The following is a 113,836-nucleotide window of genomic DNA, read 5'->3' as shown; positions in this document are numbered from 1 at the left end:
AGCTACTGTAAATGCAAAATTAAATTCTGTTGCAGATGGAGCAGTGGAGACAGTGATCACCTTTGACCAAGGAGCAAGGTGGCAGACACTACGCAGACCTCAGAACAGCCACTGTGACACTGAGACGTCCACCAACAGGCCAAACAGAGTACGTTTATACATTTATTTACTAGGGAAAACGGTTCAGAGCTGCCTGTCTAAAGCAAGTATCCAACATTTTAGACATATTTATAAGTCTGAAAAGTTGAAAAGCATAATAGGTCCCCTTTAAAGGGATAGTTCAACATTTTGGCAAAATGGCCCATTGCCATAATCCCTATAGTTTTAGGAGTAGGTTCGTTACCTTTAATTGTCGGTGCAAGCTATTTTTAGAACGGCGGAGCAGAGCCGCGAGCTGCTCAGAGCTACGCTTTTTGGAGTTGTTGGATTGTGTATTTGATGAGTTTAATGAGGGAAACCAAGAAATCCCATGAGCCTCCGTAGCGTAGCTCTGAGCAGCTCACGGCTCTGCTCCGCCGTTCTAAAAATAGCTTGCACCGACAATTAAAGGTAACGAACCCAGTTTCCCAGGCCTGTAGTCCTTTGATCTTTAACAGTCTGAGTCTCTGCAGTGACGATGTGACTTTGTACCAACTCCTCATCTCTGTGTCTTTACAGTGCAGACTTCACATCCACGCCTCCTACAGCACCACCATGAAGATGAACGTCCCCATGCTGCCTCTCTCACAGCCCAACGCTGTGGGCCTCATCCTGGCTCATGGTAGAAAACACACAGACACAAACGTCTCCTCATCCTGATTCATTTTCACTTCATGGCTTTAAAAATATCCCTTAACAACAACACTACCACCTCCTTCTTCTTTCTCCTCTCTGCAGGAAGTGTTGGAGATGCTGAGTCAGCTCTCTCCCCTGACGTCTACGTGTCTGATGACGGTGGCTACTCGTGGATGTCGGCCCTCAGGGGCCCTCATCACTACGCCATCCTGGACTCTGGAGGGCTGCTCGTGGCCGTGGAGCACACCAGCTCACCTGTCAACCAGATCAAGTCAGGATACCTTCTCTTATCAGTTCAGTTCAGTTCAGTTCAGTTCGATTCAATTCAATTCAATTCAATTCAATTCAATTCAATTCAATTCAATTCAATTCAATTCAATGTTATTGATAAAGCACATTTAATGCACAGGGCAAACTCAATGTCCGGGGTCCTTGAGAGGGTTCAAGGGGGTCCCCAACTTTTTCTTGAAATTTTACCACTTCTTACTAGCATTTTTAAACTTTTTTTTGTTTGAGATTTTTTTTTTTTTTCGAGGAATTTTAAGGCAAGGCAAGGCAAGGCATCTTTATTTATATAGCGCATTTCATACCAAGGCAACTCAATGTGCTTTACATAAAGACAAAACATTTTTTTAAAAAAGAGAAGCACACTTTTTCTAGATTTTTTTTTTTTTTTTGAACTTTTTTTTTGGATCATTTTTACCACTTTTTTCTAGATTTTTTTTTTTTTTTTCTTTTGAACTTTTTTTTGGGGCGGGGAGGTTTACCACTTTTCTAGAAATGTTTAAACATTTTTGGAGAAATCGTACCACTTTTTTCCAGAAACTTCTTCACGCCATTGGCCCTAATTTGAATGTACATTGACTAAAAATGTACTGAATGTTCTTCAGTCTCAGAACAAATATTTGTGTATTTCCGGTGTTTGCTTCAAAATGTTGTCCAATGTGGGTCCGTGGTCTATTTTGTTTCAATTTAGGGGTCCTTGATGTAAAAAAGTTTGACTGTATTAGATAATTTCCTTCACAGTACTTACTTACTTACTTTAAGGCCTCTATCTCAGGTTTTCAACAGACGAGGGCCAGTGCTGGCACACGTACAACTTCACCAGCGACCCGCTGCACTTCAGCGGCATGGACAGCGAGCCGGGCTCCCGCTCCATGAACGTCAGCCTGTGGGGCTACAGGAACGACTACAGTGGGTGGGTGGTCATCACCGTCGACTTCAAGAAGATGCTCACCAGAGACTGTGAGTGGTGTGCCGGAGGAGATGGAGGAGACATTACGACGAAGTGTGTAACCTTTACACTCAAGTGTGTGTGTGTGTGTGTGTGTAAACGTGTGCAGGCACAGAGGGGGACTACGTGCAGTGGCTGGCTCACTCTGCAGACCCCAGTGGGTCTCATGACGGCTGCGTGCTGGGATATAAAGAGACCTTCTTCCGCCTTCGGAAAGACTCGGCCTGTTGGAACGGGAGGGGCTACGGCGTCACCAAGAAGATTTCCCCCTGTCCGTGCACAGTGGATGATTATCACTGGTTTGTTCCTGTTCTTTCCTGTTTACACCCTGAGACAAACACACACACACACACATCTACATTTCTATTTTTGGTTTTGATTAAAGCAGAAGTAAGCGATCCGGTCGTTTTGGCTAATGCTGCGTTCCAGGCAGGCTTTTGAAACCGTAAATTACAGCTTCAAGTCACAACTTACGACTTTGTAGCGTTCCAGGCAACCCACTCATGTTTTTCCGACCTGTTTTACCTGTGAAAGTCACTATAACGGCCACTCGTAACTTCCGACCTGTGAACTCTTACCAGATCGAACTGGTACGACTTCACAGGTCGGAAAAACACGAGTTACGAGTTTCCTTGAACGCACCATAAAAGTCCTCGTCCCTACGTCGCCACATTCACGGCGTCCCTTGGCTGCACACACAGCCCTGCATGCCGTTCTCTCTCCTCATTGGATAAAAACTGTAGGATACGATAAATGTTTTCTCCTCGGCTCAGAGCAGAGCAGAGGGACTGACAGACCCGTGTTTCGGTCCAAACACTCTATGTAAGTGATTGCTGTCGGAAGATATAACTATTTAAGACTTATATTAACACAAATATATCACTTACTTCTGCTTTAAATGTGTTGATAAAGAGTTACACATCCAATTGACCTGTCTTTGTCTTTCAGTGACTTTGGATACTACAGACCAGTGAACAGCTCCGAGTGTGTGGAGCAGGAGGAGCTGAAGGACCGTCCCCTGGAGTTTTGTTTAAATGGGACGACCGAGCAGCTACAGACCAGCGGGTGAGGATGTCGCTCGCTTTTTTTCTTCTTTTGAAGAAATCTGGCAACAAAATGTAAAATTCAAGCTGCAGTTCAGAAGTTTTCTATGCACAACAGTGTCGTATGTTCCCGTCTCTATTTGCACGTTTCCCTCCTCCCTGTGTCCCTTTTTTTTTTCCATTGAAGTCGGTCGTACCTTTCATGGCTCTGTCTCTTTTAATCCACGTCAGCTACCGGAAGATTCCTGGAGACCAGTGTGAGGGAGGTTTCCATCCAGACAGGAAGGAGACTGACCTGAGGAGGATGTGCACCAGCAATGCCCTTTATCCAAATTCTCTGGTCGGTTCTGCTCACGCTGAGAAAACTCTTCATCTTTGGGGCCGGGCGGTCACCTCTGATTGTTTTTTTTACAATTTTTCTCAGTTGGTTTGGCTCATTTCTCTAAACAGAAGTTACATTCTCAAAACTCTAAGATCATTTGGCAAAACAGTGATACAGTTCAACACCATAGCTCACTTGCAAAAACACATCTCTCTCTCTCAAAACAGTTCACTCATGTGTCAAAACTAAATTTCCTTCTCATACAAATAGTCAGTTCCCCAAAATGCATCGTCCCTTTGTCAAGTCATCAAGTCAAAATGTTTAGATGTTTTGTCACTATTGAAATCTCATGTCCACCTCTCAGTCTTAGCCCAGTCCTTCATTGACAATAGTTACTGTACTAGTTTTTTTTTTGTCTGACAGAATACAATTGTGTATAAAACTGAAATAAATAAATAAATACAGGATTTTAGGGTAAGAGTAGCCTACAAGGTTTGACATCACACATTGCACTCATACTGTCAAGGAAAGGTAGCCATTTCTATTCACACGTAAAGTAAAAAGAAAATGTATACAGCATAATATACTGTAATATAAAACACAAACAAAAACAAGGAAAATTATGAGTAGTCTAAAGTACTGTAAATAAATATATGGTATTCATGGTATTATGTTCTTAACTAATTTTGACAATTGAACAGACTATTGTGGATGTGATGACTTATAGAATGAAATGAGGCGGACATGTTTTGGAGAGAACAACCATTAGACTGAGAATCAACCATCAGTTTAGATCAATAAGATCTATTCTCTTGGAAATGCAAGCTATCTGTACTTAATCATTTGCAAAGATGTACAAAGACATTTGCAATTTGACGAAATGAATGAGAAATACAATTCTGTTGTGAACAATTGCCAAGTGGTTTGGAGGTTTGTCCATGTTGTTTTGAGAATGTCATTTCTGTTTCGAAAAATGAGCCAAACCAACGGAGAAAAACTGTAATATAATGTCACCTAAACATCTAAAAACAAACATTCCCGTTTCTGTAACTCTGACTTAAACAGACTGAGACCAGCTCACCGAACGCTGCCGTCATAGTGATGGTCGTCATCGTGGTTCTTCTGTCGAGTGCCGTCGCAGGCGTCTGGCTGGTGAAAAAATACGTCTGTGGAGGACGGTGAGTTTTCCCGCTTGCACCAGGAATCAATTTCTCCTCTTGTTTGTGTCTCTTTATCTGTTTATTTAAATGGGACAGTGCACATTAATGGACAAAAACATGTAAATGCGCCAGATTATAGCAAGATGCTAATTTCCGTCCAGAGTCCCATAAACATAAAAACAGTTCAATAACATTACACATAGTAATGGAGACAACACAAAAAGACAAAAAGGCAACTATGACAATGAAGAACATATTGACAAACACATTCCACAGGAGATACAGAGTGCATAAGTGCTTGGTTAAAGTGACAAGTGCTAAAGTGCAAGAGTGCATAGGTACCAGGTTGTATTGCACGATGCCCTATAAGAGTATTTATCAAAGTGCCAGATAGTATTGCACAAGGCCCTAAAGTGCTCATCAGTTTAAAGTGCCAGGTTGTATTGCACGATGCCCATTACTCCCAGTTGCACAAGCAGAAGTGTGTAGATATTGCACAAAATGTAATACATAATTGTATAATGTTAACTACTACTAAAACCAAAATGAAATCTGCTCTCATGTCCTCATCAGGTTCCTGGTGCACCGGTACTCTGTGATGAGGGAACACGTTGAAGCCAATAAGATCGAAGGGGTGGACGATGTCGACCCTCACTACATGGAGACAGGAAAAGCACAGTACAATGAAGATTCAGATCAGGTGTCTGTCATGATACTTGTCTAACATTGGCCCCTTGTGATTATTCCAGTGCTTCTCAAACTATGGGGCGCGACACGCTGACTTACAGCACTGTGGCCAGCTATGGTCACTGGTCACAGGAATTATCACGTTTCATTTCGTGGTGTCAGCGTATAGTTTTTTTCTCTCCATTTTCTGTTTTCATACAACATTCCTTATTTTGGATCGAGAGTGACCGAGCCGCGAGAGAAACACCGACGGCCAGTGTTTCTCTTGTGGCTCGCTCGCTCACGTTTCCGTTTTTGCCAGTAGGCAAATGTGAAATCAGGTGCGTGCGATTTTTTTTTTTTTTTTACCTACAGGCAAAAACGGAAACCAGTCTGTTAGAAATAAAGAGAGGAAAAACATAATACAGGCCTATATATGTCCAAAAGACTTTGTCCCGTGAGTGAAGGAGGATTGGATGGTGACAAAGGTTTAGTACTGAGGAAACTGTCTCTGTCAGCTGTCAGCCAGATAGATAGATAGATAGATAGATAGATAGATAGATAGATAGATAGACAGGGGAAAGTTTTTCTCAGACACTTCACAGACTTCGTATTGGACAAACAAGATGTTAAATTTGTAAAAAGTCATATGTTGATTATAAACACTGAGCACCATACGCCCTAGTTTCTGATTATGAAATTATGACGTGACCTAATAACACCCCCACCCTCCCCAAGGTGGGGCTTGAAAATCCAAGGTGGAGAATGACCGAAAAAGTTTGAGAACCACTGGATTATTCAGACTTTGTAATGAGGCGTTAACTCAAATGTTTGTGTCTCCTCCTCACAGGACCTTTTAGAGTAAGGCTCCTCAACGCAGTGCCTGCTGGGCACTCCTGTAGCTCCCACATGCTGATTAACATCTGCTTCTCACTTCTCGCTATCCCCTGGTGGCTGGAGGGCTCAGCAGCAGCAGCAGCAGCAGCCGCAGCAGCAGCAGCAGCGGGGCGACTTCTCATATTGTTTCCTTGTACCAGTTGAGGCTCCCACAAAAAAACAGCAAACCGGTGGATTTCCAGGGAGGAATAAACCCAGCGCAGAGCAGAACAGAACAGGATGAAAGCCTCTGGGTTCCCTGCAGAGCTTTTGTTGTTTCTGTCACAAAGAGTTCTGTGAAGGCCACTGAGTCTGAATGTGAGCTCTGTACGCTTCCTTTTTAACGTCGACCCGAGAAGCGACGGCCTTTCATATCGTGATGCACTGTGCAGAAGCGCGATACGACATAGGCAGGATATAGACTGTGTATATGGCCTTACATTAAATAATAATGAGAGCTAGGGAACCAAGCACCAGAACACAGAAACAAAATAATCGCCAGTATTTTAGCTCAGAGATGTTGTCTGCTGTCAGTTAAGTAGTTTCTTTTTTGTTTTGTTTTTTTGTATTCAACAAATTTAAATGTGCAAGATACAGTTCTGTTGTGCATGGCAGGCCATTTTAAACTTTTATTTTGAAAGTTTCACCAGTAACTCAACCAAGGCGAAGACAACTCAACTGACTTTTCATGAATTCATTGGGTAGAAATGAGCAGTTTCTATTGTAATTGTGCAATTGTGTAGAGGTTTTTATGAATGAAAACTGACCCAATTATGAAAAAAATCCTATCAGGCACTTTGATAATAATCTTTCAACACACAATGATTCTTCATTTTTAACAGTAATCACAGTAATACATTTTAAATTAAGACTGTTCTTTCTTATTTCACATAATTTTAATTATAAAAGGTAAATGTTATATAATGATTACAAATGTCTGAATGGTTCAGTCCTATCATTCACATTAACATTATAGTTTTTATCTAGTCTAACTAAAATGAAATCATATCCAGAACCAGACTAGTGCTCACTACAGAACAACTTGTAAATGTTTTAAAAGTAATAGTAGTTTTAAGGGTGGTGAAACTTTTATAAGTGAATGTTAAAGTGTCTGCCATTGTAAAGACATACAGTGTAAACAGTTATATATATATATATATATATATATACAGCTTCATACAGCCAGTATCTTCTATTCCCTTGTATGTGTGGTGAAAATGAAAGACTTGAATTATTGCCAAAGCACTTTTTTGCTTAGTTGTCTAATTTTAGAGGTGAGGTTACGAAGGTGAAAATGAACCTTATCCCAGCATTATATGACGGTAACACTAATGCAAACCCTTTACTTGAACTTTCTGATTGTTTTTTTGTTTTTTTTCTCAACTGGTTGCATCAACATGTTGCTGTTGTGTTGTCTTTATATCAATACCAATATGCTTCCTTTTTTTTTCAATGATCTCAATGCAGATGCAGACATAGTAATCAAGTAAAGACCATGCTGCCCTTTTTTTCCCCTTGTTACTAATATGAAATTAGTAAAACAGCTACAAAATGCCTTGTCCACAGTCAGTTAAATATCTCCAGACATGTATCCATAACAGCCCTTTGAAGATACTATCAGGCAGCATAAATAATCTAAATAATAATCTCACAGATGTTGTAAAACACCCATAATAACTACAGACCTTCAGTTTAATATATGTGTGTGTGTGTTTGTGTGTGTGTGTGTGTGTGTGTGTGTGTGTGAGATGGTCACAAAGGATGTTATTCTGCTCAGTGAGTTAGTTTGTTTCCCTGTAGATGAGGTGTTGGCTTGCTGTCGTTTCTGTTGTCTGCAATGTAAGAACTGTACCTTGTGACACATGCAGGGCTTATGGCCAATGCTTGTCTTCTCCAGCAGAGGCAATAATATCCCAGCGAATAAGCTATTGTAATAAGCTGGCCTAATGTAGAGGCATATTCTCAAGGACTGTTGGGTGGGAAAGTCATATGCTTGATGCTTCTTTTATATTTACACAACTGTCAGTAAGAACAAACCCAGATATTTTATTGGATTCAATGATTTATTTTATTTTATTTTTTATTTTTGCACTGTATCTACAGAGCTGTGAAAAAGTTCAAGCATCTTTTCCTCTGATTTTTGTAACATACGAGGGCCACGAGTTATCTTCATTCCAGTTTGGTTTTCTTCACTGTTTGCTAGGATATCAGAGATGAGTGTCTCTGAATTAAAACTGTTCTGTAGCGCAAATGTTTTATAACAGTGTTTGCATTTATTGAATGAAAAAAAACACTCTGTTTTACATCACCTCAGGTGTGTTTGGGTTATTGATGATACACAAATGGAACAATATGAGTTTAATCTGAATCCTGCAATGAAGAAATAGGCTATGTAAGTATTTTAACATTGTATAAATGTAAAAAGCACATGCACCCATTACCAGGCTGTGGCTCCTATACAATTATTCCATCACTTGTTCAATATATTGTTGGCACTGTTGTACCCATGGGAGGGGGAAGGACACAGTGTCCTTCGTCCTGCAGTAACAGCAAAACAAAGCAGCTGTGCCAAGGTAACCAACAGGCACTATGAAATAACCAGACAGAAAAGATTTGGATTAGTTTCTCGTGACAGATTGGATTACAAACACAGCCTTTCCTTAGTAGTTAGCAAATACTTGGGGAAAACAACATTTTGGTGCCATTTAAAAAAAAAACAGGACTCTTTATATAGGCTTGATAAATTGCACCTCCTGGCTTTGGTAATAGTCAGTAAGTGGTTTACTCATGCTTAGAGCTGTTTTAGGATGTTTTTAGGAAGAACCGTTGGGTTGGGAGGTTGTGAAAATTACTTTTGACTCACCAGACCTTGTGAGCAACATCTGCGACTGAGTCATTACCAAATTACCAGGAAAAGGGTGTTTTTTCACAACATGTTTTTCCTCTTATGAATGACCTAGAGCTGACCAAGACAGAAAAAATGAACAGTACTGACATTCATATCCATTAAATTATGACACCATCTTGTGAAATGAAAAATGTAATGAAAGTTATTAGCTAGTGCTATGTCTTAAATGTATGTGATAAGTAGCTGATAATCTTTTTTGAATTATATTTTGTTGTTGTTGTTGTTTGCCTATTCTGACATTTTCAATAAGGGAGGATGGCCTAGATGCCATTTTAAGAACGTCTAAACAGGTGATTCATTTTCTTAAACTGATAAAACCTTATTAAATATAAACATTAGTAGTAGTAGTAATAATAATACTAAGTTAAACATAGGCATAAACTAAATAGAGCGCTTATCAAACGAGAGTACAAAGTGCTTAACAGAGTAAATGAGGATGATAATTAAAACAAGAAAATAAAATTGGAAGGGGAGAAAATGAAACATTAAAATGACAATAAAACTGGCAGGACTAGAAACAAACAGGTAAATGACAATGGGAAACAGAGGAAATCGGCAACGTGCAATGCTAAACGAAAGAAATGTGTTTTAAGTAAAAGGAGACGCTGTCAATTTTTAATAACTTGGAAAATGTCTGTGAGGGATAAGTGATAATGTTATAAAACAGCAGATAAAGCAATTGATAGGCCTACATGTCCAAAAGCATTTGCAATTTGTTCAAAGGAATGAGAAATTGCTACTATGATGTGCACAAATGACTAAATGTTGTGGAGGTTGAACTTTAATAGTTATGAAAATGTTCATTCTGATGTGAGAAATACACCAACACGACTAAGGAAAAACTGTAAAATAAACATTTTGGTCACCTATAGGCACACCTCAAAGTGCATGAAGGAATTTCTGAAGGCTCATGGTTAAGGTTTTTCTGCATTAGGGCCTTTTATATATACAGTCTAGGGTTAGGCCACTTGAAGGTTGCTTTTGGGCCGCAATATTTGCCTACTCTCTTGTCCTCAACTCCTGCTCAGACTCAGTAGGTGGTGGTAATGCTCCCTGAAATTGGATAGTAAACTGCCACAAAACACAAAAGAAGAGGAGGATTTGGCGGCTCTGCTCGGTACAACCAGTAGGGGGCAGCACACGCTCGACCGCGCTCGTCGTCTGCAGTGTGCATCCGGAACTTGTGTAACCAAATTGATCGTTTTTGAATCTGTAGTTCAGCAGCTAACCAACCTGGTAGTTAAAGACTTTAAGCTAAGTAGTATTGAAACATTTATCAGATCGTATTGTGTTACGTTTATACAAGATGTCGTCGAGCTGTAACTGCGAAAGTGCGAGCGGAACAATGTAGCGGCGGCGGTGAAGTAATGACAACTCATCACGGTGAGCTCATTTTCCAACTGGACGACGTTATGTCTTTTTTTTTGTTGTTGCTTGACGTTAGCTACGAGCTAACTGAGCTAGCCTAGCCGCGCAGCTAACACGCTTTTGCTAGTAACGGTTTGCCACCTGCCAAAGTTACTCCGCACAGTCTCATTATAAACCGTCACTAACCGACAATATCTGCATTTTTTTAAAAATATATATTTTATTCTTTATTTTATCCTTCGTCCGTTTCCTTTACGTTAGCTCGGCTAGGCTACATCGCTAGATAAAGACAGTTATAATAACAGCTGCTACAAAGTGGAGAAAGCAAAAGTAATGGTGGCCAGTGATGGTGTAACGACTCAAGCTTCTCTGTCGCAGGCAGTTTAGCTGCAAACTAAACCAGGCCACCGACATTTTCCACGTAACTGTGTCGTTTAATGGTTTTAAATAATTCAGGTTAACATGCATTTCTGCACATTGTTATGTTTTTGGGTCGTGGGCGTCGGGACTGTGCAGAACCATTGTAAAAGACATCAACATAATCGCATTCATCTGGAATTTGAAGGCTGATTAATCATAAATCAGGGGAAATTAGCTGATCAATTTCCCAGTCCATGGAAAATGCATGGGAAATTAGGGAAAAAAGAAAGTCAAATGTCCTGGAAAATACTTCATCACATGGTGACATCAGCGACTTTTTCCGACCCCATTAAGGATTTTTTTTGATGAGTGTTACCACCAGTACTGGACTGCATGTTTGCATTGTTCTATAATAAATTTGTCATAATTTCTAAGCATGTAAGGGATTATTTCATAAATTAGAGCCATGGATTACAAACCTTTAAATCAGATGTGTGGGGGTGAGAGAGGAATAAGTTCAACTGTTGAAAATAACACTTCTCCAAAGCATGAATGGGACGAGGGATGTATTAGTGTATGGCGTGATAACTGTCATACTGTAGCAGCTGAAAATGTCCTGGAAAATGATCTTGAGAAAAGAGTGGGAATCCTAATAAATGTTATTGTTGTTTTTACAGACTTTGTTCGTTTACTATGAGCTCCCTATCAGCCCAGCCTCCGGCATCAAGCCCATCATGCAGGACTCTACCTGGAGAGGGAAATCGGGTACAATTACATTCAAATATACCATCTATCATAACACGATAATGAGATGACATTATGGGAATAATCTGTAGTCAATGCATAGTAGCGGCACTGTTTTTTATTTTCTCCTCTCCTTCCCCAGGTTCAACCAAAAGCCCCTCTCCTGCAGATTCTGCGTGTTGCCGGAGCCCAGGAAGAAGTTTTCACACTCAAAGAGGTGAGCTGTCAGATGAAATGTAAATTAAATTCCTCAGTATGCAGCCTCTGCAAGGTTTCCGCTGAGAAGTGGCTCCTTTCAGGGTTAAATAAGCCGTTCTACTGGGTTCTTATAGGTAAAAGTCTCCTTGCGATATCTAACGCCCAGTCTTTCTGTGTAGGTGATGCACTACTTGGGTCAGTACATCATGGGGAAGCAACTGTACGACAAACAGAGGCAGCACATTGTCCACTGCCAGGATGACCCTCTGGGAGAGCTGCTGGAGGTGGACAGCTTCTCTGTGAAAAACCCAAGGTATTCACTCCAAATTTAAAATAATTGAGGATCTTTTCATCAAAAGATATACAGCTGAAATAAAAGAGTCTAAGCGTACTAAGCTGTCATATTGTCCTCTCCACAGCCCGGTGTATGAAATGCTCAAGAAATACTTGGTAGTGCTCGGTTGTGCTGGTAAGTGACGGTGACATTTTATGTTTTAATACAATCCAAATGTGAAATTATCTGTTTGTGAAGGGGTGTCTTCAAATAGAAAATTTCTTTTGTGTGTCATTACATTGCACATTTTTTTGATGACTTGATATTCAACTGACCTTTTCCTCTTCCCTTTTAATGAATCCAGTATTCATTTGCATCTTAACCACGGTAATGTTTATTATATTAAAAAAAAAAAAAAAAAAGAGCCCGGGGGATATAGACAGGGTTTATCTTACTGCATCATCTTTCTTGTTTGCATTGCATTGTGAGTTTGCATCCGATGAGGGGATTCTGCACTGGACCGGAGCAGAGTTTTCCATCCTGTCCTACAAAGCTACAGAAAAAAAGGCCTTAGTGAGATAGAGAGAGTGTGTCATGCTATAATTAAAGGGTGGGGGTGTCCTTTTTCTGTTACTGTGTCTTATCTGAAATGCAGACGCTGCAGAGAATCTTTCTGTGGGCCGTGAGTGTGTAGAGGGCGGAGTGGAGGATCGCGGTCAGGTAAAGCTGAAGCATGGTGCTCAGAAGAAACAGAGATCCCCCCCCTCGGCCTTTCCCACCTTTTTACACACAACACTTAAAAAAATACAAAGGGACAGGTCCAGCAGCCTCAGAAAAACAAGCAAATCCTAATGACGTTTGCTGTAAGATAACATCTACTGACCCATCAGTGCTGGACTGAGAGCGCTCGGCCTTGGTGCGTCGCCCCTAATACAAAATGAGCTCCTGTCTGCTTGTGTGTAACAAGGAGGGGGGGTTGGGAAGGGCTGCTGTCTTCGTTGGTGTGCATTTGTACAGAGTAGCACCGTCTCTGTACAACCCCATCCTTGGTTTGGTCCTGGTGGGTGTGTGTGTGTGTTTTTTACCACAATCTTGTGACCCACCAGCTCCACCCAGTGGATGGGGGGGGCAGAGTCACTGTCTCTGTCTGTCTCAGAGTTCTCTTCTCTGGCTGCGGACTGGAGGATCACAGCTCCCGATCAGCCACAGGGGCCTAACGACAACCCTAAACCTCTCTACCCATCCCCGTGTTCCTACACCCTTCTCTCCGACTCCCTCCTAAATAAAAGAGCTTGTGTGTTCTTCTCACATCATCATTCAGCTGCAGTCAGGCCTAATGAATCAAAGGAATTACTTTAATTCTAAATGGTGCATGTGTGAATTTAAATTCTATAATTTAATGTCTGATTTACATTTAATGTGTTTTAAAAAAATATATATTTTGGCTATCATATGATTGATTTTAATAATGGGTATACTTAAGGTGCTCTCTCAGTTTCCTGTTTCCTTTCCTGTGTGAAAACGTACTAATTTCCAATTGATAACACTATCCTTAGATATATAGATGAAACTGTTTACTGATATTAGTCTGTTAAAGGGATAGTTCAACATTTTGGCAAATTGGCCCATTGCCACAACCCCTGTAGTGATAGCAGTAGGTTCATTACCTTTAATTGTTGGTGCAAGCTATTTTTAGAACGGTGGAGCAGAGCCGCGAGCTGCTCAGAGCTACGCTACGGATGCTGATGGGATTTCTTTTGGAGTTGTTGGATTGTGTATTTGATGAGTTTGATGAGGGAAACCAAGAAATCCCAACAATAAAAGTAACGAACCTACTTCTAAAACTATAGGGAATATGGCAATGGGCCAATTTGCCAAAATGTTGAACTATCCCTTTAAGTAGCCTACATGTTTTCTCATCATTATATCGTAGAAGACTGAATTCCTTAAATAATGCCATAAATTAGCGTGCACATACTGGATTTATTTAAAAAGTGTGCCTTACTAGGTCCACTGTGTGTGTGTGTGTGTGGCTTTCCTATCCGCTCTTTCTCTCTGTCTTTTTTTAGCCTCCATGCAGTTTCGCTGCTCATATTATCACCTAAATTTGTTTTGACCTCCCTCCCCACTGGCCCGTACCCTAATTGCCCAGCACCTCGCTCCCTGAACCACCACCCCCCCTTCCCAGAGGCCATTTTGAAAAGGAGCTGTGAGTCCTCCAAGTGCACAGTCATGGCTCCGTGGTCTAATTTTTGTCCTTCATATCTCCTTCCTCCGTAGATCTGCGGAGGTGTGGTCAAAGCAGGACTGGAGGCTTGCAGAGACGGGCCTCTCCTGCAGACCCCTTCCCAGAGACGACCTCGGGAGCCGGATGACGGTAAACAAACAAACTGTTGCACGCTCAGAAACAATGCTTAGGATCATACCTGTTCAAAATGCTCAATTGTACTGTTCTAAAACCTCTGCAGACTCCCTGGAAGGCCTGCCGCGGTCCGCCTGCAAGCGGCCCAAACTGGATGTAACTCTGGACGACTGGGACCTCTCTGGCCTGCCCTGGTGGTTTCTGGGTAATCTCCGAAGTAACTACAGCCGCAGGAGCAACGGCTCCACTGACATCCACACAAACCAGGTAAGAAACCTTATGTGTTGTTAGTATATCTAACAAATATTAAAGGGACAGTTCACCCAAAATTGAAATGTCACTCATTATCTACTCACCCTCATGTCGACTAAGGGCTGGGAGAATTTTCAGAGTCCTCCGTGCCTTCTCCGAGTTACAGGGGGGTCTCGGCGTAGCAGTGCATGTCCATATAACGGTTGCAAATGGATACCAACTGTCTTCGTAACAAAAAGACACCAAAAAACATCCAAATACCTCCATGCTGCTCGTATGTAATGTCCGCATTGTATTGAAGCCCCGAAATGCGAAATTGTCCACGAAAAAAAATTAAATAATTCTATATTTCAAGCTTGTTTTCTAGCGGAAGCTTCTCGCAGCTCCTCTTCCCAGTTCGTCAAATTTGGACGAACTGGGAAGAGGACAGACCCTGGTTCGTCCAAATTTGACGAACCGGGAAGAGGAGCTTCCGCTACAAACGAGCAACTCAGAGAAGCCACGGAGGACTCTGAAACTTCTCCCAGCCCTTAGTCGACATGAAGGTAAGTAGATAATGAGTGAAATTTCAATTTTGGGTGAACTATCCCTTTTAATGAACAAAACGTTTGAAGGTTAATGCGGAAGTTCTCAAACTTGAAAACAAAAAAATTCCTTGTTGGAAAATGGCGTAAACTGGAACGTAACACCGGTGGTCTGACTGATGGGCCAGCTGTCTCCTGCACAGGAGGAGGACACGGCCATCGTATCGGACACCACAGACGACCTGTGGTTCCTGACCGAGGGCGAGAGTGAGCAGGTGAGCGTGGAGATGAAGGAGGCCGCCCTGGAAGAAGGCAGCGGAGGAGAAGGGGAGGCCCCACCTGAGGAGGATGATGGAGGTGGGAGGGAGGAGAAGGCAGATCGAGAGGTTTGTTTTTTAAATTCTTCATCTTCACTGGTTTTACTCATGCTCATGTCAACCAAAAAAAGTTGCGCTGATTTTTTTTTCAAGCATTATTTCTGTTTTGAGAATTTTATATACACTGCCTGTCCAAAAACACTTGGATTTAACGAAACTAATAGGTAAGAGCCTCCCATTGGATAATTACTGCATGGATAATTATGTTTCAGCTGGCAAAAAAAAAAATTTAACCCCAACTGATGCAGTCTCATTTCTTAAGCAACCATGTTAGAAGAGTGGTGGTCGTGGAAAAGATGTTAATCTGTTTCAGAAGGGTCAAATTGTTGGCATCAAGCAAATAAAACATCAAAGGAGATTGCTGAAACTACTAAAACTGGGTTAATAACTGTCCAACGCATTATTTAAAACAGGAAAGGATATTGGGGAAACATCATTTTCAAGGAAGAAATGTGGTTAATGCCACTCTGGACAGAAATAGATGTTGTGACATTGCAGAAGCTTATCGAAACGATGCCACAGTAAATGTGTGCTGTAATCAAAGCTGAAGGCGGTCCAACAAAATATGAGAGTGTGTGACTTTTTTTTTTTTGGACAGGCAGTGTATTTTTTCATCATTAAGAATAGAAATGATACAGACATATGTTTTTATTTAGATGCAGGAGGAGATAGATGAAGACTCCCAGTGTCTGAGTGATGACACAGATACAGAGATCTCTACACAGGTTCGTCTTCCCGTACGTCACAGTTGTAGGTCTTAACAGTCACAGTTAAAAGCGTAGTACTGGTAACATTTTGTGTCTTTTGCCCCCCCCAACCCCCTCAGGATGCATGGCAGTGTACAGAGTGTAGGAAGTACAACACACCTCTACAGAGGTACTGTGTTCGCTGCTGGGCTCTGCGTAAGAACTGGTACAAAGACGTCCCTCGACTCGCCCATTCCCTCTCTGTCCCCGACATCCCAGCGTGCAGCTCCCTCACCACCCACGACGAGGAAGACGACAGCGACACGGGCATCGACGTCCCCGACTGCAGCAGGACGGTGTCCGACCCGGTCATCCTGCCCTCTCACTCCACCGCCGACCGGCCGCTGCCCACCATGGGCGCGGCGGGGAAAGGCAAAGGGCCTCGACCCCTCGGCCTCCACAGAGATGAGCAGCTCTCGGGCGGGGAGAGTCAGGAGAATCTGGGCATGGAGGTTGAAGAAGTGAGGCCCGAGGCGCTGCTGGAGCCGTGCAAGCTGTGTCGGGTTCGACCGCGCAATGGGAATATAATACACGGGCGTACGGCTCATCTGCTAACATGCTTCCCATGTGCAAGGAGGCTACATAAGTTCCAGGCCCCTTGTCCAGGATGTGGAAAGATCATCCAGAAAGTTATTAAGATATTTATCCTCTGAAAATCTATCTCATTCCTACACAAACATGCGCACACACACAACAATATCTCACAGGCTCTTGGGACCCAAACATTCAAAACTGTGACACATTTTAAGGCATATTTGACCATTAAGCTGCATGCACTCTGACACACACGCGTACAAAAAGGTGCACCTTACCTCGAAACCTATAAACACACACACACACAGATAGCACTTGGTGAAGCTTGCTCTTGGTTGCATGGTTTAATTTGCATCTCACTGCCTAAGTATCGTTAGATGAAACCTCAGACATAAGAGTTTGTCATACCAGATGTTTCTTTTAGTGCCACACATTAATAAGGGACTTGCAGAAACAGAGACAGAGTTATTTATTTATTTATTAGAAGATCACATTGAAATGCGCAGATTGCGTAGACTATTATTTGATTTCATGAAGGCTTGTCTTTTTGGGCTATGTGAAATTCCTCATTGGTTTTTGCATTACATTTGTTCAATGGTGCCAATCTTTTTTTTTTTTAAGAAAAAAAAAAAGAAATAGTATTGCTTGACCTAATTTTATCAGTTTCTTCATCGATTCACTTCAGTCATCATCTGGACAAAAATCTGCAGGTATGTAACTACAATAGTTTTTTTTCTTAAAGCGTTCTCTAGGCTGATTTGTTCTTTTTTTATTTGACCTTTTTTGTGTCCTCTTAGGTATTCTGGCTCTGAGATTTGAGTTATGAAGACAAGATTGAAGGAAGAACAGGCGAGTGAGTCTTAAAAACCCACAGTTGCATTTTCAACAGCTGCAGCTCCATGAAAATATCTTCTCAAGCCTTTTCTTTCTGAAACAATTTCTCTTAGCAAAAGTGAATGTATTGTAAAGAAAAAGAAAAAAAACACAAACGTGGCGGCTTAAGTCCTGTTTCTCTCGACATAGTATTTTAAAAATGTAGAATTGAATTTAACCTGCTCGAGAATGCACAGCTGAAGTATTTACTGTAGTTTTCTCTCGGGGTGATTTGAATTTGATGTTGACATGTATTCAATATTTACAATTGCCAAGCCTCTGATGCGACAAGTTATGCCTGCAGTAATAATCTATGTCAAGTAATTGTCAGTTAATGTTTAAATGTTATCATTCAGAAAGGGTACTCCGTTCCCTTTTTCTCAACTGATGGTGAATGAACAGTATCTGTATATTTTGTATTTAATTTATTTATGATTCAGTTTTGTTTAGATGACCAACTGTAATGAAGCAGAGAGAGAAAAAAGGCTGCACTTGTTACAAAAGCATTTTCTGAAAGTTAAAAAAAAAACAAAAACAGGAAGTTCTTAAGAAAACATGCTAAGTTACCAAAACAACTGTGCAGTACTTATAATAAGGAGTTTGGTGTTTTTTTGATTTAAGCGTTACACTGCCAAGTAATGACTTTAACATTTAATTTGTACATAATAGATTTTATTTGAATGGTTCTTGCATTATTGAAGATTGTATATACTATTTTCTTTGAATGAGTTTCAGCAAGTGAGGTGTCAAGAAACACAAGTGTTGCTCTCCGAGCTTTTCTACGAGGAAGATGTAACTCGTGACTGCTCGGTGTAGAGGGAATATCATAGTTATGTCTTTTTTGCTCTTGCGCTTAATCTTTCTGCCAGCAGGTGGGGAGAAGTCTCAATATTTTATCTGGTGCATACAGAAGCTGTAACAGTACCGGTAATACCATGTAATGCATATGTTAGAGCATGCCTCCTGTCGTGACTACGCACCAGCACTGAGCTGGTGTCAGAGCTATATTAGCTATATACAAACTATAAAAGATTAATGTAGCCTGCTGTATTTATCACCATCATTGTGCGCCCTGAGAAAACAAACAATACTCTAAAGACAGACCTCATGAAAGAATAAATAAAGTAAAATAAATGGCTTAGTATGTATTACAGCAGTGATACGAAATAACACACAGTGATTGATATTGAGAATATAATGTGCTCTAAGATGGTACAGCTAAAATAGTTGTTTTTTCTACTGGTTATGGAATAAAATAAGTTGTTTTGTAAAGCAATAAAGAGTCGGGAGCTAATTGTTTCATTTAAGTCGCTTTCTCTCCAGAGGGAGTTGATATACAGTACCCACTGGTTGTGTATGTGTGTGTGCGTGCGTGTGTGTGTCTTGGCTGAAGAATAAGTCATTGTATGACAGGCCAGCTGTCATGTGTCCTCTTTGGCTTGATGGAGCTTCAGCACCTGCAGCTCTCCTCTGCTTACTCACTGTTGTGCTGCTGCTGCTGCTGCCTGGTTGTGTGTGTGTCCGCCTTCTTTTCATGCTCTTGTTGCGAAGCGCCACAACCGACACCCTCAACCCCTCTGCAGTGTATGTGACTGTAAAGCTGCTGCTATCTAACTGGGGCATAAAAATACTGTGACTGTCTTACCCCCTGGGTGTTATTTAGATACTGATTAGTCATTAGGGGATATTTCCTGAGTGTGGGAAGTCCCTTATGAAGCTCCACATCTGAAACTTCACAAGGGTTCATAAGGCACCCAAGAGTCAGATACAGGATGGGAGTAAAAATTTCCATAATATATAAATACTTAATACAAGTATAGACTTAATTATTTATTTCTTTGAAATAGCAGCTATTACTCAAGGTCCTGTGCAGAGGGTGTGGTGCTTGGTTTGGATAAATATATACCAATCAGCAGTGGCACAAGATGAAAGTCAGATCCTTTTATAGAAGTAGAAATATTAGAAAAACTCAATTACAATTAAACACTCTTATTGAAAATGTTAAGTCAAAGTAGTTTGGATATGATCCAGAAACCACCTAATGTATTCAACTGCACCCAATGCAAACTGTCATATAGTTTTAAATGTCACAATGACTCAGAATCCAAACTGACATCAAACCAGTCTTCCAAATATTTAATAGATGTAAAATCTATTTTATTTTTATTTTAATGTTTATTTAACAGGGACGATACATACAACATTGCCACAAAATATGAGAAAATGTGAAGCATATAACGGGACGTCTTTGTCCCTGGTCAGGCTTTAGAATAGGATAAAATATACTTAATACAATAAATGCAATGATACAAATACAGTGGATAATGCAGTGAATAGGTACAATGAATAAATAAACACAGCTGCAAATTTCAGATTAAAACACAAGTTAAATTTAGCATTAAACATTAGTAAAGTGCTGTATGTATTGACAATGACTTGAGAGAAGTTAATGTTCACATTTCTGCTGCTGCTTGAGCCAATGTTTAACTTTCACATTAAACATTTCTGGGAAAAACTTCACATTTGAAAAGCTAGAACCACAAAACATGAACAACAAGAGGTTGCACACACTCTTAAATAATTTGATCTACATTTATTAGTCAAGTAGAAATATTAAGTGACAACATGGAAACACTCAGGTAAAGCAGTGTCTCCCTTATTTCCATCCAATAGATGTACTTCCCCCACATAAACCACCAGGGAGGGGGTATAGGTGTTAATGCCGTCACTGTGACTTGCACCACAGCCCTATAAACTAAACGCTCCTATAACAGTCGGAGCAAAAAATGCTTTTCGTCTCTGCGGCGTCTGGCACGTCACCGAGCACGGAGACAAAGAGTGCCATAACACCCCCGGTGACATGGCACCCTCAAGCTTGGCAGCTCGCGAATGGCGCGGCTCAGGGAGTGGTGTTGGTGTTGGTGGGGATGGGGGGGGGTCTGCATGTTTCCATGGCGACAGTACCTCCATCCCAACATCCCAGAATAACTTAACACATTCTCCCTTTATCCCCTATGGCGTATGCAATACTTCCTAGAGGGAAAATAGTTAGGATGGAAGCTCACATACTGAACGTTGCTCCCATACTTTTGGACCATTTTTAACATTTTATTGCTCTCGCTGCCTTTAATCTTTCTTTCTTTTTTTTTTGTTCTTGTTTTTATCAAGCACATTTATAAATACACAACATACTATCTGTTTGTCACTCTCTTCCTGTGTCCTTTGTCTGCATTCCTTCAGGATGGCGAGCCTCAGCCTGTTGACCCTCTCCTTTGCTTTTCCTCTGGTTATGTGTCTGGATATTTGTAACTGTATCTCAGTGACCAGTAACCTTTCTTTTCTCACCTCCACGAAGACACACACACACACACACACACATTCCCACTGTTGTGTCCGGCTATTTGGTCGCTCCAGAAACCAGGCCTCTAAATTTGTCCCGCTGGCTGACATGGGAGAAGGTCAGTGGAGCCAGAGAAAAACAAAGACGGGGCGGTATGGAGAAAGAAAGAAAGAAGAAAAAAAGACAAGGGAATTTTATTTATTTTATTTTATTCATATGCACAATGATAAAACAAGAATTTTATTTAATAATACAAAGACAAATAATTGTGCAGGAGAGGAAAATATATTATATAAAATCCTCCCCCTCAATACAAAATCACTAAAACAAATCAACCAATAGAAAAAGAAAAGAAAAGCAAAAAAGAGAGAGAAACAAAGAAAAAACACAATAAACAAACAGACAGAAAATATCCATAAAATTACAAATTAATTACACTAGACATAGAGTATTATTTTTGCCTGAATAGAAGATACCTCACCAAACTAGTCCTAAACATTTTGTAGGATGATACAAGCTTAAGAGACCTATCTAAAGAGTTCCAGAGTTGGGGGCCATGAAATTTGATAAAAGATTTATGACTGGAGGTACGACAAAGAGGCAAATGAAACTTCTTCAGACCTCTCACTGAATAAGAGTGAATATCTGATCATTTCAAAATAAGAGCATGAGTACTAGGAGGATAGAGATGTGACACATTGAGGATGAGACTCAAGGAGAAACAGAAGTGAGCTTGTAGTCGCAGCAGGAAGCCAGACATGACAGATGATACTGAAAAGCTGGACTGACTGGGGGATCGGGGTGTATACAGTACAGTCATCCACTCAGATCTCACAACAACACACATACACACACAACATGACTGGCCAGAGACTGAATTCAACTGTACAGTATCTCCTAGGGGAGTTAATGCCTAATGTGGTTTTACACTTGGGCAACGTCAGGGTGTAAATTGGCTTCAAATTGAACTGGAGTGATTTTATGAGGGTGCAGCTTTACCCTGTCAGATACCTTTCTGATTAACTGAAGTTAAACTGGCAGCGCCGCAGAGATGCTCCTTGTTTTTTTTCCCTCCCCGACTTGTTTTGAGTATCAAACACCCAGTGGTATTACTGGAATATAAAGTATGTCATGCAAATAATTTAGTAGCAATGGAGCACAGGTTATTTACAGTGAATAACTCAAGCGGTTACCATGTGCTGCGAAGTATGTTAGTGGGAAGTGGGTTATGTACAGTGTGGGGTATGAATATGTGCGAGTGTGTTTGTGTATGTGGGCCCGGGTCTTGCAGTGGCTGGGATGCCAGCGAAGGGAAGGGCAGTAGGATGGCTCAGAGGCTCAGTCCATTCCTGCGATTTAACATGACACCACTTGCACTAAGACTGCGACAGCTGCGTATGCACATGCCGGCCATTCTGTTTGTTGTAGGGGATTACTCTGCGATAAAAGCCCCCAGTGAGCAGCAGCATGGCCGGGCTACACAACTACTGTTTCCCCCCCTTTCTGACTGACTTTGAAAGCTTTCTCCGGGCCTCCAGAGCCCTGTGAAAACACAGGTGGGCCACTTCATGCTGAACTGGGATGAATGGGAGTATTCTCCTGATGATTAGGCCAGGGGAGGGGGAGAGGGAGGGGAGGGGAGGGGGCACAATAGTGTCACATCACCTTTTAGGCATCAGTCAAACTGTACAGGCACTGCAGCTTATGTAAGGTTCATTACTCAACAGAAATAGTTGGGGAGAGGCACATGGGAGTGTAGTAATCAGCTCCGACGGCTCCCATTCATTTGTTTTCAGAGTAGTAAGGTGACTGATTCGCTCTCGCTATAGGATCTCCTGGGAGGAAGACGCTGCTTTGTCATCATCTTTCACCGTTAATGTTGAATAGTCGGTTTAATGTCGCCCATTATCTCAGAAGGAAAGAGAGAGAGAGGGAGAGAGAGCAGAGAAAAGCTCCACTTTCTGCTCCTGAATGAAAAAAAGGAAGCAGATATCAAAGGGTCTTGGTAACAGACGTGCCGTTATCATGGTGACACGCTTGGGCATCTGTTGCTGTCACTATGGTGACATGTTTTCTCTCCCAAAGGTACTTCAGCTTGTACAAGACGTTATTACATGAAGTGCTGCATTTCAGGAGTGATACAGAAAGAAACACTCAGTGCAGACGCTTTCCCCTGATTTCTTTCTCTAAAATCCCAGCGTTGCCATGTTTATATCATTACTGCCACAACCATACAGAGAAGATGTCAGCTGGGTGTAACCTCATTCACGCTTTGTTTACCCACAGTATGAGTGGTGCAACAGAGCTTTGACAGAAATCTAAATAACGTAAATCAATTACATATAAGATTCAGATTCAGATTTATTTATGGATAGCCCTATGAGGTGAGCAGCCATCTCGTTTTCAAGGGGATCCAACATAAAACACAAAGCACATACAACATATAGGCTACAGTCATGACAACTCCTCTACCCCAAACCCCAGAACCATATCCAACACCCAAGGCATAATACAACATGACACAACACAACAGCGCACAGCACAAACACAGTATACACTATGGAACAACACTATAATGCCATACCGTACAATACAGTACAATACCGCATGGTTATTACACAGATGAGTTAAGAAAAGGAGCCAAAGCGAGGACCCAGAAGACACCACCACTAAAAGCACTGACATGATACTGCAAAAGTATGTAAACTAAATAACTGTTACATATCTCTTTGTTTTATTTGGCCATATCGTTTTATTTCCCCTTCACTCGTGTCCTATTTTACCTCACAGTTTAATTCAGATACCTTCTAACTCTTTTATCGCTTCTTAACCCCTTTTACACGTATACGCCCTTTTATTTGTTTTTTTAATTTGACTCCTCCTGGTTCTCATGTCTCACTTAGTCTTGTATGTGTTTATGGCGCTTGTTTGTGATTTGTCTTCTGTGGTTCCTGCATGCTCCTGTTTTTGTCAAGCATTTTGTAAACTCGTGTTTTTAAAGGTGCTATATGAATGAAGTTATTATTAGCACATAGGTACTGAATGTATGTATTATCAGGAGGATGTTTCCTAAAGAAGCTGATTGTGTGTTTGTTGTGTGGCCACTATAATAAGAGCTTCATCCTCCTCTAATCAATGACTTTACTGTTGTTTTGTTTTTCTCCTCTTACATATCTGAGATTTCCAGACTGCACTCAGATGACAGTTCTCCAGGTCACTGATGATCATGTGGCTAACCTGGGGTGAGGAGGACTGATCCATCCCCCCTCCCCTCCCCCCTCCTCCCCCCTCCCTCCAGCTCAGCTGTCCCACAATGTGCTGCTGCTTGTCAATGAGGAGAAGTGGACCAGTGTTGCCAGTGACAGGGCAATCCCTGCTACACACACACAAACGTGCAAGGACACATACATAAGCATGAACACATGGGGACCTGTACACACTTCACACTTCAGCACACATACAAATTGTATTTTACGAACAAATCAGTGCAACTAAGTCACACAGCTATCACATTAATTCAAGATTTTAGTTCCTCTCACATGTTGAATTGTTCCACCAGTAGATGTGATTTATAATAAAATCAAAAGTGATAATATAGGTAATATACGTATAAATTGAATGTCGTTAATACATTTGATTATATATAGATGATCATGTACAGCTAAAATATAAGTTACCAATCTTTAAAAGATCAAGACAGATGAAACTCATTTATAACTGGAGCTGTCACCTGAAAAATAATTTTATGTAATTAATATTTTATTAATCTAATTTGACTCTTCAACTTGTTATATTCTGACTAAATTAAGGATGAAAGACACAGTTTGTACAGTATATACACACAGTGAGTAAACCTTCGGTCCTCCCTGGATTACTGCATCTCAAGTGTTCACTTCAAAATGCTGAGAGGGGACTCAAACAAGACACAAGTGTGTGTCCGAGTCGACACTGCTGCAAAAACACACACACACACACACACACAGAAACGCACACACGTTCTCCAGTTCTGCTGACAATGGGTTAAGATGACAGAGGGTTATGAGTGACTCTGACACACTGCAGACCCCCTCCCTGCTGTACCCCCAGAGTCCAACACAGGCGTCTTTGTACTTGCTCCACCATCAGTGACTATCCATCACAGACTAACCTGACAGCCCACCGCAGCCCTGCGCCAAAGCTGCGACTCCCTGCCTCAGCCCCAAACCCCAAACCCCAAAACCCATAGGCCAAAGCTCCGGGACCACGCTCCGACCCAGCAGCCTGGCAGACTGCAGCCTGTCGCACACACACAGTCCCGGAGCTGCATGATTCAACAAGTCATTACTATAACAATCAGTTACATCATATCATTTCACAGTCATCGATGTAATGTACTGTTTTGTTTACCGTTTGTATGATGTGTGTATCTTATTTGTAGCCCATGCCAGTGCCAAAGACTGGTTTCAATTTAATTTAAGTTCAATGGACAATAAAGTCGTCTGGGTCTGAGTTATTATTATTATTATTATTATTATTATTATTATTAGTGCAATCAGACAGTGAGAAAATAGATATGAACAAAGGGTAGGGTAAGCTTTATGATAATGCATAAAGTGAATAAATATGCTGTAAGTTCTGTAAAGAATAGTGACTTGTGAAATGTACAATCAACAGACAAAATGCAACAAAAACAAACTGCAGTCAATACCCAACAACTACTGATTTTGCTGTTGCGGTATTTTCTAATGTTAAAGTCACACAGTCCCAGAGCTGAAACTCCATCTTCTGTATCTACAAGTGATTCCTGTAACATTAAGTTACATAATGTCTCTCACTTTTTAATTTCACAGTTGTTTATTTTTTTATTAGTGCAATCTTATTACCCCCCAGAATGAGGAAAATTTACGTTAGGATTAAAATGAGAAAAATAGATAGCCTAGACTAAGGATTAGAATTTAAAGTAAATAGCTGATATAGGTACAGTGCTGCTTGAAAGTTTGTGAACCCCTTGAGTAGTTTATCACCAGTTTTTACATATGAAATGTCAGGTTTATGTTTATCAATTTCATGTCCTTGTTTTGAGGGAACTGTGTGTGTAGCCAGCAGAGTATGTGAAACATGGTATCAGAGAGCATGCGCAAAAGTAAGTGATCCCAAGCTGCACTGGTAAAGTCAATGAGGTAAGGTGAAACACATGTGGGTGGTCAAGTAATTAATTAAGAAGACCAGTCAAATGAGGCATCCTTTGGAAAGGTTTTGTAAGATCTGTAAAACAAATCATTTACACATGGAGGACACTCAGCATCACCACAACTCTGCCCAAAAGTTGATGGCCATCAAAATTTTCACCAGGAGAAGGCCAACACACACTCTCTAGAGATGAATGAATCTGGGATAAACGTACATGGCTCAACAATCAACGAACTGGCTCTATGCACAGCTCCACTACTTCCTGAACTTAATGTTGCTCTTTTGTTTCCTGTCTTACATTATTGGACAAATTGATTAATCCAGGTGTGGCTGACCATTGTGACTACTCAGACACACCTGGATTAATCGGTTTGTCCAATAATGTAAGACAGGAAACAAAGGAGCAGCATTAAGTTCAGGAAGTAGTGGAGCTGTACATAGAGTTGCTGCTCTCAAGGAAGAACAAAGTTGCCTGTTTAAACTTTGCCAGAGATCACATAGACAAACCAGAGGTCTCAGGGACGTCCATTCTCTGGACAGATGAGTCCAAAACTGAATTATTTGGCCACAATCACAAGCTGGAGGGTTTTGAGGGTTCACAAACAGACAATCAACAGACAGAAAGGTGTCAAAATACGGCAAAAAAACCCAGAAACATCAGTCAAAATCCACTGACAAATTATTTTTGATGTTGCATATTCCATTTTTTTTATCAGTATTTCTAAGTCACACAGTCCCAGAACTGAAACTCTACTGTCTGTATCGACAACAGTAAGTTACATAATTTCACTCACTTTTCAATTTCACAGTCATTACATTAGTGCAATCTTAATACCCCAGAAAATGAGGAAAATTTGCATTAGAATATGATATAAATACACTGCAACTAATGGATAGTGATGTGAAATGACTCTAACTAGCCTTCTGTAGCAGACAACGCACTTGTCATGCTTGTGTTATTGTTGTTGTGTACTTCTCGTGTGAGCGCTTCCTGTGCAGCTGCATATGTACAGTAGTAAAGCCCTAATTAAGAGTTCCATTAAGACACGAGAGCTTTCTGGAAGGCACAGCAGATAGTTAAAGTTGTGAGAGCAAGGGAAAGCACAGGTGTAATTAATTACAGTGTTGACAGCTCTGCTCCATTTAGATGAGCCACTGAACCCCACCCCCCCTCGAGCCAGCATGCACCCAACCACAACTCTGGAGAGGACACACTTAAATGGAATGTGGCCATCATTAATGTCATTAATTAATTACACCTGTGGGTTTTTTTTTTCTTTTTCTAATGTGGTAGCCTATAGCAAAAATGTAATTTGACAAGTCCCTGAAAAATATTTTACAGTTGTTGTGTCATGAATAGTCTTCTGGTTAAGAAGCTGCCTCATTAGATTAAAGAGACACACAAGAGCCAAAACAGTGAGTCACAAAGGTAAAGTAATGCTTGTAGGCTATACCTTGTTATTTAGAGTTTATTTTCTAATTTCAATGCATTAATAGCAAACATTGCCTATATTAAAGTTTTACAAAGAAAGTTAGTCAACAGAAATGGTCAAAAATGGCTATATATATATTATATGAGCTAGCAAAAGGTAAATATAAGAGTGAGAAAAGTCTTATTTTAATTTATAAACTTTCTTTTACTGCTTCTTGGTTTGTTTTTTTTCTATATGAACCTATGATATTATGTATTTTTATGGTGGGAATTTATGTTTACCGTCTTATATTCTTTGTTAGATGGTAGATGGATGAAAGTTAAAGGGACAACGAGGAGTTTGTATTTGGTTATAAAAAAGTCTCATATTAATGTGGATGAATCTATGTTACCCACACTCGTTAATTGGTCCATTTTCGATAAATATATCATTTTGTCTTTATCGTTATTTTGTTATTATTATTAGTGGTGGAAATGCTGGGAGAGCCGCCCAGCATTTCCTACTTTCAGTTTTGCGGACGCTGCCAAGCGGGTCATGGGAATAACGCTGCTGGATCGCTGTTTATGGTCGGAACTACGACGGTATCTGATCGACTTTCATTCTTGATCAATGAAAATATTCTTGGTAAATGTATTTGCTTTCGTCCGTCTTGCGCCGGTCCAAGAATTTCACAGTTCGCGCGGAGGCTCATGGGAAATGTAGTGTGAAAACACTTGTACTTTCCAAAACTCCTTGTTGTCCCTCTAAGACTCAGAGAAAGAGAAAGGACAACACGTGACAAATGTCCCGCAGCTTGTCTTTGAGCGTCACTGACGGTGGTTTTCAGTCACTATTATGCCCACAACACAAACGGGACCTTCCCCACCCCCACACCCCACCCATCCAGAAAACATTTCCTGTCCTGATATGTGTATTGCGGTGATTAACCTATGGTAGTGATATGGGATACACAGGGATGTAACACATCTCACACTATGCCTGTCACTCCAGGCCACTTCTCTACTGACAGAAGTGTGTGTGTGTGTGTGTGCGTGTGCGTGTGAGTGCGTGTGTGTGTGTTTTGGCCCCGGCCGACCGTCCATGCTAGTGGAAGGAGCCAGTCTGAATTAGCCGGTGAGCTATGAGGTGAGACATGTCCTGGAAGGATTAACACCTGGTGGCTAAGCTAAAGGCTAACGCCACCACCGCTGACTGGAAGAGGTCAGGACGATGAAGGCCGAACCTCTGAGTGGTCGTCTCTCTCTCTATTGCCCCCCCAGCTCCCCCCTCCCCCCACGAACCTGTTGTTGCCCACTGCCGGTCACTTTACTGTACTCTGGTCTGTTCCTGCACAGGCCTGTCTCACTTGCGTCACACTGTGCAATCATCTAAGAGGGGAAAGTCAGCAGATATAAATGCGGTTACATAAAACCAAGTCTCACCAAACAATGGCAACAATGTCATCTGAGGTTTTAGGCTACATATTTAGCCACCGACCTCCCTCGCTTGTCCATCGCCCCATCGCTCGCTGATCATCTGATTCGACCTAAACCATCAGGTCACAACGCAAGGGGCAAATGTTTACCTGTGACCCAGTTCCAAGTAAACAACAATCCCTGGCCTCGTTTCCATCCCATCAAGAACCGGGAGTCAAACAACTTCTTGTCATTGCATATCATTGGCTCCTAGTAGAAGTGACAGCTGTCTCTGGACCCCAACCCCCTCCCCTTCCCTTCCCCATCCCCTTCCCTTCCTCCCCCGGTCACCAATGGCAGGGACATGTATGGTGCCACGGAGAGGGAGAGAGACGCGAGTTTGGGATTAGCTCATTAAGACGGACATCTTTGATCCAGGGGTTATCTCTCCCATTTCCACGGGAACTTGATCATATCCTGGCCTCTTAAGACACACACAAGGGCACACTCACACTCACACACACACTCACACACACACAAAACGGGCCCTTAAAGCCCCCAGAGGCCCGGGCCCAACAGAGATGTGAAGTGTAGATGTGCAGCAACAGCTAAACGTCAGGTCAGGTTTCTGGGGGCTCGTGCTAAATTTAACCCTGTGATCCTGCAGCAGGCAGAGGGGTTTAAATGCCAGCCTACAGTTGCTCCACACCAGTTGTTCTCCACACGTCTCCACACTCATCACACAAACTCAGGCCGGGGGGACGAAGACAGACAGACACACAGACAGACACAGACACACACACACACGCGTACATACACTCCACACACCACACAACATACACGCTCCGGCTGCAGGACTGAAGACCACGTACAGTACAGTAGTAGTAGTAGTAGAAGAGCAGTTTCATTTCAGGGGAAGCAGGGATCTTTGCCCCCCTCACATCCAGCAGACCACTGACAGCAGCGTTGTCCACCACCACCATGGAGCTTTTTGAGACCAACCCTTACTTCTTCCCTGACCAGCGTTTCTACGAAGGAGGGGACAGCTACTTCCAAACTCGCCTGCCCGGGGGCTACGACCAAGCCTCGAGCTACCAGGACAGGAACTCCATGATGGGCTTGTGCGGGAATCTGTCCGGAGGCGTCGGAGTTGGAGTTGGAGTTGTCACGGGGGTGACGGGGACGGAGGACAAAGCCTCTCCGTCCAGCCTGTCGCCTCACTCCGAGCCCCACTGCCCGGGTCAGTGCTTGCCCTGGGCCTGCAAGCTTTGCAAGAGGAAGACGGTGACCATGGACCGGCGGAGAGCGGCCACGCTGCGGGAGAAGAGGCGTCTGAAGAAGGTGAACGAGGCCTTCGACGCCCTGAAGAGGAGCACGCTGATGAACCCCAACCAGAGGCTGCCCAAGGTGGAGATCTTGCGGAGCGCCATCCAGTACATCGAGCGGCTCCAGGCCCTGGTGTCCTCCCTCAACCAGCAGGACGGGAGCGAGACGGTGGGACAACAACAGGGGCTGCACTCCTACCGGCCCAGCCAGACCCAGCCCAGAGTGAGTAGATGATGAGACAACAGATGGAGGAGGGATGGAGGGATGGAGGAGGAGAAGCAAGAAGGACACATTACACAAACATTGAGAACAGAAAAAGAGGACAGACAGGGATAAAGACAAATGACACAAAGGTGGAAAAATGCTCATGTGTGACTTTGATGAAGTGATCTGCTCAGGAATTGATCGGATGAGTTTTTTTTTATATTTCATTAGGGAGAGATAAGATGGTAACTTTGTCTCAATCATTTTCATGTTTTAAGTGAAAATCCAGTTTTTATCTCATGTTTCAATGAGACATCAAACAAAAAAAGCAGAACAGACAGGTGCGGAAATACAACAAAAGCAGAACCTTCAGTAAAAGTCCTTTACAAATACTCAATGTCAAATTATTTCAATGTTCTTATATAACTTTTATTTGTATTTTCTATTGTTAAAGTCAATTCAAGTCACAGGATGTATTGGTTACGTCTGAGTGTGTATGTGTGTGCGTTATTATTACACTTGCACTGTAATGTGTGTGTGTGGACTAGAGTGTGCCATGTCATAACACAGAGATTGACTGACAGGAACTTATGTTGTGTGTGTGTGTGTGTGCATCTCCATGGTAACAGGTGTTGTTGTCAAGCGAGCCCAGTTCAGGCAGCACCTGCTGCAGTAGCCCCGAGTGGAGCAGCACCCCGGAGCAGTGCACGCAGAGCTACAGCAGCGAGGGTGAGTACACTTCACACACACTCTCATTAGTCGGCACGATTACGCGCGTGTGTGTCCTCAACTCCCTCCCTCACACACACACACTCACTCACACTCACTCATACTGTGTCTCTGCAGATCTCCTGAGCGCCGCTGACTCTCCAGAGCAGGGGAACATGCGCGCGTTGACCTCCATCGTGGACGGCATCTCTGCAGCGGACGGAGCTGTGGCCTTTCCTGTGGACATTCCCAAATAAAGACCACCACCACATGTTGGACCCATAGGTGCACAGAGAGCCACAAAACAAAAGAGAAAAAAGAAAAAGAAAAAAGAAAAAGTAATCCACAATTGGCAAAAGGAGGCTGACAGTGACAACCAACCCCCAATTCCAGTTTAATTTATTGTGTCTTATGCTAAATTTGTGATTTATCAGGATTGTAACTCTGCTGATCTATGGGTGCGCGAGGCCAAAACTGAATTCCTTCTGTTCACAATGAGGCCTTATTCCCTTTTTATTCCCTGCCTTATCCTGTGGTCCACATACAACCTGCCCGTCAGAGCCGCGCGACCTCGGTCCAGAGACCCAACGACTTTTGCTGCATGAACCCAACACCTATAGTTACTAGAAGAGTGGGTCTCTGTCTCTGACACGTCTCCAGTCTGACAGAGCTACAGAGGAATAACAACAAAACAAAAAAACTGTTTGTTTTTTGTCCTTACTTAATTTAAGTTTTCCTTTGTTTTCGAAACCTTTCCCTGATCTTTCATTCTTCTTTTTGTGTGTGTTTTTATGCTTAAAAATAAATAAACATGAGTTTTATCTGTGGGGCCAATATGTACCATGGCAGTTTTGACCAAGATCTGCTTAATTTAAACTGGTTATGAATGCTAGTGATGTAAATACGTTCCCTTTTTCTACAGAGTGGTTTTGCCATTTTATTTTTTTTTATTTTTTGCTAACTTATTTTTGACTTTTATAACTAAGATTGTTGTGTATTTGTAGATGTTCCAAAAAAGTGATATTTTCTGTCCAAATTCTTGCAATAAAGACCATTTTCAATACTTTCGCCTGACTCGGATGACTTCGGAAGGAACAACAAAACATCCCACATTTTTAAAAAACAGCTTTACTTATGTCTATATAGTGTCATAAATACAGTACACCTTTTTTTTTTTAAATAGCCAAATAATAAAATCTTGATTTGTCAGCATTGTTTCACACCTGGAATAAAGACACAGTACTCATAGCTGCCACATAGCACATTACACCTTTTAGACACCTTGGAAAAACTGTAAAATAAAACTAAATTAAATTAAATAATTAAAAAAAAAGAAAAAAAGATACACCCATCCAGCAGCACTTCACTGGTTAATATGCTGTGTTCTCATTGGATGAGGAGTTGGTCAGCCAAGAGTACTGAGCGCCCCCCCACTGGGACACGTCTCTATGGCAACTAAATGGGAGGTGACGGCGTGACGACGAGTTCACATCATCACGTCGTCATCGTCGAGCAGTCTTGATGTGGAGAGATCATTGGCTGATGTTGAGCAGCAGTTTACAGTTTGATTTGAGAGGAAAGTAAAGGAGTCGACAAGAGAAGAGATAGAAAGAGATAGAGAGAAAGAGAGAGGAGCTACAGTGTTCACACTACCCATCCACAGAGAAAAGAGTCACACGGCTGGGGTCGGCCTTTCACACACACAAACGCACACACACCTCTCTGACACACACACACTTGCACACATGCACACTCACTTCTTCATATTAAAGGATTCTCTCTATTCTAGGCTACATAGTGTCATACAGAAGGCGAGAGAGGCGGAGAAAGGAGAGGTAACAGCTACATAGTGTCAAAAGAGGAGGAAAAGGGGGAAGAAGTGGAGAAGAATAAGAAGAGAGAAGAAAGAGAAGAGGAAGAAGAAGAGAGAAGTCTGAAATTGGACCCATGAACCTGTGAAGAGTCCTTGTAGAAACACACACACCCCCCTTTCCTTTGTGAGTCCCTCCCTCACTAACGATTCACACACTTACAGCATACGGCAAAAAGACACACAAAGGTCCGACACAGAGAGAAAGAGAAAGAAAGAGACAGAGAGAGAAAGAGAAGGAGAGAGAAAGAGAAAGAGAGAGAGAACAGTCACTATTGAATACAGGGCATTGGGTTTCATACAGCAATGATATTATATTATTTTCCATATATATTTCCAATATATATATATTTATATATATAATATTTCTATAAAAAACATAAGTGATCCATTTTATGTACAGACGATAAATGAGTAATACCTTGCATAACCGGTAGAGGGGCAATGTGCAGTGGGATCTGCCATTTATACAAGTATTCATCATTCCCAAACCCAAACCAACATCTGGCCACCGTCCGTCCGTCGCCCTCACATCTGGTTTTTCACACTAATCTAATAAACTGTTGTTGTGTTTTTTTTCCTACAGTACAGGACGTGATGACACAGCAGAATTGGTTTGGACTTGGGCCATGTTGAGAGACCAACAGAACCAGGACGAGAAACCCACAGCTGAGACCAGAGGGGGGGGGAGCAGGAGCACAACACCACGACAACAAGGCTACTGGGAGCACTGGGGGTAAACTGGGGAGAGACCAAGGGGGGGTTGAGTCTCCTTTACAGCAGCGAGCGCAGCCAATGAGCACTCTCGAGAAAAGTCCAAAGGTCCGAGTTGGCCTCTGTATTGCACGTGTCCGAAGGAGAGGTGAGAGAGGTGAAAGGTGGGAGGCGAGGGCTGGGCAACGAAAGGGGTGAAAGACCCCCACCCCCCAGTGGCACCCAGGTTTTCCTCTCCAAGATTTGGCATATCACTCTCAAAAGGCCGCAAGCATGTGTCCGTATAGGTAATGAGAATGCACTGGAAGAGGAAAAAAGAAAGAAAAAGGAAAGTGAAAGTGGAAGAAACAGAAGGAGGAGAAGAAGTCTGTTTGAAACTTTGATATGTAGCAAATATTTAAATGAAAACGTTTCTTATATGACACTAGGGAAGCCCATAATGCCAAAGATAAAACCATTCCCAAAGCAAATATCATTTCAAATTCATCATTTATATAATGTAAAATGAAAAACTTAAAGGGTATCTGTTAAAGGGATAGTTCAACATGTTAGCAAATTGGCCCATTGCCATAATTGCTATAGTTTTAGGAGTAGGTTCGTTACCGTTAATTGTCGATGCAAGCTATTTTGAGAACGGCAGAGCAGAGCCGCGAGCTGCTCAGAGCTACGCTACGGAGGCTAATGGGATTTCTTGGTTTCCCTCATCAAACTCATCAAATACACAATCCAACAACTCTAAAACGCTCTTGTGGACAAGTTGTTACCTGCACATTCACCACGCTATGAGATAACAACAGAACGTTACAAGACAGAGTTGTTTTAGAGGCAAATTCATGCAAAACCGTTGATGTGCGTTGCCTACAGGGGCAGTTTTTCATCAAGCAGTCTCTGCATTTACCTCTAAAACAACTCTGTCTGGTAACGTTCTGTTATTATCTCCTAGCGTGGTGAATGTGCAGGTCACAACGTTGTATATTTGATGAGTTTGATGAGGGAAACCAAGAAATTCCATTAGCCTCCGTAGCGTAGCTCTGAGCAGCTCACGGCTCTGACCCGCTGTTCTAAAAATAGCTTGCACCGACAATTAAAGGTAACGAACCTACTGCTATGACTAAAAGGGATTATGGCAATTAGCCTATTTACCAAAATGTTGAACTATCCCTTCAAGTTTTGCCTCTGCAGGTAGGCCTACATAAGAATACTTTATTACTGACTTTGGCCTTCCAGAGAATTAGTTGGGAATAAAAGAAATTAGGCAAGATTTAACCTTTAAAGCTGCATTAATGGATTTTTTCCGCCCTCTTAAACTCAACATTGTCCCATTATCACCTCATGAAGTTGTGCAGCAGATACAAAGCAGTATTAGCACTGATTTGGAGTTGTTTCTATTTTGATAAAACACTTTTTTTGTGTGTTTTTTCTCGGTTTTACCTTTCTGTGAGTTTGTCCTATCACTTTTCACACAGTTATAATAAACTAAACCGGGCCGGTTCTGTGAAGGTCGTGCCACACACAGCTGAGCAAATGCTGGTTAAAAAAAAGCACACAGCAGTTTCAGGTGGTGTTTTGTTTTATTAGCTTACCTGTTAGCGTTAGCGCTCCTGTTAGTAAGCAGAGAATAGTTAGCATGAATAGGTCCGCACGGCCGAGGGGTCGAGTCTCGGGGGCGCCGGGGGAGGAGCTTGAGCGGATGTGGTGCAGCAGGACAGAGAGGACAGAGCATGCAGTTAGTGAGTCAGGGACGAGCAGAACAGACAGAATAGTCAGCACACAGATAAACAACACGCAGAGAGAGAAAAATACAAACTCTAATGAGGAAGAAGAGTTTGGAGAGAAGTGAAACTCACCTTCGGGCTGCAGCTGTTTCTTGGGCGCCAGATTCACAGACGGCGGCATGGACATGGAGGGCATACGGAAGCCGGCGGGAAGCGTTTCCATGGAGCCCGCCATCATCCCCAGCCCGGCTCCTCCCTCGCGGGCTCGAAACCTCTTGCGCCACGATGGAGAACGTCGAAAAGACTTGTCATCCCCACTCTGCGGGGACAGAGGGAGGCAGAGAAGAGAGAGGTCACACAATTGGAGCGTTTTCAACAAACACTGTGTTTGATCAAAGCAGAAGCAGCAGCAGCAGCAGCAGCAGCAGCAGCGCCAGAGCAGCGCCAGAGCGAGAGGTCACCTCCTCTAGTCGGCGGTCGGTGCCCAAGGCTAAAAGGTTGTTGAACTCCCTCTCCAGAACCTGCCGTGCCTGAAAAACAAGACACAACACAGTGACGCTGCTGTGAGTTAAACCAACCAGGGTCGAAAATAAAACAGGAGTTGAGGGCGAAAAACGTTGACGAAAGCTCTCGAAACACCAGCGAAATTAGAAAAAGTTCCTCTGTTAAAGGGTAGTTCACCCAAAATTGAAATTTCACTCATTATCTACTCACCCTCATGCCGACTAAGGGCTGGGAGAAGTTTCAGAGTCCTCCGTGGCTTCTCTGAGTTAGGGGGTCTCGGCATAGCAGTACATGTCCATATAACGGTTGCAAATGGATACCAACTGTCTTCGTAACAAAAAGACACACCAAAAAACATCCAAATACCTCCATGCTGCTCGTATGTAATGTCCGTCTTGTATTGAAGCCCCAAAATGCGAAATTGTCCCAAAAAGTCTAAGTCTATTTTTCAAGCTTGTTTGTAGCGGAACTACTCAGAGAAGCCACGGATAACTCTGAAACTTCTCCCAGCCCTTAGTCGACATGAGGGTAAGTAGATAATGAGTGAAATTTCAATTTTGGGTGAACTATCCCTTTAATGAGAAATAACCCCCTTTACACAAGTTGAATTGCCAAAAACAATCACTTAAAAATATGAAACTGGGCAAGTAAGTAATCTGTTCCAGGGAAGTGTTTTAAGTCTATGAATGAACTGAGCATTTTTCATCTGAGAACAGCTGAGACAGAATCGGAAGCTGCTTTAAAAGTTGGCAGCGTTTTTTGAGGAACAGAGGGAAATGCTGAATGAACACAAACCACTGTGACGACAGAAAGTAAATCAACTGATCTCATAAAAACCTCAACAAAAAGGCCTGGTGCCGGGGAAAGAAGGTCTGTGTGTGATGATATCATGATTTTGTAAATGAAACAAATCTTATGCAACAGATTTCTTTTCATAATTCATTAAGACGGAACAACAACTGCCCATGTGATATCTTTGTCCCACTCAAATCTGTTCTGTTCAATTAATGCACATAGGGAGTGTTTTTTTGTGTATTTTCTGCTGTCGCCACCTGTGTGTTCTGCATGGGGATCTGCAGGATGAGAGCGAGGCTGCTGTAGTCGAACGTCTCGTCCAGAGAGACGAGCGACCCGTGGACGCCGCTCTCCAACAGGTTTCCACTGTACTCCCTCAGACCGATGGACTGGACCCAGTGGATCACCTGCTCGTTGGTCCACACCAACACGTCTGAGGTGAAAGAGAGAAAGAGGGAAGGAGGGAAAGAGAGAGAGAGGGAAGGAGGGAAAGAGACTCAGATTTATTTTGACTGAAGAGAATTAGAAAGAAGACGGGAGATAAAGAGAAAATGTGCGTGTCCACGTAGTGTCAACTCACTGGCACACTCCCTTTGTTCATTTAAAGCACAGCTGTCAGCCAGCTTTCCAACTTGGAACAGGCGGCCTCTGTGTGTGTGTGTGTGTGTGTGTGTGTGTGTGTGTGTGTGTGTGTGTGTGTGTGTGTGTATGTGTATAAACAGGGCAGGATTCTGATTTGACATGACAGCTGAGTCAAGTTCATGTGCAGAACTCAAGGTCAAAAGGGCGAGAGGACTGGCTCACTCTAACTCTGTGTGTGTCTGTGAGTGTGTGTGTGTGTGTGTGTGTGTGGACTCCTCTTGCTATGTGGAGCTAAGACTGTAGGCCTGGCTGCTTCAGTTGGCTTTTTGACAGTCTAAAAGCTGCAGCTGTTTCAATGCACGGGCCAAATGAACAATATCAGGCTGCACCACTAGGTGGTACTCTGACCTGAGGGGACTTTGTTCAGTTGTGTGTGAACTAGTGTTTTTTTTTTTACTTTCTTTTTTTTCCATTTTAATTTTTTATTTTGTTTGGAAAAGGCATTTTATAATCAGAATCAACAGCCCATAAATACAAAATTGGTATTTTCTATAGTCCTTTTCCTGTTTATGCAACCATTTATGCATACAGGTGAGCAACAAGAGTCAACGAAGGACACAGTTTGTGTGGTACAGTAAAGGACAGTCCTCCTGGTCCTCCATGAGCATCCATTGTCACGTTCCTGAGAACATGTCCTTGTATATTCCACTAAATATGAAAGGCACATTTACACACATTAAACTCTCTTCAACCCACATGTTTACAACCTGCATAGTTGCACTTTCTGCATCAGCATACTAACAATCTTAAAAAGACAACTATATACATTAAAGTGCATTACAATGCATTAAACACACATTAAAGTACATTAAAATGCTATGAGATAATAACAGAATGTTGCCCCCGACCGGACCGCATCAGCGGTTTTGCATGAATTTACCTCTAAAACAACTCTGTCTGGTAACGTTCTGTTATTATCTCCTAGTGTGGTGAATGTGCAGGTCACAACTTGTCCACCAGAGCGGAGTTGTTGGATTGTGTATTTGATGAGTTTGATGAGGGAAACCAAGAAATCCCATTAGCCTCCGTAGCGTAGCTCTGAGCAGCTCACAGCTCTGCTCTGCCGTTCTAAAAATAGCTTGCAATTAAAGGTAATGAACCTACTGCTATGACTACAGGGATTATGGGCCAATTTGCCAAAATGTTGAGCTATCCCTTTAACACATGAGCCACTAGGAGTGACATGTATATGCTAATTAACTTATTACATATTCATGATGACTATTTATTACTATATTGCTCAGGCGGCTGCTTGTCTGTCTCATTGACATGACATTAAAGTGAGGGCACTTGCTTATTGTTATTTCCATCAGGGATAGGAAGGTGTGAACTAGTGTTTGAATGTGTTAAAAAAAATCTGCGTGCTTGCTATTTTATTTATTTATTTATTTATTTTCACTGTGTGTGTAACTGTGAGTGTGTCGGTGTGTGTACCTTTCATGTCGTGCTGACTGTCCTCTCTCCGGCGCTCCAGGTCTTTCCTGTCATAATTGAGTCTCTTCAAGCACATAATCCCATACTGCAGACTAGCCCTGATACAACACACACACACACACACACACACACACACACACACACACACACACACAGATACAGATGCATGCACACACAAACATATAAACACACCAACAGGAAAGGATAAGCACATATACATCATTAGTCGACTCATCTCCAATGCTAATGTATCCAGTCCAGCAGATGAAAGCTGGGCTCTGATCAAACAAACGGCGGCTGAGCTAATCGCCGTGCGCGGCCACAGACCTGTGGAAGCTGTCCACCATCTTGAGGTGGCTCCTCAGGTCCTTCTTGGTCAGGTGGTCGAGCATGCGAGCGTCCACCAGACACTCCATGAAGTACGAGCGGTACTGAGGCAGACCGAGGCTCGGCAGCCACTCGTTACCGATCCACTCGTGATTCATGTCTCCGTACGCCAGAGTCTATTCACACACACACACACACACAGGAGTGCATTAGATCCCTTATTAAACAAGAGTGTGCATGGATTGTGTGTAAAACTGCATGAATAAAATAAAAATCCCCAAATTTCCTGTGCAAACACTGAGTGGTGCAGGTGTTTGGATCACAGCACAACAGGCTTTTTCACAGCAGACAGCACGACATGTCACATCAGCGAAAAGCAAAGGTGTTACTAATAACATTAAAATTATCCATGCCAGCTCACTGTCATTACGCACTGGGACACTCAAATGGAACTGAGCCATCGTTAATGTCATTAGTTACACCTGTGACTTCGCTGCTACAACAAGTCCAAATGTCTTACTGTAAAAAAAAACCCCCAAAAAAACACTTTGTACACTGCTGCTGAATATGAAAAGCTTAAACATGTACAGGGAAGTAAAATGTGAGCACCTGCACCGCCCCAGAGTTACTCTGTGGGATTAAAACTCCACTCAGGTCGAAGCTGAGTGGAGTTTTGAAGGGAAATAATAGGTCAGTAAACACAACGTCCCAACAGGCCACAACTAGAAGCACACAAGTGTAAATAGAGGGAATGATGGGTGCATTCAATTTGGCTGCTTCAGATTTAGAAATGTAAAATATGATATACATGTCCTTAAAGGGATAGTTCAACATTTTGGCAAATTGGCCCATTGCCATAATCCCTATAGTTTTAGGAGTAGGTTCGTCGGTGCAAGCTCTTTTTAGAACGGCGGAGCAGAGCCGCAAGCTGCTCAGAGCTACGCTACGGAGGTGAGTGGGATTTCTTGGTTTCCCTCATCAAACTCATCAAATACACAATCCAACAACTCCAAAACGCTCTGGTGGACAAGTTGTGACCTGCACATTCACCACGCTATGAGATAATAACAGAACGTCATGAGACAGAGTTGTTGGATTGTGTATTTAATGAGTTTCATGAGGGAAACCAAGAAATCCCATTAGCCTCCATAGCATAGCTCCGCCGTTCTAAAAACAGCTTGCACCGACAATTAAAGGTAACGAACCTACTGCTATGACTATAGGGATTATGGCAATGGGCCAATTTGCCAAAATGTTGAACTATCCCTTTAAGTCAGGAATAATTTATGTTACCTATCATGGGATATATTATTATTACATCTTTACATATATGAAGATAATGAATTATGACACATATGAAACACCCTATGTCATATATTTAAAAATACATATATGGTTTTTATATGTTTAATGACATGTTGTGACCACATACATTAATTATATGTATTTAACATACCCTATAATATATAATATCACAGATATGGATGGATAAATGCATGTCGAACATACTATACAAGACATAGCCTACATGAAATAGATTCAATTCCTGATTGGTTCCCATATGTAATTTTTTACATATGTCCTATTATTTTATATCTACTTGTCATATATGGAAATTCCATACATGCACATAGTATATATTACTTTTGCTTATGGGATGGGAGACCTGAATATAACAGCACATTTATTAACATTATTAGTAACACCTGTGCTTTATAGGGGTCTAATCAGGTGAAGCAAGTGAAAACACTTGTGGAGGTGGAAACGGCTTCCTGAGGCACTGAACGTGTTCAAACTGTAAATATACTGGTCATTATAAAGACCATCATCATTTATTTCGAGGTAATTTCACTTAAATTACAAAGACATATTTTTCCACTTAGCTTGCCATACAGATCATTTTTGTTTTAATGCGTCAAGGTTATGAGACACATTCAGTTTTCTGTTATTATCTATTAAAAAAGGATTTAAATGTTGGTGCTAAACTTTTCAAAGACGCCTTAAAACGTATTTTACCCCCAAAAAGTGTCACAGCTGCTCCGTGTCCTGCAGGAAGCTCTTTGTTAGTGTTAAATCTTCTGTCATGTTTCATCTACAGTACAGAAAATACCTCTGAAGGTGATGGTGAAGGTGACGCCCTTCAAATGTGTGTGTGTTAGTGAAGTGATGTTAGTGAGCGCAGTTATAGTGTGTGTGTGGCTGTGCAGATGTTGACAGATGTTAGCGAATCAGCAGCCTCACCTGTGCCCAGCTGCCCTCCTCATTCTCCTTAGTGGCAGCAAGGTAGAGACAATAGACAAGGTTAGAGACACAGACACAGACACACACACACACACACACACACACACACACACACACACACACACACACATACACATACACAAACACACATACATACACATAACACACACGCCTTGCCTTTCACTTTGAATCATATCAGTTAATTGCAGTTACACATAGGGTTGCAAAGGGCCGGAAAATTTTCAAGTAAATTTCCAGAAACTTTCTATGGGAAGTTAAGCTGGGGAATTTTGGAAATATTCCAAATTGGAAAATTTTCCATGGGAATTATGGGAATTTATAGGAATTATCGGGAATTTATGGGAATTAACTGGAGATTGGGGGTAATTTAAACAAACTGTATCATATCCAAACATAAATGTAAATATTTAGTTTTGTCATAAGCAGATATCCATGCAAAAATAATACAATTAAAAAACATGACATTTCAACAGATTTATTTGTGAGTAGTAGTACTATCAAGTTGTAATCAATTTTTTTTTACTGAACAACAAAAATCAAAAAGTAAAATGAAATTTTCCCCAACTGTATTTAAGTTCCCTGGGCCAACCTTCAATTTTGTAAATTTCGGATTTATTCCCATACATTTGCGTTAATTCCTGTTAATTCCCATATATTCCCGTTAATTCCCATGGAAAGTTTCCAACTTTGAAAATTCCCGGAATTTTGCAACCCTAGTAGTTCACACATCAACACGTTGACGTTTCCATGGCCACACAGATCACATGACCGCCGGTTACATCACTTTAGTACATATACATCCGACACCCACTTACAAAAAAACGCAGCACGAGCACAAAATGCGTTAGCGTGTGTGATGTATTTAAGGGGGGAGGGGGCTTTTCCGGGACGGGACATATGTGTGTCTCGGTGGGGACGGTGTGAGTGTGAGAGAGTGTTTAGTGCAGGGATAAAGGTGGGGGGAGCACCCAGATGGTACTGACCGCTTTGGTGGAGGAAGCCAGGTTCTCCATCTCTTCATGAGTCACCCACACATTTCCGGAGGACTGCTCAGAGGACAAAAACACACACCCGGACACCAACACACACACACACACACACACACATGAAAACACACCCAAGAATGTATTCATGTGTGTATTTTCACACATACCCACCCCCCCAACAACCACACACGCACAAACACACCCAGACAAACATAGTGTTGAGTGATGATGCCAAGGGAGGGAGTGTATTTCAGGCAGGTAGCTCGTAGCTATATCTGGCACGAGCTGTGTGTGTGTGTGTGCCATTTTCCCACAAGAACCCCCCCGTGCAATCTACGGCAACAGAAAAAGGACACGTCAACCCGGTCAAAGGCAGAAACCGGAGTCTCAAAGGAGGGTGGTGGGTCACCTCAGAATGCAGTGAAGGTTAAGAGGGATAGTTTAACATTTTGGCAAATTGGCCCATTGCCATAATCCCTATAGTCATAGCAGTAGGTTTGTTACCTTTAATTGTTGGTGCAAGCTATTTTTAGAACGGCGGAGCAGAGCCGCGAGCTGCTCAGAGCTACGCTACGGAGGCTCATGGGATTTCTTGGTTTCCCTCATCAAACTCATCAAATACACAATCCAACAACTCTGTGCACATTCACCACACTATGAGATAATAACAGAACGTTACGAGACAGAGTTGTTTTCGAGGTAAATACAGAGACTGCTTGCTGAAAAACTGCCCCCGACGGGAACGCGCATCAGCGGTTTTGCATGAATTTGCCTCTAAAACGACTCTGTCTGGTAACGTTCTGTTATTATCTCATAGCGTGGTGAATGTGCAGGTCACAACTTGTCCACCAGAGCGTTTTGGAGTTGCTGCATTGTGTATTTGATGAGTTTCATGAGGGAAACCAAGAAACCCCATTAGCCTCCGTAGTGTAGCTCTGAGCAGCTCGCGGCTCTGCTCCGCCGTTCTAAAAACAGCTTGCACCGACAATTAAAGGTAACGAACCTACTGCTATGACTATAGTGATTATGGCAATGGGCCAATTTGCCAAAAATGTTGAACTATCCCTTTAACCAAATAGTGGAAGAGGATTCAAGTGTAGTTATGTGTGGAGTGTAGGATAAAATAATTAGATTAGATTTTTTACATGCAAGAATTAAAAAAAAAAGCAGCATGTCTGTATGTGTGTTTGTGTTTGTGTTTGTGTTTGTGTGTTCCTCGTGTACCGTTCTGGAGGTGAGCGGGGCGGAGGGGCTGGTGAGGGAGACCATCTCCTGGATGGCCAGGCGCAGTTTGAGCCGGTGCAGGGGGTTGCTGATGCCGATCTCCCTCTGGATCTCCGTGTCCGACAGAGCCGACATGATGGCTCCGCTCTTCACGTTGGCGCGACAGGCCGCCACATACCAGGCGGGCATACCCACCCACAGCTGGTGAGAGGCATCAAGACATTCAACATCACCACCACTGTCGCCATAAAAGGCCAGATACAAAGGAGAAGCCAGTGCAGAGCAGTGTTTGGTATCGCTGCTGCTGCTGCCTTCTCTCTCTCTCTCTCTCTCTCTGTCTTTTTTTTGCATTAGATATAATAAAAACTGAAGAAAAAGATCTCTGCACACTTGGATCTATGCAATTTCACTTTATTTTATTTATTTTTATTTATTTTTTTAGACAAATGGGGCTCTGAAGGGGCTCAGGTGTTAACTGTCATAAACAGAGATATCCAGATATAAGAAAAAAAAGGAAGAAGAAAGAAAACCAGTACATTAATAGAGTGAAGAGCTATGAATAGGTATCAGGCTAAAAGCCATCATAAACCATAGTCTCTACATTTTAGAAAAATGTCTTGGATTACAACATAACATGCATATCGAAATCCTCATTCAGGCCTATAGGTTGAAGTGTGTCTAGAGTATCTATCCAGAATAACTCCCGTTGGCATAACCTTCTGTCCACATCTCCTCCTCTTGGTGAAACTGCATAGATCCAAGTGTGCGGAGATCTTTTTCTTCAGTTTGGACACTTTTGATACCTCCAGCACCTTAGCAGAGAACCAGCCGGGTGAAGCGGCAGCCCCCTTTTTGCATTAGATATAATAGAAACCTGACACAGAGACAGGACATTTATGGTTGGTGGCTATAAAAGCAGATTAGTAGAATACCTCCAGCCAAGAGACGACGGTGGGGCCGTCCCACTGGGCAAATGGCAGGCCTCGTTTCCTGGCATCTTCTAGAAGCTCGTGTCTGAAGAGGAAAATGCAAACAAAGGCAAAAGGAAAAGGGAAATGGCAAAAAAAGAGGAGGAGGAGGAAGAAGAAGAAGAAGGCTTGGTAAATGACAAAAGAAAATATAAAAGATAAAAAGACACACACACAAAGTCAGAGAGAGAAAAGGACGCTTATACTTTTTCTTCATCCTGCGGTCCCTCTCAGCCTGAGTGCCCAGTTTTCCCAGAGTCATTGTGTCACCGATGCTCATCTCAAAATCTGAAATTCAGCAAAACAGTGTGAATTTATATCTCTGTCAATCTCACACAGTGTGCACCACTAGTGTACAGTACAACGAAGTATTGAATGTACCCGATAAGGCCGGTAGGGGCTGTCCATCCCTGCCCAAGGTCTGGTCCATCCGACCTTTCTCCTTCTTTCCAAACAATCGGCCGATAGACGACTTGATGCCTTTCTTCGGTTTCCTGCAACCAAATACAGGTTAGCTGTAACACAAGGCTTGAAATATACAGTCTACTATATATACAGTACACTATTAACTGCATATATAGTGTACTGGCACCTAAACCAAGAACAAACTTTTTAAAACATACTGTAATATAGACATTACCTAATAACATCAAAAATATTAACTCAAAACACATTTTTAAATAAATTGTAAATTCAATGAGTAAGAAATATATGACACATAATAATTTATTATAGGAATTTATTTGTGGGTTGAACTGTTGTGGTGATGTAATGTGATGTACAGTATGATGTATCTTTGTACCTAATAATGTAGTTTAGACTAGACTGTTTGCTGTTTGTGTATATGATGAGGTGTTACAGTGATCTGTAACAGCGATTAATGTGTGAGTATGTACTATGTTCTTTTTAAAAATTGCATTGGGGACCCCAGGCAGGAAGAATAGCTAATGTCATGACATCAGCTAAAGGGGATCCTATAAATAAACAAATAAACTGCAAAAACTAGCAGTAGCTGTAACACATGGCTTGAAATATACAGTCACATACACTATATATACACTATAAACTGCACAAACTAGCAGAAAAAGACTCATTACATCTGGATTTGTGCCAGAAAAAAGTTTTTATTTCCTTGAATATTTATTATTGGTGATGCCATGAGTACCCCTGCTGTTAATCAGCCATCTGCAGTATTTATTTATGGCACACACTTGGTATTTTAAGGATGTTTTACTTTCATAGCACACAATAATAACTCAGAAGCAGACTGAGCTTTGTCCCTGTCAGTATCCATGGTGACAGCTGTTTCCTGTCTAAGGTCCCAGACATACCTGTGTTTACCTGTAGAGTTATTGAGCTTGTGTCTGAGTGAGTCAGTCAGTGTGTGTCTTTACCCTCGGCCGTCCTCCAGGCTGCCTGTGAACTGGGCGAAATTGGTTTCCAGCCGCAAACTGCGCGGGGAGGAGGGAGGCGACGTCTCGCACTTGATGGTCGCTTTGTCCACCTCCACTGGAGACTGTGAGAGTCACAGAACAAGCAACTCAGTCCACAAACGCCACAATCAAACAAACAAACAAACAAACAAACGAAGAAAAAAAAGGAGAGCAATTATAACCTAGAAGTCTTACCGCTACTTTCCTGCGGTGTTTCCTCAAGTCGCTCGGCTGTGAAAGGAAACAACAGGAGTCTTGTTAAAAAAAAAAGAAAAAAGAGGCCACACAAGACGATCAACTTGTGTGTTTGTGTGTTTGCTCTCTGACCAGGGTCATGATGCCGAGGTGGTGGCTGGCGTTGCGTCCGTGGTGTTTGGGTGTGGAGTGGCCGCTGGTGGGCGGGGAGGAGGAGGACGCCAGCGACTGGGCGGTGGCGGAGGTGGGGAGGGCCCGGGGCCGCAGCGTCACGTTGAGTCCGTCCATGCTGCCGCTGTTCACGCGCGACTCGATCTCATCGGAGCGCAGGTCTGCCGACTCCCGCTCCACCTGGATCATCCTGCACACACACAAATACTTAGTCAAAATATTAATGTGATTTGAATTATTTATTGTGACAGGCTTCTGTGGTAAGGACCAACACCACTTTAAAGGGATAGTTGAACATTTTGGCAAATTGGCCCATTGCCATAATCGCTATAGTCTTAGCAGTAGGTTCGTTACCTTTATTTATCTGCAAGCTGTTTTTAGAACGGCGGAGCAGAGCCGCGAGCTGCTCAGAGCTACGCTACGGAGGCTCATGGGATTTCTTGGTTTCCCTCATCAAATACACAATCCAACAACTCCAAAACGCTCTGGTGGACAAGTTGTGACCTGCACATTCACCACGCTATGAGATAATAACGTAACGTTGTTTTCAAGGTAAATTCAGACTCTGCTTGCTGAAAAACTGCCCCAGACGGGAACGTGCATCAGCGGTTTTGCATGAATTTGCCTCTAAAACGGGTCTGTCTCGTAATGTTCTGTTATTATCTCATAGCGTGGTGAATGTGCAGGTCATAACTTGTCCACCAGAAACCAAGAAATCCCATTAGCCTCCGTAGCGTAGCTCTGAGCAGCTCACGGCTCTGCTCCGCCGTTCTAAAAATAGCTTGCACCGACAAATAAAGGTAATGAACCTACTGCTATGACTATAGGATGCCAAAATGTTGAACTATCCATTTAACACATGAGCCATAAGGAGTGACATATATGCTAATTAATTTATTACATATTCATGATGACTATTATTTACTACTATATTGCTCAGGCGGCTGCTTGTCTGTCTCACTGACATGATTTTATTTTTATAGTAGTAGTCGAGATCATTTGAACACCATGTGCATGTATTTATATTTTCTTTTATCTCTCTTTTTTACGACCACTTATTTAGAAAACTAACATTTTTCAAATGTGCAATAATCCTTTGAAATATTGTATAATAAAATATGTACAACCAGGATTTTATTACTTTGAGGTTGGCTGGTTCCTCTGCAGCGTAATCAGCAGCTATTTAGCATTTTGCTGTCTAGAAGCGTATTGTATTCTCAGGTGCCACATGAGGACCTTGTTTGCTGCAAATTGCAATAAACGCTGTTTTCTTCCAGCAAGAAACAGAACTGAAAAGCAAAGAGCTTTTATCTGCATGTTATCAACCCCGTATTGATTTGCTGCTATCAGTTGTGGTGCGTGCTGTCAGGCCACAGGCCATCATGAGCTGCTTCGACACACGCCGGCACCTTTATTTTCTGCAGTAATCTTCAAAATGTTCCCGTTCTTGTAATTATTTATTGTATTATCTTTAATACTTTGTCCCCCCCTCTTATCTGTATCCTGTTTCTTTGCTGCAGCACTGACCCAATTTCCCCATGGGGATCATGAATCTGTCATGTGCTGTAATCTAATATGCCTGCTATTTGTCACCTTATCTCCTCATTGATAGCGTCAAGCTGCTCCTGCAGCATGAGAGCGAGAGTCTGCGCGTCTGATTGGCCGCTGGGGGAAAGCAGGGCAGAGCTAACGTCGTCATCCAGGTCTGACTCTGCCTCGATGTCGCTGCCGAGGAGGTGGCTGACGCTGCCACGCAGGGATGGGTAGTCCTGCTCGAACACCGCACACACCTGAACGCAGCAAACACACACACAAGCTTTAACACAAATAAATGCACAAACTATATACAGGAAACTTTATGAACAGATCCACATTAAATGCACACATTAAAAAAATATATATACAATATGACACTTGTGGAAGAATGTGGCCAGAATGGATGAACAGGAAACTTACATCAGACAGCATGTCCAGAGCAGCAGGTGAGAGAGAGACAGAAAGACAGAGAGGTTAGTAAAGAATGGTGAGTTAGGAATGACGATCATCATAGACGAGCCAAGCACTGACGCTTATTAGCAAAGCAGACATGAACTTGAACGCAGCACCGGTAAAGAGCTGCACGTGGTTAGAGGAATAGCTGACACATGACTTTGTGTTTAGTGTCTGAAGAAACTGTGGCGTGTGTTGTTTCTCTGATAAAGACGCTGTTAGCACCTTGTTCGGGTCGTCTCGCAGCGCCGACAGTCGGCCCTTCTGCGCCCGCCGGATCACCGTTGTGCTGTAGTGGCCGTCCTGGCCTTCCACCACGGAGAAGCGCAGGTCGCTGGAGCTTCCCAGGTGAGACCTGGATGGGTAAAACATTGGAACAGATTCCCACAGATTATCTATGGAGCAGTTTGTTAGAGGGGGAGTGTGACAGAGAAGGTGTGTGTGTGTGTGTGTGTGTGTGTGTGTGTGTGTGTGTCTCTGTACCGAGGGTGAGTTCCGTCTCCAAACACGCCACTGCGCCGTTTCAAATGGTCGATCTCATTTCTCAGCTTCTCGATCTCCCCAATCAGACGTTCCTGTGGAAGACAGAAGCATTATGGTATGGGTAGTGTACGCAAGACTGATTACTGGAATTCAGAAATACTGGAAACAGCACAACTGGCTGTCTAAAGGCAGAAATTTACATGCACATACAGTACACATAACCTCCATAAAGTCAGCTGCACCTTTTCATTACACTTACACAGATTAACAAATCAGATGTAGGTATAATACATTTCCTGTCCAAAACTAACTAAGCTAATAGGTCAGAGCCTCCCATTGGATCATTACTGCATGGATGAATATGTTTCAGCTGGCAACAACTTATTTAACCTTAACTGATGCAGTCTCATTTCTTAAAGCAGAAGTAAGCGATCCGGTCGTTTTGGCTAATCCTGCGTTCCAGGCAGGCTTTTGAAACCGTAAATTACAGCTTCAAGTCACAACTTACGACTTTGTAGCGTTCCAGACAACCCACTCGTGTTTTTCCAACCTGTTTTGCCTGTGAAAGTCACTATAACCGCCACTCGTAACTTCCGACCCGTGAACTCGTACCAGATCGAACTGGTACGACTTCACAGGTCGGAAAAACACGAGTTACGGGCTGCCTTGAACGCACCATAACTTCTTGTCACCTGATGGAGTTAGCAGCCCCCGCCCTCGTCATGGATCTATTGGTCCTCGTCCCTACGTCACCACATTCAGGCGCATCCCTTGGCTGCACACACAGCCCTGCATGCCGTTCTCTCTCCTCATTGGATAAAACTTGTAGGATACGAGAAAAGTTTTCTCCTCGGCTCAGAGCAGAGCAGAGTGACTGAGAGACCCGTGTTTCGGTCCAAACACTCTATGTAAGTGATTGCTGTCGGAAGATATAACTATTTAAGACTTATATTAACACAAAAATATCGCTTACTTCTGCTTTAAACAACCATGTCAGAAGACACATCCTGTGGTCGTGGAAAAGATGTTAATCTGTTTCAGAAGAGTCAAATTATTGGCATCAAGCAAATAAAACATCTACTATAAGGAGATAACTCAGACTACTAAAATTGGGTTCACACATTATTACTGGAAGGACAGTGGGGAACCATCATCTTCAAGGAGGAAACGTGGTCCAATGTGGCCACAGAGTCCAGACCTGAACCCCATTGACAATCTTTGAAAAATGAATGCAACTCTGGACGGAAATAAATGTTGTGACATTGCAGAAGCTTATTGAAACGATGCCACAGCGAATGCATGCCGTAATCAAAGATAAAGGCGTTCCAACAAAATATTAAAGTATGTGACTTTTTGTTTTGGACAGGCAGTGTATTTTGTTTGGTGGTGATGTTTGTACTGCTTCTAGTTCCACTACCACCAATTATTGAAGTTATTGAAGAATTGAGTGATGAAAACATAAAAGAAATCACAAATACAGTGGTTATAGACTAACAAGGCATAATTAGAGATAATAAATATGATTAAATAGAGCTAAGTCTTGCTGACAGAGCAACTAAGCTATTGGTCAAAGTGCTGCTTGAAGTTGTGAGCATTATTTTAGATTTAAAAATAATATATATATTATTACTATATTTTTGGGCACTATTGGAAAGGACAGTTGAGATATGACAGGAAATGGGGACAGAGACGGGCCAGAGTCCACATGGGACGTGCTCTCCAAGCACTCACCCACCAGAGCACCCCAGCGTTATTATAACATCTGATATGCAGCAGAATTCAACTCCTGTATTAGTGTAGTTGTATTCCACTGCAGATTATGAGGCATTTGCGTTAATTAGCTCTTATGTACTGACCCGTGTGTGGTGAAACTCCTCCAGCTGTTTCTGGCAGTTCTCGAGATCCTGTATGAGGGAGTTCTGGACACAAAAAGACCCACAAAACCACATCAGAACCAATCTGTGGTGTTAAATGCTAAATATTTGTCTGTTTTGTGAGGCTATAATAACAGCAATATGAGCAATCTATATGCATTTGTGTGTGCAGGCCTTGCCTTGTCCTCCAGGGCGGCCATGCGTTCCTTCAGATGGAGCTGCAGCCGTTCATTGGACTCGGTGAGCAGACGATCCACAGTGTCAGATAAGCGCTTGTTGTGCTCCTCATTCATTTTCTCCCTCTGACGAGCCTGACGAGCACAGAGAGACGGAGACACAATCAGACGCGCGTCGTGAATTCTTCTCTTTGACACAGACTCCATTTGATCGTGTTTGTGCAGTTAATCAAACGTCTCTGAATGGATTAAAGGATGAAGTGTGTATTTATCCCAAGATCACCAGCTGCCAAATATAGGTCTTCTTGGCCACAGTGATTTAATTACAGTCATTTATGTGGTGATGAAAAAGGGGTTAAACGCCTCCTATTAAATGTGAAACGCTGCGCTTAATAGGTATTCTACAGTAATGTCATTAAAGTAAATTAACAGACACACACACACACAAACACGCATCAGCATCCTCAGGAAGCTCCTTCAACTAAATATAGTCATGAGATCGCACAGAGAGAAAGAGAAATTAGCCTTGCGTGAATTATTCAGAGTCTAAAGATAGCAGCCAATCAGTCTTTTGGGAGGGAGGAGGAATGTGTTGCAGCAAGATACGTGGATTTGGTTCAAATTCACGCAACAATGCACCAGGAAAATAGAGAGCTGTTCATATGTGTGTCTGTCCTGTGTGCTTGTGTGTGTGTGTGTGTGCGAGGTGTATGCATGAGGGGGCACAGAGCCAAGAGCCAAGGCGTCCGACTAATGTGGAGCATCAGCCCACACATACACACACACACGCACGCAAACACACGCACACACACACACACACACACACGGACATACATCATAGTGAGAGGTCAGAGAGCCCCTGCAGGGCTGCTGCGCACAAACACACACATGCACTCACACACATGCATGCACACACACACACACACACACACCCTTCCTAGCTCTTGATTCTTCTCCTCCAGTTGTGACTCCAACTGTCTGAGCCGCTCCTCCACGTTGCCATGACGCTCTTCGGCCTGCAGGGGGAGACACTTACATATGAGTACAACTGCATCTGTGAACTATGGAATTACATATGTATATATACTGTATCTATACATTAGATTAGATGTACTTTATTCATCCCACGACGGGGAAATTTAGTTGTTACATCAGCCAAGTTAAGAAAGAAAGTAGAGAGGGTTAAAAAAAACAAAAACACAAACACAACACAACTCAACAGACAGAAAATATAGACACAATAAACAATAAAACAAATCAACCTTCAACTAGGCAATGTGCAAAAAAGTACTGAGGATATAAGGATATAAGGTGGCCTGATATAAAAGTATTGATAGGCAAAGTGACTATGGTGTAAAAATATTGCAGCGTAAGTGACAATGATATAAATATAAGTATAAATAATATAAATACTACTACTGCAGGTATGCATGAAATAAGAATATTGTGATGTAAAGTGACCATTGATATAAAAATATTGCAAAGTAAGTGACAATGATATAAATATAGATATGAATATAAATATACTAATACAGAAAGTGACAGTGATATAACCAGTACTGCAGGTATAAACTATATAAATAAAATATTTCAGTGTAAGTGACTATAATAGAGAAATAAATAATATTGCTGTCTGGCTTATTCTATATAGTATATTCTATATACTGTATTGTGTGATTATAAATAAAAGACGCCTTTTAATTGATTTGTATCATTTGCTGCAGTCATAACAGGTGTGAATGTACAGGTGTGTGTGTGTGTGTGTGTGTGTGTTACCTTGGAGAGCGCTGCCACTCTCTGTGCCAGCTCCGCCTCCACCTCTGGCAGAGTCTCAGCCTTCCTCATGGTCTGAGCCAGTCTCTGCTCGGCCATCTCCAGCATCTCCTGCAGCTGGCGCACCTTCTCTTCACTCTGAGACACACACACACACGCGCGCACAAAAAAAAAGACACATTCACACACACACAAATAAAGTGGAGGAACATTAGAGCAATCACAAGAGAGGTGGAACCAGTATAGTGCAGCCAGTGAGTAGCAAGGACACGACACACGGGCCCGAGCAGAGGATGCTGCTGGTATTTCCCATGTGGCTCTGAACTCGGATTCACCCTGAACTACACATGAACCTCTGAGTGGGATGTTTTTATTGCTCGCTCACCTAAGTGACGGAAATATTCTTTAAATTCCTGAATGTAAAAACATTCTCGCACTTTCATTTTCTTATCTTATTATTGTTTTTTATTGGCGATGACATGGGTGATACACACAGAGGGATACGGAGAGCGTATTAGCCTGAATCCATAACTCATGTCATCTTGCATTAAGATGGATGGGCCATTTTTAGTGCCACTTAACCACATGTTAGTATTATGACACATTCAAGAACCTGAACACAGCAGAGGAATAACAACGCATTCAGAAATATTGATTCAAGCTAATGTCACGGTTCGTTAACTGAGAGATTGTCACTGATGTTTTTGCAGAAGATGTGTTCAACTTTTTCAACAATCTCTGAATGGTAGTTTTATTATTATTTTTGATTAATAATTACGCACTTAACCAGGATATGGTTTATTATTATCTTTGTGTGTGGACGCTACCTGTCGGTGCAGGGAGTCCTTGGTGGCGAGTTCGTTCTCCAGCTTGTCGTTGAGGTCGTGGATGTGTGTGGTCTCACGCTGGGCGGCCAGGTAGCGCTTCTCTAATGTTGTTATTCTCTCCTCCATATCCTCTCTCTGCATGTGCACACACAGACACACAACAGCAACAACAGGAAAGTCATGAGAGAAAAAGCCAAACACATTCTACAGGTTGAAGACAAAAGCTATAATCGGTTTACTTTATATCCACATATATGTCCATAGTTTGCCTTTTTATGATTTATCTGTAATACCTGCCATGTATTTATGCAGTTAGAATACAAGAGGTGTATGTACTTTACCATTTTCTAATGACACAAACATCAGAAGCTTTAAGTTATTTCTCAATTTCTATTTTTGCATATTGTGGAAAAAGTGTTATTTTTATTAAATACTAAGTTCAAGAGCTTTGTGAGAAGACTGTGTTTTCTGCTTATACATCTGTACTAACTGATAATATTGGAAAGTGGTTAAACAGTCGTGGTTTTGCTTCATCATCAAGAAATAAACTCCAGTTCAAATAAAGATCAGAAGTCGACTGGCTGCAGCTTTAGAAAAACTCCTCTTCAAATAAACAAACACGTCTCTATTGACAAGTCTCTGTAGCTGCTATTGACAGACAGTACAACACCGTGCATGTGTCAGCCTTCTACTACGATGATGCACAGTTTGAAATTAATGGTAATATATTAATATAGACCCATGTTCTTCTTTTCCACAAACCAGCAGACTGTTACATTTCATTAGTTTCTGACTTGAAAAGCTCCTCGCCGCCGCCTCCAATCCCCCACCGTGGTCTCTGGGCTTTTTCCCAGAACAAAGACACCTGTCCTCCTTTTACTCTCACCTCTCTCTGTTCTCTCTGTTGTTTGATTGACAGCTCCTCGCTGCGGCTCAGTTCTCGCCGTGCGTTCGCGAGCTCCGCCTCGAGATCGGCCACCCGGGCGTTGAGACCGGCCGAGTGCTCGCGGCTCTGCGCCAGATCCTTATTGGTCCGATCCAGCAGCTCCTGAAGCTCAGACACCCGGCCGCCATCGTCGTGAGCGTCTATGGAGCCGTTGGGAAGTCTCTGTGAGGCAGACACACGCAAATTAAATATATTTATACAGCATTTATGTATATATATATATATATATATAAATATAACATTTACAGTGTCACATAAAAAGATACTTATAGGACTGAATAAGACAGAGAGCACGTTGAGAGTTTCTGGATAGCCGGTAAATTTGAATGACCTAGATAAAAGAGTGTTGGGTTTTTTTATGCATGCAAGGACGGGTTGTGTGAGGTGAGGCTGCCATGTTGTTGTTTTGATGCTGTTTCTCTTCCCTTCACAGCTCAAAGTGCAGTTAATTCCAGGGCCTTAATTAAAGAAACCTTTGGGGACACATATTCAGACAGGCGGCGCAGTGGGCAGCCGAAGTTTAGCGGGACCCCCCTCCTCTGCCTCATGTTCTCGTTTTGCCTCCTTATGAATACCTTACAGACACACACAGAAAAAGAAACATGCACACAAACACCAGGGGTAATAGAGCTAAATGCTGTGAAGCTGTGTCATAAAAACGCACCTGGCGATTTATGCAACTGTGCATAAGTTTAGTCATAAAAAGTCATTCGCTTTACTCCACTGGATACAACCCCACTGACAATCTGTACGACATGGACTCTGTCTGTCTGTCTGCCTTGGTTGGCTCTAAAACTACTCTCCTAAAAAATAAAAAAATAAATAAGTGCATGTGGAAATGATAATTTAATTGTCCTCTGAATGAAAACACACCCCTCAACGATGCAGCAACTGTCACCAGGCTCCTGACAGCTCACACTCGGAGACATCTGAACTCCACTCTTCATGCTCTTAATGCTCGGACTCTGGCCAATCCTCTCATCTTATCTGCCCGTGGCCATCCTTTGATAGAGTCGTCTCCCTGCTCTCATCCTTTCTTAAGAGTAAGTTATTGATTCATCAAGTTTAATTACTCTTTAAATAAAAACATATTGACAATTCTTTTTTTGCTTTCTTTTTTGCTTTCTCTATCTCTAAGCCAGAGAAACAGGAGCCAAAGTGAGTGAGTGCATCTTTTTTTTTTTACTGCTCCTCCTCGGCAGCGGGCCCATAAAGAAGAAGAAGAAGAAGAAGAAGGAGAAGTCTGTCCAGACACAAACAGGCTCTGCTGTTTGATCACGAGGAGGGCTGTTACTCCCTGTGGATGGACCCAGACACAGTTACATAATATGTACTTGTTTTTAGGGAGGGCCTCAAACCAGGGCGGACAGGGCTCGAACAGAGACTGATGCTATTTGAATTTTCAGAAAGGCAATCTAGCGTTTTTTCCTTGTGTGTGTGTGTGTGTGAGTTAGAGTAAGGACCACCAGCAATAGCCATGATGGACAAATACTAGAGACAGACATAATAAAAAATAAAGCACAGAGCAGAAAAACAATCACACAGCCAGGAAGACCTTCCATGTAGGTTTGGATCCATCTGTTCGCTCCAGCGAGTCTCCGTCCTTCCTTTGTCTCACCATGTTCAACTGCAATGTAGATTAAAAAGAACAGAAAAGACAAACAATGAGCTAACTCACACATCTACCACCTTTTTTTTTTTTCTCTTCCCTCAGTGAATCAAAGAACAAAACGCAGCCTCCCCAAAGGGAAGCATGGCTCTCTGGCTGCCAGCAGACTTCAGACTAACAGACTACAGGCTCTACCGCATTTTGCATAACTACAAATCTGAATTATACTCAGAGCAGAAGAAAGGAGGGAGGGTTTTAGCTTCAGTGAGGGTCTGCTCCTCTTATAAAACTGTGATCAGTGCAACTTAACAAGCTCTGACTTTAAATCTTATATAACCCACTGGGATTCTGCTTCTTCTGAGGCTGCTGCGAATATTTAGCATAACTTCATCTTTAAAATGATTTCTCTAATGACATTCTTAAACAGAGGAGGGCTAGTGTGTGTGTGTGTGTGTGTGTGTGTGTGTGTGTGTGTGTGTGTGATCACAGGGCTTGAGACGACAGAGCCTCTCACCCAGCGTGACACTTGGAGTGTATATTAGATCAGACAGGAGGCTTCAACAGATGTCTGCTAGGAATTGAACAGATGTTTCACTTATAACCACACATTAGAGCACACATATGCAAAATACACACTCTCTCTCTCGAACACACACACACATGCATACATGTGCACACACACCTCTTGTGTGGTAGTTGATAGCTGTCCCTCCAGGGTGGCCACTCTCTCCAGAGCCACCCGAAGCCTCTCCCGCACCTGAGAGACACGGAGGACACACGAGGACATGGTTATACAGAAGACTTTTAATACTGTTGGATAAATGACATTAAGGATCATTGGGAGCTTTAATTTGGAAACAGAGAACTTTATTTGATGTAATTACTGGCAAAACATTTAATATTTTGCATTATAATGTCTCCGATAGTGTCCGTGGTCTTTAATTTAAGTAATTTTTTAAAATCTTTTTTTTTAATTTTCCCGTTATATAAGTAAATTATCATATTTCATTTGCAATTCCTCTCTTTTTCATCTTCCATTTTCTGTTTTACTGTAATTAGCAGTTTGCTGTTAATTAAAACTCATGACTTTCTCCATCTGTTTCATATTAAAAGCCTTTCAGCGATAAGCTCTTCGCTTTCCACGGAGGACTTTTACTCTGAAATTGAGGAAGTGTTGAAGTTCATTAACAACTAAACAATAACGAAGCAAAACGGAGTTGACCAGAATTAACCCTTAAGAGAATTAACCCTTAACCCATCAAATATCGCCCCTTCAAAGGTAATAGTTTTCCCAAAATGTGTGCATACACGGTTTCCCATAAAGTTTGGGTAAATATATTTTTATCCCAATCGTGAAATGTTTTTGACAGTGTGATTTATTCTTGATAGATAAAGTGTAAATCTCAAAACTATATATATCAATCTCTTCCAAGCTAAGGGAATAACTTCCCAGTATGGCCACATCCTGTCCTCTGAGTTCACGGCGATGCCTTCGGGCCGTCGTTTTATAGCACCTATCAGGAGGACAAATAGGTACGCCAAATCTTTGATCCCATCTGCAATTAAGCTCTTGAACATGGACAGTGGCAGCCACTCTTTGTAATATTGTGACTTGTGTCTTCATTTAATGTGCCACTTATTTATATATTACTATTTATTCTTATTCTTGGTCTCTGTTATCAAATTGTGCCACTCCACACAATTATGAGACAGTGGCTTAAGTGCCTTAGCCCAGTGGTCCCCAACCACCGGGCCGCGGACCGGTACCGGTCCGTGGATCATTTGGTACCGGGCCGCAGAAAGATGAAATGAAAATGAAAAAAAAAAATAAAATTGTTTGTTTCGTCTATTTCACACTTCCGGTCGTTTTATTTTGAAAATGTTGCCACTTCCGTTTGTGCATCTTCCCAGTGCTGCGCAATTGACAGGCAATTGACAGGCAGGCACAAACGTAAAAGAGTGAAAAACACACGTCGCCGACTCGCCGGGCCGGGAAAAACTCAATAATGAGACGACAGAAGACCCGACGCCTTCCAACAAGAAGAAAGCTGTTCTAAAAGAAAAAGCATGAGTCCTGTTTAAATGACGGGTTCATTGCAACAGGTGATTCACATGCTCCAAGCTCCGCAATGTGTGTGCGGGACCCGGCCGGCTCTCTGCCGCTTCATCACTTCACAGAAAACTTCTCTCCCTGCGTTCTGGATTTAAGCAGAATATCCTGAGATCGCCACAAAAGCACGGAAAACCTGCTTCCATTGCAAACATATTATGTTTGTGAAACGGAGTTTTCTGCAGCTTCAGCAGCAAAACGAGATGACAGAGTAGACAGGAACCGAGATGACAGACGGAGCATCACCCCCGGATATAGTGATACTATATTATGGTGAGTTGTTACAAAGAACGTAAACGTAAGAGAAAACTAGGCTATGTGAACGTGTAGTCCTGTTTATACAGTAGGCCTACATGTAGCCTAATGTAAACAGGAGAACGTACCCCCCCCCCGAAGAGAACGACCCCCCCCCCGCCGCCCCCCCCGGGCCGCGGTAAAATTTTCCACCGGTGACCGGTCCGCGGAGATAAAAAGGTTGGGGACCGCTGCCTTAGCCCCCTGGGGATGTGTACTGATTTTGCATATTGTACTCCTGTTGTTGTCTGCTGCTTGTTGTTATGTCATGGTTGTTGTTTGTGTGTTTTTCTCTACGCCAGAACTGCTTAAACTGAATTGCCCCCCGGGGACTAATAAAGTTGTCTGAACTGAACTGAACTGAAACATACAGTATCCCCGTGAAAATTAAACTACAATTAACCTTTATAGTGGGAATACAAAGAGGAATGTGTCTGAAAACAAAATTATTCCAACTTTATGGGCAACCGTGTATATAAAAAAGATTACACGCGATATACACAGATAAAGGTAAAAGAATATTTAATGTGTACAAAAACAAACATACTTTTAAACTTAAGCAACTTATGTTATTTGTCAAAGATAAGTTATTGAATGTGGTTATTTGCCCGATAAAGGGTTAAACTCTGAAACTTGTTGCACAAAAATCGTGTGAAAATGGGAAAGGTGAAGTCACCAAGAGACGACTGTAATCAGACTGCAACATGTGTGTGTGTGTGTGTGTGTACAGTATGTGTGCATGTGTGCGTGTGTGTCCACCTTCTCATCCAGGGCCTTGTGGTGTTCAAACAGCGACTTGAGGGCTTTGAGGACCTCCACCTCGCTGGAGACTCCAGATGGCGGGGGTGCCTGTCTTTTCACCACTGTCATCCTCAGACTGCGTTCGTGACGAGACACCAGACACTCCAGGTGCTCCAACAGCAGCTACAGCGCACGCACACACACACACACACACACACACACACACACACACACACGACCAAAGAGAATACTAATTTCAAGCTCAGAAACCTTATTTGTTTTCATCAGCATCACCACCACACACATGCACATGCACGAACACACACACGTGCACACGCATACACACACATACCCTGGTGTTGTTCCTTTCAGCTTTCAGCTCAGATATTTCCTCCTCTTTCTCCAGCAGCTGCTCCCGGCATATGTTCAGCTCCTTCGTCAGGGTGGCAAACTCCTACACAACACAAGACACACACACACACACAGGTTAATACAGTATCACTGATCGACACAGTGGCCTCTACTTTTGTAAAAAAAAAAAAAAAAACTGAGCAGCTTTAATCAAACACATCGTGGGCGTGACTGATCAGTTTTAGGCGCCCATCCCTCTGACCACAGGGCAACACAGGAGTTTTTTTGCACACAGAGGAGGCTGAGGAGAAGATGCTGTGCACCTGAGATAAGAGGTGAATCTGTGCAGGTGGAAACCTCACAACAAACCAGGCACCAAAGTGACACTGTGTTATCTGATCTGCGTATAAACACAACCCTGGCTGAGCCACTCTGCCCACCCCAGAGCATTACTGCTTTGCTTTAGCAGCAAATATAAAACACCACATAGACATGTGCCTGGTGACATAAAAATGTAGGTTTTCCATTAAAGGTACATTGTGTAGGAATTGCTCCCATCTAGCGTTGCGGTTGTAAATCGCAAGCAACTCAATCGTATTTTTCAGGCTGCATTCACGTGAAATTGGGCAGACGGCAGACGGACGACAGCCACTGCAGGTAACGGCATAAACAAGCCTCTATGTAAACAAGTGGTCCGTCAGCACGAGGCAAAACAATACACATGACAATATGTTGTCATGGCGATGTGGTATTGTTGTTTTATTGGCTTTCTTTCGACTTCTGTGACTAAAATGACATCTGGTTTGTTACCGACAGCCGTCTGCCCGACTGCAGGTGAATGCAGCATCAATGTAACGCTCCATTCCTCCTCACTGCGTTACCACAGTGACTTTTCACAGACGCCACCTCGACCTGAGCCGACAGCTCCGGTGTCTCCGCTGAGTTTCCGTGGTTTCCTACCGTCACGCTGCCACTGAACGTAAAAACATGGCGACACCACATGGCAGCCAGCACCGAGCTTACCCGCTCCATGTAGATATGAATGATATGAACGGCTAATTCAGAGCTGAAAGGAACACAATGTCCCTTTAACATCCATATGAATATAATTTACTTATTTATTTGAAAGGGACAATACACATTAATGAACATAAGTATGTGTATAAAAATGTAAATGTGTCGGAGTTAGCAAGCCTGCTAATTTACATCCGCAGTCCGGCAGGTAATAAGCAAACAGAGAGAGGAATAAGAGGTAGAGTTAAGAAAAAAAAAATACACAAAGAGTTAAACAGTGATTCACATCATATAAACATTCATACGTATACATAAAGTGCAGTAATGTCAGCATGAGTTCTATAAAGTGCCGGGTATAAACTGCCAGTTTTTAAAGTGCAAGTGCAAATGAGGCTGGATGGATTGGATGGATGGAGCATATCTTCATGAGAAGTTCTGATGAAAACGAAACCTTCCATTACACTGAGTGAAAAGTAAATACAAATGTGTCATCCCTCTCTCTGACAATGAAACACATCCATCTGTCGGTGATGACACAAGGACTTTTCTCTCTTTATTAACCAGAGGACACATTATCCAGAATGAATTCTTAGCTCTGAGAAAAATGCATTCCACTCAAGAGCAATTTGATTTATTGATGTTCATTATTCACGCCGCTCCTCAATGTTGACAGAAGGCTATGCACTTCACTGAAGCTTTTAAGCCCTTTGTAGCGCTGCAGATGTCCTTTTATAGCCGGGTTTGAACAACTCGTCTCCATGAATGACTGCTAGTTGGACCACAGTGGTTTCTGGTTGGTTGGGATCCACTCAGTGTGTCAGAAATGGCATGTTCGAGGCAATTTTCCGCCACTTTGTGCAGACCGGTAGCACAGCACAGAGTGCAGATGCAGCTCTGGGATGTTACCCACCGCCTGGTCAGTATCGCACGGTAACAGCATGTTTTTAACAACGAGAGCAATGACACACATCCTGCAGTTTGAGGGTTATAACCCACCCAACATGATAATTTAGTCGTACTGTACATCCTCATGTCAGCTGAGAAACAACTTAAAAGATGGTTCAACTTTCAGGGAAAACTCTGGATCTGGACTATATTTGAATAAGTGTATAGATATATTTTTATATTTAAATGAATCATGTCAATCACAACTGTATAGATATATATATTTTTATATTTCAATGAATCATGTTAATCACAGCTGTATAGATTATATATTTTTTTACATTCAAAGAATCATGTCCAACCCTCCTGTAACTATGTAAATGTACTTCTTCTGTTATCTACTGGTCCTCTGTCTTTATGGACTTTTTATGTTAATTGTTGTATTGTTTTGGGGACTACGGATGTAATCTAGCACATGTGCTAAATCCAGTGTATTTACTGTGGGTAGCCTACTCTGTACTCACTGTCCATTAATACGCATTGTCCCGACTAAATAAACAAATAAAGTAAAGTAAAGAAGACCAACTGCATCACAGTGGTTCCTTCAAAATGCAGCAGAGAAAGCAGCCTTTTTTTCCTAGGAAATGGACAGAGAGTCGGCTTGTTCGTGGCCAAACCTTCACAGAAAATGAATTTCTAGAAAACAACGCCAACACTTACTGAGGCATGCGCCTGACAGACCCACACCTAACATGATCATTCAGTCGTACTATACTGTACGTCCTCATGTCAGCTGAGAAAACACTGAAGAGAAAGGTTCAACTTTCTAGAAAAAACAAAATTTGAGCGTTACAGTAGCTGAGAAGAAAGACACCTGTCTGTGTGGTAAGTAAGACGACAGTGGTTGTGACACTCAAGACTTATTGTTAAAATAAAAAGTAAAAAACATCTTCAGATATTGTCTCTGCACCCTTTTTCTGTCTTTCTGTGCATCGATTGCACACTACTGTACTACTGTACTTCCCATACTGCATTGTGGGATAATGAGTCCACTAGGGTCTAATTATTCTCACTATACATTTAGACAGCTCTGCAAAATGGCAAACTCCCTATAGTGGACTATATAGGGAGCAGTGAATGATATCGGACATACAGTAGTTGGCCACTCGTTAGCTTAGCATAAACATTACATTACACTATAAGCCTGCACTGTCCATAGCTAAAAAATAATCCAACTGCTGGTACAATCATAAATCTTTGTAGTAATTACGTTATATTTGTTTAAAGGGATAGTTCAACATTTTGGCAAATTGGCCCATAGCCATAATCCCTATACTGTAGTTTTAGGAGACGTTCGTTACCTTTAATTGTCGGTGCAAGCTATTTTTAGAACGGCGCAGCAGAGCCGCGAGCTGCTCAGAGCTATGCTATGGAGGATCATGGGATTTCTTGGTTTCCCTCATCAAACTCATCAAATACACAACCCAAGCAACTCCAAAACGCTCTGGTGGGCAAGTTGTGACCTGCACATTCACCACGCTATGAGATAATAACAGAACGTTACCAGACAGAGTTGTTTTAGAGGTAAATTCAGACGGCTCTGCTCCACCGTTCTAAAAATAGCTTGCACTGACAATTAAAGGTAACAAACCTACTGCTAAAAATATAGGATTATGGCAATGGGCCAATTTGCCAAAATGTTGAACTATCCCTTTAACTGGGTTTAATCTTCCTATGCTATGCTAAGCTAACAAAGACACATATCTGACCTCATCATTAGCCTGTTATTGTCCATAGGTTCACAGTTTGTTGTCAGTGCAGAAGTTACAGTGTCTTTACAGTTGAGTGTGCGAGTGTATTACTTCATGTAGTTTCACAGCTTCACATCATCCAAGACAGCAGCATCACCTTTTCACAGCTCCACAAACAACCACATATTGCAAATTTGATGGACATTTTATGTTCTTTTGGTGCTGTAAAGAGACGGCTCCATTAACTTTAATAGTTTGGGAGAAGCTCGTGATGGATCTGCAGCGGGTTTCTGCTGTGTGTTTGATTTTTACGGTAAATAAACTTTAATGGCATTTCACCTGGCAATCTTTCATCTTTCATTTTTTTGGGGGTGAACAAGTTCTTTAAAATCACAGCAGTCGAAGGTCTGTTACGACTTCAATTTTGCAAAAAAAAAAAAAAAAAAAAAGAGAGTGCAGGTCTTGAAGTGGATCGCCACACAACAATAATAGACTATTTAAAATGCAATGCAAAGGATGGATGGATATCTAAAACCTGTCAACAAACACAACCAAACAGCTGTGAAAGGTTTTTAGAAATCGATAATGTCTGATTTCTTTTTTTTTTTTTTGCTGAAAATGACAAACTTCACCTGCTGAAGGATTTTAAAGTCTCCACATCCGCTCCTTCTCAGATGAATCATCATCACTGTGTAAACTGATGCTCACACTTTGTCTCTTCGCATCACAGAAGGAAAAGTCCTTGATTTTGTCCTTCTTAAGCAACTGATATTACAAGATCTGTCTTTCTTCTATCTGAGCAGTGTCCTCTCGCTCACGACATGAGGTCATCTCCTGGTCTCCCAGTCCCGTCCCTTAATCCACTTGTTCATATGATTTTCTGTTTCTGTTCCTCTTGTCTGCGGCTGATTAGATTTACATAACACGAAAGGCGAGAACCGGCCACTGACTCACACAGTTTCTGCTGGAAGTTTATTCTTCTTATTATTATTATCTGTAGTTGTTGTGGAGCAGAGATTGGGTGGATATTTGTTTACTGGAGTGTATACTTCTGTGTGAGTCTCTCTCTGTGTGTGTGCTTGTGTGTGTTTATGTGTTGTTTAAACATCTCTTGGTGCTTTGTTGGCATTTCCCGTGAGCTTGGCGTGAGTCCAAACCAATACCCAGAGGCAAATGCTCTGCTTGTCTTAAACAAACACACACACACACACACACACACACACACACACACACACACACACACACACACACACACACACACACACACACACACACACACACACACACACACAGATACACATACAGATACACATACAGATACACATACACACACAGTTGCGGTACTCCCTACAGCCATGACACTGCACTCTTGGTCTTGCATTTGTCACTGATGACCCAAACACAGGATCAGACTAAGAGATGCTTCTTTAAAGTTGAAATAAGGAAAGCTGCACAGTGGAGCAGTGCATGTTGGGTTTATCTGGCTGAGAATCCCAATACAAGTGGTTTAAATTATAATGAATATTCACGTCTAATCCTCCAAATGATCTGAAAATATATTCGGACAAAATGATTCACATCCCCTGTAAGATCATACTGTAGTATTAGCAGCTTTAACGAGTTTTGCATCCTACAGAGACTATATTTTAGGACCAACTGCATCACAGTGGCTCGGTTTGGCTCCTTCTTGTGCGTGTTAGTACTGCAAAAAAAAAAAAAACTCCAACACCAACCCTCACTGAAGCAGACAGCTGACACATGAACACCCAACAACGGTACAACTGTAAAATACCAAGAGCATTAAAACCTCAAGTTCTTTGTGAAAAAAAAGTTTTGTGTTGTGTTGTCAAGGTTGCTTAGTGACAGGAGCCGTGCTTTGCGATGCAACTGTGCACAGCAGGTGAACAACTACACCTTCATAAACCAGCTGCTCCAAACGCTGCACACAGTTTATATGACACAAGTAGAAACTGATGTGATGGATCAAAACTCAGAGATGAAGGCGGATGAACTCACAAGGTAGAAGTACCATCTTGAAGTAGATTTCTTTTTTTTTTATGATCCTGATGTTATACATCAAATTAAAATGTGTTAAACTCAATATAACCTGCTGTCTTGTTTTATGCAGCCAACTCATCTCCTGCAGCTTTCATGACACAGAAACCCTAACTTACAAACACATGGAAATTGGTTTAAAAAACACTGCAAACATTTGTTTTTAAAATGACAAGCTGAGCACTGCAGGAGCTCAGAGTGGATATCTCTTAGCTCGACAAATAATGGATCTTAGTGGGGGAACTGAAATTTTTTACAGCTCTAAAATGATTGTCTGTGTTGTGACAGGTACTGCGTAATGATGTGGACTGCTGCTACACTATGTGGACGGGATACTATATTAAAGCAGAACACACTCACGCTGAGAGCACTGAGTGGTCAAAAAATGGTTCTATCCATCAAATAATGAGAAAATAAAGACGAACGAAGAACAAAGTGTTGATCTTGTCCATCAGGCTGGGAAAGAGAAGGAGCGATGAGAGGAAAGAAAAAAAGGGGGTGGGTGGGGGGAGATGGGTCAGCTTGTTCATTTTACTTTCCCTTATTCCACAGGGGTGCATCACCACCACCAACAGACAGGAGCTCAGCCAAATCCACCAACAGATGTTTTAGCTCACTGTCTCTTTCAATCATGGCAAAAAGGCTCAACAGGCCACCTCCAGTGCTCTTCACTTTATCTCTTCATCCCGTCCCCCCCTTTTTGTCTCCTAGGAGCTCTGTCTGTCTGCACGCTGCACCCTGCACATCCACACTCAAAGAAATTACAAAGAAATAAGACAATGAAAACGTAACAGAGCAGAGAGCGCCATTAAGGATGTCACGATTATAGATTTTCTCGGTGCGATTATTGTCAGAGAAATAATCACGGTATTACGATTATCATGATTATTATGCATTAATTAATTTCACAACACTATGAATATGTAAAATCAAATATAGTCTAAATATTTACACAAAATATTTAAGTATCTATTAATGTAGGATCAATTAATCATGCCCAAGGGGATGTGTTTGAAATATTTAAGTCATTAATTGTCATCGATACCAAATGTTTAACTTTATTTTAATCGTGTTTTTTTTTATTACAAATGACACGCTAACATTTAAATTCCTACCAATTCAATGTTACTTTAGGTAAATGGACCAGTATCTGTGCATTTACCTTTACTTTGGTGCACATCTGCCAATACGGTTCCAACATAATCTTTTTTGGAAAGTGACGGTATTTAGGAATCTTTACGATTAATTAATCGTGGCGTTTAATACCACGATTAATTGTGAAAACAAGTAATCGTGACATCCCTAAGCGCCATATATAAAATATAACTCATCGCTGTCTTGACAAAATAAAACTTTTTCCTGTTTAATTTCTAATAAAAGTCTCTGACACCTCACAGCTTCAACTAACTGCTCCTGCTTTTGTTCTCTCTGACACACATACATGTGCTATCACAGTGTGCACTACTGTATGCAATGTTAACACTCAACCCCCCCTCTCCCCTTCCCCACCAAAAAACCATCTGAGCTTTGAAAATCCCAGGATGTTTATTCAACTTCACACAACAGTCAGATACAGACGCAGCTCTTTGACAACACAACCTCGACATCTGTCAGAGAGTATATCATATAGAGCGGAAAAGAAGGTTCTGGGCGTCTGGAGGAAGGAACGCTGCTCTTCTGCCTCCAACCACAATGTGAGATAGCAAGTGGTTACCAAACACTGCTGAGCCCAGACATTGTAAAGGGATTTCTCCCCTTCGCTTCCTTAAGCAGTTTGGGATTAAAGGATGAAAAAAATGCACTGTGGGTGTGAGTGTGTGTGTGTGTGTGTGCGCAGAGAGAGCAGGAGAGAGATTGGAGTGCAGTCGGATATATAAAAAAAAAAAGAGCTGAAAAATTGTACATTCAATCTCTTGCTCTCTCTATAACACACACACACACACCACACAAGCTACACACACACAATCCAAAAAATATAAGGTTTATACTGAGTGTGCTTATCCGTCTGCACTCGTTTCTCTCTCTCTCTCTGTGTGAGTGTGTGTGTGTGTGTGTGTGTGTGTGTGGTGTGGTGTGGTGTGGTGGGGTGTTTGGCTGTGAATTTGTGATCTGCACAGAGGTCAGCACTGTGGAGAGTTAACCTTCACCACACACCTGAACTGTGTCTGAAATCGCCCCCTCGCTCGCTCGTTCCCTGGTCAATAGACGATAAAGCTCCAGTCTGTAATTAAGTAGCAAATGCAGCAAATGACGTGCGGTCCCAAGGTGGAAGACAAAGACAAGTATATACTGTAGGAAGGAGCGCATTTGTACTTTTTAATCCCCTTCTGATAATGTGCCTTGTGGCATTCATTGCTTAAATTTTAAAGGGATAGTTCAACATTTTTGTCAAATTGGCCCATTGCCATAGTCTTAGGAGTAGGTTCGTTACCTTTAATTGTCGGTGCAAGCTATTTTTAGAACGGCGGAGCAGAGCCGCGAGCTGCTCAGAGCTACGCTATGGAGGCTAATGGGATTTCTTGGTTTCCCTCATCAAACTCATCAAATACACAATCCAACAACTCCAAAACGCTCTGGTGGACAAGTTGCAACCTGCACATTCACCACGCTATGAGATAATAACAGAACGTTGCGAGACAGAGTTGTTTTAGAGGGAAATTCATGCAAAACTGCTGATGTACTGTACATTCCCGTCGGGGGCAGTTTTTTGGCAAGCAACTCCGTCTCGTAACGTTGTGTTATTATCTTATAGCGTGGTGAATGTGTAGGTCACAACTTGTCCACCAGAGCGTTTTGGAGTTGTTGGATTGTGTATTTGATGAGTTTGATGAGGGAAACCAAGAAATCCCATGAGCCTCTGTAGCGTAGCTCTGAGCAGCTCACGGCTCTGCTCCGCTGTTCTAAAAATAGTTTGCACCGACATTTAAAGGTAACGAACCTACTGCTATGACTATAGGGATTATGGCAATGGGCCAATTTGCCAAAATGTTGAACTATCCCTTTAAACACAGAATGGATGAACCTCTGTGTGTGTGTGTGGGGGAAATTAGTGTATATGTGTGTACTGTACGTAAGGTGCTGCTGCATTTATCACCGCTGACGTGACCATTAGTTTTCAGTTTGCCACTTATTTGCTGCTTGTTATTCAGCAGTAAATCTGTGGCTGAGGACCCGATGAACGCAGATAGCAGCCCTCCTCCATTCATCAGCACCACCACTGCCAACAGCATTCATTCTTATACTTTCAACACTTTTTAAAAGCTCCAGTGTATGGAAAACCAGTCTGTATGTTCTCTGCAAATGTGCTTGAGCCTTCACAAGATAAAACTATTGTTCATGAGACCAAAATCACCACTGACTCGCTCCTAATTTGGGAGAACAAACCCACTCACAGTCAACCTCATAAACCGAATAACATCTTTTAAAACTTTTTTAGAGACGTGTGACTCAAGTTTTGTAGTTTTTCTTAAAATACTGTCATAAATAGAGGAGTGACAGCCTGCCCACCGGCCAACGCCAAGCAGTCCTACACATCCACTTCTGAGACTGATCATTATCTGGAACTGCACCAACTCATAAATATCAACTCCATAAATACGTCTGATATTTTTTGCACCACCTCCTCCGGTTTGGTGCTAATTGGTGCTGCACCCATTCAACCCACCCACCCGCCCACCTAGCGTCCTACCCAGCTGAGTGGCATCCTGGCTATATAATCATTTATATGAATGAATCAGCCTCACAGTGCTGGTGCACACACTGGTTTGGCTCTCTCTCTCTAGATTTTGGAGCTACAGCACAGAAAAGAAAGAACAGATTGTGCCGTGACAGAGTTAATGCATTTAACAGTTGAGAGGAAAACTAAAAAAAAAAAAAGTAACGCTACACATTTATAGAGTGCACTCAAAAAAGCACCACTGCTGCAACCACTCAGTGACGGTAACAAGTCCACTTCAAGCAGTGTCATTTTTACAGTGCCCATCACGTGACCTGCAGCATCCCAAAACCCGAGGTTTTGCTCTTGCAGCCTCGAGGCTCCGAAGACTCAGAGACACAGAGGAAGGCACGGGGACAATGTCACTTATAGGACGACTGAGGGGAGAAGCGACAACACAGTTAGAGTGTAGATCGTCCTCTAAGTGAATGAGCGTTTAGCTGAATGGATCAAATCCTCTCCCACTGACTGAGTTATAACAAAAACAGCTATTTGCGAATGCATCTGTATTTTTCACTTCATTTTATATTCTCCCTTCCTCAGTTGTGTAGTCGTTAAGTGTAACTGCAATGCAACCAGACACTCTCCTGTGTTCTGAATACAATATCTACTCCCTCTCTCTCTTTGCCGCTCAGTTCCCTTTCACAACAGCTCTATTTGCCATTTCACAACTGTTTCCTGCAGCTTTTTTCAAAGGTTGGGAGGAAAAAGCGATGGAAAAATAGTTTACAACAAACAAATACAGTGGCATTTACACACAGCAATGTCAAACAACCATTGGAATGCATCAAATAGTACAAACAGGCATGGTGGATTCTGTTTTTTTTTTTTTTTTAAAGATTTCATGCAGTAGGCATCACCCCGCCGCCAACTTTATAGCAACAGCACCTCTGCCGTGCGTGGGTAGATTAACAAGACAGGAGAGTGAAGCCAAAACAAATATAAATCAATGTCACCCAGAGCACAGAGAGCGGTGACTCGGAGCGTCGTCCCTGTGAGCGTCAGTCGGTGGGAGGAGACGAGGAAAAAGAGGAAAATAAGTGACTAAGCAAGAAAAGGAGACGAGGATGAAAGTGTAAACATGACTATTAAAACTCATTCACACGTAGTGTGATTCACGGGGGCAGGCAGGGGCGTGATGCAGCGTTTACAGCTCAAGAGGAGCATCATCATCATCATCACCAAAGTGCAGCAGCAGTCACATCGCGTTTTACATCTTGAGGAAGAGAAACACATCCTCAGCTAAATTAAATTCTGCTGCATTCATGCGTTAGTTGGGAGCTCTGTGTTTACAGATATCAGATTGAATATGACGACTCAGAAAAACTTGATCGGATGAATCCTGCGTTGTTTCTTGAATACAGAAGACTGTGCTGCTTCGGTGCAGTCAATAATATCACTTTATCAGTTTTGCTATTCCTGTTTTCTGCCTCTGTTGTTCAGAAATAATGATGCAGAGGTCAGTTTCTAAGGCAGGAGATATTACAGGCACTGATCAATTTTGAGATTTTGGTCTATTTTTTTTCCTTAACATGTATTCTCTCAGAAAAGTCAAAAGAAATGGTAGAAAATCCACATTAAGGTGGTTATTTTACTACTAAATTCGCCAAAAGTTAATATGCTACTGTGACATACTGTGCTGTGCCTGTTGTCTGACCCATGTCATGTCAGGTATCATTGTAAAGCTCTCTCTCTCCTGAACAAGGCTCCAAAAACTGTCATTTCCTTTGTATCCGCAACCAATCGTAAAAGTACGATTTACATTAACAATCTGTGGAATTTTACAGTACAAGTCTTTAAAGGCCATTTTCTCAAAATGAGTTTTTCCTCAGACTCTGAGCCCAAAATCTCCACTTCAGCAGCACTTACAGACACCAAACCTTCCAGTTTTATTCCTGTCTATATTCTGAAGGTTTTTACAAAGGGGATTGTTGATATATCATTCAAAGCCTGATTTATACAACGTTTTATTCCTAAAAACAAAAAGGCAAAATTGGATTTTTTAGGGCTGGTGACAATTTTCTCATTTGCAAAGTGATAAAAAGAGATATACAAAATCCCCTCTGTAAAAACTTCTGATTCTAATATGTCAACAAAATAAAACAAGAATTTTGAAAGGGGCTTTATCCATTGTTCAGATTTCAGTTCTGGAAATGTATGCAAATTAGCGCATATTTCATTAGATATTGCCTCATTTACATATTTAAACATAAAATTTGACAAAACTTGTAATACAAAAAATATTTGTCTTAATGTAAGTGATAAACTTGGGAAGTTTCATGGTGATATCTGTTATTTCAATTTTTTTACCCAATTAACCTGTAGTGTTACAGAGTGGATTAACTGTAAAAGAAACCGTAGAAAGTGTTTATTCCCGTTGATGTGCTGCAAGTTCCTCAACGCAAGTGCAAGATAAGAATCGCTAATGAAGATGAAGCTTGAGGAGTGAAACTACAGGGGTGATGATCTGCTGTGGAGAGGCAGCGATGAGCAGATACACCAGTACAGATGGTGTGTAATGATCGAGCTGCTCTCACTTTGCGTGCACCAAAAGACACTAAATTAACTCGGATGTAAATCTCGGTAATTCACTAAGGAGTGTCACGGTGAAGATGAATGCAGGAGGAGGGGGGGGGGGGGGGCGGAGGGGGACTGGGACTGGAGAATGAGTGAGTCCCCCGGGGGAGACTCGGATATCACAGCTCTGCAACTCTTGACCAGAGAGAGAGAAGGAGGGAGAGAGAGGGAGAGAGGGAGGTAGACTCCAGCTTCCTCTGACTAATCAAAACCAACACACACACATAGCCTACACACGCACATAAATACTCCACATCATCACCACAACAACACCTTGCCTGGGTGTTGGCCCCTAAGTAGGCAGCGGGTAACCTGTTGCCATGGCGCCACCCTGCACACTTCTGCTGTCACCGTGGCAACGGCTCATTAGGAAAGTGAGGTGTTTGAGCGGCACACACACACACACACACACACACACAGGCTACACACAAACTTTGCATGATGAACGTTTCATCCGCACACGCTCTAAAACACAAACGTGCACAAAGCTGTGCAGAGAGATTTGAGGGATCTGCAGCCTGACTGACTGACTGCTGCTCTGGAGGAACAAGTCCAAGATGCAAAACGTGGGACAGGAATTTTAAAAAAGAAAAAGAAGGAGAAAAAAAAGACAATTTATTTTTTCTTTCTTCGTGACAGATGTGTTAAAATTCAACATCTGCATTAAAACTGTGAGTCATGAGCATCAGGGTTGATGATGCCAGGACTGACTGCTGAAGCCGTGCCAACTCTGGACTCACTTCTTCAAATGATCTGATAACCCTCGGTGTAAATACAACTTGCTAAATCCCACCTTTCAGGGGTTTTTACTCACTAAATCCACAGCGTAAGTGAATCTAAAAAAAGGACTCGTAGCCACTTTTCAAAGGATTAGATGAAACCTGGCAGACGCCCAGTAACTCACCACAATCAAAACGTGCATATTAACAGTCATTTAATAGCCCGATCATTGGCCATAAAGTTGATTGACGCAGCAAAAGCACTTTCGCAGCGACAGACAGTCGGGCCACTGACACGTCAGCTCCTTCCGCTTCTCCCAAATATCCCTTTCTTATGGTTCAGCAGGCAAAGAGGTGTCAAATGCCTGCAGGTTTTTCCAACTTTGTCTCCTTTGAAGGCCTGAGCCCAGAATAGCATCCATTCATGTATCCCAGTTTTCTTCATTAGAGCAAAGCAAAAAAACCTGCACCAGGAAAAAAAAAAGGGACAAAGGAAGAGAGGGAGGATGAGAGGGGAGCACTTCCTCTGCTCGGATGAAAGGAGAAGCACAAAGAGTTTGTGTCGCGCATCAGTTGAGTTTGTCTCTCGCAGTGTGTGTGTGTGTGTTGTGACAAACATACGGTGAGTGAAGCACGCACAACAGTCACAGACAAGAGAGAGAATTCCCCAACAGTGCATGATGATGACACATATTAATTCATCTTCTTTATTTCTTCTTGGACAATTGGGAGGTTGAAGCCACATCCACCAGTTGAAAAGCCTCGGTGGAGGGGCTGAACCGATATGCAATTTGCAACAAAACGAAGGAGCAGGAGGAGGAAGAGGAGGAGGAAGGAGGAGGAAGGAGGTGGAGAAAAGGCCGTATCTCAGAGTCATCCGCGCTGAAATCAATACTCAAGGCAAGGACATGTGGAGACTGCAGAGAAAAGCTGTTTGAGCCGGAGAGACAATCACTCACAAAATCTGCACAGGTGCTACTACCTACCTGGTACATGTAGGTGTTAAAGAGGATCCCATTCTGAAGATGGATCTTCACTGTTGGGTTCATGGTGGAGGCTAAACATATCAGATGCCTGAGACAGACCCCCCCACGACAAGAGAGACAGATGCAAGAGGAGGGGGGAGGAGGAGGGTGGTGTGGAGGTGAGAAGAGGAGGCGAGCTCCTCTGAGTCCCGGTCGACAGCGAGTGTAGCAGCCGGGCTGCATGAGACTCTGCTGCTGCTGCTGCTGCTGCTGCTGCTGCTGCTGCTGCTCCCGGTGCCCTCCCTGTGCCGGGACAACAGCACGCCGATAGTCAGCCTGCTCCAACTACAGAACAAGCCGAGGACGGACGGACGGGGCTGGGGAAGGGAGAGGGGTAAGGAGGGGGGGGAGGGAGGGAGGGAGGGGAGGGAAGGAGGGACGGAGAGAGACAGAAAGAGGGAGTAGAGAGATAGATAAACGGGGACAGGCAGGCAGGGCGGCGGGGGTAAACATGTATGTTCTTGGTGGGAGAAGGAGACAGAAGTGATGAGGATGGATGGATGGATGGATGGAGGAGGAGGAGGAGGAGGCAGAGAGAAAGAAAGAGCGGCCGATAGAGGAAGGAGGAAGGAGGAAGGAGGAGGAGGAGGAGGAGGAGGAAGAGGAGGAGGAGGAGGAGGCAGGGTTTAGACCAGGACTGCTGGGGGCTCTGGCCACCTGTTCTCTGTTGCACACACACACACATTAACACACAGACACACACACACGCTTGCATAGGGACATGAAAGTTGAGGCACCGTGAGGAAGTTTTTAAGTCACATTTGGAACTAATGCCAAGAATTAGCATGAAATGAAACGCTCTATTTCCCCCTAATAAAACCTCCCGTCACTGCTTACTCAACACAAATTCAACAGACCCATTTTTTTTTTTTCCTCCAGCCTGACACTGTGCGTGCCGATTCTTTCTATTTATAAATGGCAGCCTGCTTCGTCCCTCCTCTCTCAGTGGGATCTTCACAGTGCAGGCACTCGACGTCTACTGTAGGCTACTGTAACAAATATTACATATATTTACTTGTGACACTGTCTAATCTGCAAAATTTCCAATTTTGACATTTTACATCAAAGTGATGTAGAAATCTAACATGTTGCACAAACTCACATAATCACAATCTCATCCCACACTCTGCCTATTTACATTACAATTATGATTATGTGTCAAAGTCAATTTATTCATGACAGGAAGCAGCACACAGCCCAAAAAAAGCAGCTGTATAATATCTTCTGTGACTTTTGTGAAGAGCTTTTCCAAGTTTGAGAAAATTCCTCTTGTCATGTCACCTGAATAATCTGCCGGTTTGAACCTGAGAATGAGACGTTTGAACAGAAAAACCTGCTGCACAAACAGAGGGGACATGACGAGAGAAATGTGCATTAACCAGGTAGGAAGGGTTTAACAAAAGAGAAATGTTGACCTATTAGTCTCTTCTCTTTTTGATTATTAGTCCTTTCTCTCTCACCTTGTCCTTTCAGTTCAATTTTAACTCAACGACAAATGAGATGAGTCGAGAATCTCTTTTACCGATGTCAGGAAGGTTTTATGAACTTTCTTCCTTTACATTTTATTGATTTTGTCAAAATATTTTCCAAATCCACATGAAGTAATAGCAGCAGCTGTGTGATACCACTTCTGTAAAAAATAGTAGGCTACTGCATCATATTCTTGTATTTAGTTGCATGTCTGTGTCTGAGCCACTAGGAATAAACCCACAGTTTGTATGTGAGGCCACAAACTTGGCTGATAAAGTTAATTCTGATTCCAATTTTCAGATAAATCAACACTAAAATTGCTTAGTGTCTATTAGGGATGTACAATAACTTTTCCCCCACCAATACGATAACTGATAACTTTCTGCTTCTCATAACCAAGGGCGATATATCCACACCTGAGATGTACTAATGCGTAAAGATGAATTTAACATTATAGCTCTGCCTCTCACTTAACAAAATAATATAACTAACTGACATCTACTGTGATCACAACAAAAACAGCAACAGTTATCACTCTTCAGAAATCATTTTGAATAATTTGTTATTGTTTCAATCAACTGAAAAGGCAATGTTGGCTAATCATAATTGGCTCTTGTAATGTCATTATCGGACTTCTCTGTGTATTTTGGCTGAAATCTATCAGCCAATATTGGGCCGATAATTATCTGTACTGACAGTTAGAAAATGTATCATGTGTCCCTAGTGTCTATTAGTTTAAACTGATTTGATTGATCATTAATCTCACTGACTGTCCATGCTCTCCTCTACTTAACTCTCATCCCATTATGGTCTCGTGCTCCATCACACACTCATGTTCAATCAGTAAAACGAAACTAAAGGACTAACATGTTCATTACAGCTGTTGGGAGTGGCAACACATATAAATATGGAAACAGAGAGAGAGAGAGAGAGTGAAAATGGTTCCCGACTAAGTTGCTTCCACCTGGTTGTCAGGGAAACAAGGGGTTCACAGGAGACGGGAGATGAATGAGTGAGACAGACGAGTCTATGCACACATCAAAACATCCTTGAGTGGTTGTGGTGACTTCCACCATTAACTGACAGCAGCTTGTTGCAGGCTGGTGGTAACCACTCAGTAGCCACACACATGGTTGGTCACTGCTGCTGACTGGGTTAGTGGGGACACAGGGCCCCCTACTGGCAGCAGCAGGTACTCACAAATAAAACCAGAGTGACACATCAAGTCATGTAAGGATGAATTTCCGTGCATATACAGAGAGAACGTGTGCATAAAGAGGACAGATATGCTCTGGAGTAGCAAAAGTTTTAAATAAAAACCTGATTGTTGTGACATTTTCATGATTTAGAAGAAGAGGAGAAGGAGAAGCATGAAAAACAAGAGTGACAAGAGAAGCCAGTAGTAATTCATGTATGGTGATAACTTCTCAGCCTTGACATCAGCGGGATGCGGCTCCTTTCCATAGTTTTATAGTCGGAGACAGAGACACACACACGAAACACAAAACAAAAACATAAACATCCAAAGAGACGTTAAAGCACACAGACACAAACAGACACCATGAGGCTTTCACATGCACATCAGCAGAGCAGAGTGCTGACAAAAACACAGGAGGCTTGACACATTTGAAACTCCATTTTCTGCAGGAGAATTCACAGAAGTGGGAGAGCTCTGACAGCCGCTCTCTCTACCTGAGCCTCTCTCCTCCGGCTGCTGCCTAACTACACCTGATTACTTCTTTCACACTCTCTACACTCCATCTCCTCCATGCTCGCACTCTCTTATTCTTTTTTCTCTGTCTTTGCTCTCCCTACTCTCTCTCCTCCTCCTCTTTTTTTTTCTCCTATTTTTTTTTCTTATCTCGGCTGAACCTTACCTCGACGGAGAGCAGCCATTTTACATCAGAATATAATATGGAGCAGAGGGCACCCCAACATTGAACCAGCACTGGGTTTAGTTTTCAGAACAGAGTTAACACCTGAACCGTAAAACCAAACCAGACATTTCTACAAAAAAACAACTGTAAATGCTGAATTAGTTTCCATTATTACTGTAATGCACTATAATCCGCTTATGGTGCTGAGATATATAATGAAAAAACATCTTTAATTACAAACCCTAAGCCTTTGTTTTGTCTTACTGTAATCTGGTCTTTTGCTCCCTCTGTATTGATTATCTTTCAACGCAACTGTCTTTTTAATCGATAATCAAAAGAATAATTGGCATTTTGGGAAATACACTTTCATTTTTTTTCTAATGTAGAGTTAAATGAGATGAACACCACCACGCTCCATGTGTGATGTATGAAAACTATAAAGCTACAGCCAGCAGCAGCCAGTGAAGCGCTGCTAAAGCTCACTAATTAACAGTGCTACACAGACTATTTCTTGGCCAGGACCCATAACTTCCTGTAGTCTGGGCTGGTTGCCTGGCAACTGCCTCCAGAAAAGAGATAGTCCAGCACATAATCCTCCCATAAAAACAGCAAGTTTAGCTATGTGTTTTCACATGATTTCAGTTATTTTGTCGAGTTGCAGGTAAAACACGTTGAATAGCGTCATAGGTGTTCGGTTGTACAGCATGTGGCCACAGTTTGTTTGTGAGCTTTGGACGGAGCCACGTTGGTTGTTTCCAACTGTTTCCAGTCTTTATGCTAAGCTACGCTAAGATAATCAGCTGCTAACTGTAGCTTCATTCGTTTTTTTTGGCGAGATACGAGAGTGGCATCAATCTGCTCGTCTAACTCCGCCAGGGAACAAAATCTTATTTCCCAAAACAAAATTATTAACTATTCATCACTTTACATTGAGTTAAAATATGAACTTTAAAAAGGAGCAGGAGGGAGGGATATGCTTCTAAGTTTTGCCTGCTGAGCTGAACTGGGATTTTAGCAAGTCATTAAAGTAAGAGCTGTAAAACTGACTGGAACAAAACAGTGAAATGACACCTTTGTTTATGCACACACTGCTGTTTCTGCACCCGGCCATCCACACTTCAGACACAATCATCGCTCTGGGAAGACTTATCCTTCTAGATTGCCACCTTCCTCATCTCCTCATCCTCCTGCTCTCTTCATTTGTTTTTTTTTTTCTTTCTTTCTTCAGTCTCCTCTCTTGTCACCTCCTCCTCCCTCCTCCTGTCCCTGCCTGAAGCACCTGTGTCAGCTCTGTCTCTCTCTCCTGCTGTCCTCATCACTCACTTGGAGAGCGCGGCTTACATCCTCTCCATGTCTCCTTCACTGTGTCCTCTTTCAAGCTCCAGGTCAGTCCAAACGGAGGCCTATTACTATCACAATGCGCACAATCGCTGCAGACAACAGATGCACTTCAAGCTGTTTGTGTACACATTCACATCTGAGCTCAACATGAAGCTCTAACTAATGGGGAAATGTTTTTTTTTTCTGTCTATCTATATTGCATCCTTGCATCTTCATAAAATTAAATCAATCACATTTCACTTACCCCCCCCCAAAAAAAAGATGAAGCCAATCTAAAAGCAAAGGTAAAACAAACACCTTCTACATACAAACACACTGAAAAACCACACAAAACCAACACACATACTCCAGAGACCACACAAACACACACACGTTCAGTCCACCCCAGCTGCTCTGTTGCTCAGATGAAAGTGTATCGTGGTTCTAGAGGAAAGCAAGTGGATGCATCAAACACAGCTGTATTAATATTAATCTTCATACTCGGAGTAAATAAACTGCTCCAAGGGTACGCCCAGCATAATTTGCAATAATCTCCTCTCTTCCCCATCCTTCATGTGGCTAAAAATGGCTGTGAGTAATGAGGAGCCTAGGTGTTGTGTGTGTTTGTGCGTGTTTGTGGAGGTCAGGAACGCTGCTCTTGCCCTTCACAGGGCACAAACTGCAGTGGCAGGGTGTAACTCTACACCACTGTGAGTGTGTGTGTGTGTGTGTGTGTGTGTGTGTGTGTGCATGCATGTGTGTATGCCTACAGTAAGCCCCCACAATAACTAACTGTAATGACAGAGGCACGACAAGCGCCTCTCTCATGGTGCCTGGAAGTGAAGTGTCACGCCTCTGACCTGTCCTTTACTCTGTCTTAGACTGAAATAAAAAATAAAAAAACACAGATGGAAACATGGAGTGTGGCAACAAATACAAAACCACCATCAGTGCTCAGCTGGGATGTGACTAAAATATCAAATCCCAACATTTCTCACATCACTGAGAGGCGTAAAATCGTATATTCAAGGTAGACTTCTAACACAAATAACAATAATAGTTATAATAAACTCTGTTTGTACAGCACCTTTCATAACAAAGGTGCTTCTTACCGATAAGAATAAAATAACAAGTGAGCTAGTTAACCTCCAAGTAAAGGTTGAAATATATCGATACGGTCCTTGGTCCACCCTACAAGGTTAAAGGATTAAAGCATCCACTGCTCCGTGAGCTTAAAGGCTTTGCCTGGTACAGGACGGACAACAAACAGGTAGAAAAAAACACCTTTCATTTAGCATCAGTGCTTATGGAGTATGACACTGTACCTGTTTCAAAATTCATACATGGTGTGCACCATGTATTTCATTTTTGTATTCCACACGTCATAGAACTGCAATACCCTTATGTCAGGTAAACATAGATTTCATGTGCAAGTGTTGCATGTATGTGATTTTTACTGTGTGTCAGAAGAAAAGTGCAAGGATTCAGTTCTCATTAATGGGAAAGATTGACATTAAATAACAATGAAAATGTGATAAGTGTGTATTAGGCCTGATTTGTACACTAATAAAGCTCTGGTGCAGCAAGCCCACAGGAAATTAAGGAAATAAAAAATAAGCTCCACAGCTAATAGTAGCTACTCACACTATGGTGAAAAGTTGGAAGTTTTATTTCAGCTTTGTTTTACTACGTATATCCACAAATACACACAAGTATTTCAAAGACATAGCCTACTTTTTCGCATTTCAGGTATTAGAATAGTTCCTATAGAGCTGCTGTTTGCTGTGAAAATTTAGGCTACTTCCACGCTGTCTCCACTGGAAAGTCGTGAGGAAGAGGAGTGGGAGAGACAGACACACAGAGAGAGAGAGAGACACAGAAAGAATAGCATGAATGACTTCCTGTCACGCAGCTTCCTAAAATACCTATCTTTTCATTTGATAGCTCAGACACACACACACATGCACACGTATGCACGCACGCACACACACACGCCTATACTTTCTATGCTAAACTGTGCAGAGATCCGATCATGCACACATGCATATAATATTATGAAAATATATAATCAATAGGCCAGATAAATGTCTATCTGTCTATCTGACAGACAATAGTGCCATGACAATAGTGTAGAACTAATAGAACCTCAGACTGTGACATCACACTCTATAAAGAACGTGGAGCTTTGACACCTTGTAAAAGTAGTGACCTGCTGTTTGTTCATTAGAGGCCACAACAGGAAGTCACACAAACCAAACCAGAAGACTAAGAAGAAGTAGTACGGACACCGAGCCACAGAAACAGAAACACAACACAAGGAAATTCGGAGAGTTGATGAAGCAGAACACTTCTCCTGAAACAGCAGCTGATGGACGCTCAGTTATAGCAGCGTATGTGTCACTGCAGGCTGGCAGCCGCTCAGACAAAAGATTATCAACCTGACGGCCCAGCTGGAGCAGAAGGAGCAAAGCGTCAGGATGAAGGCTCCTACAGAGAGAGAGGGAGAAGGAGACATCTCTGAGCTGACTGCAGCTGCAGAAAGCTGAGGCTGGAGAAGAAGAGCAGCATCAGAAGATCCAGGTTATGAAAAAGAAAAGGTCACCATGGATCTCGGCATCAAACAGAAGGAGCAGGTCACTCAAGATGAAGAAGGTCATCCAGCGTGTTCCCTACAAACCTGAGGTCACAGTCAGATCTGAATCCGCACAGGATGAGGAGGCGGAGAAGGTCAAACTCCAATCCGCAGAACCTCCACTCCTGCCAAGGAGAAGAAAGCTCCCAGAAGCAGCAGACCAGACCAAGATCAGGAGGCTGCAGAAACCCTGAGGACAGAATAGAAGTTCCTCTCAGAGAGATCCAGCAGCTCAGAGGGAAGCTGGCTGCTCCTGAGGTCACAGACCGAGACAGAGAAGGTTGAGCTTCATAAAGAGGCAAAAATCCATCAGCTGAAAAAAGATCTGCTGCTGAAGACCTCGACCGAAGCCTTAGGGGAGATGATGCTTTTGTTTCAGCAGTGGTGTCCTCCATCATGGCCTTCAAAGTCAAGAAGATGGACCAAAGGAAGGTAACAATACTGGGAATTGAATATGCAATAGGGTTAAAAAAAAGTTTTACATGCTCTAAACTGATACTGAGAATTCATCAATGTGTCTGCACTAAACGTGTAAAGAAGATGTTGTGGAAACCTGCACTATGGGGATTTATGATATTATTATTACCCCATGAAAAGCTGTGAATGACACATATTCTGTAATTATTCATGATGGTGGATGCTGTGCCAGTGCTATAGAGGGGCGCTGTGTCAATACACAGATTTCACACAAAAATGCATTTTTGTGAGACATGAGGACATTTGGAGGGATTGAGTTTTTACTCAACCTTTATTTTCGTTGTGTTTTTGCATGTTCTTGTATTTTGTCAACCACTGATGGATACTTTGTTCAGGAGAGGAGCTTCTTTCATTGAGAACGGAGCAGGTCTGGAGGACGGACACCAGCCTGTTCCAGCTGAGATGAAGAGGAGTTTTCATGGTTGTCGATCGTGCTGCTTGTGCAAAGGTTAAAGGCTTGGAAGTGGAGATACAGTAGGCTAGCTATGTACTATTGGTCCTTTCTGCCGTCAGTCATCATGGGAAATATCAACTCTCTGCCCAACAAGAGTGGAGATGAGCTGGATATTCTGGTGAGGTGGACATGTTTTCGAACCATAACAATACTTGTATACATCCCATCCATGGCAACTGCTGGAGTTCTATCAATGAAGTCGTTGCTAGGATACAGAGTAAACATTCTGAAGCATTTTTAAAGGGACAGTGTGTAATATCTGTCAAGGTTTATTGGCAAAATCTGAATATAGCTACAACCAATGAATAGCCTATATCTGTGTAAGTGTATAATCGCTATAAAATAAAATCAGTTTGGTTTTCATAGGCTTATAATTCTTCTTTTATATAGCAATGGTCTTGCTTAGAGAGTGTGGCCATCTTGCGCCACCATGTTTGTACAGAATGGAAAATCCAGCCAACAGGAGGCACACAGACACACACAGATGGGATCGTTGTAAAGGCTGAAGTGTCCCGCTTTCATTAAAAAAAAATTACGTCGCTCTCATTGTCCATTCCGGAAATAGACCCGAAAGAGTAGCTACAACGACACCCCTGGTATCGCTGCTGATGCCGGATTGTTTTCTGACCAGAGGGTCAAGATTCTGAAAAATCTTAATGTGTGTGGTGTGTTGTGTTTGGAATATCGCAGCACACCACACACAATACGATCAAAACTGTTAAATCACAGATTTTTTATCTTCATGTGTGGGGTCTCTCACAGATAATAAATCGGTTGAGATTTATAAAATCTTTATGTGTGTGGCAGGCTTTAATTTAATCAGAAAATAGAACAGAGGGGAATTCGTTGCGACGTGCTTGTGTTTTTCCTCATAGACCGTCTTTGTTTTCATCCATATCCGCGGTGTCTGCCGTAAACTAAAAGAAGGGGGGAAGTGCGCATGTGCGTCTGGAACGGATCGTGTTCCGGGTACGGATCGGGCACTGACAGGCTCCTCCAAATGCAGCCTGCAAATGCGTCCTCCTTTCCCCTGCATTCGGAGGATGCACCGCTACTATCCTTCGCGGCCTCCCGTATCCCAAGGTGCTTTGCACACCGTTGTTGTTATTAGCAACCTAGCCGCTAGCTATCGAACGGAGCAGCTCTGTGCTGTAGCCACGGTAACCCGGCTCTGCGGCCGGCTCAGAGGCGCAGTCGCCCGTTGAGCCGGGCTCTGCTGGCCGCACAGGTGAGGAGTGGAGGCAAAGCATCTGACTCAAATAATAATAAAGCTATGAAAACATATCACTCTGCTCTTTATTTTCTATTCACTTAATAGCCTAGCCCCCTGGCTGCTGTTCAATTGTTTGTTTATTAGTATATTAATGATAACTGCCCGTGTATTTATTCTACTTATTAAAAAAAAAAAAAAGTGAGGGGCGGAGAAGCGGAAGAGCCGTTGCAGGCGCCACTTTCAAATGTTTAACGTTACGCTGTTGTTTACGTTCGGCCGTTGTTTACATTCGGATGCAATCAGGAAATGCTCCGAAGGCTAGACCGTCTCATTTACCGACGGTTGATGCGGCCGACGGAGGAGCCTCCGAAGCCGTTGCCTCCGGAGACCGCGTAGGCTGGGTCCTCCGAAGGCTGCAGCCCCTGAATTGAGACACACTGCATGTTTCAAGAGTTTCACGTTCATAAATAAACAATAGAATTATTGAATAGATAAATAATAGAATCTGAATGTTAGATGTCACTGTTTTCCCCTCATTTTACACACTGGATAGCCTCGTAAACCAGCCTCTCGCGGAAATGCATTGCATTTCATTTCTCGGGAGAGTCTGGCCTCATCCCCCCTCTAAGTGTTTGGGGTGGGCGGGAGCTGGGCGGGAGTAGTAGCAAAGACGGTTTAATATCTTTGGTAGTAGCGTTGACAGACAACCCCATTCAGCCAATCAGCAAGTTGGTGTAGTGACGGGGCTTTGCACCAGTCAGCTGGTTTACGAGGCTACTTTAAGGAGACTTCAGTCATGTTTCACTGATGGACTCACCAGAGACGTGGTGGATAGATTCCCTTTGGGGATTAAAAATGTAATTGTATTGTATCGAAACACTTCTGTGTTCTCCAAATTAGTAGTATCCACAAGTTTCCAAACGTCATCTATGGTCAAAACCGGAAGCCAGTTTTGCATTTCCGGTGGAATTGTACGTTTACGTTTCCATGGTTTTCATTCGTTGTCATAGTTGCGGTAAACGCATGGATCTATTAACGCTGGCTTTTAACACGGATGTCAATTTGTGTGATATCCATTGTTAAAAGCTGGTGTTATGATCCATGCGTTTTACAGATTTTCATTGAAAAAAAAAAAATCCATGCATTTACCACTACCGAAACCATGGAAACGTAAACAGAAAATTCCACCGGAAGAGCAAAACCGGCTTACGTTTCTGACGTTTGGAAAAAGGTGGATACAATAATAATAATACAATAGTTCTCATGATACAAAATGTCCATTTGGTGTCGTTTGTGTTCATATAAACCATAAAAACCAACAACACACAGACACACAAATGTTTAATATGCAATGTAATGCTGTGTGCTGAAAGTTTATTGTGTGATAGCTACAAGTTTAATTCCTCCTGGCCAGTAGAACTCACACTCCCTGCTCTCGCTCCAACCTTCCGTTTTACTGGTTGCCAGTTACAGCAGTAGCTAAAGTCCTAATGCTGTTGCCACAGAGATCATTCCATGCCGACGTTGCCAATGTAACCAGATGTAAATATTTATATATTTCGAACCCACCAAAATTTATTAAACAATTATTTATATACTATTTTTAAAAAATTCAGTAAAATTAATACATTTATTCTGCACCCCTCTAGACATTCTGTGGATGTATTATTATTTTTTAAAATTAATCCTTTCGATAAAAAAGTTGTAGCTATAACCTTTAAATACAGTATTTCCTCTGATTCTTTAGAGATGTGGACAACAGGATACATATGACTCTGCCACCAGCTTAGGATGGACATACATAGGCTACTCCACACATACGCACAACAACAGCAACACTCAGCTCTTTAAAAAATGATTTGCCTTTAATCTGGTCCGCACCATGATGGCTGTGGTATAAATCATCACTGTATGTGTGTGTGTGTGTGCATGTGTGCATGTGTGCATGTGTGCATGTGTGTGTGCATGTTTGTGTGCACACATCCATCACAAGGCCCTGGATGATTTATTTATGAAATGTGATTTTTCTTTCTGGAGCTCTCTCTCTCTCCAGCCTTGAAACTCAAGCTCACACGCTCATTCACTCAGTCACCGGCTCACACACACACACACACACACACACACACACACGCTGGTCACTCTCAATCATACTTTGCTGTTTTGTTGATGTACAGTATTTGCGCTTGCAAGAAAATGATTTTGTTTATTTTGGGATATGAGGATTTAAATCTTGTGTGTGTGTAATGTGCACATGCTCAGGAGGAATGGGGTCATTTACTTTGTGTGTATGTGTGTGTGTGTATTTGAGCCTATATTGTGTATGCGCGCCTGTGTGTGTGTGTGTATTTCAGCCTATATTGTGTATGCGCGCCTGTGTGTGTGTGTGTATATATGGTTACTGTGGCAGCCCCTTATTTCCCCATCGGTTTAATCCCTGACAAAGTACCATTCCCTCTCCTTATGACTCACACACAGTGGCAGTTCATTTTCACTGAGGATACAAACACTCTTTATGCCACTTTGTGTGTGTGTGTGTGTCTGTGTGCGTGTGTGTCTGTGTGCATGTGCGTGTGTTTTCATGTATTTCCACACTAACAGTAATTGACAGTAGCGTAACAATTACTGCATATTGTTCTGCAACACACTCTTCGAGGCCAGTGGGTGAAAAAATGGAGGCGAGTCGAGGAAATATTTATGCGGATGGGTGTGGTGTGGATTGCGTGAGTAACTTCTCTGCCACTTTGTGTGTGCGCGTGTGTGTCTTTGTGCGTTATATGTGTGCGTATGTGAAGTGAAGCCAGTCACACTGAGTGACTTGAGTGAGCTAATCTGTTTCTGGGGCTCTATAAATATTGTAGATGCCATGGTGCCTGCAGTAGACCTTCTCAGTGAGCTACTGTATGATGTCATCCTGGCACACCTCTAAACACACAGCTGTGCTGCCAAGGCCTGATATCCATGGCAACGCTGGGGTGTGGTAGGTATGGGATGCAGAGCCCACGGCTGCTCAACAAAATCCATGAAAGCAGCTCAAACACTAACATCTCCAAACATCTCTATTTCCTCCTGTATCATTCATTTCATTGATTTCCCCTTTTTTCTTTTTTACCAATAAATTAATAAAAAGTGAATTGATAAGTAATTCCTCAAGCTGAAATACCAACTTTTCTCTGTCTTCTTTGATAACTTTATGGCATTTTACAGAAACAATGAACTATCACAGCTATGCGATGATATAAAATGAATATTCTAAATAGATCTGAGCATTTGGCCTTACCTGGTAATATATTTGTATATTTGCATCTGTGCATAGCAAATAATAAGTGATATGTAAGATGAATGTCATGCAATATCTCTTTATTGTTGCGTGCCACTCCCCACCGTCTCTCCTTGCTTCCTGTCTACCCTCAATAAAGACCAAAATATCTCCCATATCAAATACACTTGGCCATACACTCATCATATTGCATGATGGCGTTATTGTGTTTTCAGGCAGGGGATCAAATTCCTCTGGTTTCCTCTTCATGTCCAGACTATTTTTGTCAGTTCAGTTACTTAAATTTAATTTTGTTTTTGTTTTGTATTTTTTTCCCCCCACTCATCTTTACAGAGGCCAAACAAATGCCTTCACCGCCAACATGGCAACATCCGAGACCCTCTTGTTTTCCTCCAGGGTCAGACTGACCCGATCTGTTTGACTGGTCCTTCTTTCCTCCTTTCCTCCTTTCCTTCTGTCCCTCCTTCCTTCTGTCCCTCCCTGCTTGCTTGCTTGCTTCCTTTCTTCCTTCCTTCCTTCCTTCCTCTCTCTATCTCTCTCCTTTCCTCCTTTCATTCTGTCCCTCATCCTTCCTGCCCCTCTCTCTCTTCTTTCCTCCTTTCCTTCTGTCCCTCTATCTTTCCTTCCTTCGTCCCCCTTCCCTTCTCTCTTCTTTCCTCCTTTCCTTCTGTCCCTCTATCTTTCCTTCCTTCCTCCTTCCTTACCCTCTCCTCTCCTCCATTTCTTCCTCCATCCTTCCTGTCTCCCTTCCTTCTGTCCTTCCTCCCTCCTCTCTCTCTCCTTTCCTTCCTTCTCCCTCCTCACCTTTCCCCACTCCTTCCTGTCTCCCTTCCTTCTTTCCACCATGTCTTTTCCCTTCCTTCCTCCCTTCTTTCCCTTCATCCTTTCTTATTCCTTCCTTGACCCAATCTGTTCCCTTCCTCCTTCTTTATTTCCTCCCTCCTTCCCCTCTCTCTCCTTTCCTCCCTTCCTTCTGTTCATCCACCCCTTCTTCCTTCCTCCCTCCTCTCTCTCCCTTCCTTCTGTCCCTCCCTCCTCTCTCTCTCTCCTTTCCTCCCTTTCTTCCCCCATCCTTCCTTTCTCCCTTCTTTCTGTCCCTCCTTCCTTCCTCCCTTCTCTCTCTCCTTTCCTTCCTATCTTCCTCCATCCTTCTCACCTTTCCCCCTTCCTTCTTTCCACCATCTCTTTCCCCTTCCTTCCTCCCTTCTTTCCCTTCATCCTTTCTTCTTCCTTCCTTGACCCAATCTGTTCCCTTCCTCCTTCTTTCTTTCCTTCCTCCCTCCTTCCCTCCCTTCTTTCCCTCCATCCTTCCTTAACCCAGGAGGACAACAGGAGGGTTAACTATGACGGAATACCACAGAAACCAGCCAATTTTCCCATTTGAAGGACAGGAGCGAGTGAATCGTTGGCTTTAAAAAAAACAGCTTTGGTGATTCATTATCCTCTGTTTAGAGCGAAGCTGCACACGCACACGCTGACTGACTGACTGACTGACTGACTGACTGACTGACTGACTGACTGACTGACTGACTGACTGACTGACTGACTGACTGACTGACTGACTGACTGACTGACAGTGGCTGCTTGTTTTAGGGTTAGATGTGATTTGTTGCTCCACTTTTGGGAGCCTTACAGGATCGCTCGATAAATTTCAAGTCATCTGCCGCCGGGATCCCAGGTGATAGAACAAAGTCAACAGAGGATGAAAACATGCTGCTGCATCTCCACCACCAGCTTCCTCCTCTCGTTGTTGTTGTTTTGTTCTCTACCGGGTCCATCGCTGCTGCTTTCACCCTCCCGTCCCAACAAACAGGGGGATTCCTCCACATACTGTAGCCGTGGTCCTTCAGCCAGACCCACTAACACACTGAGCCGCTTAGCTTTGGCAGCCGATCAGAAGCAACAATCAAGGTTGACGCTTCACATGCCAACGGATACACACAGGAACACACTAACACACACATGCATTGCACACGCTTCACATATTAATCTGAAGCCTCATGTTCAAAATAATATTATTATCATATGTGAGAAAAGAGACACACAACCACACACAGACACACATAGAGAGTTGCTGACAGTTGGCGTCCCACGGGACAAAAGGTGTCAGGAAGTCAGCATCACCCTCCCCTCCTCCCCCCGTTTCCATGGAGACAGAACTTGCAGGGCTTTGAGGTGAGGAGGGAAGAGAAAGCCCTGAGTCTGCATGTGAACATACACCTAAACACACATACATACATTCATTACACACACACACACACACACACACACACACACACACACACACACATACTAGGTTCAGTAGGAGCTTAATGGATATACAGTACACTATATACGGTGTGTGTGTGTGTGTGTGTGTGTGTGTGTGTGGATGTATGTAGGTGAGTGTGGGAGTCGCTGGCGTCGTGCCCTCAGGGTGACGGGGGGGAACACTGGAGGCATCGACATATATTCCACTGGGTCAGCATTAAACAAACGCCAACTGGATCTGTGATGTATTCCCACCGGGGCGTTGTGTTGTGTTGTGTTGTGTTGTGTGGAGCCTGTATGTTTGTTTGTGTGTGCAGCTTATATGTGAGCCTTTGTATATATGTGTGTGTGTGTGTGTGTATATTGTGATAACAACGATGTACTGGAGGGATGAGATGTCATTTGTTTTGGGCCGGAGAGGAGAAGAAGTAATTTTTGTCAAATGACAGGTGTAAAAATAACCTGACGAAGATGACGAGGATAGAATAGATGTGCTGACCTGGCGCGCACACACACACACACACACACACACTTACTTGCACACATTTAGATGATTCTGCAGTTATAATAAATGCCCATTATTTGACATTGCACCCACTGACACCAGCGTTTAAAAGTCTCGACAATTAAAAGTCTTGATAAAAACCGTATACGACTTCATTACAAGTGAATTTTCATGAATGAAAATAATAAGAATAGAAAAAAAACTCTCTCTCTTCCAGAGCAGTGGAGGAATCCCCCAGGGTGTGACGGTTCAAGTACCGTAAATCAGCCAGATTGGAAGGATTTAAACAGCTGTTCGTGGACATTTGCCAATCAGGAGGAGGATGTGCAGTCGTGCTGCGTTCGCTGCTAATCTGAATCTGTCTGCAAAGATGGAAGACGTGTTAAAACGACAGCTCACGGATTACGTAAAACAGTGTCTCTGTGAAATATAAACTTTAAACTTACTGTACTGTGACAACATCATAACAGCAATATAACAGGTCTGAATATTGAATATTGTGCGACTGCTGTATCGTGTTGTGATGTTGAGATGTTTATGAGAAGAGGCCTATTATTACTGTAATTTGGCAACCATGGAAACAGTATAAAGACAATATTCTTAAAAGAGGGAAACTGGGTAAGAAACATAGAAGAGCAAAAATAGCCCCCTCTCTGTGTGTGTGTGTGTGTGTGTATGTGTGTGTGTATATAGGCACATGCTACGATGCACCCACACCCTGGCGGAAAGTCCACAGCCAATCTGGACCAATTAAAGCACAGATCTGTGTGTGTGTGTGTGTGTGTGTGTGTGTGTGTGTGTGTGTGTGTGTGTGTGTGTGTGTGTATATGTGTGTAATACGTGTGTGTGTGTGTGTGTGTGTGTCTGCCTCCAGGGTGCCCCCCAATACTCAGCTCACACAAGATGGAGAGGAGAAGAGAGGAGGGTTGCCATTCGCTTGCTGACACAGGATGCCAGCACTCTCCGAGAGAGAGACAGAGAGAGAGAGAGAGAGAGAGGAAGCGCGGGATCAGATAGGAAGAGGAGGAGGAGGAGGAGGAGGAGGCAAAAATGAACAGATCACAATGACAAAAGGAGGATGTGACTGAAACTGGAGAGGCAGAGGATGGAGAGGAATGTTGGAGGATGGCAGCGGAAGTGGAGAGGAGGAGAGGAGAGGGGGAAGGGGATGGGAGAGATGGGATAGATGGCACTGCCTGATGCAAGCTGCTCCATATGACCTTTATGTAACTCAACCACAGGCCCGTCCTCTCTGCCTCTGTCTCTGTCTCTGTCTCTGTCTTTCTCTTCCTCTTCCTCCATCTCCTGCTCGCTTCCCGTCCTTGCGGCTTCGCTCTCGCGCCGAACGTCTCATTTTCAATAATGGTGTCCAAATTAAAACAGCTCTCCGTGGGGGGCCACCTCCACTAAACTTGAGCTGGGGAGATGAGCGCACGCCCACTCCTCCACTTGCTACCACAACATTGCACTCAGTGGTTTGCAATTAAAAAAAATTTAATTCATCTTTATGTTGCCCTTGTGATATTTAGCTAACAGCTGTCACATCAATAAAAAAAACAAAAAAGTGCAGCATGGCAAGTGCATGAATTTATAATTTTTTCCAAGGTCATGAATTCAAAAAACAACTGAACACTGCTAAGAGATATTAGAAGATGTTGTTTTAGCACACAGGCCACTTTCCGTAACTTGTTGGAAGTTGTAACATTTAGAAAAGAGGTGGTATAACGGTGGGAAGTGGGAGGAATCATTTTGTCCGGTTTGTTCGCTGCAGATGAAGATAAAAAAGATGAGCAACTATGTTTGAAAATGGTTCTTTGACTAAAACAGAAACACAAAAGTACAAGCCTGTGTGCATAAAAATGTAAAAAGAAAAGCAAGCCGTGCGTCCTGTGGATGTTTTGGTGAGAAACCTTCAGTCACAGTCATGATTTGTCATAATTCACAGATTCTGGTTCAGTTCTGAATGACTCCAACAGTGTGTGGTGATGTGTTTTTCTCTGAGCTACAGTAACAAAGCACTTTGAATGTGCTAAAGCTGTAACTTCTTATCCATAGAAACAGCAGCTGAGGCTTATGACTAACAGTATTTATAGCTACTGCACCAAACTCACTTAGAAACATGAGTCCTCATGTCAGGAGCAAAGTTTTAACAACTAAAACTGATAGTAATGACTAACTCCTGACAGTCCTGTAAGTACTGAATACACTACCTGCTTTACAGCTCTGTCAGAAATTGGTCTGAATCATTATCATGAGACAACAGACACATGTGGCAGTGAACACACCATGAAGGCTTGTCTCGTAATTGATAGTAGCACAATATTTTACACGAGGCTTAGACATAAGTGGTTGCTCTTTCCTGTGCACCTGCATTTAATAATGCACTGAGTGAGAGCCCTGACAGGATCGGAGAGCTCAGGAAATTATGCATGTTCATGTTCAGAGTCTTGTAATAGAAGCTTGAGTCCCATATTTTGCAAGCAAATCTGAAATCGACACACCATGAAGACAAACAAGGTATAACAAAAGAGACGGTGGGTTTTAAATGCAAAGCAACAGGAAGTGGAGGAGAAGGAAACTGTCCCATTGGTGATATGGAAACATACTCTAGATATAAATCAAACTAACTGAAGTATATTTCAGAGGAAATTCCTCTATGTAAGTGTGACCATACATTCTACTGTTGTTCCTGTTTGTCTTAAATCTCTAGTATTATAAATGCATGAGTATTTAAAGGGATAGTTCAACATTTTGGCAAATTGGCCCATTGCCATTATCCCTATAGTCTTAGGAGTAGGTTTGTTACCTTTAATTGTCGGTGCAAGCTATTTTTAGAGCGGCGGAGCAGAGCTGTGAGCTGCTCAGAGCTACGCTACGGAGGCTAATGGGATTTCTTGGTTTCCCTCATCAAACTCATCAAATACACAATCCAACAACTCCAAAACGCTGTCGTGGACAAGTTGTGACCTGGACATAAATTCATAAATTTAAATAAAACCACAACCCATTGGAGGCAGTTTTTCAGCAAGCAGTGTCTGCATTTGCCTCGAAAACAACAGCAGGTCACAACTTGTCCACCAGAGCGTTTTGGAGTTGTTGGATTGTGTATTTGATGAGTTTGATGATGGAAACCAAGAAATCCCATTAGCCTCCGTAGCATAGCTCTGAGCAGCTCGTGGCTCTGCTCCGCCGTTCTAAAAATAGCTTGCACCGACAATTAAAGGTAACGAAGCTACTCCCAAAAGGGATTATGGCAATGGGCCAATTTGCCAAAATGTTGAACTATCTATTTAAAGAGCATCTATTAACTGAAAAGAAGAAGTCCTCTTGAAAAAGTCCTTGCAGACCCAGTGTGCTGTATGTTGATAACAAACATCAGAGCAATCCGTCGATCACAAGTCAAACAGACTGTTGTCGTCTACAGGTGCCTCATTATAGTTTAATTTATACAGATCTGGGACACTTCCAATTGCATGTGCCGTGGGCCATTTCTAATTAAATAAACAAACAGTCACAATCACTTTCCAGTGCACGTATACTCTTTGTTTATGCTCTCTGCTGCTGTTCGGATGTTTACAATGGATACTTTGCTGGAGGTTTTAAAAACCGAGCTGCTAAAATGCGAAGTGTGGAGAAACAGCTGAGAAGCCTCTGGAGCCGCGCTCACTGTGAGTCCAAGAAGTCTGATGATGCTCTCTTTAGTCTGATTGTGTGCGTGCATGCACCAGACTGAGTGAGAATTAGCATGAGCAATATAAAAGGGCTACTGGAGTGTGGAAGTGAGGGCAAGAAGAGATGGTGCAGGGCATATGGTAACAGAGAGAGAGGGATAAAGAGAAAGAGAATGAGAGAGAGAGAGGAAAGCAGTGTGAATGATGTTCTTCTTGCGCTGGGGCAGACCACGTCACCGCCCCCATTATTCTAATGGGGAACCACAATGCTTACTGACCTTCATCATTGACAGACAGAGCCGGCCGTGGAGATGATAGTGTGCGTGTGCGCATCAGTTATTCATACAATTACAATATGCAGGAGTAGTCCGGGCTAATAGCGTTGTAATTAGATGTACTACATGCGCTATACACTGCAGTCACATAGCTAATGTTTCCTTGGAACGATTGAAACAATGGAAAACTGCACACTAAGACATGTGGGTGCACACACACACACACACACACACACACACACACACACACACACACACACACCCTCATGAAACATAATGTTCTCAGGCTACTATGGAGATGTGAGGACTCACTGGACCTCCTAGTTTAATGAGCTGATTTAGGTCAATTCAGTGCACACATGCTATTGCTGAAGGACAAATACACACATAAACTTCCACTTGATATGGTCGATAAAGTTCCTTCATAAAAAAAACATTTGAGATTCCCCCAGTTTTGCTTCATCAAGCTAACACTAAGACTGTGAAAAGCTGCATCCAAAGCTGTCATTAAAAAACAATAATAACGTGTTGGTTTGTGATCCAGTGTGAGAGCCCGGCAGCTTGCCTTCCCACCTAAAGCAACGACTGCAAAACTGTAAGTACAGTGTGTGAGCTAGCCGAGAGATACGGAGCATTATCTGACAGAACGATAGCTAACTAATAGACCTCTCAGCACACACGCTTAAAGCCATCACCGCTGATAAGACGGGGAGCGAGGGAGCACGAGAGATAGAGAGACAGTGAGACCGAGGAGGAGAAAAGAGGGAAGAAGAGTGAGACTTTGAAGAGAGACAGAGCGAGTGCGTTGGTTATGTTAATATGAAAATTGGATTCTGACTATGAATTCACTTCAGATGACTCAGAGTGATTTTTAAGAACAGGTTCTTGTGTTTTATTGGGCATGTTAGCGTGTGTGAGTGTGTGAGTGTGTGAGTGTGTGAGTGTGTGTGTGTGCACGCTCAGTTGGAGCGTCTGCACCAACCCACATGTCTGTGAATGGAGCTGGAAGTAAATGAATAACAGACTGCAGTTGAGAACTGAGGCGTGTTGTAGGTGGTGCTGAATAAACGGGTCGTGATTTAATACCAACAAAAGACAATCTGAGAGCTTTGTGCACCAAAAATATCTTATTAGGTTTTTTTTTTCTCTCCAGTATTTGCTTTGCGAACTCATGCTGTTTAAATCAGCCTCAAATTTCTGGTTCTGTTCAGCAGTGTAAAGTTGGTGCACGCCATCATGTATTTATCAAAGGCTGCATGCGCTCAGAACACAGTGTGTTTTGGGGTCTGGCCAGACATGACAGCGCTCTGAGCTGGCTCCTTCACATTACCACATACATCTTTCTCTGTGAGACACATCCAAGTCCATGTGTGTGTGTGTGGGGGCAGCTGTGCATGTGTGTGATGTATCACCCCAGCTGGACACTTTAAAGTAGCAGTAGCACTGCGGGCAATTCATGACTTAAACCATTTTGTTAATAATTCATGATAATTGTTCAGCAGGAATATTGGATAAGACAGGAGGGAATGATGACATTAACCTGGGTCTGAGTTTGAAACCCTGCCATCTTTTCCATCAGTTACAAGAACAGTTTTTCACAGAGACATGCTCTCCACTTCTCTGCCAAGGTTGATCACACAGAGAAAGAACATAAGGATGAAAACCAGCAGACATGAAACTGGTTAAAAGGATAGTTCAACATTTTGGCAAATTGGCCTATTCCCATAATCCCTATAGTCTTAGCAGTAGGTTCGTTACCTTTATTTGTCGGTGCAAGCTATTTTTTAGAACGGCAGAGCAGAGCCACGAGCTGCTCAGAGCTACACTACGGAGGCTTGTGGGATTTCTTACGCCTGGTTCACACTGGACGCGAAAGCGCCGTGACGCGGAGCGGCCGCGGAAATCGCGCGCGAGCCGCGTCCCTCCAGTTCACACCAGACGCTGATTTCTCCGCGGCGGTCGCGAGCGCCTCTGCTCCTCAGCTGTTGTTCACTCACATTCAGAGCTGTGTTTTTTACATCATGGATAAGTAAATAACCTCATATAATTATAACACCATGTGCTGTGGGTCAAACAACTCCCTGTACTTCACTTCCAAGATTAATTTCACGTCGTCCTTCACTTGACGACGACAACAACTCGTCTCTCTCTCTCTCTCTCTCTCTTTCCCTGTTTGTTTGTGTGTTTTGACCCCCCCGCCCCCCTGCAGCCAGCCCACTCCGTGTCTCCCTATCCTGTGTGTGTGTTTTCATCTCTCTTGTTCTCTGTTGAGAGTCTGACAAATATAAATACGGTCGCATTTGTCAATCGCTGTATTTTATTTTGAAAAGTGCTTTATTTTGAAAATTGACCGGATTCTCTCATTGTTTCATGTGTGACTTCCTGCCAAGATTGACGCGATTGCTCGCGGCTCGCGCACAAAATAGAACAGACGCCGAAACGATAAATGCACGGCGCGAGCAATCGCGGCACTTCGCGGCGCGTTGCGTCTGGTCTGAACTACAGAACCTGTTAACTTGGCCGCCGAAGGGACGCGGTCTCCGTTCCGCGGCTATTCGCGGCGCTTCGGCGTCCGGTGTGAACCCGGCGTTAGTTTCCCTCATCAAATACACAATCCAACAACTCCAAAACACTCTGGTGGACAAGTTGTGACCTGCACATTCACCACGCTATGAGATAACAACGGAACGTTACGAGACAGAGTTGTTTTAGAGGCAAATCCATGCAAACTGCTGATGCGCGTTGCCTTCAGGGACAGTTTTTCAACAAGCAGTCTCTGCATTTACCTCGAAAACAACTCTGTCTGGTAACGTTCTGTTAGTATCTCATAGCGTGGTGAATGTGCGGGTCACAACTTGTCCACCAGAGCGTTTTGGAGTTGTTGGATTGTGTATTTGATGAGTTTGATGAGGGAAACCAAGAAATCCCATGAGCCTCCGTAGTGTAGCTCTGAGCAACTCGCCGCTCCACTCAGCGGCTCTAAAAATAGCTTGACAATTAAAGGTAACAAACCTACTCCTAAAACTATAGGGATCATGACAATGGGCCAATTTGCCAAAATGTTGAACTATCCCTTTAAATTATAGTGATTCTATGTTGAATAAATGGTCCAAATTAAGGGGTATTGAAGCTCCACTCAGGGATATTCTTTTACATTAACAATAGATGAAATGACCACGTGCATTATGGAAGATGTCACGGCACCACACCCATGAGACCTCAGCTCTACAGAGCATTTTAACATGTTCTCTCTGCTGCAGAAGGCTTTCTAGCTTGATGGTCATGGTCATCGCTTATAATCCGCTCTGTGAGCAGCACTACATCTTCAAGGAAGACTTCAGTCAAAGAAAAGAAGTGATAGAGAGATAATGTTTCTTCTACACTGGAAAGTAAACACCCTGTTAATTCTAACACTGATTGTGCAATATCAAAACAAACATTACAAACGGCCCCTTAAAATAGAAATGACGAAACTTGGCATCTGCTAATTGTAAACACAAGATTAAAGAGGAAGGAGCGATGCAAGATTTTTACCTTTATTGAATTCAAATGATTAATTTATTAAACAGCTTCAGTAATTGTGATGGTTAAATAAATGACTTGTAACTCGTTCCAGGGAGAATGGAGGCTCTCTGCCTTCCACCTAGCGTCTCTTGGCCGAAAACCAACCTTGTAAGATCAGAGCCTCCGAGCGCACCGCGACACAAACACACCCCTTAATCCATAATCTCTTGTTCATGACAGATAAGACTAGACAATACACATCGTAAAAGGTATAAGATAAATGTTGCTATCCACCGCTCCATGGATTGGCTTCTCGCCGGCTTCGGTGAAATCAAATGCACATGGCCCGAGAGGAGGGTTAGCAAAACTGGAAAAGCGACTGGACTTGTATAGTCCCCCTTTAAAACCAGAAACATTATACGTGTATGTGCTATATATTAATACATGAGTCATTTTTGAATAAACTACTCCTGAAAATAGCTTCCACTTCACTCACATTTTTACTGCTTAGTCATGTCAGCTCAGAGTGGATGCGGATGCAGAAATCAATAATACTAACATTTTTCTATCTTGGAAAATGTCAATCACTTATTTATGATTCTCGTCCTGAGACTGATACATCACAGTGGATTAAACAAAGCAGTGATGTGCTCCTCGGCCTGTAGCCTACTCACACACACACACACACACACACACACACACACACACACACACACACACACACACACACACACACACACAGAGAGATGCATGTTTCATGGGAGCCATTTGCTATAACAGCAATATTTGTCCTACCACTGTGTCCTTCTTCTACCAAATCCTGCATTTCAGTTGCACCGCCACGCTCTCTTAGATCTCAGTGCGTGCGTGACTGGGTGTGTGTGTGTGCGCGTGTGGGTGTTATTGACAGACAGCAGCGGGGTGTGTGCGCTATGTTGTGAGACACTGACAAGCCGTATTTCATGGAGCAGATGAAGCATTTTGAAGTTCCTTAAATCCCTTTAAGGGTCCAGCTGGGGACTTAGCTTCTGATGCCGCTGCCTCTGCTGCTGCCGCTTAAGTCTCTCGCTGAGAAAAACTGGGGTCTTGAAGATGTCGGCCCCTACTACTACTACTACTGTGTGTGTGTTTAGAGAGGGGTCCCCGAGACCCTTTTCTTTAAAGGGATAGTTCAACATTTTGGCAAATTGGTCCATTGCCATAATCCCTATAGTCATAGCAGTGGGTTCGCTACCTTCAATTGTCGGTGCAAGCTATTTTTAGAACGGTGGAGCAGAGCCGTGAGCTGCTCAGAGCTATGCTACGGAGGCTCATGGGATTTCTTGGTTTCCCTCATCAAACTCATCAAATACACAATCCAACAACTCCAAAACGCTCTGGTGGACAAGTTGTAGCCTGGACAGACGGAGTTGTTTTAGAGGTAAATTCATGCAAAACCGCTGATGTGCGTTGCCTTCAGGGACAGTTTTTCAGCAAGCAGTCGCTGCATTTACCTCTAAAACAACTCTGTCTGGTAACGTTCTGTTATTATCTCATAGCGTGGTGAACGTGCAGGTCACAACTTGTCCACCAGAGCGTTTTGGAGTTGTTGGATTGTGTATTTGATGAGTTTGATGAGGGAAACCAAGAAATCCCATTAGCCTCCGTAGCGTAGCTCTGAGCAGCTCGTGGCTCTGCTCCACCGTTCTAAAAATAGCTTGCACCGACAATTAAAAGGTAACGAACCTACTCTTAAAACTATAGGGATTATGGCAATGGGCCAATTTGCCAAAATGTTGAACTATCCCTTTAACACCCCCCCCACTTCTGCCTCCCCAATCTCTACCCTCCAACCCACACACACACACACACACCCCACCCTGTCTGTCCCCGTGATGCCTTATCTTCTATTCTGAGGGAGTTGCAGGAGGGAAAGTGAACTGACAGAGTTCCAATAGTGCAGTTGTTAGACATGGCAGGGCCGCCATGGGCTTAACTGCTGGCTGGAAAACTTCATCTCACTCCTCCTCCCTCCTCCTCTTCTTCTTCTTCTTTCTCATTCTGTCCTTTCCTGCCTCCCTCCTTCATTACTCTCTCCTTCCCCTCTGGTGGTCCTGCAACTCAACTCACAATCACTCTGCTAGAGAGCGAACTCTCTTTCTGGCTCTCTCACACACACACACACACACACACAGTTACTATGCCTTCTTCCCATTACCAGAGCATGTCCCTCGCTGCTGGGGCCCATCAGGTATGCTTGATTCTTCCTTTCTTCTCCTCCTGACTTGCTCTCTCTTTTTTTTTGTCTCTCCTTGCTAAATATTACTCTTTATATCTTTACATACATCCATGTCTCTCTCTTTCCTACTCTTCCTTCCCTTTCTCTCGCCTTCTCTCTCTCTCTCCCAGGCAGCCGGGGGGGGACAAATTGGCGCCCGGCTGAGCTAAATGTGCCTGGTGCTGAGAGCCAGATGGTACTGGCAGAGGGATTGAGGGAGCGAAGGATGGATGCTACGGAGAGATATAGACTGCTGAAGCCGAGGTGTAGCGAGGCAGCGTGGGGGAGCGATGCTTTGCACATTGATAATCTATTAGTGCTCAGGGGCCAGAAAGCTGTGTACAAGCCCTTTTGCCAGGGGCCAGTTTGACCCGACTAAAGATTTTGGGTGCGCTTGAATCGAGACTGGGCAACACGCTGCTGAAGGACGGGAGGAAGAGGAGAAGACTGAGATTTGATGTAAAGCTGTAAAAAAGAAAGAGACAGACTAAGAGAGAGGTGTGATGTCAGTCAGCTGCTGGGAGGTAGAGATGTTGTTAATTAGACTCACTTCTCACTTCTTCTTCTGGGGGTCATTTGAGTTTGTCTCTTTTTTTCCTCTTGCAGAATTATTATAGATCGGATCACGATCACGGACGGGAACTTCTTAACTGTTTTACTAAAGAATGGTTTATTAGCTCGGGGATTTTATTTTTGTATTTCATGCCCTCGTTTTAATCGGTATAATAATACCTTTTAAAAGCCGAATTAATTGCTAAGACCTGAGAGAACAGAGAAATTGAAAACACCTGTGCAGTCATCTGAACGTAAAGAAACTACTACCCTGTCTATTAAAGGGATAGTTCAACATTTTGGCAAATTGGCCCATTGTGCTATACTATAACTGTAGTCATAGCAGTAGGTTTGTTCCCTTTATTTGTCGGTGCAAGCTATTTTTAGAACAGCGGAGCAGAGCCGCGAGCTGCTCAGAGCTACGCTACGGAGGGAGGCTCATGGGATTTCTTGGTTTCCCTCATCAAACTCATCAAATACACAATCTAAAAACTCCAAAACTGTCCCTGAAGGGAACGTGCATCAGTGGTTTTGCATGAATTTACCTCTAAAACGACTCTGTCTGGTAACGTTCTGTTATTATCTCATAGCGTGGTGAATGTGCAGGTCACAACTTGTCCACCAGAGAGTTTTGGAGTTGTTGGATTGTGTATTTGATGAGTTTGATGAGGGAAACCAAGAAATCCCATGAGCCTCCGTAGCGTAGCTCTGAGCAGCTCACTGCTCTGCTCCGCCGTTATAAAAATAGCTTGCACCGACAATTAAAGGTAACGAACCTACTGCTATGACTATAGGGATTATGGCAATGGGCCAATTTGCCAAAATGTTGAACTATCCCTTTAACATCCGTCATATATCAGGGATTATTACAGGTTTACATCTCTACCTATTGGTTCCAATAACATGGATAAACTTTCACCGTCTGCTGGACGCATTGTGTTTCTTGTTCCATCTGACTTCTTTGTGGTGATGTCGCCAAAAGCAGTGAGATAAGACACAATCGGGGCGCCTCATTGGCCGAGGAAGCACACGGACCATGGACCATAACGTCCTTGGTGCAAATCCAGTCAGGGGACCTTTGTTACATTTCTTTGCCCCTCTTTCTTTCTTTCTTTTCTTTTTTTTGCAGCAAGTTGGTCATTTATAATCACGACCACACAGTAATGAGACTTTGGTGATAAGCAACAATTGGACGGGACATGTGTCTCGGCCGAGTCCGTTAACAGCGATTGCCCTCTCTTTCCTTCAGCCTCTGACCCTTCCTGTCTCTTTTCTGTCTCTTACAGGGTTTCTTGGTGACATTCAGCTGCTCACTTCATGCTCCACTTTCCTCCACATCAACCCAAATTCCACTATTTGGTGCTTACATAACACATCGCAAAAAAAAAAAAAGATTTGGGCTTCAGTAGCAGACCAATGAGATGTGGAAATTTCCCTCCTGCCTTCGCCCACCCTCCTCAATATTCTCCTATCATGGTGCACAAAGCTGCCTAAGCCATCCATGCATAAGCAACACTAGCCGTGGGCATGCTCCCTCACACACACACACAGACCCACGGACTCGGGACGACATGTAGACGGCGCACGCTGACATTTAAGAAAAACACAGGCAGTGTGTGTATGTGTCTGTTATTATTTGTTTCGAGATGGGTGCACGTGTGAGTAAGAGTGTTTCTGCCTTGTATTATGTTTGTGGGTCATGAACACTGCACTACACACCTTGGAGCTCCTCGTCCTTCCTCTGCAGTGTAAGGTGTATTAGCTGTGACACTCACTCCCTCTCTCTCTCTCTCCCTGTACCTGTAAGCGAAACGCACCTCTAGTACAGTAACTATCATGGCTGAGCACCAAGCCTGCAAGGCTGCCTTCTGCTGGACCGGGCTCAAGTAGTGTGATACACCCTGCTCTCTATTAGCCAGTTACTGCTTAATGGGAACGCTGGTGAATTAAGTTCATATATTTATTCACTCATTAATTCATTCACACTCAGGTTGATTAAACTCTAAAAATGAGCTCCTTCTTTGTCTTTTATCTTGCTGCACATCATTCTACACCGATATCTGTGAATAAACTGCATTCCATACACATTTATAGCAAAACTAGGAGGAATAATTCAACATTTTGGCAAATTGGCCCATTGCCATAATCGCCATAGTTCATAGCAGTAGGTTCATTACCTTTAATCGTCGGTGCAAGCTATTTTTAGAATGGTGGAGCAGAGCCGCGAGCTGCTCAGAGCTACGCTACGGAGGCTAGTGGAATTTCATGGTTTCCCTCATCAAACTCATCAAATACACAATTCAACAACTCCAAAATGCTCTGGTGGACAAGTTGTGACCTGCACATTCACCACGCTATGAGATAATAACAGAATATAACAAGACGGAGTTGTTCTAGAGGTAAATTCATGCAAAACCGCTGATGCGCGTGGCCTTCAGGGACAGTTTTTCAGCAAGCAGTCTGTATTTATTTGTTTAGTATGGATTCACTTGTTAAAATCATTTTTCTTTTAATTGTTTTTTTAAATTTATTTTATTCTCCTCTCATTCTTTTTTCATCTATCATTATCTATCATACATGTGTCATATGTTTATTTTTATATGTGATATATACAGCCTGTACACTACCACAATCATTTTTCAGTTTGAAATATCCAAGGAGGTGTGAATTTAATTTATATGTATGTAAAACAACTATGTTTATGTTTGAATATGTCATTGTTCATGTATTGTTGCATGTTTAAATAAAAAAAATAAAAAATAAAAACTGTATTCCTCAAAGTTGGTAACATTGAAATCCAAAAATTACCAAATTAGGAGTTTTTTCCGACAACCTGAAAGTCAGGTTTCCGACCGCACCCTGCAGCCTGAGGTCCACAGCAAGTTGAAAAGTTGAAAACACTGCAGGTCAGCAAAAACAAGTAAGTACAACTTGGACTTTACTTGAACTTTGCTGAAATAAAAACCCAGTGTAGAAAAATCTGATCAAAAAATAAATAAAGAAGAGTATGGATTTGAGCAAGTGTTCGATGCCAAGCCCCAGGAACTGTATATATTTATTTTTCCAACACATTCTTTGAGAAAAACTGAATAAAGTCCCAATTTTCTGAGTATAATTGACTCTTGTCCGCATATAATGAACGTTTTATTTACTATCATGACAACGCAAGTCGCCCAACTTTTTGTTTATTATTGCCTCAGCACATTAGAGATAGGCTACTCATCAACCCCAGCTCATTATTCCACGGCAGTGCAGCACTTCATCTCAATATATCCAATTATTTCGCATCATATGTCAAATTCAACTAAATCTCCATTTAGACCAAATGAGGAAATAACCAGCGCCTGGCTGTTTGTGTCTGCACACACACAGACGCAGGCTGTTTTTTTTTTGCAGAGCTTTGAACAGTGAGCAATTTGTGTCACCTTCCCTCTCATACTAGACTGTGCTGTGCTGTGGGCTAAGGTCAGCCCTCCCACTGTCTGCTGCTTCAGACGGTGGGAGGAGAGAGCTCCACAGTCTGTGGGAGAAGTTAATGGACGACTGAGTTATTGATAAGTTTGATAAACAGAAAGAGACTGAGAAAGAAAAGGAGGGAAACGGAGATGGAAGTGGGCATCGTGGGATATAGAAATGAAGATAAACTAAGGAATAAAGATGAATGAGCAGAAAAAACAACAACACACAAATAAACAAACTCTAGCAAATCAAGGTTTCCTGAGTGCACACACACACACACACACACACACACCTTTATTCCTACAGTCTGGCATCCTCAGTGTTTATCAAGTGAATCATCTTCAGATTGGTTTATTTGTTTACGGTTCTCTAAAAAAACATCCTCCCATAATTTTTTTCATAATATATTTGCATACAACTATCAATTTCACATCTATTCCACACGTAACTCTTGCCACCTTAGACCCCCATATTTTTGTACCTCCCAATCACAGTTCCGTATACTTTATCGCAGGCCTAAAATATGGAATTTATTACCTGTACATTTTTTTTTAAAGGGACATTGTGTAACTTCTCCTGTTATCTATTCACGAAAATCGATTATTTGGTTCAAAAGTCTGTCTTTTATTAATCAGTAATCCCCCCCATCAACAAACTGAAGTGTTCCTTTCAGCTCTGAATTTGCCGTTCATATCATTCATATCTACATGGAGCGGGTAAGCTCGGTGCTGGCTGCCATGTGGTGTCGCCATGTTTTTACGTTCAGTGGCAGCGTGACGGTAGGAAACCACGGAAACTCAGCGGAGACACCGGAGCTGTTGGCTCAGGTCGAGGTGGCGTCTGTGAAAAGTCACCGCGGTAACGCAGTGAGGAAGAATGGAGCGTTACAGTGATGCTGCATTCACCTGCAGCCGGGCGGACGGCCGTCGGCAACAAACCAGATGTTGTTTTAGTCACAGAAGACGAGAGAAAGCTGGTAAACAACATGTCAACATGTTGTCACCTGTATTGTTTTGCCTCGTGCTGATGGACCACTTGTTTACATAGAGGCTTGTTTATGCCGTTACGTGCAGCGGCTGTCGTCCGTCTGCCGTCTGCCCAATTTCACGTGAATGCAGCATGAAAAATACGATTGAGTTACAACCGCAACGCTAGATGGGAGTAATTCCTACACAATACCTTTAACTTACCTTTACAACAATTTAGGAGAGCACTATCTAGCAATCATGTTAAACCATGTTTGTATTTATTATGTAGCTACTGTAAACGGTTTTTTGTACTTCACAAATGTATGCACAGTAGCTTAGAACTGTAGTCAGAGAATGCCATCCCACAAGCCCCTGGAGGGTTTTTTTCTATATGTTATATCTTTTTAAATTTTTGATATGTGAAACAAACAAACAAACAAACAAACCAAACTGGAAAACTGATACTGGAGACAGAAAGAAAGAGAGAGAGAGACAGAGAGGGGCTCATACACATGAAACACAAAGACACGTGTTTCTTCACACACTGTTTATGTGCCACTGCTATAAGGAGTCAAAGGTGGTATGTGTGAGGTCACGTCAACACAACACGCTACACAACTGAGCTGTGTGTATGTAGGTGTGTATCCATGGGGACAGAGGGTTTAGGCTTTAGAACAAGAGGCAGTTGTTGTTTTTGGAAGGGCAGCAAGGTGTGTGTATGTGTATGTGTGTGTGTGTGTGTGTGTGTGTGTGTGTGTGTGTGTCTGTGTATTTGTACGCTGGCTAAAATAGCCGGTGTTGTGTCTGACTGGAACAGGTGTCCAAACATGACAACACACACTCGCACACCATCAAACACAACCATGAATCTCAACAGAAAAGGCACAAACACACTTCTTTCGAAAAATACAAAACACACTATTGATACAGTACTGTATGATTTCTAATAGGAAATTAAATTACACATATTTGACCGAAGCAACGAACCATCTGTCATCTTAATAAACAGTTCAGTGTGGTGTTACAGCTGGGATGTGTTAGCTTAACTTAACAGCACCTGTGAAACTGCAGCTCAGGCTCATTAATGCATTAAATCTTGTTTGTTTATTCTGAACCATAACAGACATGTCAAAATGAAAACCAGCAGAAAGCAGCTATTGATCCCATCTCTTAGCAAGAAACTAATATATTTCGCAAAATGTCAAACGACTCCTCCCATGTTTGCCATTGATTTTATATCAACTCTATAACAATAGTGCTTTTCCAAGTCACTGTAAATCTCTTAATAGTACTGTATATATGATACGGAAATTACAGCTGCACAATTAATTGCAATGTAATGGAAACTGTAATATGGGCAAGTGCAGTACAAATGGCAGGAGCTGCATTTTATTTTTTTGTTAAAGGGATAGTTCAACATTTTGGCAAATTGGCCCATTGCCATAATCCCTATAGTCATAGCAGTAGGTTCGTTACTTTAGTTGTCGGTGCAAGCTATTTTTAGAGCGGCGGAGCAGAGCTGTGAGCTGCTCAGAGCTACGCTACGGAGGCTAATGGAATTTCTTGGTTTCCCTCATCAAACTCATCAAATACACAATCCAACAACTCCAAAGACAAGTTGTGACCTGCACATTCACCACGCTATGAGATAATAACAGAACGTTACCAGACAGAGTTGTTTTAGAGATGCAAAACCGCTGATGCGCGTTCCAGTAGTCTCTGTCGGCAAGACAATACAGTACAATAAAATACAAGACCAAACAAACATCACATCAACTGTTTTATAATTTTTACAGTAAAAATTAAAAGCAAAATTGACCATTCACACTGAGATTGCAAATTACAATCATAGTATTTGCCCATTATATTTGCAGCCCTAATAGAAATATATAATATTTACTGTAGTAGTAAGCTGCTTCACCCAGTCTCTGCTCTCTCTGCGATGCACACACACACACATATGCACAACTGCCTGCTTTACAACACATTCCCTTTGACAGCGTCAGAACAGTTTTTCTCACAGAGGAGGAACAGCCGTATATGTGTGTGTGTGTACATATATATATATATATATATATATATTTATATAAAGCCATGTGTGTGCGTAAGTATACACGTGTAGGTCTGTGTGTCTGTGTGCGTGTGTGTGTGTTTAAAACCTAATTTGTCTATGGGCAAATCCATCTCTGAGGGCTGTATTAGAGGCATTATGCACCGTAATGGGCTGACATGTTAATCTGAAACTCTATTCTCTGTAGCTAATGAACATATCCATCCAAGTCTCTGTGTGTGCGCGTTTGTGTGTGTGTTAGTGTGTGTGTGTGTGTGTGGTAAAATGGAAACGTCGTCCCATTTTTATGACGCTGCTGAGGGAAACATAAATTTGAGCGCTGATGCCAAGGTGATGGGGGTTTATGTATTTTTAACAATGACGACACCGGAGAGCACTGAATTTTGAATCACTCACACAGTTTGTTTCTCTGTGTGTATGTGTGTAGTGTGTGTGTGTGTAGTGGAGAGACAAAGATCTGACAGTTCTGGGTCAGACCAGCCCCATGAAGTCAGGGAACCTACAGAAGACACAATAAAAAACACACAGACACACACATGCACATGCACACACTTAGTAGGTGAAGATGACAAATGTTTGTTCGGCAAAAGGGAAAAGAGACGACTACTTGGATTTTTTGGGCAAAGACGGCTGCTGCCCCGGCTCTGCCAACACTCATCATACATCAGTCTGCACCTTAGGAGCAGAAAGAGCTCAACACACACACCACACATGCACACAGAGAGAGAAAAAAATCTCACATACAACACACACACATTGGTGACTGAGGGAGGGGAGACGAGGCAGCAGAGAGCAAGCAGGGAGCTGTTATATGTATATTGTATTGCAGCGGAGGGGCATAAACACACCACCAGCTATGATAATGCTGAGTTTAGCCGCGACTCAGCCTAATTACCACTGACACATATAGGATAGTGGGGTCAGCAGCAGCAACAACAGCAGCGTCGCACAACTGCTACAACATCCCTCTAATATATTCATCACACCCAAACTTGTGATATCAGCCACAGTATGTTATTTCTTTCCACACTTCCCTCTCTCCCCCTCTTCATCATTACAATTACATGCACTCTCGCCATCTTTTAATGATACATCAGGATCAGACTATGCACACACACACGCACACACACACACACTCAAATACACACACACTTCAATCAATCCAAACTGAGATTTGCCTCATTTCTCCAGATTGCTTCACCCACTGTCCGTTGCATCATCTCCCTGCTCTGTGGCTGGTGTGGAAATGACCACTGCTGTGTGTGTCACATGTGTTTGTGAGGATGAGTGTGTGTGTGTGTGTGTGTGTGTGTGTGTGTGTGTATGTGTGTGTGTGTGGTGTTTTGAGACATGCAGAGAGAGGCAGAGAGAGAGAGAGGGAGAGAGAGAGCATGGAGACAGCTTATGCATATGCACGCCAGTCATAATGTCTGCATAATGTCCCTAAGGTCTATGACTGTATAACTAATACTTGTATTATTGCTAGAATAAAACATTACACTGAACCAAGCAGGATTAGAAGAGAAGCATGACAGCCTCTTCCCACTCTCGGCTCCTGACACACACGTAGTCGCACGCACACACACACACACACACACAGACACACACAGAAAGACACACACAGTCATGTGTGCATGTGTGGAAGCAAGCAGCCCAGGGCCATGTACACTAGCAAGCAGCCATGTTTCTTTCACAAGAGGCTGCAGCGAGGCTGTCAGCGTCAGCATGGTTCTCTCTCTGGCTCTCTCACACACACACACACACTCAGGGACACACACACTGTGCTGTGACATCATGCCACGCATTTAGACCAGAGGGTCAGAGGGTAACACAGCTTTATGTGCTGAGGCTTCATTGTCGTCATGCTCGGTGACTGTAACAGCCCTTATTCAGCTACACACTGGGCACAAAACACCAAAGATATCCCAGTTTACCAGCAGCCTCAGCCTCTGCTCATCCTTCTCTTTCATTACTACTGACAAGCAGGCCACCGCACACACAGGTGAGGCTGTTTCAGTCCACATTAAGACAGTCGGGCCCCGGAGCAAAGATCTCAACATCTGCTCCAGACCTCTCACCGCTCTTCCAGTGAGTGTTAACCCCTCCATCCATCTCCTCTCCATCTCTCAACCTACTACACACTGAGATCCTCCTTCCTGGCATGCTGCCACTCATGAGCTTTTGAAGCCGTATGTGCCTGTATACCCCACATCATCGTCTTCTTTACGGTTATTCCCATGGTGGTATCCCAGGATGTGCAGGCGTGTCGGAGCTCGGGGTTCCCCAGGCTGAGGTGTTTGCCCGGGAAATCTGAGCCTATAAGAAAAATACTGCTCTGTCACCCTCTGTGTAAATTCGGGTCTAGCTGCTCCAGCAGGATTTGTTGCTCTCTTGGCACTGATGCTCGACGAAAGAAGAAATGGTGTCATTTCTTTTTTTTTTAAAACCCAGTCAAAGCAGCAGCACCATGGCAAGACTAATCTGCTGGTTCACGTACAGATTACCAGCGCCGTGAAAAGAGACGCCTTTTTATAAGGACATCACCTGTAACATATCAGCAATGAAACACACAACTCTGCCCTAAATTGGTTGAGACACATGCTCCATATCAAGACTGGACCTTGAGATTTGGCTTCAATAAACCAGCACCCATCATGTTATTCATGCAGAGCATCCTCTCCATTTGATTTCCAACAAATTAACACAAAAAACATGTTGTCAGTGTGAAGTTGTGAGTCTCCAGGTGAGAGTTATAACTGGCCCATCCTTGAATTAACCCTCTTGCTGTCCTCCTGGGTCAAGGAAGGAAGGACGAAAGGAAGGAAGGACAAAGGGAAGGAAGGAAGGAAGGAAGGAAGGAAGGAAGGAAGGAAGGGAGGACAAAGAGAAAGAAGGGAGGAAGGATAAAGGGATAGAAGGAAGGAAGGAAGGAAGGAAGGACGAAGGGAAAGAAGGAAAGAAGGACAAAGGGAACGATGGGAGGAAAGAAGGAAGGGAAAAAGGAAGGAAAGGTAGATGGAGGGAGGGAACAGATTGGGTCAAAAAATAAGGAAGAAGTAAGGACGAAGGGAAGGAAAGGAGGGGGGCAAAAAAGATTGTGGAGAGAAGGAAGATAAAGGGAAGGAAAGAAAGATGGAGGGAGGGAGGGGGGAACAGACCAGGTCAACCGGATCAAAAGAGGAAGGAAGGACGAAGAGAAGGAAGGAAGGAAGGAAGGAAAGAAGGAGGGGAAAAAGGATTGTGGAAAGAAGGAAGGAAAGAAGGGAGGATGGAGGAAGTGAACAGATCAATTTCAGGTCAATTTGACCCAGAAGGACACAACGGGAGGGTTAATTAAAGACAGGTATGTCATCTTCTCACATAGGTCTTCTACAGTTTGTGGACACTTTACTTCAGTTTTCTCACCACAGCACACGACAAGCAAAAACCCCAGTATCCACCTCACCTCTCCTCTCCCCCCTCCCCCCCTCCAGCAGGAGGCCGCGGGGTCTCTCCTCCTCCTCCTCACCTGAGGCAGCGCGGCGTTGATCTGCCGCTGGAGCACGTCCCTCTCGTGCAGCGCCCCCTGCAGCTTGGTCTGAGACTGTATGAGGGTCTCCTGAGTCTCCCTGAGGGACTCCAGCAGCTTGTCCCTCTCGTCCAGCATGTTCACCATCAGCTGCTCGAAGTTGGCCTCCTGGTCCGAGCCGTTTGGGACCCCTCCTCCTCCTCCGCCGCCACTGCCTCCTCCGCCGCCTCCGGAGCCTCTCGGAGGACCGGCCGAGTCTCCCTCATTGATGGTCGGCATCACTTCGCACATCATCTTCCCAGCTGCCTCTGTGGTCTGGGCAACGCTTCAGGACAGTGTCGCTGTATACGGGGATTAAGAAGGGGGAAAACGTGTGTCTTACAAGCCCGATAAACAGACTTACAATAACTGATAAGGGGCCTTTAAACGCCCCGTGGCTATCTATATACGTACACAGTCTATCTATGCAAACCTTGATGCGCGCATTATTTCCCCACTAGGCTATATTAAATTTCCAGCGCATCTATAACGTGCAGTCTTTAAGCTTTATATCGCCTTACCTAATCAGAGTGATTGAAATGACGCGATGATGAGTGACCTTTCATCCATATTAACCGGCGTTTTTTCACCCAGTGAGCAGATCCGCCCTGCCCGGCGCGCCATGCACTCACATGTAGAAATCCCGGCGTGATATGATTGACAGCTCAGAGATAGACGGGTGCGTTTGGAGGGGTGGTGCCCGTGAGGACGACGGAGAGCATAGTAGTAGCGTATTTACATCTGCAGGAGAATAGGAATAAAGAAAAAGAAAAAGAAGAGGAAGAAAAAACACACAATCAAAAAATATATATCCGTTTAATCTGCGTCCTCAGTCCTGGGCATCCGCCTTCTCCGCTTCCATCTCTCCACCACACCGCCGCCGAACCGACGCTCACTCCTCCTCCTCCTCCTCCTCCTCCCACACACACACAGTGGCTCTGTAACACACACACACACACACTCGGGAATCTGCAGTTGTCACTACCGGGCCACAGCTCTACTGGAAATAAGGGACCAACTCCCCACGTCCACAGCCTATAAGCGTTTTGCAGCACATGCGTATGCAAATGAGAGAGGACTGGAATCAGCTGCACGGTCACTCACATCACATCCTCTAATAACAGCCTCATTATAATCATATACACTCGGGCTCGTATCGTGTTACAACAACAACAGCTAACGCAGTCGCACACTTGACCATTACTTGGGTGAAATGCAATTAACTTTTCACATCAGCACCACTGAGCACGATCATCATGACCTAACAGCTCCAGAGACGTGATGCGCGCGCGTCCTGGTAGTGGTGGCGGCGGCATGGCATCAGCTTAACCAAGCCAACGAGGCAGCCGGTTGTGCACGGAGAGCAGGCAGGCTCTGCAGCGCACTCTGCAGGAAGAAGATGATTATGATTATAAATATTAGTTAAACTGTCAGAAAGGAGGAGAAAAGAGAGAAGAGAAAAAAAGGCAGAAGCAGAAGCAGATCATCATCTCCCAACACTGTGTTTTAGACGTGACTCACCCTGGATGACTAACTCTGACTCTGAAGTTTGGTGGGTTATAACTCCACACAGCACCAGAACCGGATGTGTAATGCTGCCTGTGTGTGCACTTCGAGGCAATATCTATAGCCTACACTGAGCCTTTGTGTCTGCATGTGCTGCAGCACTGAAAAATATCTGCTTACTTCAAGGAGAGGCAGCCATGTTGCCCTCCTGAGAGTGTAGAGACCAACACACAAACATATCCTAGGAGTGACTCCATGAAGCCTTTATATACACAGGCAGGAAAAAAGCACATGAACCCTTTGGAATGTCTTAGTTTCCTGCATTAAGTCATAACATGTGATCTGATCAACATTTAAGTCACAAGTATAGACAAACACAATGTGTTTAAAAGGATAGTTCAACATTTTGGCAAATTGGCCCATTGCCATAATCCCTGTAGTCATAGCAGGTTTGTTACCTTTAATTGTGCAAGCTATTTTTAGAACTGTGGAGCAGAGCCGTGAGCTGCTCAGAGCTACGCTACAGAGGCTCATGGGATTTCTTGGTTTCCCTCATCAAACTCATCAAATACACAATCCAACAACTCCAAAACACTCTGGTGGACAAGTTGTGACCTGCACATTCACCACGCTATGAGATAATAACAGAACGTTATGAGATGGAGTTGTTTGTAAATGCAGAGACTGCTTGATGAAAAACTGTCCCTGAAGGCAACGTGCATCAACGGTTTTGCATGAATTTACCTCTAAAACAACTCTGTCTGGTAACGTTCTGTTATTATCTCATAGCGTGGTGAATGTGCAGGTCACAACTTGTCCACCAGAGCGTTTTGGAGTTGTTGGATTGTGTATTTGATGAGTTTGATGAGGAAAACCAAGAAATCCCATGAGCCACTGTAGCGTAGCTCTGAGCAGCTCACGTCCCTGCTCCGCCGTTCTAAAAATAGCTTGCACCGACAATTAAAGGTAACGAACCTATTCCTAAAACTATCGGGATTATGGCAATGGGCCAATTTGCCAAAATGTTGAACTATCCCTTTAACTTAATAGCACACAAACAATTATAACATGCCATGTCTTTGAAACTTCTGGTAGCTGCTGATCAGACCTGCACAATGCTCAGGAGGAGTTTTGGACCACTCTTCCTTACAGAACAGCTTCAGTTCAGCCATGGTCATAGGATCATATTGGATTCAGGTCTGGGCTCTGCAGACTAAGCCACTCCAAGAGGCAGATTTTCTTTGTTTTTTGAAGCCACTTTTGTTTGAAATTTACTTTGGTGTTTAGGGTAGTTGTCCTGCTGCATCACCCAACTTCTACTGAGCTTCAGCCACACTGACACTGACACTGCAGGATGCCTTGATAAACTTGGGAATTCATTTTGCCCTTGATGATGGCAAGCTGTCCAGACCCTGAGGCAGCAAATCAGCCTCGAACCATGATGCTCAGTCCACCATACTTCACTGTTGGGATGATGTTTACATGCTGGTATGCAGAGTGCCATTTTTACACCATACATACAAAAATTACAAAGAAAGACAAAATCAGTCCACAAAACTTTTTCCCAGTAGTGTTGTAGAGTGTCAAGGTGCTCTTTGGCAAACGTATAGCCGTGCAGTGATGGTTTTCTCTTGGAAAGCAATTAATGCAGGAAACTAGGAGATTCCAAAGGGCTCACATACTTTTTCATGCCACTGTATATATTGATGACTTTCCTGTGAGACAGTCTGGGTTTTAACAGGTATTTTAGCAATATAGGGACATAAAACACACCTTTACTACATAATGAGACTCAAGCAACATTGTTATTGTGCCAGATAGAAAGCAATTAATGCAGGAAACTAGGAGATTCCAAAGGGCTCACATACTTTTTCATGCCACTGTATATATTGGTGACTTTCCTGTGAGACAGTCTGGGTTTTAACAGTTATTTTAGCAATATAGGGACATAAAATACACCTTGAGACTCAAACAACATTGTTATTGTGCCAGATATTTGAAGGTTTGCATCTGAACAAGAACCTAGAAAATCTTACTATGCTTAAAACATAACTGTGAGTCACGAGTATAATCTTTTCACTTATTTATAAGACTGTAGGTGAGAAGACAAACAATATAATTAACAAAATGTAGAATATTAAATAGCATAGTAGCATAGGTCTAAATACTTTCCCATATGAACAATAACAGATGATTGTTGCAAGTCGAAGCACACAGAATGAATTTCAGTGGATTTAAATTCAGTCATTGTTGTTTTTGCAAGAGAAAGAATGTATAATTAGGTTTGTCACTGTGTCTCCTTCAAATGATTTGGACACATTAAAGGCCCGACTTTGTAATTACAGACTCACTGTGCTCTGGATTTTTCTTTATCTCATGGTTGATGTTTTGAAACACTAAACCATGTTAGGTTTGGAAAAAAAAAAAAGAAAAAGATCCACAGTGAAATGACGTCTGGATGACCAGCTCTGTTCAACGCAAAAAGAAAATGATTAATATCCACCACGATGACTAAGGAGGACACTCAGTGCGTCTGACTGAGCTATAATCAGATTTATATACGTAAATGACACGGGCTCCGCAGGGGGGCTGGTTGCTCAGAACTGTAATCGAATGTAATTAAGATAAAGCTTTTGAGAATATGATAAAAGAGCAATTTCATACATTTAAATCAAATTTTAAACAAAGTTAAGCTATTTATCCAAAGCAAATTGACTGAAATCATGATTGAAGTGTATAATGTGGTCTATTTTCACCATTCATTGATAATTATTAAGTCCAACTTTACTTGATATCTTCTCACACTGTGCAAAAACAGAAAAAATCCAGAGATATCATTTTTACAGTCTTATGAATCTGATCATATCTGGAAATTTCTTAAAATGCAGCATGTGAAGTCCAGATTTCATCATATATGGGGCCCTAGTTTGACATAAATGGGCAACTACATCTCCAGAATATGGGGTATCTTATGTGGTGTCATTATTGGCTGAATTTTTTGAATGATGCTTTACAGAGCTGTGTTTTCAAGTCATGATGATCAAATGCATGTGTTGTCTGACTTAACAGTGTCCGGCACACAAGTTGTTTCTGTGTTCACATCTTTTTATTAATTTTTCCAGTATAGATGGTTTAATGCAGCTAAATAAATACATATATATTTATTCACACCATCAGTGCACAATCAATACCAAGTCTTAAAGGTTTCATTCAATTACATTTCATTTC

The 113,836-nt window shown here is 42.7% G+C and overlaps 4 protein-coding genes across 12 annotated transcripts in view; 3 read left to right on the top strand and 1 right to left on the bottom strand.

Annotated features, from left to right (window-relative positions):
* Positions 1–6,814, top strand: part of LOC146986954 (sortilin-like) — a 20,240-nt gene extending 13,426 nt beyond the window's left edge. The window contains exons 11-20 of the mRNA XM_085775859.1: positions 36–148; positions 658–760; positions 877–1,045; positions 1,835–2,019; positions 2,118–2,307; positions 2,957–3,073; positions 3,283–3,391; positions 4,439–4,551; positions 5,107–5,233; positions 6,050–6,814. Coding sequence (XP_085631985.1) covers positions 36–148; positions 658–760; positions 877–1,045; positions 1,835–2,019; positions 2,118–2,307; positions 2,957–3,073; positions 3,283–3,391; positions 4,439–4,551; positions 5,107–5,233; positions 6,050–6,064 — 1,241 coding nt within the window. The 3' untranslated portion in view covers positions 6,065–6,814. The remainder of the gene's footprint in view (positions 1–35; positions 149–657; positions 761–876; positions 1,046–1,834; positions 2,020–2,117; positions 2,308–2,956; positions 3,074–3,282; positions 3,392–4,438; positions 4,552–5,106; positions 5,234–6,049) is intronic.
* A 3,360-nt stretch (positions 6,815–10,174) lies between these two features.
* Positions 10,175–18,099, top strand: mdm4 (MDM4 regulator of p53). Of its 5 annotated transcripts, none has more exons than XR_015035823.1 (12): positions 10,175–10,366; positions 11,389–11,476; positions 11,598–11,672; positions 11,833–11,966; positions 12,073–12,122; positions 12,583–12,647; positions 14,208–14,304; positions 14,396–14,556; positions 15,269–15,451; positions 16,099–16,167; positions 16,269–17,432; positions 17,520–18,099. XR_015035823.1 is itself a non-coding variant. In XM_085775857.1 (11 exons), the coding sequence occupies exons 2-11, from the start codon at positions 11,405–11,407 to the stop codon at positions 16,839–16,841; spliced, it is 1,479 nt and encodes a 492-aa protein (XP_085631983.1). In that variant the 5' UTR covers positions 10,175–10,366; positions 11,389–11,404; the 3' UTR covers positions 16,842–18,099. The 5 variants fall into 5 exon arrangements, 3 of the variants coding, with proteins under 3 accessions (XP_085631983.1, XP_085631981.1, XP_085631982.1); XR_015035822.1 differs by having other exon boundaries at positions 15,254–15,451; XM_085775857.1 differs by having other exon boundaries at positions 16,269–18,099.
* Positions 18,100–29,638: 11,539 nt separating this feature from the next.
* On the top strand, positions 29,639–32,232 carry myog (myogenin). Its single transcript, XM_085775854.1, has 3 exons — positions 29,639–30,479; positions 31,091–31,190; positions 31,308–32,232. Exons 1-3 carry the CDS (start codon positions 29,913–29,915, stop codon positions 31,424–31,426), a joined length of 786 nt encoding a protein of 261 aa, XP_085631980.1. The 5' UTR covers positions 29,639–29,912; the 3' UTR covers positions 31,427–32,232.
* A 1,504-nt stretch (positions 32,233–33,736) lies between these two features.
* ppfia4 (PTPRF interacting protein alpha 4) lies at positions 33,737–109,829 on the bottom strand. Of its 5 annotated transcripts, none has more exons than XM_085775851.1 (31): positions 109,624–109,829; positions 109,064–109,404; positions 59,584–59,685; positions 59,250–59,414; positions 56,769–56,843; positions 56,033–56,104; positions 54,418–54,639; positions 53,532–53,666; positions 52,708–52,842; positions 51,864–51,947; positions 50,935–51,066; positions 50,738–50,800; positions 48,882–48,973; positions 48,624–48,753; positions 48,003–48,178; positions 46,371–46,599; positions 46,239–46,274; positions 46,005–46,126; positions 44,992–45,104; positions 44,817–44,898; positions 44,575–44,656; positions 43,643–43,843; positions 42,416–42,478; positions 41,412–41,438; positions 39,171–39,346; positions 38,844–38,941; positions 37,025–37,200; positions 35,930–35,998; positions 35,601–35,787; positions 35,337–35,434; positions 33,737–34,054 (listed from the first exon to the last, which is right to left on the bottom strand). In XM_085775851.1, exons 2-30 carry the CDS (start codon positions 109,355–109,357, stop codon positions 35,376–35,378), a joined length of 3,597 nt encoding a protein of 1,198 aa, XP_085631977.1. In that variant the 5' UTR covers positions 109,358–109,404; positions 109,624–109,829; the 3' UTR covers positions 33,737–34,054; positions 35,337–35,375. The 5 variants fall into 5 exon arrangements, with proteins under 5 accessions (XP_085631977.1, XP_085631976.1, XP_085631973.1 ...); XM_085775847.1 differs by having other exon boundaries at positions 33,815–34,054; positions 48,003–48,199; XM_085775850.1 differs by lacking the exon at positions 35,337–35,434 and having other exon boundaries at positions 33,764–34,054; positions 48,003–48,199.
* Positions 109,830–113,836: the final 4,007 nt, after the last annotated feature.

Source organism: Trachurus japonicus, chromosome 5, assembly GCF_045865225.1.
Source record: "Trachurus japonicus isolate A0001 chromosome 5, Traja_1.0".
Classification (NCBI taxonomy): Eukaryota; Metazoa; Chordata; class Actinopteri; order Carangiformes; family Carangidae; genus Trachurus; species Trachurus japonicus.
This window is presented reverse-complemented; position numbering and strand designations above follow the sequence as displayed.

Coding starts and splice junctions, on each gene's coding strand:
- mdm4 (XM_085775855.1), top strand. CDS start 11,405: ATGAGCTCCCTATCAGCCCAGCCTCCGGCATCAAGCCCATCATGCAGG. Junction 11,967..12,072: donor TTCTCTGTGAAAAACCCAAG/GTATTCACTCCA, acceptor TCCTCTCCACAG/CCCGGTGTATGAAATGCTCA. Junction 12,648..14,207: donor GAGTGGAGGATCGCGGTCAG/GTAAAGCTGAAG, acceptor CTTCCTCCGTAG/ATCTGCGGAGGTGTGGTCAA.
- myog (XM_085775854.1), top strand. CDS start 29,913: ATGGAGCTTTTTGAGACCAACCCTTACTTCTTCCCTGACCAGCGTTTC. Junction 30,480..31,090: donor CCAGCCAGACCCAGCCCAGA/GTGAGTAGATGA, acceptor CCATGGTAACAG/GTGTTGTTGTCAAGCGAGCC. Junction 31,191..31,307: donor GCAGAGCTACAGCAGCGAGG/GTGAGTACACTT, acceptor GTGTCTCTGCAG/ATCTCCTGAGCGCCGCTGAC.
- ppfia4 (XM_085775847.1), bottom strand. CDS start 109,357: ATGATGTGCGAAGTGATGCCGACCATCAATGAGGGAGACTCGGCCGGT. Junction 46,600..48,002: donor GCTATCAATGAGGAGATAAG/GTGACAAATAGC, acceptor GTGTGTGTGCAG/GATGATCCAGGTGGAGCGGG. Junction 39,347..41,411: donor AGGAGGGCAGCTGGGCACAG/GTGAGGCTGCTG, acceptor GTGTGTGAATAG/ACTCTGGCGTACGGAGACAT.